Below are 144,179 nucleotides of genomic sequence, written 5' to 3' on the forward strand. Positions count from 1 at the left end.
TGCGCCTTCCCACATGACGTGGTGATAATCCAACAAGCAAGTTCGATCCAAAGAAACAGCTTGTATCAACCCTTTTGTCTATGTCTCCAGCCAAGCAGCCAGTTCAATCCAAAGGAACAGTTTGTGTCTGCCTATCTGTTTGTGTTTTCAATCAAGTGTCAAGTTCGATCCAAAGAACAACTTGTATCTGCCTATATGTCTATGTTTCCGGTCAAGTGCCAAGTTCAATCCCAAGAACAGCTTGCACCTATCTCTTGTTTTGTATTCCTTGGTCAAGTGGCTAGTTCGACCCAAAGAACAACTTGTACCCTATTTTCTATCCCTGGTTTGTCTACCCTGGCCGTGTCTATCTGAATCCCCAGTGACATGACAGGTTCCATAGACTCCAGTTATTTGTCTTGCATTCATAATCAACATATTGCATAACATTCATGTTTTTCAACTCTGAAAACGTATTTTTATGTCCAAAAGTAGTGCAAATGTTAATATTTAAGTATCTTCGTCCCGTCAACTCTAAGACTTCGTCTCTTGACTCTCCGGACAAAGAAACTTAAATAGGGGCAGCTGTTATACCCTAATTTTGGACCTAAAAATACTAACTCAATTCTTCTCCTCTTGCATTTCAAGTTATGTGAACTATCTCTGATCAATTGCATCTTTCTCTGCATGTTGTTTCAATGTTATTTGCAAAATTCACATACAAGGGTATTTTAGTCATTTTCTATGTCAAACTTCTCTCAGTCTTTCAAAATTTTGTTTGAGTCCTTCCAAATAGTTTGAATAAGTCTTTGTTTCATTCTATGTCAAAACCCATGTCAAAAATTGCATTTGAAGTCATTTTGAGTCAATTTTGCCCCTAAGGGCATTTTAGTCATTTCAAGTGTCAAGACTCTGTTCAAATATTAAAAATTGTCTCTTGAGTCTTTTAATTTTGCTTGTATGAGTCTTTGCTTCAATTTCTTGTAAAAAATCCATTTTTAAAGTTTGCATCTGAGTCATTTTCAGTCGTTTTAGTCTCAGGGGAATTTTGGTCATTTCACACGAAATTTTGGCAGAGAGAGGTTACTTTAAAGTACCTCATTTAGGCCATTGGTTCTTTTTAGTCCGTTTTGTCAAATTTTAGACGTTTCACTTTACGTTTAGTCAAATTACCATTTTTATTCCAATTTTATTTTTAGTTTGTTTTCTAAGTCCTGAAGTTCCTAAAATTGCACTTTGGTCCTTCATGTTATTTTTATCTTATTTTAAGACTCTTTTTTATTTTAGGTCAAATTTCGTTTAAGTCTTTTTTGGTCAAATTGCACTTTAGTCCCAAAGTTCCAAATATTGCAAGATAGTCCTTTTTTGTCCAGGTCATCTCTTTTTAAGTTTTTATTTTGCAGGTCAGTCCTTTTAATTCTCAAAATTGCAAGATGGTCCTTTGTCAAAAAATCCAGCCAAGGCCGAGCCATTTCAAGTCCAAATCCAGGTGTCACAAGGCTACTGGTCCAGAATATTACACTTGGCCTATAAATAGAGGCCACATCACCAATTACAGAGGGGAATCAATCATTCAACGCCAACTCATCAAAAAGTCTCAGAAACAAATCATAATTTTCTCTCTCTATTCTGTTACGATCAAAACCTCCAAAAAACTCAAGAACACCGAAGAACACAAACCCTAATTTCTATCAATGGCGATGAATTGGAAGCAGTTCTCAGAGATTCATTGAAGAATCTTCATCATCGAACTCGTGCTTCTGCAATTCGAAGCTCAAGTTCATCACCTAGGTGACAAACCTGAACGATCACAGAAAGCGAGGCATCAAGAGTGAGAAGAAGAGAAGATCGAAGTGAATTCTGAACCAGTGAAGCAGAAAGAGAAAGAATAACTGATTTATTTTCAGTTCAAGACTTACCAGAAGCTTCGCAGGATCTAATTGTTCGAATCTCCAAACAAAATTAGGTAAACACACAAATCCTTCTCGTTCTTGCTTCAAATCATCATCGAAGGATTAAAAGTGAAGTTAAACGGTGAATCGAAGTGAAAACTTCGAAAAGATTCGAAAAAGTGGAAACGAAACCCTAATTTCAAAAATCATGAAAGTTCACCGTTCGTTCTTCGATTTAAAGCATAAATTCATCATCAGCATGTAAAATAAGCCAGGATAGGGTTTAGTTTCAAAGAAATCAGAAGAAATTTTCGAAACCCTAAGTCGTAGGTTCAAGTGTAGATCTGTTCGAATCCATGCCTAATTTTCAAAAACTAGTTTCAAAATCATATAGAGGAGAGAAAGAGCTTTAAAATCATGTAAATAGGTTTTGGATCGGAGTAGTTCGAAGCTCCGACGCGGCGGCGCCACCGCCGGCCGCCACGTCGGAGAAGGTAAGCCTCGTCGGAGAAGAGAGAGTCATTTGCAGACTCTCTCTCTCTAGTTTCTTTTTAGTGAGAGAAAAGGAGTGGGGAAATGAAGAAGGAGCCGGTTCAAGGCCTTATATAGGCCACTGAACCGGTTCGACCCGTCCATGCTCCAACGACCCAGGCCTGTCCGTTTTGGGCCTAGCTGCCATGCCAGAAAACTTAGTTGTTATGCACACCCCCCTGTCCTGCATGTTTCTTGCTGTTCTTTTGCTATTCGCACCCTTACCTGTCCAATTTTCTTCACAAAATTCTTGAATATTTTTCTATGTGTTCTTGGTATTTTCCTTAAAATTTTTGTGATCTTTTTTGTGCCAAAGCCTGTGAAAAATACTTGAAGCATTTTTTTTCCTTATTTTTGTTAGAATTAATAATTTTCTTGCACTTTTAGTCCAAAAAACCTTTAAAAGAATTCCTAAAAATTCATATAGGTTTCTTGATAGTTTTGTGGCATTTTGTGATAATTTTCATATGTTAAAATTGGTTAAAAAAGAAGGTGTTGATTTACTTGCTATTTTTGTCATATTTTGTGCTAAAAATGAATAGAAATTTGTTTGATTTTAATTCCAATTGCTTGATGAATGTTGGTGACCTATAACATTTGATTTCATAGGGTTTTAGCTACTGTTTGTGTTTAACGTTGGTGCATAATTGTGAATCTTGGTAGGTTGCTTAGCTTACAAGTTACTTATGTAAATAAATAATTCAAGTATGCTTAAAGTTTGTCTTAAAATGCCAAGTAAATCATGTTGCCTTAATTCCCATTCCAAGACTTGATTCTAAACCTTTAAAAGTGTATTGGAGTGTGAGAATTATAGGTCACATGTACCTTGCACTTTATGAACAAATTTTAGTCATGTTTACACTCATTTTGCCTTTATTTTGGTTTATTTCCCATCCTTCATGTTCTAGTGTTTCTCTTGCTTCATTTCCTTTGATATTGTCATGTGCTACTAACTCCTTTCATTTCATGTTTCATCATCTCATAAGCATCTCCATTTCATCCCATATTCATCTCTATTTCTTTCTTGCAATTTAGTTTGTACCAAAGTTAGAATGTAAACACTTAGGAGTTTTGTAATATTTTTCCTTTATGCACTTTTAATTTCTTGGCAAAGAGGCCATAGAATGTATCTAGGGTATGATGTAATGGACAATGGACTCTAATGATGTACACCGACACAAGCACCGACACATGCACACACATCACCATATAGTTAGAATATGCATGTTTAGATGTATGTTTAGGATTGTATGTTTAGATGAATGTTTAGGCTTTATACTTAGAAAAAACCAATTTTCCAAAAATATGAACAAACTTCATTCAAATCTTTTTTACAATAAACCTTGGGGTCAAAACCCCATTGATTTTCCTTTTCATTTTCTTAATCAAATTCCAATAAACCTTAATCATACCTTGACTTGTTTTTGCAAATGACTAATTCAACCTCACAATTTCCCAATCTCATGCCCTTGAGGCCTCTTTTCCTCATTCTTAAAAATTCCAATTTTCAAACTTAAAATCAACCAACAAAAACAAAAACATTTTTGGAAGAGAACTACGGTGGATTTGATCCCTTAAACGGGTACGTAGGCAAGGAACAAAATTCCTTCAATTCAAATAAAATAAAAATCCAAAAACATTCTTCTCCCTCCAATTCTTCACTTAGCAAACTTTAGGTGTAAATAACATTTCAAAATAGCATTTAAAAATAAAGCGCGCGCGTAGAAATTAAAGACGGTTCCTATAGGTTACTATAGTCGTTATGGGTGCCTAACACCTTCCCGTAGCGAAAACAACTCCCGGACCTCGATTCTCAAGGGTTTTGCTTACTTTTTCCCTTCCCAAGAAAAAATAAGATATCACCGGTTTGAAAGGTTCAAACTTAATCAATGTTTGACACCCGAAAACCAAGATAAAACCAAAACAAAAATATGACCTTTCAACATTCGGGTAGGGTTTGGGCATGGGTTCGGGGTGGGTACATATATCCTCGTTACCCGTCCCGTACCCGTATTTTGAAATCGGAGAAAACCCAAACCCATACCCAAACCCAGTCAAATTGGGGAAAACCCGTCAAATCAGGGTTGGTTTGGGCGGGTACCCATAGACACGGGGTTTGTTGCCATGCCTATTAATCAATCCATTCATTTCCGTAATTTTTTTTTGATTAAATTATTATTTTTTTAAATATTTTAAATTTTGTGTCTCTGTTTTTAAGCAAAATCATGTGTATCATTTAAGATTTTGAATTATTTTTCATAGTTATGTTTAGTACATTATATTCTTTTTTTTATATGTCGGGGGTAATGTTCGTTGCATTACTCTTGTTTAAAAAAAAAAAAAAAGATAGTTAGGATTAAAGTCATCACTTTTATTAATGTCATAATTTTGTATTTTAGCCAATCAAGCTAAACTCAAGTATAATATTTTTTATATATGCAGGTCTTGCCACAACTCTATGGGGACAACCGCCCTAGATTGTTTATTTACTGGACGGTAAGTAAATTAATGGAACAAATATCAGGTGGAAAAGTATCATAGCACTACGTACTTGTACAATATTATATATGCTTCATGTGTAATATGCACATTAACAAAAAAATAATGATAACTAGTTCAATTGAGTAAGTAAATGATTAATTAACAACAAAAATTATATTTTCTACATGAATTAACCATAATTTTTAACATGAATTGTAACATGAATTGAATAGTTCATCTACTCAATTAAATTAACTATGATTATAATAATTGCAGGCTGATGGATATAAAAATACTGGGTGCTACAATTTACTATGTCCAGGGTTTGTTCAAACTAACAAAAATGTTGTAATTGGAGGTACAATTACTCCAACTTCTACATATAACGGAGGACAATTTGAAATTACCTTACTGATCTGGAAGGTAATTTTCTGATGAGATTACCAAATTGACCTTAGAAGAGTAGGATAAATTGATAGATATCTCTTGATAAATTTTGTCAGTGTATCTATCATTTTCAATACAAAATGGTGTTTTTAAAGGTTTTATTTGATTTTCTATTCTATGTGTGTGAAGGATCAAGACAATGGGAACTGGTGGTTTGGATATGGAACTGAAATAGTTGGGTATTGGCCATCCTCCTTGTTCACAAAGTTGAAGGATAGTGCACATGCAATTCAGTTTGGTGGAGAAATAGTAAATACAAAATCAACAGGGTCTCATACTTCTACCCAAATGGGTAGTGGACATTTTGCTGAGGAGGATTATGGAAAAGCTGCATATTTTAAGAATTTACAAGTTATGCAATCTAATAACTTGTTTTTTCCATTGTCAGAAGATCCAACGTATTTAGCAGAGCAACCAAATTGTTATAATATAAAAGGAGGGAGTAGTAAAGACTGGGGAAAATACTTTTTCTATGGTGGACCTGGCAGGAATGAGAATTGTCCTTGAGTAAATAATAATAATAATTATTATTATATAGAAAATCTTTCAAAAAATAGTAATATACTATGAAAATAATCAAAATCTCTTTGGCGTTTTTATTTTATTTTATTTAGGTGACTTATTCTTATGTTATCCATTGGTGATACCATTGCCAATTGGACTCTTTGTAATTGTCTAAAGAGAATCACTTCACTTATATATCTTATCTTACTTAATATAAATCTAAGGTGGTCTGATTTCCCTAAATCCCTAACCCTAATGCTGCCCTAACACCCCAAAATGACAAATTTAACCTTGAATAAGAAGCTTTTTCCCTCCTAAATCATCACATTAATGAGCAACTAACTACTATTTAACATTGTCTTCACCAATTTAATTTTGCACGTTTTTTGCTACCTAGAGCCATGCCAATAACAAATGCAAACATAAAAAAACGTGCAAGACGCGGGACTCTAGAAGTGTTTAGTTGCACACCTTTGGGACCTACAACTAGGAGACATCATTTAATTCTTGGTTTTTTTGTGTTTCTGCATGTTATGTTCACGCCAACTAAGAACCTTATGTCATTCCTATAAATTGGTGATACCATTTGGTCTGTTTGGCTAGTATCTCAAGTTAGCGCACCTGCATACAAAAGCTCAGTAAAAAACATTTGATATCTTGAGCTCTTTTTAAGCGCATCTATGGCAACCAAAGGTCTGTATTTGCCTCAACCAATTTGTTCACATGGACAGCTATATGTTGCATTGTCAAGAGTTACATCAAGGAAAGACTTTAAGATATTGATTATTAATGATGAAGGGGAATATAGTTATGTCACATCTAATGTAGTTTACAAAGAAAATTTTCAAAATGTACTTTGATTTTTCGTTTAACTGTTTGACTTATAAAAAAATCCATGTATGTCACATTGATCAATGATACATGATATCCTAGAATGGTTTATTTTTCAATTTTCTTGAGTTGATTGTAATCAAAATATATTGATCAATAGTCTATAACAGACCCGCGCGACAGCGCGGGATCAAGAGTCTAGTTATTTTATAATCCTAATTTGTCCTCCCATATTTCTTTCATAAACCCTACCTTTTCCCTCCTAAACTAGATTAGCGGTCCCTAATTAGTGCAAATCTCATCACTCCAATATCCTACATTTTATGCATTAATATCGCCTGTTTTTCCTTTTCCATGAACAACCCTGATATATGCAGCGAAAGAATGTTTCCCATAGACTCTCACGAAGCCTTCAATATAAGTAAATGTGGCAAAAAAGGTTTAATATTTTAATCCCGGATTTCATGTCAATAGTGGTGGTGTTATGCAACTAAAATACATTGTTCCTGAAGCCTCGTGATTTTTTTTCGGCCATATGTAGCATTATTCTTCCATGAATAGTCCTCTTCTAATGTATTCAAGAAAATGTAATCCTGCCTTAATCACCTAATCACATGTATTGGGTCTAAACTCATTCCATGACATTAAATCATATTTTTTTTACCAAGACATGTAATTATCCTACCAGCGGGCTACCATTGTATGCTAGTAAATTCTATAGTTGACTTCCAAAAGCTTATTGTAACAACCTACCCACAATTTTATTTTTCAAAGCATGTTTATGTTACTATTCTTATGTTTTGGTTTGCTTACACTGTAGTTCACTTAAGAGTTCATAATTTTTTGGCTTAAATATGTTATTCGTCCCTGCAAATAGGGATCGCTTAAAATTTCGTCCCTGCAATCGCTAATCCTTTTTTTTTGCCCCTGCAAAGTTTAATCAGTTAAAAATTCGTCCCTTGACCCAGTTAATGACTGCCACGTCATCAAAATTACCATAATGGCATGGGAATTGACGAAAATACCCCTGTGCTAATTTTTTTTTCCTTAAAAAATTTTTTTTTTCAAAATTTTGAAATTTTTTTTTAAATTAAAAAAATCTGAAAAAATAATTAAAAGTCAAAAAAAAATTCGGAAAAAAACTGTTAAAATTAAAACTGAAAAATTTTCGGGAAAAAATGGTAAAAAAAATTCGGGAAAAAACTGAATTTTTTTTTGAAGGAAAAAAAAACAAAAAAAAAATAAGCCAGGGGTATTTTTGTCAATTCCCATGCCATTTTGTTAATTTGATGACGTGGCAGTCATTAACTTGGTCAAGGGACGAATTTTTAACTGATTAAACTTTGCAGGGGCAAAAAAAAAGGATTAGCGATTGCAGGGATGAAATTTTAAGCGACCCCTATTTGCAGGGACGAATAACATATTTAAGCCTAATTTTTTTAAGTAAATTTTCACGTTCTGAAAAACTAATAGCAAAATATTTACACATTTTTATGGAGTTTGGACATGCTTGAAAGCCACTGATACCTAAAAACGATCCTTTTCCCCAATGTATCATGTAGGTTCTTTTCTTCTATTCTTCACTTAAATTTCATCTCTTGCCTTCTTCATTCCTCTAAATCACAGGCACGGAACCCCCATATATCCGTGGTGACATAGACCAAGCTTGATGAGAATGGTAACAAGGTTTTGGTGGTTTATGAAAATACTAACATGAATCCAAACATACAACATGATTCTTGAGTTATGGAAACGTGTTCGTGAATATGACAAGGCAAATGCGGAGCTTCCTTTTACTCCAGTATTACACAGAAAACAGAAGCAGCAGGTTAGGAAGCAAATTCAGATTGGAAAACCGCCTTATAAAACCTGTTCTCAGGGTGGATCATCCCCAAGTGCTCAATGAATATTCTATATTGGAATATCCGCGATTTTGGTAATACTTACACTAAATCCATAGTTCTTTGTGTTACCCCAGACTTTGCACACTGACTTCTTTATGGACTGGAGTGGGATAGCTCGTTCTAGGTTACCATAGTCAGCTTATTTTATGTTTATGTTTCTTTCTTGCTTTTTTGCTTTTCTTTTGAGGGTTTTGGCCTGGTCCCCCTCTTGTACATCTTTTCCCTTTTTTAATAAAATTTTCTCTAAGATTGGCGGTATAGGATGGGGGTTGTTTGAGGTGCCAACCTAGTTTGGATGTCGTCGCTTCCCCTTGATGCCTCACCAATCTCATGGCTTAACAAAAAAAAAAAATCACAGTACATTTTTACTAACATCCTCAATTTCAAATGCCTCTACACTCATAAACAACGCCACCATCGATGACTTCTACAACAAGTAAGACCCCAAGCCTTCAAACAAACTTTACAATCAAGGTATAATATTTAGAGGTTTTGATTTCAGTTTTTTTTTTTTGGCATTTTCAATTTCTTTTTTGGTTTTTCAGTATAGTTTTATTTTTGTTTCAAACTTTTAACTATGATTTATTGACCCATAAGCTTTTAACTCTACTTTGATATTGGAATATTTTCTTACCAGATCAAATAACAAAAATTATGCATGTAGGCAATCACATGTTTTCTTCTACTATTATGTTTGATTGTTTTTAAACAAAATTGGTTGATTTTTTTTTTTATTGAGTCTAGTTAGCATATGATATTAGAATGCCAATGCCAGTACAATTCTAGCATAGTTGTGTTAAGACTTTGATATGTGGCACTCAAATATGTAGAGCAGACTCAAAGCAGCAAATCAAGTGGGACATAATCACCGGATAGTTTGGAGGATTATGCACTGTTCTCAATGGGATCGGAGCTTCAATCACTAAAAAATTAAAGATGACTTTATAGTCAAGATTGACTAGCTGAACGAGAGTAATCACTTACAGTAACATTAGGATATAAAATTCTAAATAGCTAGGAGATGACTTCGAAATTGCAATAAACTTGCAGCTAGAGATATAATTTGAATTTATTGCGGCAATAACCTAACTAAATACCCAAGAAATATAAACTTTTGAAGAATATATTGCTACGTATTAGATGGAAGGAATGTGAAATGTCCCTAATTGAAAATTGGAAATATAAAGGTAAACATTTATTTTGAATTTTTTTTCATCATATTTCTTGATTTATTTTTATTGTGAAATTAAAGTTCTTATTTCTTCATTTTTTTTATTCACAGGTTTTCTATTACAACCGAACTCTTTGCAAATGTCTAAAGAGAATAGAATAAAATCAAATGTACAACCTTTATTTTTCTCCCTTTCTCTTCCTTTCCCAACAATTTATTCCATATTTCCATTCATAATTTTTCTTTTTGCTTATAATGCTACTTGAGGATTGATCAGTATGTCGCAATCGTATTAGATAGTTTTTACATTGATCATTTTGTACATCGTCGTGTTGAATGGCGATTAATTTGAAATTATGTGGATTTGGCTTATTATAATCACATTTGATGTTTCTAATCTTGTTTGATTTTTATTACCTTGGTAATTATTTTTTATCAAGATTTTCGTATATTGTTGTTACCTTGTATCACTTCAGGAATTCGTGCATTTGGCAAAAATTAATATGATGTAAAACAACTAGCTGCTAGTGCCTCCAGTATTCATTACTGATGCAAACTAGTTAAGAATGAGTTTCTTTCTCTTTTCTGACGATTTAATCCATTTAAGCCACCACTTAGCTGAATTACTACAACGGTAATTTCTCATATCCCTCAACTAATAGTACGTGTCAATCTTGCGTTCCGTATGTTATGAGTCTGGGAGATTAAATAAGTTGTGTGTTGTGTGGGGGTGGTGGGAGACGTCAACTCATCTTTTTTCTACATTGTAGTGTGATAGAAGAAGTTTGGTTTAAGGTCTTAAGGTTGATTGATTTTTCCCTATATGATTTGTTTACTCATATAGCTTTTTGGAATGAAGAGAATTAGAGAAAGAGTCGGAAAGGTATTTTGCAAATTTGGCATGCTGTGATTTGGGTGGTGTGAAGGGAGAGAAATGATAGAATTTTCAATAACCAGATTAAGGAAGTTGAGGATTTATTTGAGGAGATAAAAGAGTTGTCGTGGATGTGGTGTTTGAGTAGAATGAATATTGGTCTGTGTTTATTCTACGAGTGGAGATGGAATCCAAAGGAGTGTTTAAAACAATCATTTCTGGAGGTTTTTAAGGGGTGTAAGGACTAGCTATGGGTACTTGTGAGCCTAGTTAGTGTTTACTTAGTATGTTTTTGGGTCTGCACATTTTTTTCACATAGGTGTCTTTCTGTGTTGGTTGTTTGTGTTTTTCTGTCTCGTGTCTTGTTGCCCCTTGGTTCGTCTTGCTTACTGGGGAGGTTTTTTGGTTTTCTGCTTTTAGGTGTAATATCGCATACAAATAATGCTATTCATTCCAAATTTTAATTTCACTGCCCATCGCGGCATATGTTTTCCACCAAGCTGTTTTTGTTGACTTCCATTTTCCATATTAGGTGAATTTACTAGATTATTTATCCAAACTCATAAGAAAACAATTAGGATAAAGCTATAGAATTAACCAAATTAAAAACTTGATTAAAAAATGTATTGGTTGCGAAGAATTTCAGAACATTTTTTAAAAAGGTTGAATATTTGATTAGATTAAAGTTTTAGTTGGATTCTAAAACTTCTTTAATGAAAACATGTTTCTTATCAATTATCACATATTTTAATTTGAATCAGATAAACTTAGTGGTAAAGAGATAAGAGAAGATAAAGATCGACACCAATGTTTAAAAGTGTTCACCTTTACCGTCCTCGCTAGTGGACTTACTACCAAGAATCAATTTCCCAAGGTAAGATATATGAAACCCCAAAGTCTTAAAGCCTTCACTTGTCTTGTTGAACCTTCAACCTTGATTTTTGACCCTAGACTCCCTTTGAATTCCACCTTGTTGAGTTTGCACAATCTTTGATACTGGAGGAATCACATCCCGTGTCTTTCTTTGATCTCTACCAATCAACAACAAGGTAATGCATTACTTTAGAATATGAAATATGAAATAAGACAATTGACGAACCCTATAAATTCTCACTTTTGTTTAAAATTATTCACTAATCAGAGTATCTCTCAAAAAGTTATATCACAATCAAAGATCTAAGAGTTACAGAAAGGATTTGAATATGAAATAATATGAGTAGAAGAGAATGATAAAATTTCATTTCCTTATGTTGTGTTTTGAAAACAAGGGGCGAGTTAGCAACGAAAAAAATACTTGAATTGATTCACTCATGCATAGTAAATTGATTCATATTCATTTGACTGTGAATCGATTCAGTGAATAGATTCACGAGAAATTCTTAGGTGAACTCTTACCCAACACATCATTCTTACACCCAACCAATTAAAATCTAACATCTCATTAAAATAATAAAAAGAATTAATATTAGAATTTTTTCTCATTATTTTTAATATTTCTCTCTCCTTTTTCCACTTTCTTTAACCGACAAGAACCACCCACCACCATTTATGTTTCCATTTTCTTAATTGAAATCACACTTTTTTTAAAGTTAATAACGTGTGTCATTTTTTTATTGGTTGGGTGTAAGAATGATGTGTTGGGTGAGAGTTCATGCAAGAATATCTCTTGATTCACTTCCACTAAAAAGTTGCTCAAGTTGATTTGAAAACAAAACCCACTATTTCAATAATATGAATCAATTCACTTATGCATAAAGTCTAACCAGATTTGAATCGATTCATACTGTATTATTAATCGATTCACTATATCCTAAACCATAAAGACATGAAATTTTGAAGAATTACTTAGGCTTATGTGATATAACCATTAAGGTATACTTTTTTACATTCAATTCTAATAATCGTAGTTTAGACATCTAATCAAAACCATCTGATGAACTTATAGAGTTAACTTTTCAACCTTTATCCCCAACCGTAACTGCAACTAAGTTTGTGGTTGCTCAACATCCCATTCAACCTCACTTGAGTCTTCACCCTTACATGTAAGTAATTAAAATCTAAAGTAGTCAATGACACTTTTATTAAGAAAGAGAAAATATGAATGAAAAGTGATTATTCATTACTTGTAAATGAAGGTACAATAGGTTTATATATAAAGATGAAGGAACAGGATAAGCTACAGTAGCAATACTACACTATAGTGTAACTAGTCACTTGCTTGGGACGCAAGTTATTCCTTATTCTATGTATGCTCCAATAGCCCCCCACAAGCTGGAGGTTGGTAAATGTCCAACAAGCCTAGCTTGGATAAAAGAAGAGTGAAGGGTTGAGGATGAAGAACCTTGGTGAAGAAATGAGCAACTTGTTCTTGAGAAGAAACTGGAAGAAGTTTGAGAATGCCAGACTGTAATTTTTCTCTCACTATGTGGCAATCAATCTCCAAGTGTTTTGTGCGTTCATGAAACACAGGATTGGTGGCAATATGTAGGGCGCTCTGGTTGTCACAAAAGAGAACAGGAAGTCTGGTGCATGAAATGTGAAGGTCTTGAAGAAGGTAAATCAACCACTGAAGTTCACAAGTGGCTGAAGCTAGAGCCCGTCAGCTTCTGATGATGATCTAGAAACAGTTACTTGTTTCTTTGTTCTCCAAGAGATTAAAGAGTTCCCCAAAAAGAAGCATTGACCACTGATGGATCTCTTAGTATCAACACAACCTGCCCAATCTCCATCTGAATATCCTTGCAAGTGAAGAGGTGAATTTCTGGGGAAAAATAAGCCTCTGCCTGGACAGTTTTTCAGATATCTTAGAACTCTCAATGCAGCAACATGATGAGTTTGTGTTGGAGCAGAAAGAAACTGACTCAATTGTTGTGTGATATAGGTAATATCTGGTCTGGTGGTATTGAGGTAGAGCAGCCTACCAACCAATCTTCTGTAGGAGGAAATGTCAGCATAAGGCAATGCACCATCATTATGTAACTTGAGAGATGGGTCAGAAGGAGTGGATGCAGGCTTAGATCTTATAGTTCCTGAATCAGCAAGTAGATCTAAGCAGTATTTCTTCTGACAAATAGATATGCCAAGATGTGAATGGGCCACTTCAAGACCAAGGAAGAATTTTAACTGACCCAAATCTTTGATTTTGAATAAGGTATCCAAAATAGATTTAATGGAAGCAAATTCTTCTAAAGAGTCACCAGCAAGAATAATATCATCCACATACACAAGTAAAATTGTGTAAGAAGTGCTGGTTTGCTTGATGAAGAGAGAGTGATCAGAGTTGGCTTGAGTAAAGTGGTGCTGAATGAGAACAGAAGTCAGTTTATCATACCACTTCCTCCTAGCTTGCTTGAGACCATAGAGAGATTTATTGAGTTCACAAACTGTGTTAGAGTTTTGAACTGAAAGGCCTGGAGGTAATGACATATAAACATCTTCCTGTAAATCCCCATGAAGAAAAGCATTATTAACATCAAGTTGATGGAGATGCCAATGTTTAATGGAAGCTAGGGCAATCACCATCCTGACAGTAGTGAGCTTTTCAACTGGAGAAAATGTATCAAAATAATCAAGACCTTCTATTTGTGTATACCCCTTTGCAACCAAACGTGCCTTATATCTCTCAATGCTTCCATCAGCATTCCTTTTGATTTTGAATACCCATCTGCATCCTATGGGTTTCACATTTTGAGGTAAATCCACAAGAGTCCAAGTACCAGTTTGTTCAAGAGCCATCAACTCAACTTGCATCGCTTTCTTCCAACAATCAAATTTGGTAGCTTCAACATAGGTTTTCGGCTCATTATGGGCATGTAAGGAGGAGACAAAAGAGGAATGATTAGTGGACAAGTTATTATGATTGATATAAGAAGAAATAGGATAGGTGGTAGATTGAAAATGATTGCAAACATAATCTTGTAAATATAAGGGTGCAAATTTATTTCTAGTAGAATTTCTAGGTAAAGGAGAGGCAGAAGAAGATGAAGGAGGAATATGGTCATCAATGAAAGAAGAAACAGGAGGGACAGAAGAGGTATCAGGAATGGGAGTCAAAGGGTCTGTGGTGGAAGAAGAAAAATATTCCCAGCTGGGAGTAGTGGAAGAAGGCGTAAATTTATAAGGAAGGATGGTTTCATGGAAGGTTACATGTCTGGAAACAAAAATTTCTCTTGTATGAAGATCAAGGAGATGATAACCCTTATATCCAGACTTGTAACCTAAAAACAAAGACTTTCTAGCACGAGGCTGAAGTTTGGACCTATGAGATTACAAAGTAGAGGCAAAACAAAGACAACCAAATACTTTGAAAAGTTGTATATCAGGGAGTTTATTAAACATGACTTGATAAGGAGACAGATTGTTTAAAACTGGAGTAGGGACTCTATTTATGAGAAAAACAGCATGCAAAACAGCATAGGACCAAAAAGAAGGTGGAAGTTTAGATTGAAATAATAGAGCTCTACTAATGTTAAGGATGTGTTGATGTTTCCTTTCAACATGACCATTCTGTTGAGGAGTCTCAACACATGACCTTTGATGAAGAATGCCATGAGAAGCATAGAAATCAGGAAGAATAAACTCAGGTCCATTATCTGATCTGACACATTTAGGGGTTATGTGAAACTGGGTTTGAATCATGGTAATGAAATGTTTCACATGGTGAGAAACTTCTGACTTTGATTTTAAAAGAATGGTCCAAAGGAATCTGCTATGATCATCAACTATGGTAAGAAAGTATTTGTGACCATGTACAGATGAGATAGAAATTGGACCCCATATATCAAAATGTAACAATTCAAAATTTGTAGAAGCATGAGATAAACTAGAGGAAAAAGGTAAATGCTTTTGCTTTGAAAAGTGACAAATATCACATATATCTTTATTATTATGAACAATAGAGGGATACAAATCAGACATCTTGGTCATTCTTTGATGAGAGAGATGACCAAGTTTAAAATGCCATAAGACAGAAGCAGGAATACAATTGCTTGAATGACAATCAACTGAAAAAGAAGAAATACAAGTTTTAATTCTAGAAGGCATAAAATTGTTGAAACATGCATCAGGAGCAGGATTGTATCTGTAAAGGCCATGAACTTGTCTAGCCAAACCAATCATGTTCATAGAAGTTTGGTCCTGTATCAGACACTTATCATGAGAAAAATGCAAAACACAAGAAAGGGACTCACAAAGCTTAGCAACAGATATAAGGTTTAGTTGACATAAAGGTGAATATAACACATTGGTGAGATAAAGTTGACAAGTAAAAGAAACATTGCCAGCATAATGAACAAGGATAGTAGTTTTATTGGGAAGAGTCACACAAACAGGTTTGATTCTATGGAAGGAAGTAAAATAAGAAAGATTGCAGCATAAATGCTCATTTGCTCCTGAATCTAAGAGCCAATAATTGGGAAGAGAAGATATACCTGCATTCACTAAGGGAGAAGCAGAAAAGCTGGTGGAAATAAGAGGAGTGGCTTGAATATGGTTGGAGGCAGCATTGGAAGAAGAAGGAAGAGATGCTGAAGGAACCAAATTTGCTTGTTGCAGCAAGGATACAAGTTGAGTATATTGCTCTGGAGACAAACCATTACCAGAACCAGTGAAACCAGTGGAAACCTCCAAACCATGATCCATTGTGCTACTCTCATCAGGACCATCATTAGAAGCAGCATTAACTTTAGATTGCTACTTGGGAAAACTGGGATGACCATGTTTTTGATATTAAAAGTCAATTGTGTGATTGGTTTTGTGGCAGAAAGTGCAATATCTTGTTGGTTTCTGAGAATTGACGAAAGAACCTTTACCACGCCCTTGTGATTTCTTAGCATCAGAAGCATTCAACTGAATGGTGCTGTCATCAGAAACATACAATGAAGAGGGTAAAGAATTATTGCTTTCTTCTTGCACTACAAGGGAATATACCTTGTTAAGAGAAGGAAGAGGATCAAGAAGAAGAATATGAGTTTTGACAACTCCAAAATTTTCATTCAAACCAGTTAGAAACTGCATGATAAGGTCTTCATTTCTATAGAGTTTAGCAACTCTAGTAGCATCACAACGACAATCATGCACACACATGCAAGAAGGAATAGGTCTGTTTGAAGCAAGTTCCTCCCATAACGCCTTCATCTCAGTGAAGTACTCAAGAACAGACCTAGAACCTTGCTTCAAACTATTGATAGAAGAACGCAAATTTGCAATACGTATGCGATCAACTTTGGAAAAACGTTCATGAAGATCATTCCATACCTCATAAGCAGTATCATAGAAAACTATGGTTTGAGCAATTGAATCAGAAACTAAATTGATGATCCAAGATTGTACAAGATGATTACAACGTTCCCATGCACTTCGATTGAGATCATTAATGTCAGGATGCTCAATAAAACCATCAATGAAACCAAGTTTGTTCTTCGTGCCCAAAGAGCGCTTCATGGAACGATTCCAAGCCAAATAATTAGAACCATCAAGCTTTGTCAAAACGGTTAGAGAGGAAGGACCTTCACTCGGATGAACGTAGAAAGGAGATTCTTGATCGGGACCTTGATTACGAGGAGCCATAATCAAGATGAATCAATGGAGGAAAAGCAAGAAAAACAGAGCGTGAAGAAAACTCTGAAAACAGAAGAAGACGAAGCACGCAACTTCGAAAAACCAAACGAATCAAAGAAACAAAGCTTGAATGTGAAGAATTCAAGCACAAACAAGAAGAATCAAGCACGGAATCATGAAGATTCGTGAAGAAATGGTGAAAAAGGTGCAACGGAAAGTGATGAGAAAAAACGGTTATGGATCGTAACAAACTCCTCCGTTGGAGAAGAAACTGATACCATATTAAGAAAGAGAAAATATGAATGAAAAGTGATTATTCATTACTTGTAAATGAATGTACAATAGGTTTATATACAAAGATGAAGGAACATGATAAGCTACAGTAGTAATACTACACTATAGTGTAACTAGTCACTTGCTTGGGACGCAAGTTATTCCTTATTCTATGTATGCTCCAATAATTTTTATATCACAAATTAGTTCACGATTCAATTTTATAGAGGAACTAACTTATCCTTCAAATAAAAATGTCAAAGACTAGTTTAGATTTTATTTTTATCAATGACTAAATTGATCAATTCAGAAATTATCAAGAACCAAATGAATCTTCACTAAAAATCATAAGATTATATTTTTACGTAGGTTCATTTTGGATCTTGTCTTCCTTTTTTTGAAAAAATTTATATGATTTTTTTTTACCACATGGACTATATTGAAACACAATCGATCCCCAAAACAAATAAAATATTTGAACTACTCTAAAACAGAAGTCATAAAAACGCAACAAATCCACGCAGTTATATACATTTAAACAACCAACAATATTGAAACAATCCAATTCTCAATCAAACAACCAACTATTCATGTAACCCTAACTATTCATGTAACCATAGCTGCTGAAGGTGTATAGAAACCTAAAATAAAAACTATCTTAAAGCACCATTGGCTAGAAACATAATCAGAAACTAACAAAAGTTTAACAAACCAAATTTTATCAATCACGAGTAATTATAAAAACCTTATGACCAAAAGGTAGGTTTTGCTAAAAAAAATTCCTAAAATAAACAGGACAAAAATAAAATGATAAAAAAAAAAACATTCTTGTAGCAGGGTAAAAGGCAGGGAACTTGAAAATTCCAGAAGAAAATGTCCACATGATAGGATAAAACAAATATCTTGCACCCCATGATACAATTATACATTTCCGTGCAACTGTAAAATTCTACAATGCTTGACCTTCTGTTGGAACATGTGTGGAAATTGAGTTAAAAGACTAAACACAAATTCCTATGTTGGGTGGAACTGATGTTGTGTGAATTGAAAAAAGTGGAAGTCTCACATCAGATAGAACACATACATTAGTAGTGTTTATATATTGGGGGTGTACATCTAATAGGGGTACATAATTATGTGAACGAAGTAAGCACTAGAGAAAAAATATATATTATATATTATATATTTTATTATTTGGAAATGATAAATTAAATAATTAATTTAATCATTATTAGAAAGTGTTTTCTTAATCCCCAAGTTTTGCTAAAATATTTTGGAACTCAATATAGAATATTTTGGAACACAATCTGAAATATTTTGTTAGGAAATCTAATATATTTTAGTACGTTATATGAAATATATTTGATACTCAATAATATATTTATGTACTGAATAATATATTTTGGTACTCAATTGAGATAATTTTGTACTAGATCTAATATGTGTATTACTTGTTCCCAAAGTTTCTCATTTATTAATTGTGAATTTTCATTATGAATAGAGAGCTCACATTCTACACACCAAAGAGTTCTATTAAGTTGTCGAGAACTCTATCTCTCTTGTCCCTCCATCTTGTGTTAACGAGCTATTCTTCTCCTCATCTCCTTTATTTGTCCCTTCGGAGTTAAGAGTGTTTTTAAGAGTATACAATCCCTTTTCGGTATATTATCCATTCGGAATAAAGATTGGTCTTAAGAGTATAGTCCCTTCGATAATTCACGTCCCTTCGGAATAAATAATATTTTAAGATCATAGTCCCTTTTTCGGTATAATAAGAATGATCATAAACATATATATTCGCCTTCAATTCATGGAGAAGTTAGATGTTAGAATGGTCGTAGCACCATATTTGAGTGGTTGAAATACCATATTGATATTTGGAAATGTTAAAAATTAGAATGGTTTTAACACCATATTTGAGTGGTCTCAACACCATAATAGAGTGGTTACAGTACCATATTGGTTTCAGTACTAAAAGAGTGGTCTTAGTATCATATGAAGGTGTAATTCTCAAATGGTTTTCTACAATGCAGTAGTTAACTGCACAATTGTAGATAGGCTAATTTTATTCAGGAGGCGACCTGGTTGATGGTCTGCCTTGCACAATTTAAGGCAGTGCAACGAAACGTCTTAAAGAGAGCGACCTGGTTGTGACTCAACCTAGTAACAACTTCGGAAGATATTCTCTTTCAAAATAGAATTTGGAAAACCAAAATACAACAATTTGGAAATCCAAAAACAACAAATTTAAGATGTTTTCTACTGCTATGTCTTTCGAAGAAATTACTTATTGAGGTTTCGTTGTCCTAAATACAAGAAGGATAAATCAAGCTATAGAAATACATCTTTCGACTGAAACGATGAAGTGCACTAAGAAATTCACATATGCATGCTCTAAATCTGCCTTGATTTTTGTCTTCAAAAATCAGAATCGCATTGTCAAAAAGAACTCCAATTTCCATGAGACTGGGAACCCCAAAACGGTCCTAAATGAAAATCAACAGCCACCATCAAGAAATGACAATGGTTCATAATTTATTTTTAGTACAATTGTGAGAAACCATGTCATATGTCCCATAATTATATGATCATGTCAAGTGCTGATTTGTTGCCTAACCTAATCAAAGAGAAATTCACTGATATGACTAGTTAAATCAATCTAGTTGGTGAATTAAGTGAATGAGTTTGCTTTATTGACGGATGGTTCGAAAGTACGACGCTCTTTTATGCACTTATTTTGGTTCACGTGTTTTTGGGATATTTTGGAATATAATGAAAGAAATGTCAGATTTTTTTAACAATAAGGAAAATCCAATCCCTCAGCTTCTCGACAAAGTAAAGAAGCTTTCTTATTCGTGGCAGAAGTCAAAAGTTGTTAACATGTTTGCTTGTATTCATAGATTGTGGCTGCCCTTTTGATTGTTTGGGAAATGGTTGATTTTGTTCTTTGTTTCATATTCTAACATTGTAACTATATTTTCAGCATATTTTTGGCACTTCTTGTGCTAAGGACATTGTCTGGTTGATTTAATATATTTCATTTTGATTTGTCAAAAAAATTAAAATGGAAAATAAAACCAATTTCTTATGAAGAATGGTTACCATTTTTTTTTATAAAAATTAATTAAATACATTATTTTGGTCAAAATACCACCCACTAAAATATAATTTTTTTTTGAAGGAATAAATTCATTGCATTTCATTAGCTAAAATATGCCAAATACATGTAGGTACATCATCAATAATACGGGGGCTAGGATTAGACAGGGCTGCCTGAGCTAACTCGTGAGCTACCCTATTTGCTTGCCTCCTGTTGAACTCAACATGAAAAAAGAAAGATAGAAAAACATATAAAGTAGTCAACATTAACTATAATAAATCAAAACTCATTATTGTATGACAAAGCAAAGAGTCATTGAATGATAAAAAGAAAACGTACATATTCTTAAAAAAAAAAAATAGAGATACTATAATGAAGATAATAATGTGATGAATCAATATATTATATTTAGAGAAACAATCCAAAATTATCTTTAACCTTAAAGAAAAAATCTAAAATTATCTTTAAAAATGGTATCGTATAAAATAAGAAATAAGCAGTTTTTTAATTTTTGTTTTGGTCAAAGCACTTTTATTTATTTTTTTGAAAGAAGGTCAAAGCACTTTTTTAATTTTATTATATTAATATTTAATAAAATCATCTTTTTTTTTGACAAAATTAAAATCATCAATAAGTCTTGACCAAAAAAATATATAAAAGCGTCAGCATGTCATATTTATGTTGGATGGAACAAAACCAAATTCTAATAAAACACAACAAAAAATGGATTTTGGCTCTATAATCATCTCTCTTCTCCTTGTTTCTTTTGTTTCTCCTATTTACTCTTTCAAAGCAAGTAGCCATCACTTGGTGAATCAAACTTTTCAAATCGAGGAAGAGTTTCACAAGTTGAAAAGAAACATAAAAATCCGTCTTCAGCAGATCAACAAGCCTGCTATTAAGACAATCCAGGTATTCTAAAATAAATTTCAAAAATATATATATATATATATATATATATATATATATATATTTCTAATTACTTTTTCAATACACACTCCTTAGTATTGAATTATAACTTATATGCTTGTGTTTATGTAATTTTTTGTTTGTGTTCATTTTCGCAGAGTCCTGATGGTGACATAATAGATTGTGTTATGTTTCATAAACAACCAGCTTTTGATCATCCTCTATTAAAAGGGGAGAAACCAGTGGTATTTTCTGTTTAGGAAAACCTAAACTAACATATATTTTTTTGCTAAATTAGTCATTTATATTTAAAAATATTTACATCGTTGGCCCAACATTTGTTTCTTTTTTTTCCAAAGTCTAATTCTGTGACAAATTTGTGTATGTGGTCATTAAAAATATTCACCTCATTGAACCACAATTAAATCCTCATATTGAGAATAAGATACAAAGATCATAATATATTATAACCAAGTTGTTTAGGCTCCAGTGGCAAGGAGCTCTTTTCAAGGACGTATCCGGGGAATACCGGGTTTGATTCCCAGGAGGAACAACGCTTGGCCAGTGCGAATGCCTCTATGCACGAGCCGGATTAGTCGCCTACTATTGGTGGGTCGGAAACCGGTGCAAAAGCCAAAAAAATCATAATATTAGATAAAACTAAAATGGAGCATATTAACATTGATGGATTTGCGATGTAATTTAGACGTTATTGTGATGAACTGAAGATATAAATTCCCATTTTGAATGTTTAAAGAAAACTTCTGGAACATACAAAGATAAAAAAACTAAGTTTTTAGTCCAACATTATTCTCATTTTTAAGTATAAATTAAAGGACTAACATGACACACAAAAAAATCTGTTTCAAAGTTTAAATTACGTTAAAAGACCTTTATTGCAATTCTGCATATATATATTTTTTTTAAATTTTAACTCCATTATTTAGTATTTGGAATTTTTTTTTTAAGTTTATTAAATTATTTACTTTCGACTTTATAATTGGAATTTTTTCATGCATATATTCATAAAGGATCATCCAAAAAGACCAAAAGGGCATCATCAAATGGGCAATTTTAGTGATAATCTTCAATTGTGGAGCTTAAATGGTGAATCATGTCCCGAAGAATCAGTTCCAATTAGAAGAACAAAAGAGCAAGACATATTAAGAGTTGGCTCTATTAGCAAATTTGGAAGAAAATTAAATCAAGTTGGAAGGGACGACACCGGCAATGCACACGAGGTATGCAATCACAAAAATCTCTCTCTCTCTCTCTCTCATATATATATTCTTTATGTTTAAGTGTGGAATAAGCAAACAAATTGGGTAGTGTTAACTTGTGCCCTTAGGGCACAAGTTAAGAATCTAAAAATGGAATTAAATCATAAATTATGTCTTGAAAAGATAAGATTTTAAATATCTAGACTATTGAATGCACAATTTCCAACAAAATGTTTCTATCTTTGGTTTCTTAACTTGTGTCTTGAGGGCACAAGTTAACATTTCCAAAAACAATTTTTATTTTAGAAATTAAACAAACTTAGCTTATGTTATTAATAAAAAAAATGGTTCAATACAAGTAGGATAAATCACAAACACGTGGTGACAAGACGAAGAATATAATCGGCCCTTTTGCTAGGGTATGAGTAACCAGGTTCGCTTGTCGCCTAATAAACTTCACTAGCTAACTCATAAATAATTAATATGAGATATGATAACATGAAATACAGAAGCCCCATGATGATTGGATGTCAGAAATGCCACCAAAGTTTAGGAAATTCGATTCAAAAGTCACATGCTCCCAACCGTTGGTGATTGTGAACCAAATTGATTCTAAAAGTCTGTGCCATTACATAATGGCCATCTGAATCTCGCACGCCACAACCAAATGACGTGGACCGACCTGTATGATGGAAAGCAACATCCACATTGCAGTTGAGCCAACCGTGAGCTGGTCTCTCTCAAGCTACTATGAGTAGCTCGTTGGTAGAAATCCCAGGAGACTGCCTATTTGACTTATTGTGTGCATGATTCAACTGCTGCTAACCATCTAATGATGTATGCCTAACACTTGATTCTATTTGACGCTCATCTTACAACACAACATCATTCCTTGCTGCTCATAGATGAGAAAGAAGCACAACCATGCGCCCATCTATATCGTTACTCTTTGTCCTACAAACATCAAAGACAAAATTTGTATGGTTGTTGAACCTCCGTGCTCGTTGCAGCAATAACGTCAATATCCCGGCCTAATACTTACACTACCTAGACACAACCCACCCAACAAATTTGTGTCACTTGTCTTCCACTTCCATATCACACCAGGGAAAATGAGCTGAACAAGGTACATACCTAGAAATTTTACATGAGAAGGAACACAACTTCTGCATAATCACCATAATATAGTTTGAGCTTTCTGCGAAACATTGAATTGCCACAAATTACTCGATTCACCCATAAACATGGAAACATTAAACATGTAAGAGTTACTTCAATATCAATCGGTAACTAGACCTTACCAAAGAAATCATATCTCCCTCGTCCCTCCGTACCATTTTATCCTATTTAACTAATGCAAACAACAACGTGTCAAAAATAGATTGCGATACCTCAGGTGGAGGCAATTTTTTTTTAACCTCCCATCTTTTCTCCTAGCTAGCATTATATCATAACCAGAAAAATTGTACACACCTTGATGTTGAGGGCAAGGGATTCAACTCTTATGATCACCACAAATCCATGAATCACTCATAACACTTATCCTTGTACCATTACTAATATCATAAGAGAACCTGACGAGTATTCCAAGTATTCCTCCGACTTGGATAAATTAATTTCTTTCCCAGATACATCCACAACAACTCGTATAACATGTGACAAGTTTTGAGATTCAACAACATTAACGCTGCAAAACAAAATATGTGTCATATGCAAAAAGTAGGAAAGACACCACCGACACACCTATATAAACAAGCACCTAATGTAATTCACCTCGCCAAAATTTATTGGGTAAACAAGTCGATAACCCTTTAGACATCAGACTGAACAAATATGCTGATAATGGGTCGCATTGCTGCAATCCTCACCAAGTGGTTATGGGACCTACACGGTAAAAAATCCTACAAAAAGAGAAACACTACCCAACATAACACGAATATTTTCCAACTTGTGACCATTTTCTAATGTTTCAGACAAAAAGAGAATATCTAATCTATGTCCCCAGTTTAGGTTAAGAAGATTTGAAATTGCACTCAGGCCGCCCAACATCCTGCAATTCAAGCTTAAAATAATAATGTGTCCCGTTTCAGTATTTTTTTATGAAATGTTCATTCAAGCATCAAATTTCTTCGATCTAGTATGGGTTATATATCAGTTCATCGGTTGGATTGTCGATCCAGCTGGGTTACACCGAGTTTCATCGGTCCGCTTTTATTTTGGTCTTGTAAGCAAACCGAACCGCCCACTCCTCCAATTCTTGGTCAGTCTGGGTTTTCAAAGACTCATTTGATCTTTAAATTGAGATCACTTTTTTCTTTAAAATATGCATTTTTTTACATATAATATGATATATTATGTTTATTAATTAGATTTAATTGTTCTCCAAACCTTATGCTATTGTTGAAAATGAAATAATGCAGTATTCAATTGGGTATGTGACTGGGGATTACAAAGGAGCAAAGGCTACCATAAACCTGTGGGTCCCCAATGTGGAGAGCAAAGTAGAATTCAGCTTGGCTCAAATATGGATTGTATCTGATCAATCTGGAGATGACCGTAACACCATTGAAGCTGGTTGGCAGGCATGCTAAATATTACTCTCATTAATTAGCTAGTCACTTCATTTTATTAGTAAATTATATAAATCTCTCTTGCAAAAGTTTAAATTTTTTAACAACGAATGAACTAAATATGAATTTTTTAAGTTTTTAGCACTTAAAAGATTCGTATTTTGTTAAAAAGTTCTAAATTTTTGTGGGAGAGATTGTTATAGTATTTTATAATCTATATAAAATTACATTAAAAATTGTGAATGTTATACATGAGTTGACTTAAATATGGAAATCAAAAGCCATTACGTAAAATATTTGGGGAACAAAAACTTGCTTAGAAGTTTAGAGGAACTGAAAATCAAATTTGAATTATGTATAGGGATCAAAATAATTTTTAACCCTTTTTTATTTTGTTTCAAGTTTCCATTAAGCACGTTTAACTTAAAAACTGATTATATAATTGCTTATGTATAATCTATTTCATAACCTATCTTGGAGAGCTTACAAAAATAACTTAGACAAATTAAAAGTTGTTTATATAAGTTCTCCATAACAATCTCACAAATGTTCACATTAGTAGATAAATTCAAATAAATTCAATTAACTTATAGACATGTTGTGAATTTGAACCCTTGTTCAGACAAAAAGAAACAAAGATAAGCAAGTAACGATGACAACCAACAACTAAACGGTCCAAGCAACAACATAAATCTAACACTATACGTATACAACGAATCTACAATCAAACCAGAACACAAACATAAAATAGAAAAGGAACAAACATACCAATACTATTTACTAGTTTAACTTAAATTTGACATTCGTTTATGTGAGAGGGTGGTTCTAAAATCCACTATGCATGGGTATTTAGTTTATGGGAGAGAGTGGTTCTAAAACCCACTATGCATGGGTATTTACCAGAGACGCAAAGAAGTTATAAGAAATTATTTTCAAGAGCTCTTACGAGAAAACTATAATTTTTACCCCTTTTTCAAGTCTTTCACAACCCATAGGAAGACCCTAAGACAAATCAAGAGAGAATGTTTAGTTTCTCCCTTTAATAAAATCTCATTACCCAATATATTTAAAATGTATTACTCAATCCAGTAATATCATCCAAAACTACTCAACCCTTATCCTTTAAGTTTCCTCAAAGTTCAATCTTTTGATCTTTTAAGTATGTCATTCTTTAAACTTTTCAAAGGTGTCACATTTATGTTAAAAATGTGAACCCATACTTTTATACAATAGTCATCAATCATAGCAAGAAATATAGGAACCTTCCCTATGAGTTAACACTCTTGTCGGACACCAAAGATCCGAGTGGACATGCTCTAGGCTATACAAGAATGATTCATGTCACTCCCAAACAAAAAAACCCGTAATTTTCGCCAATCATGAAATTATCACAATATTATAGTTTCTCCAATTCTTCTTGTCCTAATTGACTTTGTTTAGCTAGTTCTACTCTACCCGTTTAACTAACAAGCTTGTACCTTAAATGTCACAATTTAGTTTTCAAATTATGAGTGGAGTTTTCCACTATCTGTTCAAAATGTTTTCCCTAATTCGAGAAAACTTGCAATGCAAGTTACCATACCAAAGATCAACACAGAAAACAAATTAGTTTGGAAATACGTTGGAATCATATATATTCAAATCTCTCATTGGCAACAATTTACGCTAGGCCAAATCCATCTGGACAGTTTGAGAACCTGATCAGAAATTCATCTGGACCTCTTGTGATGGCATATTCAAAAATTCAAATGGAGTCTTCTTTGGTTGTTTTGCTCAGAACCTGATCACACAACCATCTTATTAGCTGCTATCATTGCTATTGAGATTGCATCATCAAAAGGTCGGAGTAACTTACGTTGGAGTCTGATTCTCAACTAGTTTTCCTGGCCTTTAAGGAAAAATTTGTGGTTTCTTGGGGGCAAAGAAACAGATAGAGCAGTTGTTTGATCAACTATCTAGAGGAATAAATTTTATTTGTTAATTATATATATATATAGTGAAGGGAATTCTTGTGAAGATTTGTTAACTAACATTGATTTAGCTTTGTCATCTTTTGTTTGGTTCCCCTCCCTCCCTAACTTAATTAATGATGATTACATTAGAAACATGTTAGGTTTCCCTAACTACAGATTTGTCTCTGTTGAAAGGGTATATCATAGTTTCCCTTTTCTTTGTTTATGCTCTTTGCATTACTCTTGTTTAAAAAAATAATAATAATTATGATGATTAAAGCAACACTTTTATTGATGTTATAATATTTATATATGCAGGTCTTCCCACAACTCTATGGGGACAACCGCCCTAGATTGTTTACTTACTGGACGGTATGTAAATTGATTGAAGTAAAAGATCAAGTGGAAAAGTATAATTTTTTTTTTTTAAAGAAGGTGGAAAAGTTTAGTAGTGTATAAAAAAGTTTGTGTTGTTGCCCCAAAAAATTGATTATGATTTTAATAATTGCAGGCTGATGGATATAAAAGAACTGGATGCCATAACTTACTATGTCCAGGTTTTGTTCAAACTAGCAAAAAGATTGTACTTGGAAGTATACTTGCTCCAACTTCTACATATAACGGAGGACAATATGAAATTACCATATCGATCTGGAAGGTAATTTTCTGCTGAGATTACCAAATTAACCTTAGAGTGTGTTTGGATGGGGGAATGTTTTGAGGGAATGTAATGTTATGAGGGAATTCAAATACTTTGAGGTGAATTCCATTGTTTGGATGAGAGAATGTAATGTAATGTTGAGGAAATGTAATGTTATGAGGGAATTCAAATACTTAGAGGTAAATTGCCTAGAATTTTAAATTCTTCAAAATTTCCAAATTACCTCATCCAAACACACTCTTAAAATGGTAGGATGAATTGATAGATATCTCTGCTTCAATTAGGTTACTAAAGTCAAAAATTTATTTTATTTTTTGAAATTAAAAAATTTAGGTATTTTTTATATCTTTAAAAATTGAGTGACCATTATTAATTTTATATCAATTTAGTCTATAAGATTGTTTTGTTGTCTACCTAAAATGTTGTTCATAATCATTAAATAGGTGAATATTTTAGTTTGCTCAAAAAAAAAAAAGCTGTATATTTTAGTAACTTAACTTTCTCAAATACAAAATGGTGTTTTTAAAGGTTTGCTTTGATTTTCTTTTCTATGTTTGTGAAGGATCGAGTGAGAGCGAACTGGTGGTTTGCATATGGATCTGAAGTAGTTGGGTATTGGCCATCCTCCTTGTTCACAAAGTTGAAGGATAATGCACATGAAATTCAGTTTGGTGGAGAAATAGTGAATTCAAAATCAAAAGAGTCTCATACTTCTACCCAAATGGGTAGTGGACATTTTGCTGAGGAAAATTATGGAAAAGCTGCATATTTTAAGAATTTACAAGTTATGCATTCTGATAACTCCTTCCATCCATTGTCAGAAGATCCCAAGTATATAGCAGATAAACCAAATTGTTATAATATAAAAGGAGGGAGTGCTCAAGACTGGGGAAAATACTTTTACTATGGTGGGCCTGGCAGGAATCAGAAATGTCCTTGAGTAAATGATATGATAATATTAGTAATAATAATAATAATAACAACATAGAATTAAAATAATCAAACTTTGTTGTACCAAAAAAGAAAAAATAAATAATAATCAAACTTTAGCGTTTTTTTATTCAGGTGACTTATTCTTATGTTAAAATTAAACTTCTTATTGGATTATTTTCTTTAATTCACATGTTATCCATTGGTGATACCATTACCAATTGGACTCTATGTAATTGCCTAAAGAGAATAGAAAATAAAACCTACAACCTTTATTTCGTATCCCTTACCTATATGAGCACTTCAAAGGCATCACATTTTATGGTAAATAATGCTTTTTCACCTTCGAGGAAGTTAAAACGACGCTTACAACCAAAGAGTTAACATAGTTCAAGGACTTGAAGTAATTTGATGATAATGGTGAAGGCTTGGGTGTCTCAAGGAAGAGGTGGTAGCAGAGGAAATTGTGAAACACACGAAGGGTGGTGACAAGTAAAATAAGATTGTCTTAAGTTAGAGTTATAAACCAAAATCTCATAAAAGGGCTATAATATATTACAAAATCTCATTTAGATCAAATGAGTTAGGGTGGTGATCAAACTGGACATCAAATTGTGAAAACTCTTACGGTTGATGACCAGTCTTGAGGCAATTTGTTTTCTAAGCAAGGTTCCTTACTGGCTAAACTAGACATCAAATGAGATTTTGGAATAGATTATAGATGAACCAGGTTAGTATCTAACTAGGAATCAAGAATTTCATTTAGGAAGAGTAGAGTTGAGAAAAAGTTGCGTTTTCGGTACTGCATATGGGTTAGAATCCACATTCTCTTAATTAGTTTCATCTATCTTATCTAGGCAATGCACTTTTTTGTACTTAACCTTGTTGACGTTACCAGAAAACCAGACATAGAGTGTAAAATTTTATAGAAACTTAGCTTGTCATACCTTGATTAATTAAGGACATACTAACTAATTTCACCGAGTTACAACATGAGGAAGAAGCCTGTTGAACAAACTTGATAGCCATTTTATCACTAGGAACACTTTCATTCTGATTAGGAGGCAAGTTTAGACTACTACTAGAAACTTCACTTGTAGTGACGGACAAATACCGTCACTATAGATTAATTTCCGTCAATATATGTGGCGAGAACATTAACCGACGACCACATTGGCCGTGCAGTATACCTAGCAAGTTGTAACGGAATTTTGCCTGTCTGTGTATGTTATGTATTTTATACTTACAGACAGTACCTTTACCTATGGCTAAACTGTCTGTCTATGTACGTTATGTATTTTATACCTACTGACAGTACCTTAACCTACGGTTAAACTGTCTATATGTAGAAGTTTTACCTACAGTGACTTTACCCATAGGTAAAGAAAATCCCGCGTTTTTTTTTATGAAACCCCAATTTTTTATTTTATTTTTTAAATGTGAAACCCCCAAATTTATTTATTATTTATTGTTGTTGCACTATATTATATTTTTCTCCATCATACAAATTGGTTAATATCTAGTTAATACAATTATACTTTGTCAAAATTGTTGGTAATTAATATTCCAAGCAATTAACAACGTCCATATAGTCAAAAGAAATTAATATTTGAAATGAGATATGTCATTTTATTATTCACCAATGTGGACAAATCATTTAAACTAAAGACAACACCAAAATATTTGTTCAAGGCTTTAGTACTAATAACATGCATAAACAAAAAAACACACAGCTTTTTCTATAGTTCTACCCTATCAAGAACAACCATATCCTTTTTTTCATGCACTCTCTTTCTTCATATCATGTCCCACCAAGAACAATCATATCCTTACAATAGACCAAAAACAATTAACAGTTAGAGAAATGACTATTAATGATATAACTGGAAATACCACCAAGGCCTTGGTTCCCATCCAGAGTTATTCTTGATATAGACTGGAAATATAATTTTGCAAATTTAGACCCGAATTACCAGATGTCATCACTGAAGGACTCTTGTGTAGAGTTCTACATTCTGGTTGAGTGAGAGTTTCTTGGACTGTCGTGACGTTCTGCAAATATTTGCTACGATACTCGTTATTCGAATTAATCTTGTTAGTGAATTGATTTTGAGCATTAGAAGTGCTAGCAATTTGCTTCATACTAATAGGTTGTATATTTTGACAAAAGCCAGGAGTGCTTTTACCTCTATATTTCATATCTTTTAGTTGTTCCAGAGCCTAAAGTAGGGACCTCAAATAGGCTCTTGTCTTTAGGATTCACAGAAGTTATAGACCAAATAACTTCCGTATGACCCTTTAGGATGTCATGGGTTTTACCTTATTATGACCTAAATTCATTTCTTCTATAGAAATGACTTCTGGATTAACCCAATGTGGCTTAATATCGTCTTTATTAGCATGTTTCACATGCAAGGCTGCTTTTCTTTGGGGTCGTCCCTATATTTTAACTATAGCTTCTGGTATTGCATGATGTTATGCTTAATGATCTGTTTACACACAGTACAATATTGTGGATGTTTTTTTTTTTTCAGTTTCAGAAACTGATTTTACATTGAAAGCGAATCCCTCTATTTCAATAGATAGCGAGTTATACATATACTCAAAAAGGTCCAAATTGACTAGAAGTCTAGCATAAAGCCCAATTTTTTTTTTTGGGTTTTTCATCAATCACTAAAGAGGTACCTATGTTATCAGCTATTTCAAACAAGGTTATGGGTATTCAATACTCATAAGGGGGATTGAGAATTTGAACCCAAATCTGAGCATGAGATTGCTTATGGTTATTAGGGTTAAAGTCTTTGGACAATAGTCAAAATCACGACTAAGTCCCAAAATTTTGGATTTTGCGACTTTACTTAGCTTCAACGACTCAAATATATAGTAGAATCCCAAAAACAGGCAAAATCCTATCAAAATAGCACAAAATTGCACAAAATCCTGAAATCCGTTCAAAATTACATGATTTTTAAGGATTTTGTCCATTTTTTGATACGGGTCAATTTTTGACATGATTCGTCAAATGACCCGATTTGTAGCCATGACCCCGTTCAATTGTAGCCATGACCCCGTTCAATAAATATCAAAAAGACCAAGTTTTTTCATTCTTTCACTTCACACCACACTTCCTCATCACGGTTCATCTAGTTCAAAATGAACTAAACCTAACTAGATTGTCTCTTGCCTTCAATCCATCGTCATTTGAGTCATTTATGACTATATGCAATTTATAACACATATTTAACATTATTTTTGTTTTAGTAGAATCCTCGATTTCGATTGCGATTTTACGATTTGCGATTTTGCTATTCTATATCTATTCTACAAAAGTCCTTAAGTAAAATCCTTCGATTTTGATTGCGATTTTACGAATTGCGATTTTGCTATTCCCTTTCTACCTCAAGTAAAATCTTGATTTCAACTACCTTGCTTTGGACCATTGGAAATGTCTTTGAATTGTATAAGTTCAAAAACCTAAGGGCCATATTCGACACATTTCTTCAATAGATGAAAATTGAAATTTGTAGTGACCTTTGCCTACAGGGATATTTAGATACACACATACATATTATTTAGATACACACATACATGTTATTTTACAACTCAAAAAGAAAAAATTGTTGATCACGTTTACTGGCCCTAAACCTCATCAAATGAATCGCAACATCAACCCGTTTTTATAAAATTAAAATCCTCAATTTATTGTAGCCCCAAAAATATTAGAAAATTCCAACACCAAATCCTAATAAGCTCAACATCTTATATGGTGCATTTGTATATACTTATCAAGAAGTTCTATGCTTCAAAATTGTTTTTTTTAACTCGATATTTGATCTAAGGACCGACTAATATGAGAAGTCCAATCTCACCATCCATTAAGCCACAATAAAACTTTGTGTGTACTAGTCCATCGAAATTAGAATCAGGAAAAATTGAATCTAAAATCTTGAGCTTCAAAATTGTTTTTTAAAATATATTGATAAACAAACTTGTGTTGGTCTCAAATGTCGAGATTTTAAACCCCTTAAATATATCATGAAATATATATCGAAGGATTCCTCACCTTTGGTGCTTGACAAATGACCATATCTAGGAAATTTCCTCATATCAATAAAAATACATTTAAGAGTTGAAAATTATAATAAAATGGGATTTTATTCTTCTATAAAATTGTATTTGGAAATCAACTTTCAGCCAAGTTAGTTTTTAAAATATAAAATTTAATGAAAAACTACAACAAAATAATGGAAAATAAAATGATTTTTTATATAAAAAATTGGTTACCAAATAAACTTTTTGAAATTATCTGAATAATTTTTCTCAGTCAAATTAATTAAAACAAACATTAATTTTGTTGACCAGATTAATTTTTTATTATTTAACATATAAAAATAATAAAATTGAATTGGTGTTTAATTATATTCTTTAGCATGCATTAGAATTTTGTATAACCAAAATCTAGAAACACAAAAAAAAGCATGGACTTTAGCTCCTCAATTATTTCACTCCTCCTACATTTTCTTCTTATTAGTTCTTTGGTTTGTCCTATTAATTCTTCAGAAACTATTCAATCAGAGCATGAAATTCACAATTCAGCTATTAAGACAATTCAGGTATGTTAAAGCAATTTTAAAACCTTTGTGTGTTTGGATGAAGGAATTTCTATAGTGATATAATGTTAGAGCGTACTTAAAATTCTTCATTATAAATTATTTTGTTTGGATAATGGAATTCGGAGAATTTTCAAAAAATAAATATTTCTGAGGTATAGCTAAATATACAAATACCACATAATTAGTCCTGAGATTTTGAAATCCCCCCATTACCTTATAAATATGAATCCTAAAATATTCCGTATAATTTTTTTTTCAAAATGTAAAAATTTGGCTATTTATGTTTTAAATCTTCTACATTAATCACAATAATTTTACAAATTGGTATCTACATTTTTTAAAAGTTTGGAAAATGGTCACTATATTTTTTCCATTCAACTTTTCTATAATTGCAATTACGGACCACTTTTCTTTAAATGTTTTTTATGTTTGCCACAAAAAATTTGAAACTGTTAAAAATAACCAAACTTTAAATAAGCAAATACACTATCCAAACTAAAACAAATTATAAATTAAACGAATACAATAAAGCTTTCTATCTGTTTTAGAGAAATTTTCTATTCTCTAGATTTTTCAATTAGTTCACCCAACACACTATTATGTATTGGAGCCTAACTTATATGCTTGTATTTGTGTTTTTGTGAAACTTGTGTTTGTTTTCATTTTTGCAGAGTTCCGACGGTGATATTATTGATTGCGTTTTGACTCACAAACAACCAGCTTTTGATCATCCTTTATTGAAAGGACAAAAACCATTGGTATTATTTTTGTTAATTTATTTAACAAAACCAGAAATAATTTTTTGAACCTATGTAAACTATTATATTTCAAATTTATAGGTGGGGGTTTTCTCATACATATATTTATGTGCAGGATCCTCCAGAAAGATCAATTGGGAATAACCAGATAAATAATTTGAGTGACATCTTTCAATTGTGGAGTTCGTCAGGTGAATCATGTCCTGATGGAACAATTCCAATTAGAAGAATAACTGAACAAGACATATTAAGATTTGACTCTGTTAGCAGGTTTGGAAGAAAAGACGCCGATCACTCTAAACAAGAAGTATGCATTGGCACAAACTCAGCTTTTTTTTATTTCAATTTTTTCTATTTCTATTTTTTGGTTTATTTTTCTTATGATAATTAAAGTATAAGGAATAAACACAAAACTTAAAAGAAATTAATAATCGAAATTGGTAAAAAAAAAAAACAAAGATATAGTAGTTTAGTATTCAATTTTTCATTAGTATATATCCTTTGGAAATACAATTAAAACCACCACATCTCCTCCCCTCCTTTAAAATCCAAACCATCTTGCAAGGATGTAGCTCACGCCCGTGGTGAGACCGTGGTACCCTCCGTTGTGTCACCATCTTCAAAACCCCTTTTAGGGACTGATAGCAACTGCCGACGACTCATCTATCGCGGTATGCTTTGGTTTCTTCTCAAACCACCATGGATAGCCTATCTTCATCTTCGGCTCGTTAGATTTGATTCAAGAGTATCCCTCTAGTAGTGTCTTCAACGGTGGTGGTTGGTTTCACGCTGCCACCGACTTCGGTTTTCTAGATGGTGGTGAAGGTTCTTTAAAATGACATATATAGTTCTAGAGTGCGTAGCCTGCGATCATTGTTGTTTCGCCTCCTTTGATATAGTCCACGCTTTTGTTGTTGTGTTATCCTATCAGTCGTGGTAGGTTTTTTCCTTCGCGGTCTGTTTACGGGTTCATTGTTGCTTCAAGATCCTGGTCTCAACAATGGATATATGCCATCGTTGCCAACTTGTAAACTATATATCTACAAATGGCCTTTGACGCTTGCTAATGTCATGTTCGATCCAATGATTTGTTGGTGTGTAAACATGTTTTTGTGTTGGCGATCGAGTTTGTTTTCCAACCAGATACATAACAATGAGAGAGACATAAATATGATGAGTGGAAAAAAAAAAAAAAACTGACCAGATCTCACCTAATCCCAAAATCTAATGAAATACAAATTGTTTCCCAAACTTTTGGGAACTCGACAGCGGAATAACAGCAATTCAACATACCTCCCTCAACACCATACCTCACCGACAACACCCTAAACCAAAAACTCTCCCTACCCACCAGTAACTCCAACACCACTTCCCTAATAAGGCAAAATTAAACTCATAATAACATGTATTGTTATGTTAAGGACACTCAAACATTTTTAAGGACACTCATAATTTTGTTGAGGATATTCACACAAATACTTATATATTTCCCGAATTTTTTAGGGGACTAAGTGACATTGAGAAGGCCTAAAAGGAATTGCTTTAAACATTGAGCAACATTAAAATTAATTGTTCTCCAAAACTTACGCTAATTTGAAAATGAAATAACAAATGGGTTGTTCTTATTGATCCACACTACACAGCAAGCATATGTGGCTGTGGGAGGGGATGGGTACACAGGAGCAAAGGCTACTCTAAACTTATGGCGCCCCAGAACGGAAAGTCGATATGAATACAGTACGGGACAAATATGGATTTTCTCTGTAACCGGAGAAGCTATTGAAGCTGGTTGGCAGGTATGCTAGATATTTGCTCTCTTCATTTATTCATGTATTTTCCTTTGCATGGTGTTTTTTTCTTCAAAATTTTATTTCACATATGAGTATACATTATTAGTCTAAGATATATTTTTCTTGAGAGGATTATTAGTTTAAGATTTATATGTCAACATATTATTAGGTCCTGCATGGATAAAAACTTATGATATAAACATAAACGCCTATAACATAAACCCTTATCATATAAGTGTTGATCTTTAATTACTCAAAAAAAAAAAAGTGTTGATCTTTAAGAACTTTGTATAAGAAAAAATAATTAAAGTCAAACTATTTTTATGACATAAGTTGTTTTTCATATTATCTTGAACATCTAAGGAAAAAGGAACGGTGTGTCAAAAACAAAATATTTTAGAATATATAACTATGATTTTGATTAATTTTCTTTAGCAAAATTAATATTTTAGTTATTTCTATCTTTCAAAACTTTCTTAAATGAATTCAATTTCGGGTTTGCATTCAAATTGCAATTAGCATGTTATCCCCCTAATTTTAATTCTCATCAATCAAGTTAATTAGTTCTATTGATTTTTATGCAGGTCTTCTATCATCTCTATGGAGATAACCGTCCTAGATTGTTTATTTATTGGACGGTAGGTAAAGTTGGTGAAAAAAGTGTAACATTTATTATTTATGTTTGCTTGATGCGTAATATACACATTAAAATTGCAGGCTGATAATTACGAAGGAACTGGGTGCTACAATTTAAAATGCCCAGGCTTTGTTCAAACCAACAAGAAAATTGTACTTGGAGGTGCACTCTCTCCAACTTCTCTATATAACGGAGTGCAATATGAGTTTCCCTTAAAGATCTGGAAGGTAACATTCAAAAGTTAGTTTTCATCATTTGAATCAATAAATCGTATCATTTTATCAAATGAAATATGATGAGATTTATTGATTCAATGCTGAAATACATCTATATATATGTGGTGCGAGACTATTTTATTTGTGGACATTAAACCAGGTTTTGTAGATATGCATAACCTTAAAGATATCTTTCCAAGTTCCTTTGTTTTTACTACTTCTTTTTTTCTTTCAATAATAATGTGTGAATCAAAATTGTTGGTCTAAGATATCTCTCCAAATTACTCTTGTTTTTTATTACTTAATTTTTTTTGGTGTTCCGCCTATATACAGTGTCTTTGTATGTTGTTTTTTTTGTCGTGTCAATCTTTGTTCGTCTTGAATAGATATTTGATTATTAATAAATTTTTCCGTTAAATAAAAATCATTTTATCATCAATTTTAGTTTCTATAGTTGCCAAGTTGTCTAGCTATCATGGTGTTAAGTTGTTAAGTTTTTTTTGTTTTGGATAGAGCTAAGTAATTATGTTAAGTCTAGCTAATATGACTATATATCTCTATCTTTGAGTAATCTAGCTTTGTCACAACAAAATAGTGTCATTTAAGGTTTAATTTGATTTTTAAATTTTGTTGTTTTAAAGGATGAAAAGAATGGGCATTGGTGGCTTGAATATGGGAATGGAGATATTATTGGCTACTGGCCATCCTCCTTATTCAAAAGATTACAGGGTGAAGGAGATTTTGCTCAATTTGGTGGGCAAGTGCTCAATTTAAATACAACTGGGTTTCATACTTCCACTCAAATGGGTAGTGGACATTTTGATTCAGGACGTTTTAAAAAAGCTGCATATATTAGAAATATGCAAGTTGCAGTTAATTCTGAAAACATTTGGATTGACCTACCAGACCCTGAATATGGAGCAAATAAACCAGGTTGTTATGATGTGAGAGGAAGGTATAGTAAAAACTGGGGAAATTTCATATTGTATGGTGGTCCAGGAAGGAATGCGAATTGTCGTTAAGACTGTGTTTGGATTGGGGAATATTGAATAATATAGAAGAATAAGAAATGTAATGGTAAACATTTTTTGAAAAAATAATAATAATCTTTTTCCATTTCTTGATTGTGGTTATTTATATTTATTGTGCAAATTAAATGTTCTTGTTTTTTTTTTGTTTTTAATTCAATGGTCATCTATTGATAGCACCATAACAACCTAGATTATTTTTATGTGTCTAAAGATAATATGCAATAAGATATACACCTTTTATTGGCATCCCTCTCATGCCTTTCTCAGTAATTCCTTCCAACATTGTTCTTTTTACTTACTTACAATGATAAAGGAGTCTCAAGGTGATTCAGATGCTGGAAGAAATAATAAAAAACAGGAAATTCTTACAAACTTGATTTATGAGATCTTAGAAATAATATCATTTTACAAGTTCCCTTACCCTGTCAAGTTACATAGCGCACAAACACTTGCTGAAATTCTTACGAACTTTCAATCTTAGAATTTCTTAAGTATTTAGAAATCATTTGAACTTCCTACACCTCTGATTGTATGTCAAGTGTAAACACAATTTATTTATATCTTAAACTCTAATTGTAAAGTTACTGGTGTTGAGCAAAGTAAGATTCTTATTTGCGTGTTTGAGCAAATTGTAATTCCTTTTTATCAAGTAAATAATAGGGCGCATTAGATTTGCATCCATGATCATAATTCCTTTTCGTGATTTCCTTGTTGTTTCGTTTGTGATCATTTGCTTCTAAGGTTTTGTACAGGTGAAACCGTGGCCAACATGAGTTTTAGAACCCTACCATGTCTTTTATCAACAAAGCATCTCTATTTATAGCCACCTCTTTGATAAATGTAGAGACTGCCCGATGTGGGACTTTCTCAAAACACAATATGTCTTTTTTACAAAACATAAAATGTTAATATTTGACATGTTTTCACTATCAATGTTCACATACAAATTCTAATTTTATTAAAACATATAACGAACCCATAGCGTACCGACTATGCATACCCCTCACGTACCGAATTCTTCGAAAGCTACGAACCGCGTACCCGAACCCATACCACGTACTGAAGCGAATTGCGAACCATGTGACTATGATCCTGAAGTCAGAATACTTTGCGAGATTTCAAATCTGTAAGAACCAATGTAAGCTTCAAAATATTTCAAAATAATTTCGAATATTGACGGCCTAAGCCTATCTTCATTATGGTGAAGCCTCTGGTCAAATCATTTCCATGTCCATTTTCTTTGGTGGTTCTATTTCTCAAAACATATCTACTAGACTTGCAAAGTTGTTGGGTTTTTGCATTGATTCCTTTAGATCCGTCGTTATTCATAAGCAAGCATGACATCAATAATTATCTATGAAGCACGGACACTCCTAGGATTAGGTGTGTCCTGGTGTCGGACACGTGTCGTGTCGTATCCGACACCGACACAACACCGACACTTGTAATTACACTGAATTATGTGATTTTTTCAATTTATTATCTGTGTTGGCGTGTCAGTGTCCGTGTCATGTCTGTGTCTGTGTTTCATAGATAATTATCACATTATTCATTCCTTCAACCGGGAGGTATCAATAGTTAAATTTCCGATGTTCAAGGCAATTCTAAATGGAAGCTTGGTAATGGGAATTCTATATGTTTCTAGTTTGATAATTGGCATGGGTGAGCCTCTACTTGCTGCGTAATCTATTAGTAATGATGGGGTAGGAAATTTTAGCATGAACAATATTTGGTATGTTCCTTACTCTATCATGCAGATTATCCCTTGTTGTACAAATGTGATTCATATGATCACTATTCATAAAGTCAACAATCATGACAAGCTTGCTTGGATTAACTCGGTTGATAGTAATCTCACCTTCCAAGGAGAATTAGTCTTTCAATTTGAGCACGATATCCGGAAAGTTATGTTCCAATTCGTAAATTCATGTAAATTCTAAGTTCTTGCTATTTTGTTGATTTTGAGGATAAGCAACGATTTAAATTTGAGGTTATATTTATGGAACATCATATGATATTTTAGGCTATGTTTTTTGTTATTTTCTTTGCATTTGAAGGAAAATTAGAAGTCATTTAGAGGAGTTATCAATGGTTTGAGGAATTTTTAATTTGTATTTTTTCATTTGAGTCGTTGTAATGCAGTTTTATCCTAAATCATGCAACTTTATCGTATTTTGAGTCTTTTTAGTAAGAAATCATATAAATCTGCAAAACAAGACATCACGTGAAGAATCGAGGATATGAATATTGAAGATCAATGGTTCTTAGAAGGTCTTTGAAGACAACATAAAGTGAAAAAAATTCATTTCAAGTTTCAAGGCATTGCAAGACGGAAGAACGCACGAAAAAGGGACGAAAACTATAAAATTCAAATAGGAGGGGCTGCTAGAAGCTCTTGCACATGAGGCAACATTTTTTATTGCCTCATGCGCCCCTGCGCCTCACTTTATTCACCCTACACATGAGCATGGCCAGGGAGTGTTGGTTGCTCGTTTTTTAAGCTATTTTTAGTGGAAAACCCCTAGTTTTCTTCTCTTAACCCCTAATTATAATGATGTATTATAAATAGAGACCCTTATACACTCTTTTATTTCATTCAGAAAATTATAAATAGAGACCTCTATACACTCTTTTATTCATTCAGAAAGCTAGAGGTACAAGGCAATGGTCAAATATCAGGAGCTTCAAGGAAGAGGATCTACAACATTCTCTTGTTCTATCTAGGGTATTTTTTTTATTGTTCTGTAATGATGTCGGTTGCCATGTGCAAATAAACCTCTTTGATTAGGGTTCCACGATGAACCCCTTCTTATATGTTTAGTTCAATTAATAAAGTATTTTATTCAATTTATGATCTAAAGTTTGATTTAATTTGTATATCTCTGTTTCTATATGACATCTTAGATGGAGCATAACATGATTTACAACCCTAATTTCATGTGACCCCAACAATAGTAGATAGCATATATAGTTGCTAGATTAAGGCCCCGTTTGTTTCAGATTTTTTTTCTTAAAAAAATAACTTTTTTATTTTTAAGTGTTTGTTTAGGTTTTTCTTAAAAACAATGATTTTCTTAAAAAAAATTACTAAATAAAATTTTCTATAGAATTATATATTTTTTATTTAATCGATATAAATTCAAAATTAAAACAAGCACCCTTATAAAAATAAAAATAAAAGAAAATTTCAAAATATTAAACTCATAAATTAATTTGAACTTATCTATTATTTAAATTTTATATATAATTGATTAAAATTATACCTTTAAAAAGTTATTAGAAAATTAAAAGTTTTAGAATTAACTATTTTATTTTTTATAAATGAATAAAAAAATAACATAATTAAAAAAATAATTGATAAAAGAAATTAATATTAATTTTTTCTATAATTGTATGAGAAATAGAAAGAAAAAACCTATAAGAGGTTAGCTGAGAAAAATCCTTTTTCACAAAATTAATAAAAGTTTAGCCTAAAGAAATATTTTAGACACGCTCTTCATAAAACGGTTACATCCTAAATATGAGTAAAACACATTTTTATCTATAATATATATAAAGAAAACTACCCCTTTCAGCACACTTTTGGGTTGAACTTTTCTTTCCAAAAATACCCTTTATTTTTAATTTTAATTTTAAATACAAATAACACATGTAACAAATATATAATAATAAATTTATTTTAAGGAGAAAAATTACACAATATTCCTTATGAACTGTTCTTACTGTTAGTCAGTTATAAAATAACACGTGAATTACTAATCCATATCACTAATCGTTTCCGTTAACTCTCTTTTACCTCCGTTAACCACATATCAAACTCACAAAAAACTAGCACAAAACAAAAACTCATGTTACTTTTTTATCAGCTGATTTTATGTTGTACATCTGAGTTGTTCCCCTCAATACAACCGACAAAAATTGTCAAGTATTTTCATATCCTTTCCACAAAAAACAGTATTTCCATATTATTTTATTAATATAAGCTACTCTTCTTTAGCCTTTGATCAATTGTAACAAACGTGAGCAAAATATAATGGTAAAGATTGGACTTTAAATCCTCTAAAAAAATATTAGTCACAAACGTGAGCAAAAAATAATGTTAAAGATTGGACTTTAAATCCTCTAAAAAAAGATTAGTAACAAACGCGAGGAAAAAATAATAATGTTAAAGAATGGACTTTAAATACTCTAAAAAAATATTAGTAACAAACGTGAGCAAAAAATAGTGTTAAAGATTGGACTTTAAATCTTCAGAAAAAAAGATTAGTAACAAACGTGAGCAAAATATAATGTTAAAGATTTGACTTTAAATCCTCTAAAAAAAAGATTAGTAACAAACGTGAGCAAAAAATAATGTTAAAGATTAGACTTTAAATCCTCTAAAAAAGGATTAGGATTCAAAATATTTTAGAAAAAGATTTGTTAGCACTATGTTAAATATTAATTATCAATCAGTTTTCAGGAGAAGAACATAATTTGTTGTCATTTGACGAGGTTGAAGGGGATACTCATAACTTATATCAACAGAAATTCCTAAACTCAATTGCTCAAGGAAGTATCCCACCACATATTTTAAAGGTAAAAAAGGTGCACCTTTGATGTTGTTGCAAAACATAGACCCTAGATATGACCTGTGTAATTGGACACAATTGTTATGTCATGGTTTATTTAAGAATATGTTGGATGTGGAAATCTTAACAGGAAGCAATGCTGGAAAAAGTGCATTCTTGCCCAAAATTAAATTAAAAATAAATGTGAGTTCAGGACTGTTGGAGTAAGCCCTAATATCCAATCAATATTGATTGGGTTTGGCTTTGTATCATGATATTGATATAAATATATATTGTGAATATATATAATAATAAGGCATTTCTTTATTGATTTTGTTATGTTTCAAAATAATAAAGTCCCTAGAATAGATAGTTCATGTAATGGAATATTAAGTGTGACTTAATCATGAGATTACATTACGTAAAGAACGCTATTCTTAAACATATCCATAGTCAAGCTTTAATATGAAATGGGATAATAATAAAGCATAAAGACTATTATGTATGTAGACTGATGACCGCATCTCATGGGTCATTGATATTGAGATATTAAGTCTATACATAGGTATAAATATTAGGGGTAATATTTATACTGGATTGACCCACCGTGAGAATACTACATAGTATGTTATGAAAATGTCATAAGATATTCTCACAATGATAATAATGTATATCGCTCTTAGACCTGAAACCACTATGATCCCTAGATGTGGACTCAAGTGCTTTGTTGCCATTCTAACGTTGTCTGTAAAAGGATAACCATAACGTTGGTTGATGGGTACTTGATGAATCATGCTGAGGGACATGAGTGTCCTAGATGGGATTTGTCCCTCCTCATAAACAGGAGATATATCTTTAGGCCTCTTGATGAAATATGACTGTAAAATTGCATGGCCATGCCGAACTAAGTCAATATAAGATATTGGACTTATTCGTTATTCAGTATATTTCGGAATCAAGGAATATAAACATTGATCTATACAAGGGTGACAATATCTATGCCTTGGGATCAATAAAGATATCGAGACAAAGGAGTAAGTGTACACATGAGTATTATCATGGAAAGGTTTCGTCAGATCACTTGACATTCTTGTCACTTGGGTAGCAATGATGTGTTGCTAGATACCGCTCATTGTTTATAGTATTAAATATTAGATTTAATATTATTGCCAACGTGACTAGAACCTATAGGGTCACACACAAAGAACAGTCAAAAGAGAAATATATAAGTATGACTTATATAAGGGGTGCGTTTAGTAAATAGCGCTAATTAGTTAGCAAAGATTACTAAACTCGTTATTGGGCTTACTAAAGCCCAATAGTGACTTATGACTTGCAGAGCACACTAGAAGTTCTATAAATAGAACTCTGGTGCTGAAGTTTTTTGTTACACGTTTTGAAGCAACCCCTTTCTTCTCTGCACTTCCAATTCATTGGCTAGCACCGAGTTTTGGAGGAGCACTGTTCGTGTGGACTTGCTAGAGGCTTTGCTGCTTGTTGCTTGCTTGGCTGTGATCGAGATTCCAGTTTCCAGTTCTAGCTTTCAGATTCCACAGTTCAAGGTAACAATCGAATCACTGATTCATGTTTGAATTTCGTAATGATCCAAGGAAAGAAAATCGAAATTCTTCTTCTTCTTCTTCTTCTTCCGCTGTGTATGATATCTTTCGATTTTCCTTCAAGGACTTCCCTTTGTGCTTAGTAGAAAACAGTTTCCTGTTAGACTAAGTTTTGCTATTACCATAAATAAGTCACAAGGGCAGACCATTAGCAATGACGGAATCTATCTTCCACGACATGTTTTCAGCCATTGTCAATTATATGTAGTTTTATCAAGGGGAGTTTCTCAAAATTCAACAAAAGTTGTCATTCGTTCAATAGGTGATACAACATCATTATATGTGATATATTGATGATATCATTCGTTCAATAGGTTTTATATAATTGATTGTGAATTTGTAGTCAACTCGTGAGATTGAGCTTCGAATACCGATTCTGGTGAAGCATCAAAGATCCGGTTGTCCATACTGAACAAACAATTGTGAAAACTATTGATGTTTGATTGTTGTATTAGGATACCTAACTATACAAGCGTTGTATTATTATGGTTGTATCATTCGATCAATTGTTTTCAAAGAGATTGTTGTGAATTTGAACAATTCGTGAGAGTGAGCTTCAATATCCGAATCTGGTGAAGCATCATAGATCCGGTTGTTCATGCTAAACAAACAATCCTTGCAAATATTTATGTTTAATTAATTTATTTAATTGGAGAAAGGTAGTAAATTTAAAAGATCATGAATTTGAAAGAGTTTCAATATCAGATATGATTTTTGAATTTGGTAATAAAATATTTGCTTAATTTTAGCCCTGTAATTTGTTTTGGAAACAAATTGATTGCCTAAATAAAGCAGATTTAATTATAATAATTATTGAGTGTCAATATTACTATAATTAAGTAAATAAAAATTCTACCTTTTGGATTGTTTTTCAAAAGTTGTTTGAAAGGTAATAAACGATCCTAAATTGATAGTTAATTTAAAAGATCGTGATTTGAAATAGTTTCAATGTCATATATGATCTTTTGAAATTATTTAATCGATTTGCATGACTTTAACTTGATTTGTTTATAATTTAAAAGAATCATGATTTGAAAGAGTTTCAATATCATATATGATCTTTTGGATTTGATCAGAATATTTGCCGAAACGATTTGGGTGTTCATAAACGTGTCAAGTGTTGATGCGAAATACGCAATCTAGAATATTTTGGAACACAATCTGAGATATTTTGGTATGCAATCTAATATATTTTAGTACTTGATCTGAAATATATTTTGGTTCATAATATAATATATTTTGGTACTCAATAAAATATATTTTGGTACATAATATGAGATATTTTTGTACTTAATATAATATATTTTTGTACTCAATATAATATATTTTGGTACTCAATTAAACCCCCAGCTAATCTGCGTAGTGTGATCATATGTCAAATTTTAATTTAATTTATTTAATTATAAGGTATAATTAATAATAATAAAAGTGTGTTTGTTATTATTATCATGTGAATGATTATGGCCTTAGTCCTTTTATTTTATTTCATTTGGATTTTGAAATACGGCCTGCGTGTCGTGCCTCTCTCTTATATCTCTATTGTACATTCTCTTCTCATCCACTCCCTCGTATGTAAAACGAGTTTTCTTTCATATGTAATGTAAATAGAATGCAAAGAAGTAATAGGGCTCATGACGTTAGGATAGTCCTGGAGGTCAAGCTTGGAGAAGCAAGGTCGTTTCTAGGATTAGTTTAGATTCTCTCATTGGCTTGAGAGAGTCATAGCGTTAGGATGGCCATAATCATGTCACTTTTATTATTGTATAATCGTTATGCATGTTATGATTGAAGTGCGAATATATATGATATATAAGCCTTGGTGAGGTGAGATCAAACTTAATAAAAATCCTTCAATTCAAAATATTAAGTTTAATGCTTTCCAAAAGTTTAACACCCTTCAAGACTAATATCGAAATGTGTAGGTTTCGCCTCCGCGAGGTGCACTTTCTATACTAGTAAGTTGCGGTGCGGTAATCCAATTTACCCAAGTGTTATTCTTTTGGGTTTAACTTAACTAAATTAATTTTAATAAGATTAAAATAAATTTAGAAGCAATGTTTGGGAACATCTATATGATAGATTAGAGTAAGGAGTTATTCACTCAAATGATTTGAAAGTTGTATGAGATACAATTGGAAGGAGTTCCTACCTAAATAACTGAGTTTTGAGTACAGCCCCCGTTGACTTAAAGCAAGGTGAAATATGGATTTCAACCCACTAGAAAATCTTCCAACGGGATTTTCCGATTCAAGTGTTTTTGAAGGTCATTTGATTTGAGTAAAATAGTGGGAGCGTATTTAATTAAAGACCTATTTAAATATGTTTTAAATCATGATACATTTATTTTATTTATTTTCTGTATTTAGAATTTCTTTAGCATATAAATTTTATTATACTGTTAAAAGTTCTTATGAAGAACAAAATTTTCAGAAAAGAGTTTCTGAATTGGTACAAAATTTAAGAATTGTTCTTAAGAATGAGAAAAACTGTATATTCTCGAGCAGTTATTTCCTAGCAACTTTCTATGTCTATATTTGAAAAACATCGCTTATCAGAAGCATTGGGTCAAATGAGTAGATATAGGATATCTCATAGTGGTAACGACGATGGAGAATGATATGATCATTCAACCTCAATGTTATAAGATGAATAGTTTAAGCCTATCAAGTAGATGTACATGGATAAGAATAAAATTCAAATTCTGTTTTTCTACCTTTGAAAGGTTAAACACGGTTGCAAAAAGGGGAAGTAATTATTTCAAAAGTTGAAAAACAAAAATTGCTCGTAGTTTTGAAAGGGTCAAAATATAAGAAAGAAGTAAGACTTCTTATTTACCCATAAAGTTATAGAAAGTTAAATTTCTACTTCTTCATCATAAGTATTTGATACTTGATGATTAATCTCATATTTGTTGAAATATAGAGAGTTTTAAAGAAGCAGAACATTAACTATAAGTGAAGTTCACCTACGTCTAGAATGGAACAAATTGTTTCATTGACTATAAGAGCTTATGCTTGGACTTAAACTTAACTTGATATGGAACCAAATAATTGTTATTAAATTCCATATAAAATAGAAACATTAAATCATAAATCTTGTATTGACAAGAGAAGGATTATGTAGTTGAATGATAGACAAATATTGTCCTATTGTCCTAATAATGTTTTATATACAATGTGCTGATCAAGTAATGGATTTGAGTTCCATGATCTTGATAAGCTAGTCTATAACATATGAGAAAAGGATCAAATGAGATTTGAACCTTTTGTATATCATTGGCATCACTGTTTAGTACAAACAAGTGTGATTCACATTTCCAAAATCCATGGATATGGACTATTGGACTCATTTGGTTTTATATCATTTGAAGGATGTGAGTTCCACTTTTCAAAATAGATTAATGCACCGGTCACCAACAAAGGTGAAAGGACACATAATTAATTTGAATTGATATACATATGAGATGTATATGGAGAACTAAACATATTTGCTAGATATTGTTTCTATACTTCATCTAACATTACTAAATCATTTAGTAGATAAGCAAAGTGTATTTGACACGATTCAAGAAAACTTTGAAATTGTTCAAAGATTTTAACAATGAAGTAAAAGGAATAAGTTTGAAAAGTATAAAGACTATACGAGTAAGTCGTGATGGTAAATGCTTGATTAATGAGTATAATGATTATTTATATCGCTTCATGTTTGACATGACTCGATCTAAAATAGTTTGATTATAACTCAATGACTCTTGATATTAATTAAATTACAGTTATTCTTCACCCACAACAAAGTTCCAATTAAGTAATCATAAAGACACCATATTAGATATGGAGGTAAGAGTACCTAGTTTTGACTTTATGATAATTTCAGGTTATATGGTTTATTAGATAAACTAAACTTCGAATTTAATGAATGTATAATTGTGTAACTATCCTTAGGAAACTAAAGGATATTATTTTTTATATCTTCTTCTTTGACAAAATTTGTTTGTCGCTAGAACTGGAGTATTCCTTTTTAAGGAGTATGTCTCTACAGGAGCCAGTGGGAGTGATGTAGAACTTGAATTAAGTCAAGTAACACAAAATACACATCTCTCTAAGAATGGAACACGAGTTGATTCAACAAAGGGTTGTTGTTAAATCATCAGTTTGAGTAGCACAAGATCTAAATGGCTTGAACTTTGAGAAGTGGCTATATGCCATGGGATCTTATAAAGAATCTATGTACACAAACCATATATGGATATTGGAATGTGATTTTTCTTTTAGAAAACTGACATGGATGGTATTATGGATACCTTTAAGATGTGATTGATTGTAGAAGGTTTCATGCAACTCGTGATGCAAATCATGACGAAACTATTACATCATCATAATGCTTAAATCTAACGATCCCACTTGTCATTATTGTATAATGCAAATTCTAGGAGATGGACAACGATGTTGCATTCTTTAATTAGAATGACCTTGTATATGTATTTGACATATATGTAGGGTTTCGTTAATCCAAAGGATGCTAGACAGGTATATATATTACAAAATTCATGTATGAATTGGAGCAAGCTTCTTGAAGTTGAATTATTTGTTTTATTAGTGAAGTTTTATGAAAAACTTTGATTAATAAAAATCTTGTGCACACAAGGAGAATAGTGGGAGCATTGATATTAGTTTGGTGGAGTATGTGGATGACATACTAGTCACCAAAACAATTTATCTACACATGTGAGACATGGTTAGAAAATTATTTTCAATATGTACCAAAATTGATTGTAGTGTTCGACACTAGAATACTTTCAAGAATATCCATGGATGTCTTAAAGGACTAAGGATTGTTTCTTGAACACGGATTAAAGGAACATTGTAAAAAAGTTACAATGATGCTGACTTTAATATCGGTGTACAGTATATCCAAATCGCAATTTGGAATAAATGCTATGCTTGGATATCAACTATGAAATTTGTAAAAGTACAAGCTTCAAATAGTTGTTGTTTCTATTACAGATGTCAAATATATATGATTTGGATTGTTTAGCTCATAACTGAGCGAAACCATGTGTCTCTTGCGTTGCGGATTCCATTGATCCCGTCTGAGGTGAAATTGGTTTAATCTTGCGAGCAATGAATACTTGATCTCACCAATAATCCAAATGTATACTTTGACACTTCAATTTCTTTTCGATGGAAGATCGAAAGTGGAAATTGAAAGAGTTCCTTATCTACTAGAATAGTATCATGCCCAGGGTGTGCTTGATGCTAACACTTGATCAATATATATTGAGTTAATATTTGATTGGCTTTTAGTGCTAGTGGGAGATTGTTGGAGTAAGCCCTAATATCCAATCAATATTGATTGGGTTTGGCTTTGTATCATGATATTGATATAAATATATATTGTGAATATATATAATAATAAGGCATTTCTTTATTGATTTTGTTATGTTTCAAAATAATAAAGTCCCTAGAATAGATAGTTCATGTAATGGAATATTAAGTGTGACTTAATCATGAGATTACATTACGTAAAGAACGCTATTCTTAAACATATCCATAGTCAAGCTTTAATATGAAATGGGATAATAATAAAGCATAAAGACTATTATGTATGTAGACTGATGACCGCATCTCATGGGTCATTGATATTGAGATATTAAGTCTATACATAGGTATAAATATTAGGGGTAATATTTATACTGGATTGACCCACCGTGAGAATACTACATAGTATGTTATGAAAATGTCATAAGATATTCTCACAATGATAATAATGTATATCGCTCTTAGACCTGAAACCACTATGATCCCTAGATGTGGACTCAAGTGCTTTGTTGCCATTCTAACGTTGTCTGTAAAAGGATAACCATAACGTTGGTTGATGGGTACTTGATGAATCATGCTGAGGGACATGAGTGTCCTAGATGGGATTTGTCCCTCCTCATAAACAGGAGATATATCTTTAGGCCTCTTGATGAAATATGACTGTAAAATTGCATGGCCATGCCGAACTAAGTCAATATAAGATATTGGACTTATTCGTTATTCAGTATATTTCGGAATCAAGGAATATAAACATTGATCTATACAAGGGTGACAATATCTATGCCTTGGGATCAATAAAGATATCGAGACAAAGGAGTAAGTGTACACATGAGTATTATCATGGAAAGGTTTCGTCAGATCACTTGACATTCTTGTCACTTGGGTAGCAATGATGTGTTGCTAGATACCGCTCATTGTTTATAGTATTAAATATTAGATTTAATATTATTGCCAACGTGACTAGAACCTATAGGGTCACACACAAAGAACAGTCAAAAGAGAAATATATAAGTATGACTTATATAAGGGGTGCGTTTAGTAAATAGCGCTAATTAGTTAGCAAAGATTACTAAACTCGTTATTGGGCTTACTAAAGCCCAATAGTGACTTATGACTTGCAGAGCACACTAGAAGTTCTATAAATAGAACTCTGGTGCTGAAGTTTTTTGTTACACGTTTTGAAGCAACCCCTTTCTTCTCTGCACTTCCAATTCATTGGCTAGCACCGAGTTTTGGAGGAGCACTGTTCGTGTGGACTTGCTAGAGGCTTTGCTGCTTGTTGCTTGCTTGGCTGTGATCGAGATTCCAGTTTCCAGTTCTAGCTTTCAGATTCCACAGTTCAAGGTAACAATCGAATCACTGATTCATGTTTGAATTTCGTAATGATCCAAGGAAAGAAAATCGAAATTCTTCTTCTTCTTCTTCTTCTTCCGCTGTGTATGATATCTTTCGATTTTCCTTCAAGGACTTCCCTTTGTGCTTAGTAGAAAACAGTTTCCTGTTAGACTAAGTTTTGCTATTACCATAAATAAGTCACAAGGGCAGACCATTAGCAATGACGGAATCTATCTTCCACGACATGTTTTCAGCCATTGTCAATTATATGTAGTTTTATCAAGGGGAGTTTCTCAAAATTCAACAAAAGTTGTCATTAAAGAAGGGAAAATAGAATGAGAAAATTGTGACTTTACGAAAAATGTAGTTTTTAAAAATATTTTTTTTATTGTGATCATAACAATGTTTCTTTTACATAACATGTCATTTATACATCCCCGTGAGTTTAGCTCAGTTGGTAGGGATATTGCATATTATATGCAGGGGTCGAGGTTCGAACCCTGGACACCCCACTTCTCCACATTTAAATGTGTGAGCTCTAGCCACTAGGCTACTTGACCCAAAAAAAAATGTCATTTATACATTTATGTTATGATGTTACTAATTACTATTAGAATAAACAATAAATGATCATTACTTTTTCTTAATTTTATATGCAGGCAAGCTAAAATATGTTGAATTCAAAAATAATTTTGTTATATGCTTTGACAATATTTTGTTTATAAATCAATATATCAATAATTTCCATTAATATTTTAAAATTTTAATCAAAATTATACAAACAAACATAATAAAATAAACACATGCGTTAAAGCAGTAGAAAGAGCGGACAGACGGGCACGATAGTGCCCGTCTTTCGGCTAGTAGAGAAGAAAATAAAGCTACTCCAACACTCTCTGTTGATCAAAAAATGCAGTAGGATTTTTTTATCTTATGCAATAAAGTATAATAATTATTATTATATTTTTATAATAAAAATAATTAATTTTTTAAAGCAAACTTCCAACCAAGTAAATCCTTATAAGTGCTGGAATTTAAACCTAAAGGTCTTATCTGCATTGAACTACTATTAGAAAAGTTATAAATACTGATCAAATTTAGAGACAGATTGTATTCCATCTATGAAAGAGACGGCAATTGAGACAAAATTTAACTGGGCACCATCCCTATCCTTAAATTTTTCTCATACAAAAAGAAACTAATAAAGACCAAATAGAAGTATTAAAGGTATTTGTTTCTAAATGGAAACTCTTCAAAGTGTAAAACTAATTGCGTACATTGCTACATTTTAATATCGGGTCACCACATTCCTCGTACAAGCTAAAATGAAAAATGTAACTTATATTAATCGACAAAAGATGACCCTCTCAGTATAAGGTGTGTCAAAAAAAGAGCAATAGAGTTTAATTACAACAATCCATTAAGAAGCAAAGTAAAACACCTCCTATAACACCCTATTTTCCTGACGATAAATATTAAATAATAGAAATATATTTAATAGTAAGGATGCATGACTCTACATTATATCACAAAATAACGATGAAATATTTTTCTTTTAAAATAAATCCATTGGAGAAGAAGAAAATCATTCACTGATCACATTAATAAATTCATACTTGCTGTTCAATAATCGTAAATAGAAAATAACAAAGTTTTCAAGATTCAACTCAAAATGCAATTAAAAATTAAATCGTTAACCCCCAACCCTAGTGTTACAATATGAGAGCTCTTAGCGACTACATGATTATTCAACTACTAGATAACATAACTAAAAAGAGGGCATCCCCTCATCTCCGCCTTCTAAAACGTCCCACAACTACTTCTCGTCAACCTGAGTATCTGTACTAAAGGTACAACCATCATACAGAAAACAATACAACAAAATAAGGGGTGAGAAATCCTGCCATAACATAATAATATGGAAAAGCATGCACATTAAATAAATATCAAAAGAATATATTCTCCACTATCTCATCACTCACAGCAGTTACTATGTATAATCTCTTCATTTCACATATCACAGCAGACATCATCTTCCCACTCAAACACCCAATACAACCATCATATATATGCATATGGACTCTCCTAACGACCTATATGATTGTGGTACCACTCCTACTCATCATTTTGCAAGAGTTACGTTACTGGACTTTTCTCATCATAGTTTACTAGAGGTATGTTACTGGGCTTCTCCATCAGTCATGCACTCTATCAGTCTTAGACTCTATATGAATGCATGGAAATAAATAATACAAGTAACACAAGTATACACATATTCAAATAATTCACATATTAATGCAAGACTTCCACTAAATTGCACGACTCTAATGCATGCAAACAAATCATCATCATCATCATATATCATTCTCTTCATCGTTATATATATATATATATATATATATATATATATATATATATATATATATATATATATATATATATAGAGTCAGGATCCATTGACACCAGGTGTCAGCGGATTCGTTGACACCAAATCTCAACCGTTCATTTATTTAATCCAAAGGCCTTGAATTGTTTGTACAATTTAACTTGGGTGAACCGTTCCTCCTCCTCACCACATGATACTCGTTCATTTTGCCGATAAACTCTCCTCACCGATCTGATCTCAATTTCACCTGCACCTTCAAAGTCATACCTAATTTTGATTTTTCCATACTGAAAATTGGGCACCAATTCAATTAGTTTTTAAGGATTTTCAATTCATACCCAATTGTGATTTTTCTGTACCCTAAAAATTGGCCACCAAAACTAATTTGAAAATCAATTGATTTTATACCACATGTCATGAATCTTGATACCTTACTGTTTTTAATGATTTCAATTGCCATCAATTTCATAGTTTGACATAATATTTGCACAGGTTGCAATCGATGAATTAGTCAAGGGATACAAAGATGTCGACAACACGTTGTTGAGAATAAAAGAAATTCCAGAAGCAAAGAACATGTATGGTAGGTAACACAACAATGTTTTCAAATTAGGCTGATCGATTTCTTAAAAAAAATAAAAAATAAAATAAAATAGGCTTATCGATTGAAAACAAAAAAAGTGTTAATGGAACAACAAAAAGGTATAGAAGTATGCCTGGAAATCACAAATACAGAGAGAGAAAACCATGAAACAAATTAGGAAATGAAAATCCCAAAAAGATATACTACATGATACACTTAATAGTTCACATGATATTTTAAATGAATAGATATAAACCTTTGGATCAAAAGAAATCAACGGTTAAGATTTGGTGTCAACGAATCCATTGACACCTGGTGTCAATGGATCCTGACTCATATATATATATATATATATATATATATATATATATATATATATATATATATATATATAATATCAATCGTCATCACTCTTCGTCACATTATGGATTCCTCATCATCAATCTCTATCAATCGTTTATATCACCACCTTATCTCTTCATTAATCCAACCTTTACATGTGACTCATTTCTACGTCAACATCCCTCTATTTTATTTTATTATTCATTTTATGGGAATACTCCATTCTCTCCTCTATTTAAGGCTCTCTATAAACTTTATCCCTGATATCATATTCTATTCATCATTCCTAGTCTCAATATGTTTTCTTATTCATTATCATTACATACTACTTCCCCTCCCTACATAACTAGGTTCTCCCTCACCATTGTCATTAACTCTTTCATGCTTATTCTCCTAAATAAAACAATCTTATATCTTATTACTTTGTTCTCACGTGCATAGTCATTTGTGCATCGTCCATTCCCCTAATCTTAACTTCGTTCTAATTTAAAGTTATTATCTGACCTTATCATTAAATTCGACTTCAACAACTTTCCTCACTAATACTTCATTATAATTCGAGGTTTCATTCTCTTGATACCGGTCGTTATTATTATATTCAACCATTATAACTATTACCTCTTATCCTATTTCTTATGCATCTAGCTCTCTTCTAATCTATCCCCGTCTTATTCATCGTTATCATCATTCCTATTATCTTTCATTACTTAATATACAACTCCTTATATTCCCTAACATTTCGTCTTAACGACTCTCTCATCGTTTACAATCATCTAAATTAGACTTCTATATTCTTTATTCAGTTTTACACCTTATATGTTACTGTCAAACATTCATCTTAAGTTCTTTAACTACCTTAGCTCTTCTACTCTTTCACTTAACGGTATCCCTAAACTCATTATTGGTTTAAGGAGATTATGATTAACATCCTCAATTACTCGGAAAAGCACCTACTTCATATCCCCTATTATCCTCGTTTTGCACCCCTTTTACTAAATCGTGTGTTTTTAGACTCACCACGTACCCACATTATTTGCTCTATTAAATTCTCGTCATATTAACCTTAATTAACTTGATTTCTTTTCTCATTGTTATTATCATCCCCGACCTTACCCAATTCTTTAACTTCTACTCACAACATAACTCACTCCATCATTTACTTGTCACCCTAAACAAGATAAGTCATCGTCATTACTCGTCATTTGCAAACATCATTTATTACATTATTCATCATCACCATTAAACAAGTATGATCTCAACATAGATCTTCATCGTACGATAGTAACTTCTCATTATTAATCAACATCTTACGCAAGCATATGTACACATCATATTTCTTCGTTATTCAATACTGCATTTTAGAGTCTACTCTCGTCATTCGTTCTCCCCATTACTACATCTTTTATCCTAATAGTATACTCCATTCTCCGTTCTAATATAAGTCTTTACCTCTCTATTAATATTCCTCATAACGTCTTCCATATTATCTATCACTTTTTGTGGTCAAGCCACCTTGACATCTTTAGATTCTCTCAGGTTACTATCTTCAGTTCAAATTTAAGCTTGTTATTATTCTAGGGTGATCACTTCTATTTATACCTAAACCTACTCCTTAATTTAGCTATATAGTTTAGGACCCTTACTCCTACCTCTTACATTAACACCTTCTTTAACTCGCTATTATTTTCTAGGATGTTTTAAGGTCCATTGAAAGGTTTGTGCTGAAGTTCCAAGAAAAACGCAGCATGACCCAGGTACGGTAATTTGATCATAACTCGAGTTGTGGAAGTCGAAAAGAGGTTAAACCAAAGCCAATGGAAAGCTAACTTCCATACCTACAACGATTTTTTATCCTACGTTTTTGAACTACGAAATTGCTTCTAATTTGCCCAAAACTCCCATTTTCAAAGCCCTCATGATCCCAAACTAATATGAAACATTACATAGGGTTACACTATCATCCAAACAATAATTTCTCACACAATTTACCTAATTGCATCATTCTTCGCTTGATTAAAGGCTCTAATTTCGATTACACTAACTTTGTTCTTTTTGATATTTAATTCCTCAACCATAAAGGTAATCCTCAACAACATTTCAGCAACACTCCTTCTCTACCCTTTCTATAGCCCCAACAAGAAAGATAAACTCTAGAGATGAATATATTCTTCCCCTTACCTCGAATCCTTCGAAATTCCGGTTTGTGGCTTAACCTTGCTACCGCTAGGGTTTCTCCTCCTATGCTTGTAACGCCCCGGATTTTAATTCAAGACATTCCTTAAATATTATTTATTCTTTTGAAACAATGAAGCTTTATAGAAAAAATATAATATAATTGTCTTCATAACGCAATAAATATGAACTTTATAATAAATTTCAAAAATAATTAAATCACAATTACAACTGAATAAAAACTAGTCTTCTTTTTCATTGAAAAACCCAATTTTTCACCGTAAGCGTTTCATAACACATCAATCTTCATATTTCAACTTTGGTACCTACAACATTATATTAATGTAAGGGTCAATTTCCTTATCCAAATTGGTTCATACTCAAAGCACAAGAAACAATGCTCTAAAATAAATAGTATAAAGTCTTCTCGATCAAAAGAAATAAAAATACACAAGCCATATTTTAAAAGAACTTAAATGATATTATGTATGCTCTTAAGTACTACATGATCCGGATATAAACAAGCCACGTAGGCTAAAAACGAGCCACACAGGCTAAGAACGAGCCACACAGGCTAAGACGAGCCACACAGGCTATGCAAATGTCATGATAATGAAACAAGCCACACATGCTATGCATATGCTAGGAAACACAAAATAAAACTCAGTCACTAAGGCAACCACAATTAAATTTTAAATAAATTACATCTTTTTATTCTCAAACGTCGCAAAACATATAAAACATAATAAAAATTGATAACACATTCTCATACAAACAATATCATGATAAAAGTTACCTCTTAATTATATATTTTAATTATTTTTCTTTTTAAAAGACATGAGTGTCTATTACTATTTCATAACACAGTCCTAACACTTAGTAAGAACGTATTGGGAAAAAGTCCTTACCTTTGCCGTAGCCAAAACTCTCAATCCACACAAGGGTCCTTGCTTTGCTAGAAAAGGATTCCACTAGTTCTCTTCTTCTAATTTGAGAATGATACATTTTTTTGAGTGAACCATATGTGAGGAGTATATTGTTATGTTTTGATTCTCTAACTTACCAAGGTTACACGATAATGGTTTTTGAAAGGCTGGATTACGTTGTTTGCAAAGAGTCACATATATACAAGTAATAACAATCCTACTATCAGGTGAATTAATTGCAATCATAATAACTATCATAAAACCTAAAATAAAATCGCTTGATATGTCTCTATAGTCAACCAGGTAACTGATGTTCTCCTAGTAATGAAAATCAATCCTACTTTAATTTCTACGACTATTTTTAATGCCTTGCAAATTATTTTATCGAAAATGTTCCCTTTTCCAAAAGCAAACATTAAACCGTTTTCTATTTATACATTATGGGCGTAAATACAAATCCTAGCAATCAATAAAATGATTCGCTAGTCATAAGGTTTTGAATTTGTGTGATATAGACAATGAAGGATCATAATTTTGCTCAATTAAATTAGGAGGGTCAATAGAGATGAAGTGATCATTAATCTTCATGACACTAATTATTCTGTACTTGCTCATACACTAGTTCAAATGCATCATAAAATTAATTATTTGTCTCTTACTACTTACACTTATACAATTTACTAGAAAACTAAATAAAGTAGTAAACACACACATAACTTCTACTTAGATAAAATAATCAAGTTTTTTTGAAATAAGACAAATCATTAAATAATAAATTAAAAATTATTAAAAATGTCATGTATAAAATATTGGGCCGCTACAATGCTCCTCTTTTCTTTCTTTTCCACGTTCAGTAGTATTGACTCTCTTAACTCCCAACTTTTCTATTTATATTAGGGACGGTCGCTTGTTAAGAGTCATTGCTCCTCTACTCACTATTCTTTTACTCCTCCCCTCCCCCACTTATTTAAAACTTATATTCTACACCCCCGACTCTACGTTATTTTATTTTGACTCCTCCCTTCATTTTATTTAAATTTTCATACTACTTCTCAATCATCATCAATATTCCATTTTCTCAACCACAAAACAATACTCAAGCACGAGCAACATCAATAATAATATTAATCAAAATTTCACCTATTATAAATATCATTGAATTAATTAAAAATTGAAAGTTCGGGTGTTACATCTCCCGCGTTCAAACAATCTAAAGGATGCTATTGATTTTGTGTTGTGTTAGTCACTTGAAAGATAACAAATATAGTTTTAAATTAATTCTTTTGAATAAACCTAATTTTAGACTAAAAGAAATTAATATAACCAATTAATTAAATTAATTTAATCAAAATTATTTAGATAAATTAGTTTTGAAAAACCATAGAATATACAACGCAACGAGTTTAAGATATTTCCTTAAATTTTAAATAAATATGTTTGACCAACCAATGTTTTGACTACTTAAAAGATATAATATTAAATGATTCTATAGTAGTAATATAATAAATATTATATTTTAATTATTTATTTTCTTAATTCGTGTTTATATATATAAGAGAGAGAGAGAGACACACAAACAAACACACACTCCCAAGAGTTTCACAGGTGCTAGTTCAAAGTAATTAAGGCTTCGAACACGCACACACACACTTTCAAAAGTAAATTTGTTTCCATGCACAAAACAAAAATCTAAGAACACAAAACAAACATGGACTTTAGCTCCCAGATCATTTCCCTCATCCTCCTACATTTTCTTCTTATTGTATCTTTGGTTTGTCCAATTAACTCTTCAAGAATAAGCAAACATCAGTTAGTCAATAAAACTTCTCGATCAGATGAAGAATTCCACAAGATGAAGAAGATGATAGCAACCCGTCTTCAAGAGATCAACAAGCCTGCTGTTAAAACAATTCAGGCATGTTATAAATTTTAGAACATCATTGGTATATTTTGGATGAAAAAGTTTTCTGTAGAAATATAATTTTAGACGTGATTAATTCTTCATTATAACTTAGCTTGTTTGGAAAATAAAATTCGGAGAATTTTCATTTTAAATGGGTAAATATACAAATACAACCTGAAAGTTTGAGTAAGTATACAAATACAACCTGAAAGTTTGAAATCCCTCATGACCTAATTATATATATGAATCTTAAAATGGTTCTTATAATTATTTTTTTAAAATATGTACAGATTTAGGTTTATAATGTTTCAAAATTTTCCCATTAGTCACTATAATGTCTTGGAGCCTAACTTATAAATATGAATGAATATTAAAACGGTCTCTTGAATTTTCAATTATACATCAAAACATACTCTTATGTGTTGAACCTAACTTATATGCTTGTGTTTGTGATCTTGTGAAATTTTTCTTTGTATTCATTTTTGCAGAGTCCTGATGGCGATATCATTGACTGTGTTTTGACTCATAAACAACCAGCTTTTGATCATCCTTTATTAAAAGGACAAAAACCATTGGTATTTTCTTTTGTTAATTTAATTAATAAAAATTCAAAAATAATTCAAAAATAATTTTTTTCGTTCATATTTTTATACATAGGATCCTCCAGAAAAACCAAGTGGGCATAACCAAAAAGGTAATTTTAGTGATATCCCTCAATTGTGGAGATTGTCCGGTGAATCATGTCCTGAAGGAACAATTCCAATCAGAAGAATAACGGAACAAGACTTGTTAAGAGCCGACAATATTAGCCATTTTGGAAGAAAATACATCGATCGAGATAATTACGAAGTATGCAATCACACAAACTCAGTTTTTTCTCAATATTTTTTCTATAGCATGAAATTTAATCACTAACCAACATTAGACCTAATTGCTCTCTAAACCTTATGCTATTTTAAAAATGAAATAACAAATGGATTCTTCTTATTGCTCCAAACTACACAGCATTCAATGGGGTCTGTGCAAGGAGATGGGTACACAGGAGCATCAGCTATCCTAAACGTGTGGCGCCCTAAAGTGGAAAAAGATGAATTCAGCGCTGCTAAAATATCGATAGCATCTCAAAAATCTGGAGACATTATTGAAGCTGGTTGGCATGTATGCTAAATACTTCTCTTATCATTTATTCATTTATTTGTTTTAATGTCTTTTAATATAAATGGTATGCATATTTTACCAGTTAAGTTCAAGTGCAGTACGTCTTATACTCTTATATGTTGTTCTAGGGTTATGTGATTTCCCTTTCTTTTTTTATTTATAAAAGTTAAGTTTAAGTGATATTAATTTTTATGTAGGTATTCCCGAATCTCTATGGGGATGACTTCCCTAGACTATTTACCTATTGGACGGTAAGTAAATTTATTGAAAAATAATACTAGTTTATATAATTTTTATGTTATTTTTATAGGATTATATAATTTTTATTTGACTTCAAGCGTAACATACACATTAATAACTGCAGTCTGATCTAGAAAGACAAAGTGGATGCTTCAATTTAAAATGCGTTGGCTTTGTTCAAACAAGCAAGAAAAATCTATTGGGAGGGAGACTCGGTCCAGTTTCTACATATAATGGCAAACAATATGAATTTCCCTTAAACATCTGGAAGGTAACATTCTCATGAGATTACCAAATAAACTTTGGGAAATGTCAACGAGTGCCCCCAGGGCACTCTTTAAGCACTTTAAATAGCAAGCTTTTAATGAAAAGTAGTGTATTGAATGCATTGGAAATTGTAACAGATGACTTTACAAAAGAATAGTTACTAATTTTAGGATGCTTAAAGAGTGCCCCGTGGGCACTCGTTAACAAGATTGTTTTTTAAAAGATTTTTTGCATTTATTTGAAATATGCAAGTTTACTTATATTTTTGTTGTGTAGGATCCAAACTATGGGAATTGGTGGCTTAAATATGGATCTGGAAATTTTCTTGGCTATTGGCCAGCCTCCTTGTTCACAGAATTAAAGGGTGAAGCATATACTGTTGAATTTGGTGGAGAAGTTCTCAATTTAAAGAGAACAGGATCTCATACTACCACCCAAATGGGTAGTGGACATTTTGAACTCAATAGCATTAATAAAGTTGCATTTATTAGAAATATGCAAGTTTCTGTTACTGAACAAAACGTCTATATTGACCTACCAGATCCTGATTGGGCAGCAGACAAACCAGAATGTTATCCTATAAGACCATGGTATAATAAAGAGTGGGGAAATCACATGCATTATGGTGGACCTGGAAAAAGTGAGAAGTGTCCCTAAGGGAACATTGAATGTATTAATTGAATAAGAAATATTATGGTAAACTATTTTTTTTAAATCTTTTTTTGCATTTTTTGATTGTGGTGTTTTATTCCTATGTCCAAATTAAAGGTTATTATTTCTTATCAACATTGTTGATGCGGACACAGTTGGACAATAACCAATCAGTAAAGGTAAGAATGTCCAAAGTTCAGCTCAAACCCAAAACTAAGTCCGAACCAGACCAAACTGTTTTTCAGTTCGTTTGAACTGAACTGAACCATAATGGAACAATTCGAATCAAACCGAACTGGTCTTCAAAACAGTGAACTGTTTCCTAAAAAAAACCAATACGTTTTTCACACTTCCTCCGTCAGATGAAGCGCGCAATGCCAAATAATTGAACTTGTTAGCATCACCACACTTAGCTCGATTGTTCTATTCTCTCAATTGATAATCAATCACCATGTCTTTGCTTCTAAGATCAACCAAATCGAAGTTGTTCTTATCTTCCTCTTCTTCTCTTTCTTCATCTTCCATCCCTAGCTCCACCAATCACATCGTCGGACTCCTCTCTCCCGCCCGTCGTCGCAGAAAACTTCCACCGCAACACCACCACTCTTCCCTTAAGTACCGATTCTCTCATTTATTTCTCCAATTTTTTCAATTAATTTAATTGATCCTTAAATATATTCTTATGCTTACTGGAATCACGTGTTTTCTTAGCTGCTTCGGAATTTTGATGTTGTGATTTTTTGTTTTAGTTTTTTCAAAAAGGTTTGGTTCAATAGCAGTTTGGTTCACAACTTTACACGACGGTTCAATTCATAACTTGTATAGAACAGTTTGGTTCAATAGCAATTTGGTTTAGTTTGATTCGGCAGTTCGGTTTAGCTTTTGGTTTTTTTGCCCACCCCTAACCAGAGGTATCAACAAAATTACTAGTTGGGTTTCCATAGTTAGATTATAACAAAAAGGTATAGAAATTGGGCAACCCTAAAAAATTGGAGAAACTAGACATTATTGTTTGTCCTACTCATTGTTATACACACAACTACCACAAAGTAGAATTTGATCACAAAAGCAAAGTCTCAATGAAACGAGCGATATATTCTAAAAAGTATTAGCAAGGTCAAAATTGTACTCTAAGGAATGATTTTAAACTTCGGGTTTTTTTAATCTGTGCAAGATTGCACTCGATAATGAGTAATTAATGCACCCACTTTACATGTTTCTCCAAAAAAAAAAAATTTTTGACAAAATGTTTCTCTAAATCTTATTAATGATCCAATATCCTTGAAAATTGATTTTTTTCCCTTCTCTCTTCTGTTGATGATTTTTCATGTTTTATTATTGTTCCTTTTTTCACTTTTTTTTCCTTCTCCAAATCTTATTAACTACAATATTTTTCCTTCTCTCCTCTATTTACACACTTTCAGGTCTTTTCTTTGAAACCACTGTCACTTTTTTTTTTTACAGGGAAACACAATTTTTTTTTCAACATAAAACTCACTCCCATAACACATGCTCCATGCAAAAACACCAATATTCCAAAGTAAAAATTGCTGACAATAATATAACCAAATTCAAAATGACGGTGTTCAAATTAACAATAATATAACCAAATTCAAAATGACGGTGTTCAAAACTATGGTGTTCAAATTGACAGTAGCATCAAAACTCAAAATCACGATGTTCAAATTGACAGCAATATAACCAAATTCAAAATGACGGTGTTCTTTTTCACTAGGCATATCCTTTATATAGTCCTTCAAAGTTGAAGAAGAAAGTGAAAGTGCTGAAGAAGAAAGTGAAAGTGAGAGCATAATAATTTTTAGGGTCATGTTAACTTGTGCCCTTAAGGCACATGTTAAGCAACCTAAATAGAGCAATTTTGCATTGGAAAACACAATATAACAACTTTTAAGAAGTTGAATGCACGCTTTTTGATATGTGTATTTCTATAATGAGTATCTTAACATGTGTCTTGAGGGCACAAGTTAACATTAGCCTAATTTTTAACTTTGTTGTGTTTGTAGGTCTTTTAAGTTTCTTTGTATGTTTTGGTGGCAATGGAGAAAAGGAACAAGAATAAAACGTGAAAAATTATTAACAGTGGAGAGAAGGAAAAAAAAATTCAAGAACAATTGGTCATTAATAAGATTTGAAGAAACCTATAAAGCGGTGCATTAATCTTGCACATGTTAGAAAAACCCTATTCTTAATAGTAGTGCTACATGTGCGTGCTTTATTTTTACAGTTTGGTCAAACTTTTAATTTGTTTCTTAGCGGAAATCATGGAGGGATAGTGTTGAAATGGCCAATGCTAAACGATTCACTATCTTTTCGTGAAGCCATCAATCTTGATATACAACATTTCTCATGTGTGTGTTTATGAATACAGGGTTACATTTGTTTCCATGCACAAAACCAAAATCTAAACACACAAAAACAAATATGGACTTTACTTCCCCAATCATCTCCCTCCTCCTACATGTTTTTCTCATTGTGTCTTTTTTTTATCCTATTCATTCCTTTAACAACCAACTCAACAATCAAGCTTTTCTAGGAGAGAACGAGTTTCACAAGTTGGACAAGACAATGATTACATCCTTTCTTCAACGGATCAACAAGCCTGCTGTTAAGACAATTCAGGCATGTTAAAAGAAAATCAAACATTTTTGGTTTAAATTCTTCGCTATGAATTTCCTTGTTTGTATAATAATATTTGGAGAATTTTAAGGTATTTTTTTTTGGGAGTTTACATCCTTTCATAAGGAATGGATAAAAAACAAATACCACCTATATTTTTATTTTAACTTTGAAAATTGGTCGCTATAAATTTTCAATTTTTTTTTTTTAAATTTGTCCATCAACTTTTCCAAAATTGCAACTATGACATAAATTGTTTTTAAAAATAAATTAAACCACTTTTATTATGATATTAATAATTTACAACAAAATTCTTGAAACTTTAAATAAGTCAATAATCTATCCAAACAAAAAAAATTGAAGGGATAGCATTTTGAATTTTTACAATTTTAAATTCTTTCGAATTTTCAATTACTTCATCCAAACATACTCTTAAGTCTTTGAGCCTAACTTATATTCTTGTGTTTGTATTTTTGTGTTTGTGTTCATTTTTACAGAGTCCTGATGGTGATATCATAGACTGTATTTTGACACATAAACAATTAGCTTTTGATCATCCCTTATTGAAAGGACAAAAACCATTGGTATATTTTTATTTTTAAGTTGTTAATTTAACTAAGAAAAAATTCAAAAATAATTTTTGAAGATAAGTTATTATATTTCTACTTTATATTTGAGAATTTTTTTTTCATATTTTTATATACAGGATCCTCCGAAAATATCAAGAGGGTTGCACCAAATAGGTGATTTGAGTGACATATTTCAATTGTGGAGCTTGTCTGGTGAATCATGTCCTGAAGGAACAATTCCAGTTAGAAGAATAACAGAACAAGACGTGTTAAGAGTTGGCTCTATTACTCGATTTGGAAGAAAATACATCGATGGATACAAAGTATGCAATCACGCAAACTCTTTTTTTTTTATTAATCTTTCTTTTTAATTTTTTCTTGTTCCTTTTTCTTATGGTAATTGAGATAGAGAATAAACAAACAACTTAATCAAAACTCCCCAATCACATCATAAAACAATATTTAGATCCCAACACTACTCATAAACAAACAAGTTGGGACCTTCAATCGAGCCAAAATTCAACGCCAAGATAAAACCTTAATTTTGTCCACCAATTCTTTTGCCACCTTAACCACATTGTTGAAAATTCTATTATTTCGTGCATTTCAAATCATCCAAACCGTTGCTTGCCAAAAAAACTTTTCGGCAACTTTTTATTCTTGCTTCACTACACCAACATCCCAAGCGAACAAATAAATTCTGAAGAGTAATAAACATAAAATCTAACCACCGTATAACCAAACTCTACACTTTTCACCGACTCATGTGCCGGAATAGTATTATGAATGTCAATATTCATTTTTATTGGAAAACGGCCAAATAAAAGTTTCCAAGTGGAAGAAACTACTCTTGTAAGCACTTGGCCTTTAGAAAGGTAGCCAAAATCCCTCTTCTCAACATTAACTCATCACTCTTCCCCATATCATCAATTTTTCAAATAAAATGTACATCGAATTCACCAAAAACAAACCACTTTCCTCCGGTCTCCACTTCAAGAGTCTATCTCTTGTGAACAACAAATTTCTTTCCAACACATGTATCAAATTATTAAGTAACCTCGTCTCTCACACAAATAAAGGTCTTTGTCAAAGATAAAACAAAATCCCAAAAACCGTTGGTGAACTCCCACATTTCCAAAACAAAAGCTTCTTTATAGTTTGAAACCACATTAGTCTCGGGAATTGTTCAGAAAATGGAGAAAATGTCATCCAATTGTCTTGCCAAAAACTAGTCCTCGTGTAACACACTCAAACCCCACATGCGATATTTAATAATAAATCAACAGATAAATACAAGGTTCAAGGTGTTGAGCATTCAAGAAACACAAAATCATACATAATTCAATTTTCATAAAAAATTTCACAACAGAATAATAAAAACATCACAAAATATCCCAAGGTTTCAACAACATATCTCAATCTCAAAATACATCAAATAAACTCCAGGTCCTCAACATAATCCAACAGATACCAAAAGAAAATAAACTCCTGACCAAAGTCCAAATCAGAGCCTACAACTAGACTCCAAAAGCAACAAGAAAATGAGGAAGCGTCAAGCTAATCCTCGGTACTCATGTCATCTCAAGCGTCCTCAATCTTGCACGTCTATACCACCAACATGATGGCACAGGCGGAAACCCGCAAAAGGGAGGTAAGATAAACATTCATCGTAAAGAATATATAAGCACAAATTAAACATAGTGTTATAGGATTCAATTATCACTTAATACAACAATCCACAATTCAACATCATAAGACATGCAAGAATTCTCATAATCAATTTAAACACCAAGAGGTTCTTACATCATTCTCAATGCATCACAATCATCACAAGTGTACAAGTATTACAAAGGAACAGATATAAACATGTACACATCTCCACGTATGCTCGTATAATTTACATCATTCACATAATCCACATAATTCACATAATCAAGTATGAGATATTTCACATAGACTTAACGCATGCAATGTTCTAGACACGACTCTATATGCATGCGGTATCATTCTTTGGATATCAGAGTTAGTTTACCTATTGATCCTATCACGACTTGGATAAAAATTATCCTATCTCCACTTGGATATTGAAATATCCTAACACTAAGACTCATGAATGCATGAACTTATGAGTCACCAAATGCATACGTTCGTACAAGACATCACCATCATAAACTTCACCATTTTGTATACATGTTTTCATCGTCATTATAAACATATATATTAACCATCATAGATCATCGTCATCAATAATCATCAACACCATAATCATCATCATTAATCATCATCATACATTTACCACATCAAAGAAACAACATTACCTCATTTAACAAAATTAGTATCTTAGATGATTAATCACCTACACCTAGTTAATCAATGTATCAAGTACATATCAACCACATTTCATTATATCATCATTAACATACAATCATTGCAAGCTATCATGCCATCATTTCGCTAAAGTTCGTCTATTTTTTTTTCCAAAGTCCGTCTATTTTCACATTTTTCACCAAAATCAAGTTACTTGATCATATACATCCTTATCGAATCCTACATGCTTCTTCTACATTCATTATCACAGTAGTCCAAGCATAACAACATCATTTCATTGAGAAAAATCGTACTTCATTCTAATCCAAGTTCATGTTCAAGTTTTAGTCAAAGTTTGTCTCAAAATCAACATAATCAATTCAATTTCAAGCAAGCTTGGTTACCAACCATTAATTCATCAAAACAACAAGTTTTCATCACTAAAAATCACATTGGATCTACCAAAGCCATCCCATAAGCACCCAAAACACAGGACAAGGAAATCCTTGTCCTGTCATGGGCGCCTAGCGCCAAGCATAGGAAGTCTAAGTGCTGGATTCCTGGAAATGGGGGCCTAGCGCTCCAGTCCAGGCGGCAAAGCTGCGAAAAGTGCATGTGTTGTGTGTTTTGGCCACGAGTTTTCATCAAAATCACCCAAAAGTGCTTATTTCGATCTCCCATTCACCCAAAGTGCTTAAAAGTATTTTCCAAGTCTCAAACACACTAATTAAGCTCTTTTCACAAAACTAAAAACAACTTATACATCAGTTCACTTAGTTTTCACCCAATTCATCAAAGTTCCAACAACAACAATTTAATTCAACCAAACACAACTTAAAACATCGTCAACAACTTAATCATTTCACTTTCATACACCCAATAACATAGCAAAAACATAAATCATGAATTCATTAACATTCCTAAAAATCTGGTCATTACACCTCCCACCATCACCCACTTTCCCAGCACCTCCGAATTGAACCAATTAGATCCAACACCCTCCTCTAAAAACACTACATCCTTCCACCAAGTAGATGCATACCAAGGTCATGTGAGTCCACTTCCCTCTAACTGCCTCTCCACTTCCCTTCCATATTTCTCGACCAATAACTCTTCCCCCCTAGGTTGGTCGCTTTGTAACAACATCCATCTCCATTTTACCAATAAAATCAATTTGACTACCATTACATCTCTCACACCTAACCCTCCATTCTCTCTATGTTGATAAACCATTTTCCACTTAATCCAACACTGAAGGTGAGAAAAACACAAGAAGGGGGGTTGAATTGTGTTTTAGAAAAATTCTTCGTTTCTCCTAAAAACTGAACACACTGATCAGAAGCTAAGTGAGACAGCTTCTGAAGTGATAATCAGAATCTAAATGCAGCGGAATAAAACAGAGAGAGAGAGAAGAAGAACGACACAAAGCAATTATACTGGTTCCTTCCACAATCCGGAAGTAGTCCAGTCCCCCTTGCACTTCCAAGGAGATTTCACTATGAGTAATATCTGATTACAAATGCTCAAGCACACAAGCAAGAGACTTCCAATGCTCAAGCACACAAGCAAGAGACTTCCTTTGCTCAAGAACACAATCAAGAGACTTCCTGCTCAAGCACAACTGCAAGAGACTTCTTAACTAAACAAAATTACACAGAAAATTGTTTAAGGTTGAACACTTGATATACAATCAGAGGTGCTCACAATACAAATCAGATACAGACTCAATGGACTTAAGAATTTCTAAGATATGACTTGAGACACAGAAATTCTAAGTGAATGCAGAACAATTTCAGCAGAGGTTTGGTACTTGTGAAAATCTTGTGAGTCTTTCGTTCAGCGTTCTTGCATTACCAAATCTCTAGGTCTTCACTCCTTTATATAGAGGTGTGAAAGAGACGTTGTGAAATTGCCAGCGCACCAAAGAGTCGTTGTTGAAGCTTGATCTTTCACCAATGATATATTGCCTGATTTGGTTGTTGTCCTATGAAGAACAAATTTGAAATCCATTCCTTATCCAAAGGAACATCTATGCAGGCGAAACCGTATTCTGGAGCTGTTTTCTTGTCCTGTAGCGTGGACACAAAACAGAGTAGTGGAGAACGTGGTTGTACAATTCGTACAAAGTACAATGTCAACGCTTTCGTCCAAATTGCAAACACACGCCTTCAAACACCTTTGAAATGACCGTTGCAAACTCCACTAATCCTTTGTTTGTGTTTTCGAATCCAATAGACAGCTTTTGCATTGATAATTCTTCAATTCTTGATTCTTTGCAAATCCAGTTGATATTCAGCTTCTGGTGAAATGGCTTCTGATGAGGCAGCTTCTGATGATGCAGCTTCTGATGATATGACTTCTGCAGCTTCTGATGACGCAGCTTCTGATGATGTGGCTTCTGGACCTCTTGTCTTCAGAAGCACTCTTCTTCAGGAGCAGCTTACTTCAGGAGCGCTATTTCTTCAGGAGCAGCTTGACTTCAGGAGCGCTTTTTCTCTTCAGTAGCAAGTTGCCTTCAGGAGCGTCCAAGCTTCAAATTTTTGTTGTTTCCATAGCTCTTTATTTGCTCATTCAGAACCAATGATGATGTAACTTTATAATTATGGTCCTGTACACTTGAACAAATATTAGCTAGTCCAATTTACAATTTTTAATACCTTGTTATCATCAAAACCCTTTAAGGTTCATTGTTAAACACATTTTGTTCCAACAATCTCCCCCTTTTTGATGATGACAAACAAAAGTATTTAAAATTGATCAATTGTTGTTAATCTAATTAACAAGTTGACTTTGGGGTTCTGAGGTTTGTAAGCTCAGAATCTGAGGTTTGTAAGCTCAAACTCCCCCTGAGTCTGATAGTCTTTAAGGTGAGGTTTGTAAGCTCCCCCTAAGTTCTATCCAGGTTAATTAAATTCATTTTTCGCGCAATAAAATTATCAGAGCTTAAAAACAAAATTGAATCATTGAAAGAATTAACTTATAGATAAGAAGAATGGTTCAATTAATTTTACTTGAATTTTGATACTCCTTCGTTCGTTCATAGCTTATACCAATAAGGTAAGAAAAAATGATAGAAGTTTTTCAAAAATTTCAAATGCCATTAATGGGGCTCAGAGCCTTTAAATACTTGTCACATATACTCCCCCTTTTGTCATTATCAAAAAAAATTAAAATAAGCATAAAAGACAAAAAGATTTGAGAAAAACTCAAACAAAAGAGAGTATAAAAGAAAGTGAACTAAATAAGTCAGAGCAAAATATATGAACATGTATATCAATTGTCAGAAGCAGCTAAACAGTCAGAATCAGTAAGCATTCAGAAGCAAAGAGAATTAAATCAGAATGGTTTCAGAAGCAAGGACTAGGAATTTAAAACAAACAACAAACAAAAGGAAAAACACAAGGGTGTGCAACTAAGGGTTGGTTTGATGTTGTTTCTTCATCTCCTCCATTTCTTCAATCTTCTTCTACAACAGTTCTTCAAGCTGTTGTTGCCTCTGGAGAAGAGCCTGTTCCCTTTCCTTAGCTTCTTGCTGCTGCTGTGCCATCTGTTTCTTCAGAAGCTTACACAACCTGGCTTCTCTGGTCAAGTAGTCCGTTTCTGAGAAGAAAGGCTGGTTTGCCAGGAGCAGTGTAGAACTTCTTACTCTGAGACTCTGATTCAGATGCTCCATTAACTTCCTGACAGAAGCTTCCTTGCTTCTGATGCACTTAGCCCTTATGCTTTCAATTAGCTCAGTTGCCCGGTTCTGAAGAGATGCCCAGGAGTCATCATATGCACTTGTGAGATCAATTGTCCTTCGTTGATCCACAAGATTATGCAACTGACTCAGGATTGAGAGAAGCTCAGAATTAATATATCTAGATTCCAGGATGTTTGAGGGTGGTTGTTCAAGGATTTCAAGATCAGAATCACTGATTTCCAAATCTTGAACAGGGTTAGGAACTGGAATGGTAAAGTGTGTTTGTGTGTTTGAAGATGAAGGCTGGTCAGAGGCAATGTGAGTGGTAGAGGTTGAGGCTTGAACATTGACTAGAGAGATGTCAACATCCATGGGAGTTGGTTCTGGGGAGTGTTCAGGTAAAGGTTGAAATTCAGTTTCAGTTGTTGGTTGTTGTGGTGAAGATGATGTTTGAGTGTTGAGTTGGGGGTCAATGGTAGCTGTTGGTGATTGTGGGGGTGTTGTGGGTTTATGTGGTTCAGGTGTTTGTTGATGGGGGTTTTCTGAAACAACATTTTCAGAAGCAGCTGCTTCTGGAGTTGCTTCAGAGGCCTTTTCTGAGGTAGACTCAACATTTTCTGGAGGAATCATGTTGAGAGGTTGAATGTTAAGAGGTTGAGGGTGAAGGCGAAAAATAGTATCAATGACTCTTTCTCTCTGCTCAGCCAGTTTAGTCAACTTCTCATTGATTATGTGACCAACTGGTTCATAAGTAGTTGACTGAGAGGGCTTATCGTTGGTTTTGGTTGATGTTGATTGGCTTTTTACTGGTTTTCGAAACAGTTGAGCTAAGGGTATATCATCATCAGAATCATCAGAGTCTGATAATGATTTGGATGCGGAATCTGATGATATATTAATTACCTTCTCTGGTTCAGGATCAGAATCCTCTTGAGCAACCTCACTGGTCATCTGCAACATTTTCTTGGCTTCTGAGACTACAGACTCTTGTAGCTCAGCAGCAATTTCCAAGACTTTTTCAGCTGCTGCCTTCTTCTCTTGTAACTCCTTTAACTCCAAATCAGAAGCATCTTGAGCTGTAGAGGTGATATGAGGAAAATCCTTGGTCCTCCTCAAGGCTGGCTTCCTCTTCCTCTTTGGTATAGCAGGTTGATCAAGAGAAATGCCAACATCCATGATCAACCTGGAATCCATGTCTTCAATGGCTTCTTCAATAGAAGGTACTGATGAACTACCAATTTTGAGCTTGTCAGTAGCAACTTTTGCCTTTTTAGCAGGCTGTTCAACCTCTAGATATTGCTCTGCAGTTATCTTCCTTTTTGACTTTCTGCCTCTGGCTCGTGGCAGAGCACCACCATACATTTCCTCTGGAATATCTTCCAATCTGATTCTCTCATTGGTTGCCTCAAAATGTTCCTTGATATAGTACATCTGCACTTCAATGGGATCCTTCTTGCAGATGGGTGGAAAGTCCTTCATAAGATCAGACTTAACAAATGATTCACTTAAATCAGTTTGAAGTTTGGTGACTTCACTGATTAGCTTCATATTCAAGAGAGTATGAGCATTAATGAATTTTCCAGTTTTTGTGTCAAGTAGCTGATCTGTGAAGCCTTGAGATTGACTGAGACTGTCCAAGATACCTCCTTGATAGAATATCTCTGAGAGGAGTCTTCCATAAGGAACCAAGGGTTTATCCAGTAGCTGACTCTGTTTCAAACACTCTACCAAGTACTTGAACATGTATTTGGGCACATTCACCTTTTCCTTCTTGATGAAGTGCTGGAGAAGGACCTTCTGAGCTAGATTTGGTTTCACACAGTCACCACTTGGAAACAGGTTCTCATTCTGAATCTTCAGAAGCATCTTAGTTTCCCTGCTCAATTCAGCATATTTCTTCTCCTTCTCAGAATTGTATATCACCAAGTTGGCTTGCTTTTTCCAAATGCGTTTTTCAGCAGCATCTGAAAGATCAATTCCAGAGTAGTATCCAGAGGCTGCAGCCTTGAGAACATACTCTATGTGCCATTGTGCAAGTCTTACTGGAATACCACAGATGCTGGACCTGATTTCATCTTCAACAAATGGCGCAAGACCCATTTCTTCTCTTGTTTTCCCTTCTAATTCAGGATACATTAGCACCATCTGACTTTCCTCAGCTAAGGATGCCGCTTTGTTGTAGAATTTTGCTCTTACCCAGAAGTGTCTAACCAGAGCTTCATATGTTGGTCCATTCAACATTTTGAAATAATCCATGAGTCCTTGCTCTTCATAGTAGCTTCTGATTGAACACCTATGAAAATTCAGAGAATCAAAGTCCACTGGATTCTCTATCTGAACCTGCAAATCTCATTCTTCCAATTTCATGCTTCTTCCTCTGTAGTCATATTCAGGGACCATTCGTGAAGTAGATACTGAATCTTCTCGTTGCGAGCTTGATGATGCCATTTGATGATTTACGAAGATTTGAAGAAGATGAAGATTTTAGGGTTCTAAGGTTGAGAGAATGCGCTTACTTCGCAAGAGGTTTGAGAGCAAATGTGTTTGTTGTGAGTGAGTAGTGTGTGAATTGACAAAGTGTTAAAAGTAAAACGATTGCAATTCAAAAGAGACAAACAAACATAACATTAATGACAAAATTGGGGGCGCGTGAAAAGTACTTTCAAAGCTATTAAATCATCATTGCCCTTTTAGTTATACACCAACACATACAGGCCACGTAAGAAGTTCACAGAGTAACTACCAAGTTAGTGGGCCAGAAGTTACTTTTTAAAAGGTAACTTCCAACGTTTCCACTAATTCAACTATTCAGAAGCAACAAATCCAGCTTCTGGACTTCAGATGCTGACGTCATCATCAGAAGCGAGTTTTCCTCAGAACCTCAATAAAGAGCTTCTGATGGACTACCGCTTCTGAACTGACTTCAGAACCTAAAATCCTATTCAGGAGCAAGCAAGCATTTAATCAGATACAAAGTGCATGTTCAAATTTTTCTTTATAAAATCAAATCTTTCAACAGTTAAAGGCTTAGTAAATATATCAGCCCATTGATTTTCAGTATCAATGAATTGTATATCTAAAATTCCTTTTTGAACATAATCTCTGATAAAATGGTGTTTGATTTCAATGTGCTTCGCTCTTGAATGCAAAATTGGATTTTTAGACAAACAAATAGCAGCAGTATTATCACAATAAATGGGAATACTGTTAGCAGTTATCTGATAATCTTCCAACTGATGTTTCATCCAAAGTAGTTGTGTACAACAACTTGCAGCTGAAATGTATTCTGCTTCTGCTGTAGACATAGCAATAGTTGTTTGTCTTTTGCTAGCCCAGGATATAAGATTATCACCCATAAATTGACAATTGCCACTGGTTGACTTTCTTTCAATCCTATCACCAGCATAATCAGCATCACAGAATCCAATTAGCTTATAATCTAAGGATTTCCTATAAAGGAGTCCAAGATTGGTCGTTCCTTTCAAATACCTGAAGATTCTCTTGACAGCAGTCATATGAGATTCTCTAGGATCTGATTGGAATCTTGCACACAAGCATACACTGAATAAAATATCTGGCCTAGATGCAGTGAGGTATAACAAAGAACCAATCATACCTCTATACAGCTTCTGATCTACTTTAGCTCCTTCATCTTCTTTGCTTAAGGTGCACGTAGGGTGCATTGGAGTGTTCATCACTTTACAATCTTCAAGTTTGAACTTCTTCAGAAGCTCCTTTGTGTACTTTGATTGATGAACATAGACTCCATCTTTGCATTGATTGATTTGAATGCCCAGGAAGAACTTCAGCTCTCCCATCATGCTCATTTCAAATTCATCCTGCATTAACTCAGAAAATTCCTTGCAAAGAGATGCATTAGTAGAACCAAATATTATATCATCAACATATATTTGCACAACAAGAATATCTTTCTCAAGGGTCCTTCTGAAGAGTGTAGTATCAACCTGTCCTCTTTTAAAATCATTTTTGATTAAGAAATTACTTAGTCTATCATACCAAGCTCTGGGAGCTTGTTTCAAGCCATATAGTGATTTCTTCAGTTTAAAAACATGGTCAGGATATTTAATATCCTCAAATCCAGGAGGTTGCTTGACATACACTTCTTCTTCTATGACACCATTTAGAAATGCACTCTTGACATCCATTTGATATAATATTATGCCATGATTAACTGCATAGGAAAGAAGTAACCTGATTGCTTCCAATCTTGCAACTGGAGCAAACGTTTCAGTGTAATCAATGCCTTCTTGTTGACTATACCCTTGTGCAACAAGTCTGGCTTTGTTTCTTGTTACTTCACCTTGCTCATTCAGCTTGTTTCTGAATACCCATTTTGTTCCAATAATGTTCTTGTGCTGAGGTTTGGGTACCAGATCCCACACATCATTTCTTTGAAATTGATTCAACTCTTCTTGCATAGCTAGGATCCATCCATCATCTGATAGTGCTTCATCAACTGTTGTAGGTTCAATCATTGAGATTAGTCCAATCATTGACTCTTCTTGTCTGAAATGTGATCTTGTTCTTCTTGGACTATCTTTGTTTCCAATGATTAGCTCTTCAGGATGTGAAGACTTGTGTTTGAATGTGTTTCTGGGAGGATCTGCTTGATGTGAGCCATCTTGTGCTTCATCAGAAGCAGCTTCATCTTGTGCTTCTGATGTGGGTTCAGCTTCTGAACTATCTTCAGATTCAGCTATCTGATCAGGTTCTGGAGTAGCTTCAGGAACCTGTATCTCTGCAGAACTTTCACCTTGCTTTGAAGTTTTATCTTCAAGCTCCTTGTCATCAAATTTAACGTGCATAGATTCTTCAACACAAAGTGTTTCTGAATTATACACTCTGTATGCCTTTGACCTTTCAGAGTAACCTAAAAAGATTCCTCTTTGGGCCTTGGCATCGAATTTCTTTAGGTAGAGCTTGTTGTTCAGAATGTAACATGTACATCCAAATTGATGAAAGTAAGAGATATTGGGTTTTCTTCCTTTAAAGAGTTCATATGCTGTTTTCTCCAAAATAGGTCTAATATAGATCCTGTTTTGAACATAGCATGCTGTATTCACTGCTTCTGCCCAAAAATGTTTTGGTAAATTGTTTTCATGAATCATGGTTCTGGCCATTTCTTGTAAGGTTCTATTCTTTCTCTCTACAACCCCATTTTGTTGTGGTGTTCTAGGAGAAGAGAACTCATGGAAAATTCCATGTTTTTCACAAAAAGCTTCAAATGGCTCATTTTCAAATTCTCCACCATGATCACTTCTGACTTTCAAAATTTTTGATTCTTTTTCAGATTGAATTTGAGTGCAGAAGCTACTGAATACATCACACGCAACATCTTTACTCTTTATGAATTTCACCCAAGTCCATCTGCTGTAATCATCAACAATGACTAATCCATATCTACTTCCATATAGGGATGCAGTACTCACTGGTCCAAATAAATCAATATGGAGTAATTCTAAAGGTCTTGAGGTTGAAACAATGTCTTTGGTTTTAAAAGATGATTTCACAATTTTCCCTCTCTGACATGCACCACAGAGTGCATCTGAATGATAGTCAATGTCTGGTAGCCCTTTCACAAGTTGTAACTTACTAAGCTTAGAGATTAACCTCCAGTTAGCATGTCCCAACCTTCTGTGCCACATCCATTTCTTATCATTCACTGATAGTAGGCACATCACCTTCTGATCAGCCAGTTCAGAAAAATTGATTTTATAGACATTGTCAACTCTCTTTCCTTTGAACACAATGGATTTGTCTTCCTTGTTGATTACTGTACAGTTGGGTTTTTCAAAAAGCACATCATAACCATTATCACAAAATTGACTAATGCTCAAAAGGTTATGTTCAAGACCATCTACCAACCATACATTATTAATTGAGGTAGAGGAGTTACCAATAGTTCCTGTACCTATGATCTTGCTTGACTGGTTGCCTCCAAATTTCACATTTCCTCCCTCTTTCATTGTTAGGCTGAGGAACATGGACTTGTCTCCTGTCATGTGTCTTGAGCAACCACTGTCTAGGTACCATGATCTTTGCTTTGGCACTGCTCTTAGACATACCTGCATCATTGACATTTTTAGATTTAGGTACCCATTGTTCTATGGGTCCTGGAAGGTTAGTACTTAAGGCTTTACTCTTCACTTCTTGTACCTTGTGCTGTGAGTTGGGTTGCTTCTGATTAACCATCACCTTAGGTTTTGGTACTTCAGAAGCAGTAACTGTCTTCTTCTGAAACTTAGACTTCAGAACCCCAGATTTTGGTTTCACCAGACTCTGAGGAATAGGTTCTGATCTTTTCAGGATCCTAACCTTTGAAGTTTTGGAATCAGATTTGATCATAGCCTTTGACTTAGAGTTCTTTGGCTTTGAAGTAATCTTAGCCTTAGAACTAGAAGCTTCAGGTTCTGATTGAACAACAGTTTCCAACTCAGCCCCTTCTGGTACAAAGAATGTTTTCAGACCTTCCTTGATGCATTCACAACAAGACTTTAGATTGGTTTTCTCCAGTTTCACTTCTGGAAAGCCAATTCCTCTGCCATTGTTCTTGTAAATGCTATAAATCATAGAAGCCACTCTGCTTCTGTCAATGCCAGATATAATAAAATCTTCAAGAGCAATTTCATGGTTACTTAAAGGTTTTTCATTACACTTTTCTTGTAGCTTCTGACATAAGAACCTGAGCTGATCTTCATATGTTTTACACATGAAGTCAAAGCCCCTAAGTCCTTGTTCAGAAGCTTTCAGATCCAATAGAGTTGATTTTTGCTGTTGTACCAAATCAGCATATTTTTCTTTTAAATCCTTCAACTCATTGGTTCTTACTTCAAAATGTGTAAGAAGTTCTTTAAGTGACTCAACAAGTTCATCTCTGGGAATTTTGGAATATACCTCGTTTTCATCTTCTGAGTCTGAATCTGATCCAGCTTCTGAAGTTGCTGTTGCTACCAACCCAACAGCTACCTTTGCATCTTCATCAGCTTCCTCTTTATCAGATCCAGATTCACTACCCAAATCATCCCAGGTTGCCATTAAACTCTGCTTAATCTGCTTCTTGAATTTGCTTGGTTTGAATGTAGACCTCTTTGACTTGTCCTTTGACTTTTCTCTTTGAAGATCAGGGCATTCAGCAATGAAGTGACCTGGCTTCTTACAGTTGAAGCATCCCTTCTGATCTTCTTTCCTTGAGCTTCTGGAGTTACCCCTTCTGGAGAGAAACTTTCTGTTCTTCTTGGCCAGATATTGAAGTCTGTTTGAGAGCATGGCCATTTCTGCAGCATCTGGTTCAGAATCTGAACTTGACTGTTCTTCCTCTTCAGATTCAACCACTTTGAGAGCTTTTGATGACTTGCCTTTGGATGGAAGAGCTATTGATTTACTCTTCTTAGTAGACTCATGTTCATTAAGACTTAACTCATGAACTTTGAGAGAACTAACAAGATCTTCGACACTTAAAGTGTTTAAATCTTTAGCTTCCTCAATGGCAGTCACCTTCGGTCTCCATCTGGCAGGTAAGCTTCTGAGAATCTTGCTTACATGATCAGAAGCAACATAGCTCTTCTTTAGAATCTGTAGACCAGAAACTAAGGTTTGAAACCTTGAGTACATCTCCTCAATAGTTTTATCATCCTTCATTTTGAATAACTCATACTGATGTACAAGCAGGAGAGCCTTTGCTTCTTTGACCTTCTTGCTCCCTTCATAATTTGAACAGAGAGAAGCAAACATAGCTTTAGCAGTGGATTTGTCACTCATCTTCATGTATTCTGCTTTGGGTATGGCAGTGACAAGAGCTCCTCTGATAATATGATGCTTCTTGTAAAGTTTCCTCAGTTCTGGAGTATGTTTCTTTCTATCCACAGCAGCTCCTTCTTCATCAAGGACTAAATCACCAACACCATCTTCTAGAATATCCCATAATTCTTCATCTAGGCTCATGATGTAACTGTAAAAGTTGGTCTTCCACCAAGAGAACTCTTCAGCATCTCCATTGAACTTTGGAACTTTTCCAATACTGGTTTTCTTACTATCACTATAATCATGTGAAACATTTTTATAGCTAGTATCACTAGAACCAGAACCATTAGGAGGAGGAGTAGTCATGTTTTTCTCAGATCTTTGACTGTTGCACGGTTAAGTGTTACACAACAGACCAAGGCTCTAGATACCAATTGAAGGTGAGAAAAACACAAGAAGGGGGGTTGAATTGTGTTTTAGAAAAATTCTTCGTTTCTCCTAAAAACTGAACACACTGATCAGAAGCTAAGTGAGACAGCTTCTGAAGTGATAATCAGAATCTAAATGCAGCGGAATAAAACAGAGAGAGAGAGAAGAAGAACGACACAAAGCAATTATACTGGTTCCTTCCACAATCCGGAAGTAGTCCAGTCCCCCTTGCACTTCCAAGGAGATTTCACTATGAGTAATATCTGATTACAAATGCTCAAGCACACAAGCAAGAGACTTCCAATGCTCAAGCACACAAGCAAGAGACTTCCTTTGCTCAAGAACACAATCAAGAGACTTCCTGCTCAAGCACAACTGCAAGAGACTTCTTAACTAAACAAAATTACACAGAAAATTGTTTAAGGTTGAACACTTGATATACAATCAGAGGTGCTCACAATACAAATCAGATACAGACTCAATGGACTTAAGAATTTCTAAGATATGACTTGAGACACAGAAATTCTAAGTGAATGCAGAACAATTTCAGCAGAGGTTTGGTACTTGTGAAAATCTTGTGAGTCTTTCGTTCAGCGTTCTTGCATTACCAAATCTCTAGGTCTTCACTCCTTTATATAGAGGTGTGAAAGAGACGTTGTGAAATTGCCAGCGCACCAAAGAGTCGTTGTTGAAGCTTGATCTTTCACCAATGATATATTGCCTGATTTGGTTGTTGTCCTATGAAGAACAAATTTGAAATCCATTCCTTATCCAAAGGAACATCTATGCAGGCGAAACCGTATTCTGGAGCTGTTTTCTTGTCCTGTAGCGTGGACACAAAACAGAGTAGTGGAGAACGTGGTTGTACAATTCGTACAAAGTACAATGTCAACGCTTTCGTCCAAATTGCAAACACACGCCTTCAAACACCTTTGAAATGACCGTTGCAAACTCCACTAATCCTTTGTTTGTGTTTTCGAATCCAATAGACAGCTTTTGCATTGATAATTCTTCAATTCTTGATTCTTTGCAAATCCAGTTGATATTCAGCTTCTGGTGAAATGGCTTCTGATGAGGCAGCTTCTGATGATGCAGCTTCTGATGATATGACTTCTGCAGCTTCTGATGACGCAGCTTCTGATGATGTGGCTTCTGGACCTCTTGTCTTCAGAAGCACTCTTCTTCAGGAGCAGCTTACTTCAGGAGCGCTATTTCTTCAGGAGCAGCTTGACTTCAGGAGCGCTTTTTCTCTTCAGTAGCAAGTTGCCTTCAGGAGCGTCCAAGCTTCAAATTTTTGTTGTTTCCATAGCTCTTTATTTGCTCATTCAGAACCAATGATGATGTAACTTTATAATTATGGTCCTGTACACTTGAACAAATATTAGCTAGTCCAATTTACAATTTTTAATACCTTGTTATCATCAAAACCCTTTAAGGTTCATTGTTAAACACATTTTGTTCCAACAAACACAACTTTTGAGTTTAGCACCTTCAACTTGTTGGACAACAATACGACCACCAAAAAGGCCACTTAAACCATTTTCCACTCTCCCCAATGAAATCCTATTTGGATTTTTACTATCTTCTTCCATAAATTAACCTGCATCTTCAAATAAGAAAGGAAAAAAATGGGTACCAAGTTTAGCACCGCATTTAGAACAAAAATACAACCACCAAAACTAATGTACCTATTTTTCAAAGATTTAAGTTTCTTCCTTATCTTTTCTAAAAATGGCTCCCATGTAGAAATTATTTTTGGATTCGTCCCCACTGGTAATCCCAAATACTTAAAAGGAAGATTTCTGTCACAACAAATCATAAAATTACGCACCAAACCTATAAAATCGCTTGAGACATTTAATCCAATCAAACAACTTTTGAAAAAATCCACCTTCAATCTGATCGCTATCTGAAAACCCCTTTACTTAAGTTTCCTCCTTAAATTTTCTGAAAATGGCTCCCAAGTAGAAATTCTTTTTTGATTCGTCCCCACTGGTAATCCCAAATACTTAAAAGGAAAGATTTATGTCACAAAAATTCATAAAATTACACACCAAACTTATAAAATCACTTGAGACATTTAATCCAATCAAACAACTTTTGAAAAAATCCACCTTCGATCCGATCGCCATCTGAAAACCACTTAACAATGCCTTTAGAGTCCACAAATTCTCCATTGTTTCTCTCCGTATAGAAAGAGTGTCATGGACACATTGAAGATGCTATATCCCCAATGCCTTGCAATCCAAATCTAAACCCTTTGAACATATTTAAATTCATCACATTTCTCATCAAACCACTAAAACCTTCCGCCACTAGAAAAAACAAAAAAGGAGAAAGCGAGTGTCTTTCTTTAATCCTCTTTGAATATTAATTTCCTCCATTAGACTTTCATTCACAAAAATTTACATACTCCCACCAAACAACCAATTTTAGACATAAACCCACTCTCATCATACTAGTGCGTGTACATCTATATGATGCTTAGGAAAAATGATGATTGTTAAGTAATAATTTCTATTAGTATAAAATTTAAATTTGAAATTTAAATTAGTAATAAGTTAGAGTTTAACTTGTAAGTTCAAGCGCTATAATTTAAATTTCATAGGAGGTTTAAAATGATCATTTGTACCATCATTAACAATAATAATTTCTCTTACTTTTGAGATAGAGACTTGAATCTTAGCAAGGAACCTAAGCTTGGGTAAGAAATTTGAGTTTGGAGCAGGAAATAATTATTTATTACACGCTAACTTAGTAATAACTGAATGAATATAGAAGCCACATCAAAACACGTAACTTGAATAGTTTATAGATAGTGGATAGTTAGTGATTATAGTTTCCCCTGTTAAGTGCTAGAAAGTAGTTATTTAGTTAGTATAATTTAGGCACCTTTGTTACTTGTATTGGAAGTTATCTAGGGAAAAGCTAAGGAAAAATGAACAAATACCCTTTTATGCTTTTTATACCTTACTCTATCCAAATGTGCAGGGATTGGATGTCAAGACATTGATCAAGGAAAAATCTAAATTTTTGCAAAATTTCCCTCGCCATAGCGAGAAAACTCCAGAGAGACCCCATTTTTGGATGCCAGCAGCACGCCACAGCGAGCCCATGGCAAGCCAACACGCCATGGCGAGCCAACAATGAGTGAAGAGCGAGAAAAGTAAAGAGAGGACTGATGCCAAAGCGAGTTAAGGAAGCTTTAGGATAGTGATGATGTGGCAGAAACCCCATGGGGAAGAAAGCTCAGCTTGCCATGGCGAGCTGCAACTCGCGAAGCGATTAGTCACTTATCAGAATAGTATTTAAGCCTTTTCTCATATTTCCAGAAGTTAGCTTATGTTATTTTAAGGGGGGAGATAGGGTGATTTAGAGAGACAAACACAGAGTGAGAGTGATAGGAGGTGGATTCTTCAAGGTTTGTTGAGAAATCACAAGTTTGTAAATGAATCTTCATATTTTCCTTCAATCTTGCAAAGTTTTCATGACAATGAGTAACCAATTCTCCTTTGTTGGGATTAAAGGTACTTGATCAGGCTTAGTATGTAATCTTTTGATCTTTAAATATATGATTCTAGCAGTTAACTTGATATTGAGATTATTCTTGCAATTCATGTTTATGTTTGATTTAAAATGTTATTGAAAAATATTTTTGAATCTAGGGTTAAAATAATCATCTATCAAAACAAGAATTCTAGACATAGGATTTGTGTTTTGATAATCACTCAAAGTATCAATAGCTAATGCTATCAATTCGTTTAATAGATTGAGAAATCGTCGATTAAATGATACGATCGAAATCACAATATCATTTAGACATGAATGATGTTGTCGGGTGATACAAGATAATCTCGATTAAAAGCTAGAATCTGTATATGTGATCATAAGAATATATGCAAAAGCTTGGTCGACGAACTCTAATCCTAACACTTTTATGCCTTATCAAATCTCCGTTTTTATTACCGCATTTTAGTAGTATAGTTTTTATAACAAACAATCAATCAAACCCTAACTTATGATGATAATCGATGTTGAACGGTTTATGATATTGCACCAGTCCCTGTGAAAACAATATTGAAAATACTTACTTTTGATTGATAGCAAAATACTACATCATCACCCAGATCACTATAGTACTTATAGTAGAACAAACTCCTTAGCTTGTATATACATACAGACAACGATCAAAGGTTTCCCCAAGATTTTATATAGCCTAAGATAGGTGGAATTCACTGAGACTCTATGTCACACCCCAATCATTTTATTTTATTTCCAGATAAACAGCTTGCTCGTGATGAGGAGGCAGAAGAAGTTGGATGCATTACACGTTCATATCTCATATTAGTTTCTAGACGTTGTTGTACTTATTCAGACAAAATTTCATGTACTATATATGATATTATGTTTATGATGTAATTCATTCGGACGAAACTATTTATATTGTAATTTAATGTATCTAGTACAAATTTAACGCTTATGCTAAATATTTTAGACAAATTTAGTATGAATGTTACATCATATTTCTTCCTCATTGTGTATGAGTGAGCCACTAGGCTTACAATAATTTTTTTGAATAAACAAAACTTAAGACTAAAAAGAACGAACTAAAACCAATTATTTAAATTTGAATTTATTATAATTATTTAATCAAATTACTATTTGACTACTTAATGATATCTCCATAAATCTTAAATTAATATTTTGACCAAAAAAATGTTGACTACTTAAAAAAAGTATAATATTAAATCATTCTATACTTGAATAATATTAAATATTTTATTTTAAGAAGTTATTTTCTTAATCATATTTGTAGGGAATATTTATTTTCTTTAGCATGTTTATATATCAATATAAGTACACAAAAGTTTTCTAGGTTGTTAAAAGTAATTGATGCTCAATACCATTCATATGCATATTTGTGTTTGATGGATACGGGTTTACATTTGTTTTCATGCACAAAACCAAAATCTAAAAAGACGAAATCAAATATGGACTTTAGCTCCTCAATCATCTCCCTCCTCCTACATGTTTTTCTGTTTGTGTCTTTTGTTTATCCTATTCATTCATGCAACAACCAACTGAACAATCAAGCTTTTCTAGGAGAGAACGAATTTCACAAGTTGAACAAGACGATGATTACATCCCATCTTCAACGGATCAACAAGCCCGCTGTTAAAACAATTCAGGCATGTTATAAAAAAATTTAAACTTTTTTAGTGTATTTGGATGAAGAAATTTTCTGTATGAATATAATTTCATATCGTCCTTCGTTACCTTTTAAATATGGATTTTTATTTTTTCTTTTTAAATAAGGATCTTTTTTTTTTGTTTGAAGAATTTTAAATAAGGATCTTAAAATGATCCTTATAACTATTTTTTTTAATATGTTTAAATTTGGATTTATATGATTCAAAACATTTTCCTTAAAAAATGTTTCAAAACATTTGAAATAGTCTCTATATTATTATTTTAACTTTAAAATTTGGTAGCTCTAAATTTTCAACTTTTTTTTTTTGTTTTAAATTTGTCCATCAACTTTTTCCAAAATTGAAATTATGACATAATTTGTTTTTTAAAACAAATTGAACCAAAATTCTTGATACTTTAAATAAGTCAATAATCTATCCAAACAAAAAAATTTGAAGGGATAGCATTTTGAATTCTTTAGAATTTTCAATTACTTCATCCAAACATACTTTTAAGTCTTTGAGCCTAACTTATATTCTTGTGTTTGTGTTTGTGTTCATTTTTACAGAGTCCTGATGGTGATATCATAGACTGTATTTTGACTCATAAACAACTAGCTTTTGATCATCCCTTATTGAAAGGACAAAAACCATTGGTATATTTTTATTTGTAAGTTGTTAATTTAACTAAGAAAAATTCAAAAGTAATTTTTGAAGATAAGTTATTATATTTCTACTTATAGTTGGGAATTTTTTTTCATGTTTTAATATACAGGATCCTCCGAAAAGATCAAGAGGGCAGCACCAAATAGGTAATTTGAGTAACATATTTCAATTGTGGAGCTTGTCTGGTGAATCATGTCCCGAAGGAACAATTCCAGTTAGAAGAACAACAGAACAAGACTTGTTAAGAGCCGGCTCTATTACTCGATTTGGAAGAAAATACATCGATTGAGATAGTTACGAAGTATGTAATCACACAAACTCTTTTTTTTTTATTAATTTTTCTTTTCACTTTTTCTTGTGTCTCTTTCTTATGGTAATTGAGATAAAGAATAAACAAACAACTTAATCAAAATGTTTGAGAGGGCCCTTGATTGATGCGTCATGATTTCATGGTTTAAATTTGAATCAGATTCTTAACTAAGAATGCTTATTATCTCATGTAAGAACTTCTAGCACCAAGGCAACTAATTTAGCAAAGGAAAATAGCAAAACAAATATCCTTGCTGCATCTGTCAAAAAAATACAAATAGGACAAAAAGAAAAGAAAGGAGAACAAGTAGAATAATTAAATAGAATAGAGGAAAAGAGAAAAGATACGAAAGCTACTCTGTTCATCACTTCATCCTTTGTCAGCAAAGACATAGTTGAAGCTCTAAAGAATGAGGAGTCAAAGTTGGAGAGTTATTAACAATAAAATGGGAGAGAAAATTAGTGTACTGGGAGTAAAAAAAGCTTACTCCATTGTGTGTGAGTCTTTTTAAGTACTCCCTTGATCTCATATATAAGCAAAAATTCATTTTAAGATGTATTGAACAATTAATATATCTTAATTATTTACAATATACAAATCAGTTATTCAATAAATGTGACAAAATAATCTGTTTATATATGAGAACAAATAGAGTATCTATGAAGGAAAATGTTTGGAAATAGTGAAATTGAAACTGAAAAAAATGAGGAAAAATAGGAGGTTCTTTTGTTGGAATTAGAAGAAGAAAAAAAAAATTAGAGATAGTCTTATACTACGGTACTATTATTAAAAAAATGAAACCCTAAGTTTAATCTTATGTAGCATTTGAGTTCACACTAACCAAAAGTGTTTGTTTGTTTGTTTTGAACTGTCTATTTCCATTTTATTTATATCTTTGATCCAACTGTTTTTTATCTTCTATAGCAAGAAACTTAAACACTAACCAAAATTAACTTAATTGTTCTCTAAACCTTATGCTATTTTAAAAATGAAATAACAAATGGGTTCTTCTTATTGCTACACACTGAACAGCATGCAATGGCGTCTGTGCAAGGAGATGGGTATACAGGAGCATCGGCTGTCCTAAACATATGGCAACCCAAACTGGACTATTGTTATGAATTCAGCGCGGCTAAAATATTGCTTTCCTCGCAAAAATCTGGAGACATTATTGAAACTGGTTGGCAGGTTTGTTAAATATCACTCTCTGCATTCATTTCCTTTTGCATGTTTTTTTTGCTTTCAAGTTTAATTTCATTGTTATACATTTCTTTTACCAGTTAATTGGTTTACAATATCATTAGTATATATTGTTTCAAAAAAAAAAATATCAGTATATATGTGAACCAGTTACGTGGTCATATTAGGATAGAGTTTATTTGTTTTTTCAAAGCAAAAGGTTAATAACAAACGGTTTATTTTGTTTTTTTGGGTAAACCGTTTAATTAACTACTTATAGAATAATGACTTATCATATAAGTGTTGATGCGCATCAAATTAGTTTGGTAAGAGATGATTTAAAGTTAAATTATTTTCAAAAGCTATCTTATAGAACATAAAAAAAAAATGAGGGTAATATTTTATTCTAGCGTGACTGCTTGTTCACGCACCTTTTAGGTAGGTGCGAGGTTGCTTCCCGGGCATAGTATCTCTATGTGGTTAAGGTCGGAGGTGGTGTTACTGAGGGATTCAGTAGGGCACTTCAAAAATATACGGGGTCTAGGGCATGGGTTGTGCGATATTGGTGTGGTTTTCTTCAACGTTCCGGTTTGAGTGGATCCAATGGTTGATATTGCCATTTATTGTAGGAAATGGAGAGGATTTGAACTCTGTTTGGGGGTTTGTGTTTGTCTGGATTTTTTTTTTAATTGTTTTTCCTTAGCTATTTTGCTCCTCTATTTTAGTCTTGTATTTTGTCAAGCTCTGGTTTCTTCTCTCTTCTGTTTTTGAGTACATCTATGTTGTTGTAGTGTTTAGGGTTTCCCCTTTTTCTTTATATATTCTATTTTCCATTAAAAAAAATTTGTCAAGTTATGTTCAAGTAATATTAATTTTTTTTATTTTGTAGGTCTACCAACATCTCTACGGGGATGGCCGCCCTAGATTATTTATTCATTGGACGGTAAGTGAACTTATTGGTGTAAAGGATATAATTTTTATTTGCTTCAAACGTAACATACACATTATTAATTGCAGGCTGATCCAGAAAGACAAAATGGGTGCTACGATTTAAAATGTTCAGGCTTTGTTCAAACTCATAATAAAGTGGTATTAGGAGGTTCAGTTACTCCAGCTTCTATATATGATGGAAAACAATATGGTCTTAAATTGACTATATGGAAGGTAATATTCTCATGACATTACCAAATTAACTTTTTAAGAACATGAATAATTTTAACAGCAATGCTATTTTCAGCGAAACAATACATCACGAAGGTCTCGCGAATTGACTGCTACCACTGGATATTCAATGGTGGAAATAATAGACCGTTAGATAAGAGGAAAGCATTTCTTCAAAAAAAAAGATAAGAGGAAAGCATGTGCTGCAATTGCAAGTGTTTCAACCTAAAAAGAAGTCGTGACGTTTTCGCTATGCAAATTCTCGTGAGAAGTAGCATTTCCGTAATTTTAAATAAATCCATCTCTCCATGTTTGTTTCCATGAAGTGATATTTAGCAATATCAAAGGGTAGGTTTAATTTATAACATGAGCAGTGTGTTTTTCACTTAGAAGTTAGAGTGTATTAGCAGGGAGTGATTCATTATACGGAAATGCTACTTCTCGCGAGAATTTGCATAGCGAAAACGTCACGACTTCTTTTTAGGTTGAAATTCCTTTTATCCAACGGTCTATTATTTCCACCATTGAATTAAATATCCAATGGTAGAAGTCAATTCGCGAGACCTTCTTGATGTATTGTTTCGCTGAAAATGCATTGCTGTTTTTAGTAACTTGACTTTGTCACAAAACAAAATAATGTCATTGAAGGTTTACTTTTATTGATTTAATAATTTTTGTGTTAAGGATCCAAACTATGGGCATTGGTGGCTTGAATTAGAATCTGGTGTACATATTGGGTATTGGCCAGCTTCCTTGTTCACAGAATTAAAAGGTGAAGCATATTTTGCTGAATTTGGTGGAGAAGTGTTCAATTTAAAGCCATCAGGGGCTCATACATCAACTGAAATGGGTAGTGGACATTTTGTATCAGGGGGTTTTGGCAAAGCTGCATTTATAAAGAAAATGAAAGTTTCAGTTACTGAACAAAATGTCTATATTGACTTGCCAGATCCTGATTTTTCATCAGACCACCCAAATTGTTATAATGTAAAAGGAGGGTTTATTAAGGACTGGGGAAGTTACTTATACTTTGGTGGACCTGGCTATAATAAGAATTGTCCTTAAGATAACAACGAATAATTTGAATAAGAAATATTAAGGGAACCATTTTTTAAAAAGTTAATAAATTCTTTTTTGCACTTCTTTATATTGGTGATTAGTTCTTATGCTCAAACTCTCTGCATGCATGGTCCAAATCCATTTTAACCTTAAAATCACAAAAAACTTCAAAAAACTTCAAATGAAGTTGAGAAAGACTCAATTATAATGGGATCCTCTTCCTTTGATTGGGATCACCCTAAATTTTGACGTAGGTTAATTTTTTACTAATAATAACTTAGAATAATTTGTGGTGTAAATAATTACCCCTACATCACTTTAAATATTAATGCATTTTGTGATAATGTACTTAAAATGGTTAACTACTACTGTTATCATGTAATCATTAATAATTAAAACTACTTGTTAGACGACTTCTCTCTCCTTGTTAACAACATTTTACCCACTCACACAAATCAAACAATAATTCATAATATCCCTTTGTTAAAAGTGCAATTAGATATTAGTCTAGGCAATTACTTGTTACACAAGTAATTAACAAGTATTAATTGTAACCAACTAACTATTTTGACAGTTATGATAATTGCTATAGTTGAATATAGTTGTATAACCAACCATGGTTAAGCTTGAATAGAACATAACATATTATAAGGTAAGTGTAGTTCCACATCGATTTGTGAATAATATTTCTCTTTCATTTCATTGATAGATTCTGATAGAATAGAATATTCATGTAATTATTATTGTAGTTATTTGTAATTGTTGTCATTCATGTTTGCCATTATTACCATAGGTCTGACTTACACATTCATCATTGTATATATACCCTTTACTATGATGAATAAAATGAAGAAATTACATTCCTATATTCTTATATAGATTCTTTATTTAGTGTAGAATGCTTTATTGATTTCTTATGTATGGACGATCAAGTTCATCCATTTAAAATTCGAATGGTATCAGTTGCAACTGGATTTGAAGCATCATTCATCTCTATGAGTATTCATCTTCTTCCCTTCGCATTTCTGCATCGATTGTTCATAAATCTCCTTATTTCTTTCAATGTTCTTATCTTTACTTCATAATTCTTAGAAATTGTTTCCTCTTTGTGATTCTTGATTCATGAATATTCATTGTTTTGTTTTTTGATTTGTGACGTTTCTATAATATCTTTATCTTGAAAAGGAATTTTGTTTTTACATTCAACTTTTCTTCTTGATCAAGAGTTCTGCTGAAAGAGTTAATAGTAATAATCTGAGCCCTTACTTCATCCATCTATAGTTTGGGATAGACGCAATACCATGATTCTACAACTATATTGATCCTACAATCTCTCAGGGTATCTTACAGATGGATACTTCTTTTGAGATTTGGAAAGAACTCAAAGAAAGATTCTATCAAGGGGATATCTTTAGGATCTCTAATATTCATGAAGAAATCTACATTATGAAACAAGGTGATTCTTATATTTTTTCTTATTATACTAAGATGAAGAAACTTTGGCAGAAATTAGCTAGATAATTTACATCCTATTCGTGATAGTAACTTCATTTAAAATTGTAATGTCCTTACCAAGGTACGTGACTATAAATAATATGATTAAGCTATTAGACTTCTCAAAGGGCTCAATGAACAATAAATTGCTTTAAGAGCTCAGATAATACTGATGGATCCCCTTCCCAATATTGCAAAAGTTTATTCTTTGCTTGTTCAACAAGGTAGATAGATCGACTTTCCTTTGGATGAATCTAAGATTCTGGAAGTCTCAAGGAAGCAGAACTCTTCAGCTAATCCATCTTCAGGTAGAGGCTCTTCATCGCATAGAAGAGGTGATAGAGGAAGGAGATCATATGGTGGCAGAGGTAGAGGCATCAAGATTTGCTCATTGTGGCAAAACTGGTCAGACCAAAGATACATGTTTCAAGATTTGCTCATATTGGAATAAGTATTCTTCCCCATTTTTCTCTCCTTTTGGTTCGGTTTTGACCCACCGAGAAGGGGGTTCCATTTTTCTCTCTTATTTGTTAAAGTCTTATTGATGGCCTCGATCAGTATGTAAATTTTGATGATTTTGGAATTATTTGTAAGTGTTATTTCTATTTGAAATTAAAAGGCAAAAACGCTAGTTTTTCGTGGCGTAACTTATGTTGACCGTTAAGAATGTCTAGATGATTTTAAAAGAAGAAAGTTGTATGCGAAAAAAATGTATAGGGTGACTGAGTGTAATGCTCTGATAAATGGAGATATGTGCCATGTAATGTTTTCTTTGAAAATGTCTTCAGAACGAAAGTTTTTAAAGAAATTTATTGGGATACGTGCCATGTAATGTTTTATTTGAATTTTTGAAAAGTTTACAAAGTTTGATATAATTTCGGTGTGTTGTTGAGGTTCACCTCAGATGGGTAAAAATCTTTGAATTGATGTTTACTTTAGTTAATGTGTCTGTTAGGATATTTAACTCGAAAGAGGTACAACCGTTCTTGTTTAAAAGCTTACAGTTGTAGGGTCGCATGTAAGGAAATATGAATTATGGTAAGTGTACTCTTTAACAACGTCACGCTTATTTAAATGTGCTTGTTAGTTTGTGTGCTTTATTGTGTGCTTGTTTTTGAATAAGGAAAATGCTATCATGAAGTGTTTTTTTATTTATTTTTTATATAGGGTTATATGCTTTCAATATGATTGTTTATTTGTTGAAATGTTGTTTCCATGGAAATGTGAATAACAATGTTGTGAATAATTGTGTGCTCAGTTAGGATTATATGTGATCAATGTGATGTTAATGTATTGATTGTTGTTGGCATATTGATAAGTGCAGATTCAAGTAGCAACATATTTATAATTATTGATCCACATGGACTTGCTTAATGAATTGTTTAGTTACTTTGATTGTTAAAAGTGGTGGTAATGAGTAGATGAAACAAACATTTAGCAAGATGTGTTGCATTAAGCTTCATTGATCAGTTCTTTAATGTCTTTTTCATGGATCGATTATACACTCCTTTTATTTCAATTATTTTTACGTTATTTCCCTCCATAGATCTCGATTTCTCACAAATAACAAGATATTCACTCTATTCTTTAACCTTCAATGGCTTACTCAGTTAGCTAATAGTAAGACATTACCATCCAACAATATGTAAGATTACAAACCTAGCACGTCTTGAGAATAGCATCTACAAATGTCCCATGCAAAGGAAGTTTACTTCCAGCACGCACTAAGTCAAAAGATCCATTCATATTACACGTCGCACAAGCATTAAGTGAAGGAATAAATACGCCGATATAATTAAAGAGCAATGCTATATCTCTAGAAAAAAAACATCAAGAATTCTTCAAGAATAAAGAGCAACCAATCACAATGCACTATTTGCCACAATTCAAGGAGGTGTGGCTGAAAAATAGGAAGTAGACAAATAAATCATGCAATTAAAACTTGCCACATGTGTCTTGAAAAATTCTTGATGCTATTTTTCTAGATAAATAGCATTTTTCATAATTAAATATGGTTAAATATGTTTACAAGGACTAAAAAGATGATGGAAAACTTTACATGTACTAAAAATTTTGACGAAATTTTTTACATGGACTAAAAATGCGATTCATTTTATAAGGACTAAAAATGAAATTTTTAATATTTATAGGGATTAAAAATATAGTTAACCCTAAATAAATACGACTTATAGATAACTAGTCAAATCAAGTACTTACATTAAATTCCTAACCAATTACACTTAACCTAACACATTGAGAAATTAGTTACACATAATATATAACTTACTAGCCATATGAGAGGATGAAAACATGTTGAATCAACCGCCTTGATCTATAAACCTTCGATAGCCATATGAGAGGATGAAAACATGTTGAATCAACCGCCTTGATCTATAAACCTTCGATATTCCCACATTATATATGTCCAGTTTGTTTCTCCTAAGCTACCTCTCTCTAAAACTTGCATGTTGAATGATTTAAATAAAATTAGGATTCAAGCCTCTATTTATAGATTATGGATAAACTATCATAAGAGTTAAATGGTACGCTTGCCAAAATGTTACAAACATCAGATGACCAAACACTATCACCTTCAATATAAGATCATTCTCCCCCTTCTTGAACCTCTCATCAAGAATTTTTTTCTACTTCACAAACTAACTTAACTTTTATATTTGTTTCAACCATATATTTTTCTTTATATACTCATCTCCTTCCGCATGACGCATGTTCCTTGCGGGCAAAAGCGTTGTTTTGTGACTTTTTTGTGCAAAAAGTCTGGTATTTTAGCCCAAGATAAGATGGAAACTCTCCTGTAAATACCTCATTCCTCATTCACAATTTCTCATTCAGAACGAAGCGGTTCAAGAGGGAGGCAAACACTAGGAGCTTCAAGGGAGGAGTTTATCTCCTCACACCAAGTTTTTCTAGTGTATGTTATATTTCTTTTGTAATTTGTCTTTAGTTACCATGAACAACTAAATCTTTTTAGGCTAGGTTTCTAAGATGAGCCTCTATTCTAGTTGTTGGATAATTTATTTAATTTAAATTCAATATTTAGTTATTTATCTTTATGCTACTAGTTTACTGTTGTTGCGTAAGATTTGTCTCTTCTGAAGCATAACCCTGATTTAGGCACTTAGAGAGGTGACATTACCTAATATTAATTTAAATATGTCTAATCAAAAAGTAATTACTTAGTAACTAGGGACACAAGCCGAAAGTGAGTGAACCCTGAAAGTAAGTACTTAGGGAGGTGACATACCTAATATTGATGCATATCTACTAAAATTAGGCAGTAACTAGTTAACAATTAAGGAAGCTAACGCCTAAAAAGACAAAGAAATAGACGTTCTGGGGCGCAAACAACACACCTATGCGCCTGCCACACGTTTTTGTGCGCCTGGGCATATGAGGAGGCTCCTGGCGGAGTGTAGGCGCCTAATGTAACATCCTAAACCCCACATATTATTTTCTAATAATAATACAATTAATACAATTATGAGGAGGCTCCTGGCGGAGTGTAGGCGCCTAATGTAACATCCTAAACCCCACATATTATTTTCTAATAATAATACAATTAATACAATTATGAGGAGGCTCCTGGCGGAGTGTAGGCGCCTAATGTAACATCCTAAACCCCACATATTATTTTCTAATAATAATACAATTAATACAATAATTAATAAAACACGCATATAAAACACGCAAGTGTCAACATGGTATCAGGGCCTAACTCATCCTTACAAAACCGGCTTGTAAGGTGAGGAGTGCCTCCTCTTTATAAACTCTGATCAAGCTTCCTATCTAACCGATGTGGGACTAAATCCACCCCCTCAAAGACAAGCCAACATAAGGCAACTAGGGGCAAATCACAATTAAGGCGGAATTACCAACACACCTCCTATCGCAATTAAGGTGGGATTTCCAACACACCTCCTCACGCTCAGACCCAATGGGCATGAAGCGTGGCAATGCGGAATCCCAACAACGGTAGATCTTGGATAGGCTCTGATACCATGTTGAAATTTGGGGTCTAACTCATCCTTACAAAGCCGGTTTTGTAAGGATGAGTTAGGCCCCAAATTTCAACACACATCTTAATCAATCAAAAAATACTTCATTTAATATTAAAAACGCCGCAGTCGAAAAGTTCTACGATTTTACTTTATTTTGTTAAAAAAGAAGAAGAAAGAAATTGCTACAAAGCACTACTATTTTGTGGTTTTCGTTGAAATCCCTTCGTGGGATATAGCGCTACTCTTTTGTAAACCATATGAGACAAAGATTTAAATTAACAAGATATGCACACATAAGAAAAAAACACATTTTCCTATGATGGAATGACATGATCCACCTCATCAGAGAAACTTTATAACTTATATAATTTCATTGTTAAATGTTTTTTTTTAAGGATTGTTATATGTTTCGTTTGTTGAAAAAGCCATGTTCCTTTAAATCAAGACCTGCATGAGATGGGAAATCTAATTAAGAGAATCTAGTCAAACTGTAATAGATAATAGATAATACAATTTCAAAGCATATTCAAAACAATAAATGAGCAAGAACTGTATGGTCGTATGGATTTTAAGATCACACAATGTACAATTATATAGCACCATTGATGCTACAATTTGGGAGCTGATTAAAACTATTGAAAAACGATAAACTCGTGCATGAATAAAAACAATATTTTGTATAAATGAGCAATTTTTGTTTTGAAAGACGATTTATTTGGGTTTGTTTTATTTGACCAAACTTTGATTTGATTTCAGTTTACTGCGTGCGTTTTTTTTATCTTCTGCATTTAAATTATTTTACCAACCGTTGTTCTTCATTAGGTAAAATACGTATACTTACTTTGGGTTGAAATCAAATGGTATGTTACACACACAATTGTTTTTTTTAGGTTGTGAATGCCAAGACTTAAACCATAAAAAAAAAGTCAAAACAATTCATGACGTGATCAAGTTGCATGAGTAAAATTTGAGAAGATCATATATTGTATAATACACATGCGACGTGTACTTTTAAATAGAGGAGGATTCATTTGTTTATATTCTAGATGTTGATTGTAGATGAATAATTTTTAAGGTTGAATTTGAAGGTGTTTTCCTATGATGTACACACATAAAAGAACACATTTTCCTTTGATGGAATGACATGATCCACCTCATCAGAGAAACTTTATGACTTGTATAATTGGGCCAAATACCTCTTTTATCCCTTTTAGTTTGAGAGAACTCTCAAGTTAGTCTTTTAAGTTGCAGATGGGTTCTTTTAGTTGATAAACTATTTCACCGATACCCCTGATGTCAGTCTCCTTTTAACTGATGTTGATGTGACCATTAAGTTGATGACTTAGATCAAAATGTTGTGTTTTAAAGGCTATAGTGTGTCAAAATGATGCGTTTAATGGTCACAAATGATCGTTTATATGGCTAGAAAGGCAGTTCTTGTTCTCAATAGCTGTCTTTCTAGCCCTATAAATGATCTTTTGTGACCATTAAACGTGTCGTTTTGACTACCTAAAGCATTTGAAACGCATCGTTTTGATCCAAGTCAGCAACTTAACGGCAAGATCAAGATCAATTTAAAGGAGACTGACATCAGGGGTAACAGTGAAATAGTTTATCAACTAAAAAGAGCCGTTTGAAACTTTTGAAACTTAAAACACTAACTTGGAAATTATGTCAATCTAAAAGGACCAAAAGTGGTATTTGACCTATATAATTCATTGTTAAATGATTTTTTTTAAGGATTGTTATATGTTTCGTTCGTTGAAAAACACATGTTCCTTTGAATCAATACCTGCATGAGATGGGAAATCTAATTAAGAGAATCTAGTGACACTGTAATAGATAATAGATAATACAATTGCAAAGCATATGCAAAAAAGATAAACGAGCAAGAATTGTATGATTGTATGGATTTTGAGATCACACAATGTACAATTATATAGCACCATTGATGCTACAATTTGGTAGCCGATTAAAACTATAGAAAAACGATAAACTCGTGATGTTGCATGGAAAAAAAACAATATTTTGTATAAATGAGCAATTTTTTTTTTAAAGACGATTGATTTGGGTTTGCATTTTTTTTAGCTATTGCACTTAATTTATTTGACCAACCTTTATTCTTTTTTTTCGACAGAATGACCAACCTTTATTCTTCATAAGGCAAAACACGTATACTTTGGATTGAATTAAATGGTATGTTACACACACAATTGTTTTTTTAAGTTGTGAAAGTCAAAACTTAAACCATAGAAAAAAGTCAAAACAATTAATGACGTGATCAGGTTGCCTGAGTAAAATTTAAGAAAATCATTAATTGTATAATACACAATATCATGCCATGTGTACTTTTGAAAGAGGATGATTCATTTGTTTATATTGTAGATTGTAAATGTAGATCGTAGATGAATAATTTTTAAAGTTGAATTTGAAGATTTTAGATAGTTTTCTAGCAATTTAATGTGTTGATCATTCCTCGTGGTTTTACGTCATTTAAAATATGTATCATCATTTTTAATTTGAATTCAGAAATCTTTGGAAGGTGACCAAAACTAATAAATTTTAAAATAGTGGACATATTCCGTGAACGGGTGAAAATATAGGCAATAAAATTAAGCCTAAAATATAAAGCACAATGAATTTAAAAGAATTCCTTAAATGTTTGAATAACATTTTTGACCAAAAAATGTTTTGACTACTTCAAAATATAATATTAAATTACTATATACTTGTAGTGTATTAAATATTTAATTTCTGATTAATTATTTTATTAGTCAACGTTGAAATGTATTCGTTTTTTTTTTAATTTTAATATATATATTTTTTTTTGGGTAGAGATATTAATATATTCTTTAACAAGCACTATATATATACACACACATACACTTAAGTTTCACAGGTGCTATAGCACAAAGTAATTAAGGCTTACAATACCCGTCATATACATTTTTATGTTGGAGTGACATGGGTTTAGGTTTGTTTCCATGCACAAAACAAAATTCTAAGAACACAAAAACAAAAATGGACTTTTGCACCCCAATCATCTCCCTCCTCCTACATTTTCTTCTCATTGTTTGTTTGGTTTCTCCAATCAATTCATCTGAAGCAAGTAACCACCGATCAGTTAATCAAACATTTCAATCAGATGACAAATTTCACAGGTTGAAGATCAAGAAGATGATAACAACCCGTCTTCAACAGCTCAATAAGCCTGCTGTTAAGACAATTCAGGCATGTTTAATAAATTTTAAACATCATTAATGTGTTTGAAAACTTTGAAAATTGGTCTCCATATTTTTGTAAAACTTTGCAATTGATCGCTATAAATTTTCCTCAACTTTTCAAAAATTGTAATTATGATCTAAGTAGATTTTTAAAATAATTTGAACCACCTTTCTTTTTATATTTATATCTTTACCACATATGTTTTCAAACTTTTAAAAAAGATCCAGGTTTGAATAAACAAATACTCTATCCAAACAAGAAATTTATAAATGAAGGCAGTACACTTAAAGTATTTTTATTATTTACAATTTGAAATCTCTAGCAGTTGTAAGTACTTCAAATTCAAACACACTCTTAATTCTTGGAGCCTAACTTATATGTTTGTGTTTTTGTGGATGTTCACTTTTACAGAGTCCTGATGGTGATATCATAGACTGTGTTTTGACTCATAAACAACCAGCTTTTGACCATCCTTTATTGAAAGGACAAAAACCATTGGTATTGTTTTTTGTATATATATTTTGTTAATTTAAATAAAAAAAATCATAAATAACTTTTGAAGCTAAGTAAAGCTATTATTATTCAATTTATTGTTTTAAATTTTATATTTATGTATACAGGATCCTCCAAAAAGACCAATAGCGGATAATCAAATAAGTAATATGAGTGACATCTTTCAATTGTGGAGCTTGTCCGGTGAATCATGTCCTGTAGGAACAATTCCAATTAGAAGAGTAACAGAACAAGACTTGTTAAAAGCCGACTCTATTAGCAAATTCGGAAGAAAAAACGTTGATTACAACTTGTTAAGAGCCGACTCTATTAGCAAATTTGGAAGAAAAAACGTTGATTACAACTATCGAGAAGTATGCAATCGCACAAACTCAATTTTTTTTTCTCTCAATCTTTTCTTTTCCTATATAAAATAACAAATATGTTCTTCTTATTGTTCCACATTACACAGTTTGCATATGGGTCTGTGAATGGGGATGGATACACAGGAGCAAAGGCTAACCTAAACGTATGGCGCCCCAAAACAGAAAATAAAGATGAATACAGCTTGGCTAAAATATCTCTTTCCTCTCAATCTGGAGAAACAGTTGAAGTTGGTTGGCAGGCATGCTAAATATCTCTCACTATTCATAACCCTAATTTTTATATTCTTATCAATCAAGTTATAAGTTCATGTCATATTATTTTTATGCAGGTCTATGAGAATCTCTATAAAGATCGCACCCCAAGATTGTTTATTTATTGGACGGTAAGTAAGTTAATCTATGAAGCACGGATACGGACACGACACAGACACTGACACACACAGATACTGCTAATCCGAGGAGTATCTGTGCTTCATAAAAGTTAATTAATTGAAGTAAAGGAGGTGGAAAATGTAGACTATCCAATATAATTCATATTTGCTTTAATAATTGCAGGCTGATAAAGAGGGCAAAACTGGGTGCTATAATTTATTATGCTCAGGTTTTATTCAGACCAACAGGAAAATTGTAATTGGAGGTACAATTACTCCCTGGTCAGCGATCAATCGTAATCAGTTTGATGTTGGCTTAAAGATCTGGAAGGTAACATTCTCCTGAGATTATGCATAATTTGAAAGATATCTCTCTAAATTATTATTTTTTTGTTACTTTTTATCCTCAATAATAATATGTCATTCAAGATTGTAGAAGCAAGATAAGTCAATGTTTTGGTTACTAGGGTTAAAAATATTAAAATTGTTTTGTTTTTGTGTACAAAATATGAAGGAACTATTTATCATTTTAGTCTCTAAAATTGTTATGTTGTCATGCTAAAATGTTTCTCTTAATGATTATATGTATATGTTTGAGTAATTTTACTTTGTCACTAAACAAGAGCCGTCATTGAAGATTTATTCATTTTTTTTTTTTTTTTGTGTGAAGGATCCATTTGTTGCAAATTGGTGGCTTGAATATGGATCTGGAAATATACTTGTTGTTTTGGTTACTAGGGTTAAAAATATTAAAATTGTTTGGTTTTTGTGTAAAAAACATTAAGGAACTATTTATCATACTAGGGTTAAAAATATTAGATGTTTCTCTTTATGATTATATATGTATATGTTTAAGTAATTTTACTTTGTCACTAAACAAGAGCCTGTTATTGAAGTTTTTTTTTTTTTTTTTTTTTGTGTGAAGGATCCATTTGTTGCAAATTGGTGGCTTGAATATGGATCTGGACATATACTTGGTTATTGGCCAGCCCGTTTGTTCACAGAATTACAGGGTGAAGCATATTTTGCTCAATTTGGTGGAGAAGTACTGAATTTAATGAGATTAGGGTATCATACTACTACCCAAATGGGTAGTGGAAATTTTCAATCAATGGGTTATAAAAAATCTGCATATATTAGGAATATGCAAGTTGCAGTTAATGCTAAAAACACCTGGATTGACTTGCCAGATCCCAATTATACAGCGTTGAGACCAAAATGTTATAGTATAAGAGGAGCTTATAATAAAAAGTGGGGGAATTACTTGTACTATGGTGGACCTGGTCATAATGATAATTGTCCCTTATGATGGAAGGGAATATGTAATATAGAATAATAATATATGTATTCCATTTCTTGATTGAGGTGTATCAAAATAATACTCCATTCGTTCTATATTAAGTGACACGGTTGACCTTGTCACACATATTAATTCACAATTTTGATCTTAAATAACTTTACTAATCTATTACAAAAAATTAGGTTAAAATGCACTTTTGGCCCCCAAGTTTTACAAACTTGCGATTTTAGCCCCCCAAATTCGAAAATAGTACTTTTGCTCCTTTAAGTTTTACCCCCTTTGCAAAACCATGGTCCCATTGATTTTGACTTAGTCAAAACTGATGTCGATGGCATGTCACATGCTGACTGTGTAATTTTTTAATTTTAAAATAAAATAAAAGGCACATAATTAGAAATGAAATAAAATAATTGGAAAATGAAAAGAAAACCTAGAAACCATCATATGAAGCCCAGAAACACATTCTAAACCCATAAAAACAAATCGAAACCTAGAAAATCCCTAATTAAATTCACACAGCACACAAATTATTCTTGTTCGTCTTCCATTTAGCTTTCATTTTCGATAAATAGCAAAATCTAAACCCATAAAAGAATATGAAAAATTAACATTAGAACCAACAAGCTAAACCTATAATTGGTTCATCTTTCCTTCCCTTTCACTTGTTCTGCATTCTCATCGAACATCAACAAAATAAAGAAACTTTCAAATCTCTCTCGCGTGAACGGTAGCTTCGATCTGCTTCTTTGCACATTGCCGAAAATTAAGATTGTCGTTCACTTGTTCCCGCGACGGTGGTTGTGATTCTGCGTAAACAGTAGCTTCGATCTGCTTCTTTTTTTAATTCTAATGATGTGGATGACAACAATAATAATGGGTTGTGTTTAGTTTCTCAAGGAGACAATGTCATTTTTTTTTAGAGGAAGGAAACAATGTTGTTGTTGTGTTTGACGGGAAAACCAAAAGCAACAATAATAATTGTTATGAGTTTGGATATGAGTTATAGAGATTGAGTTTGGTTTGGTTTGTTTGAATGATTTTGAGGATGAAGAAGATTTTTCCAATGTTTATTATTATTTTAATTTCATTACCCACCTCAACTTTGACTGAGTCAAAAATCAAGGGGACTATGGTTTTGCAAAGGGGGTGAAATTTAAGGGGGCAAAAGTGCTATTTTCAAACTTGGGGGGGGCGCTAAAATCGCAAGTTTGTGAAACTTGAGGGGCCAAAAGTGCATTTTAGCCAAAAAAAATTATAAAAATTTGATATTTAAAAAATATTCATCGAGGCGAATCGAACAATATCAAGCCAAAAAAATTAGATTCATTCATTAAATGATGTATGTGGTCTATGATAAAGACCATATACATTATTAACTAAATGAATCTCAAATGAAAAATTTAGCTTATAATAGTGACCGGAAGGTGTATTATTTATCTTTGTATATTGTGGAAAAATACGGTCAAAGTATGTTAAGTTAATAATGTATATTTTTAAATAGGTCATCTATTGTAGAATAGATGAAGTAATAATATATAAGTTGTATTTATTGATAGAAAATGTTGAATCGTTGCTCTAACTAGCCATGGCTTTGAGCCTTTGACTAATTAAAGTTACACTCCAACTCTCGTATTTTGGCTAACCCGCATATTTGTGGAGAGAATGTTGGTTGTCTTTGCCTCCTTGAATTCAGAGAGAAATTTAACTAGTGGAACTAAATTAACTGCATACATGAACTCCAAATCCATTTTAGCCTTAAGGGCGCTAGGCGCTACACTCCAGACGTCAGGCGCCTAGACAGGGACAACACCATGTGTTGTTCCGCGTAAGGTTTCTAGGTGTGTTATTTTGATATTTTCATTAACATTCTTGCTGGAACATGATTTGCTTGCTCTTACTTTCGATTTCTTAAATGATAAGAAACTTGAATTGAGACGAAATCAGTTTTCGGAAATATTTGGAAAATGGACATTTTGTGAACAGGGGTGATTACATGATTGGTCTACAGTTCTAATGGACTTAGATGAAGCATGTAGGTTTGGTGCATAGGCATAATAGCATGTAACTCTGTTTTTGGTAAAATGGAGGAATAGACGAAACTTAGGATTTTTCTCAAATGAACTTTAGTGAAACTTTGAAGTAAGACTTGATAGTTTGTAAGTGGCCTATGTTCATGATTATATGATCGATTGGGATTGAATTGTAGGTTTGCATACATCGAATAAGTTGTCTTGTTTTGAAAATGTTGAAAAGATCGTTTTTGTAAAATGATACGAACTTGGCTTGATTTTTTGATTTCTTGGAATTGGCCTAGGATACTCATGTGCCTAAGCTACTATGAACATATGAGTGCATGTGTTTTGTTGAGGCAATTGTATACGTTTGCTTAGTTTTGGTTGAATTCCTTAATGATGACTTTCCTTGAAAGTGCTAACTTTGATAATTATGTTAATGATGTTGAACTTGATGAGGGTGTTTATGTCGTTGTTTATGTCGATGAATTATAGCATGATAATTACATTGTTGGTTGTTGGTGTGTTGAATTTATACATGCTAAATGTTGACGATTTGATGCGGTGATTGCATGTATTGAATTATGTTGTTGAATTATTACATGCAAATGATGGTGATATTGATGGTGAATTTGTTGTTGAACATGTGCATAATATGTCATATGTTCATGCATCATAAGTCGTAGGATATTTATATCCAATGAAGGTGATCAAATACTTTGTATTCAAAATGAAGGTGATTATGATGTTTTTGTTGCATCATGAGGTGACGACCTTGTTGGTGACTGATACCGCATGCATGTAGGAGTCGTGTCTAGTTGCATAGCATGATTTGACATGAGTCCTAATTGCTTATGTGCTTGGTGGTTGATGTGATTGATGAATTGCATACTTGCGATGTTGTGAATTTATTTGTGTTGATAATAATGTGGGAGTTGAATCCTCTTTTGCTTAATCATTTGAAGTTTAATTTGATGGAAACCTTTTCAATTATTTATGCTTAATTATGATGATGTGAAGCTAACCCTCAGTGGTCGTTCGGTTGACTGCCTGCCTATTTGTATGAATGTGTAGACGTCGTGCAGGAGTAACTTTGTTGCTTGCTTGGTGAGTGCTTGAGGATAGCGGGAGCTTCCTCCGTTATCTGTTTTGGAGTCTTAGCATAGGCTCTGATTTAGGATGTCGGTCTTTCTTTTATGTTGGTGTTGACTATGTTGTTGAGATTTTACTCATATGTTGAAATTGAAAATTTATTCGATGATGTATCTTTGATGTTTATGACATGGCTATTTGGAGATGTATGCTATTTATCCGCTGCGACGTTTTTCAGAAATTTTTAGTATGCATGTTTTGAGAATTATTGAAGACGTGACGTCTATTTCTTGAGTAATTGTATTATTCACGTGTTTTATACAAACATCAAATTAAGTAACAATTATCATTAGTTTATGATTAAATCTAATCTATAATTGAACGATTAAAATAAGACCAGCAAAACAAACTTAGGATCAGTACTCATTGTGACCTAGATCAATTTATAGATGTAGACGCATAAAAAACATTAAAAACAATTTTAACCAAAAAAAATAGCAAAGAATTGATTGAAATTCATAACAACAACAACAACAACCAAGCCTTATCCCACTAAGTGGGGTCGGCTACATGGATCAAATGACGCCATAGTTTTCTATCAAAAACCATATTTGGATCCAACTCATTGACCTCTAAATCTTTTCTAATGGTTTCTCTAATGGTTTTCTTAGGTCTTCCTCTACCTCTTTTAACCTGACTCTCCTCCATTTGATCTACTCTTCTTACAATGGCATCTACGGGTCTTCTCTCTACATGTCCAAACCATCTAAGCCTATTTTCTACCAACTTTTCTACTATAGGTGCTACCCCCACTCTCTCTCTAATGGTGTCATTCCTAATCCTATCCTGTCTAGTCTTAACACTCATCCAACGCAACATCCGCATCTCCGCTACGCTTACTTTACTCTCGTAGAATAGTTTAAACTTACATAATCAAACAATTACAGGAAAGTTCATCTTTCATAGTTCCTAAACATATACAAATAGATTTTGATGCTTCTGGTTGCTCTAATCCTTCTGAAATCCTGTTTCTGCCATCACCTGCTCATCAAAATGTGTTTTTCCACTATCATTGGGGTCCAATATTTACAGGCCCTCGTACACCTAAATTTCAGGGAAAGTTCGCTCGCGATGTGAGAACCACAAAATCGATCATAGACGGCGATGCAAGATAAGCAAGAGTGAATACCTTGTTTTTCAATAGTATCTCTCTATGCGGGGCTCATAGCCCACGATGATGTGAGATTGACGGCAGCTAACTCCTTAGTTTCTTCATTCCTTGCTTCATTTCTTCTCACAAGAATGTCTGTAACAACCATGCCTCAAGCATCATCAATGATAAGCTTGTTAAAAGCACATTAAGGTCACATGGTTCCAAGGACTTTTTCCATTCTCCTGACCATTTATGAGTTTTGAACTTTTTCATTACAGAACTCAACTGAATTAAATATAAACTATCTACTTTTACTCTAAAATGACTCTAAAAGTTGTCCATAAAAACCTATAAGATTTCATGTCTTCATTGAACCTTCCAAAAAAATTCATTTCGTCTTTTGACACTTCCTAAACATAATATGAATATATATAGGTTGAACATAATAGATTGAAATAACTTGGAAACATCTTGAACATAAAAGGAAAGTAATCTTGACATTAATATGAATATAAGCAAAAGTTAGTGTTGGAAACATGGGCTACGATTTTGATAGAGAAAAGTGCAATTTTGAGACCTGAAGACCAGAGAAATATTTATAAGACATAGGTGCAGTGTACCAATTAGGGGAACTCAGAGGATTCGAAAGACCTAGTCTCATCTCTCTCTATCTTTTCTAAACAACTCTAATTTTCTGTTATTTACTTTTATGCACAAAAAACCTACTGCCTCGAAAAATAAACTTTTTACATCCTATTTCCAAAAAATATTGTTTACTTGAGATTACCACGATCCTCGTGGAAACGAACTTTATTATATTACTTCGATAGTTTTTAGTACACTTGCTAAATTTCTATCAAGTTTTTGACGTCGTTGTCGGGGAACAATCGTGTATTCCAACATACGGTTTCTACTTCTTTTATTCTTATCGAAAAAGTAACTAAATTCGTTCTTATGGTTGAAATCCAAGCAGGCATCCTTCTGTTATAGTTGTCATGACTGGTGGAAACATCCGCTTCTCCATTTTTCTATTTGGTTCGGTGCTTTTCCATTTGAGACACCGAGACTTTGTAATCTTGGTTCTCCTTTAGTACACCTTGTGCAAATTGAATCACTGTGGTATATATGATATCTCATTTTGATTTGTTAAGAAAAGAAATATGAATATAAACCAGAGGTCGGTAAGTACTAAAAATGAAACGAAAACTTTTTCGAGGACGAAAACATTCCGTTTTCCTTTTCATAGGCTAAAATTCAAGTTTTCTATATTTTTGGAGACAAAAAACTTAATTAATCCCTAAAAGTATTAATGGCGTAGTTTTTTTTTTTTTTTTTTTTTTTTTTTTACAAATTAAAGGTATAGATTCTACCCATATGATATACTCCCTTTAGTTTAGATAGATATCTACGCTCGCATATGATATACTCCCTTCAGTTTTGATTATGAGCAAAAATAACTAATTTCACAATTATTAAAAGAATTATACAATTAATCTTCTTTATTTTAATTTGGTCCTTTAAGTTTGACAAAAAATATTGGGTTAGTCGTTTAAATTTTTTAAGTTTCAAATAAGTCCTTATTACCCTTTTAAGGTTCTATTTGAAACTTAAAAACTTCTAATATGTGCATTAAATTAACAACTTAAAAGTGCTATTTAAAACTTAAAAGAACTTAAAGAACCTATTTAAAACTTAAAAAAAATTGAAACATATTTAAAACTTTAAAAACTTGAAGGATTAACCCAGTATTTTTGTAAAACTTAAATGATCAAGAGAAGTATTTTGCCTAGATAAATATCAGTACATTCTCAAAGTGCTCTTCGCATAAAAATTTATTTCATGAATATAAAAGGAGTCTTACGAAAATACTACATATGTTAAGATAAACATCATCAAATAGAGTCAAACGTATATTTAATTTGCTTATATTTAACATAAAAAATTGTGACGACTTTTTTGCTAAATGAATAGTAAGTATTAAATTAATTTTTTTGAATAAATTTAATGTAAGAATTAAGAAAAAAATAGTTTAACAAATTATTTAATTAATTACCTTTTGAAATATTATAAAATACATAACAAGAATATTTCCTTAAAAAAAAATTATAAATGTCTTTGACCAAGAAATGTTTTGATTATTTAAAAAATATAATAAAAAATATTTCTAGAATTGTAGTATATTAAACATATATAGAGAGACAAACACATACACAAACAAAAGTTTCCCTGGTGCTAGGATGGATATGGGTTTATATTTGTTTACATGCACAAAACAAAAATCTTGTAACACAAAAGTTTGTTTAGTTAATGTAAGAAGACAACGAAAATGTGAAAAAATATTCACAAAACCAAATATGGGCTTTAGCTCCCCAATTATCTCCATCATCCTACATTTTCTTCTCCTTGTTACTTCTGTTTGTCCTATTAATTCATTAAAAACAAGCAACCACCAATTAGTAAATCAAACTTTTCGATCCGAGGAAGAATTGCACAAGTTGAAGAAGATGATAGCTGCACGTCTTCAGCAAATCAATAAACCTGCTGTTAAGACAATTCAAGTATGTTGTGAAAATAAATTTTAAAACATTGTTAGGGTTTTTTTTAAGGAAAAACATCTTTAGGGTTGGAAGTTTAGAGGACAATTTGAATGCTTTATTATAAATTATCTTGTCGTTTGCATAACGAAATTTTGAATATTTTCAAAATGATGGGATATTTATGGTTTTTTTGTTTGTTCAAATCATGAGGTATTTCTTACAACTTTAATATAAAAATACCAAAAAAATGGAGGTGTTCGTAGGTTGGGTTGGGTCGATTTTGGTCAAACATGTAATTCAACCCAATCAAACTTATTTGGTTTGGGTTGAGTAAAAAAATTGTATTTTTATGTTAGATCTGAACCAACCCAGGTAAAATGCTCACTTTTCTATGCTCTTTTCCATAATACTTAAAAAACTAAATCTTTTTCAATATTGCAAATGTTCATGTTTACCATAATTTGAGATCTCACTTTTGTAACCTCAATTTTTTGAAACTTTTGTAAGTGACCCAACTTTAAATAATCAATTAGTCTATTCAAACAAAAAATATATATACATGAAGGGAAGTCATCTAAACGCACTCTTTTGTCTTGGAGCCTAACTTTTATGCTACTATATATTCCAATGTAATTTGTGTTTGTGTTCATATTTACAGAGTCCTGATGGTGATATTATAGATTGCATTTTGACTCATAAACAATTGGCTTTTGATCATCCTCTATTAAAAGGACAAAAACCATTGGTATTATTATAATTATTATTTTTAATTTAACTGCGGAGAATTAAGAAATAATTTGTGAAGTTTCAACTTTATAATTGGAATTTCTTGGTACATATTTTTATAAACAGGATCCTCCAAAAAAACCAACAGGATATAACCAAAGGAGTAATTTTAGTGACAACTTTCAATTGTGGAGTTTATCCGGTGAATCTTGTCCTGATGGAACAATTCCCGTTAGAAGAATTACAGAACAAGACCTATTAAGAGCTGACTCTATTAGTGGATTTGGAAGAAAGTTCACTAATACATATAAACACACAGTATGCAATTGCAGAATCTCAATTTTTGCTCTCAATTTCTTTATTTTTATTTTCCTTTTTTTTTTTGGTTTTATTTATTGAGAATTGATGACTCAGACGCGCATCCTAGCATATCAAATATCTTTATAGTTTTTCATCATCGAATATTTATAAGTTGTACTTATGAAACTTTGTTCTCTAAACTATTGTTGACAATGAAGTATCAAAAGTGATTCTTCATATTGTTGTGCAGCATGCAGTTGCGTTAGTGGAAGGGGGAGGGTTCCATGGAGGAAAGGCTACGATAAACGTGTGGACCCCCCAAGTGGAAAGTCCAAATGAATTCAGCTTGGCTCAAATGTGGATCACCTCAGGTACATATGAAAAGAAAGACGTCAACGCCATTGAAGCTGGCTGGCAGGTATGTGAATATGCTCAATATTTGTTATGTGCAGTTTTCTAAGGTTAATACCCTTAGTTTTTCAGAGCCCCTTCGCTCTTGAGTCTTAATGTGACATGCTAAACTCTAAACTCTAAGGGTAATTTTTTTACCCTTAATTTTTTTACTGAAATAATAGCGAATATGCATGTTTTTAGAAACACCAAAGGTGACTGAAACCCATCAAATAAGGAAGAAAAACCACATGCATGCAACACCACCAGAAAAGCTAAAATGACGACGACAACACCACCACCGAAAAGAAGCAAAAAACCACCATCTCGTAAAGACAGAGCAAGGAAGGACCAACCCCCAACAAAAACAAAAAAACACCCGCAACACCAACATATAACTCAAAACAACCACAACAACAAAAGAACAAACCAAAAAACCTTCTCTCTCTCCTGGAGACCAAAACCAAACGAAGAGCAGACCAAGTCTACACCGTAGAGAGATGAGACACATGAGATCAAAAAAAACACTAAAAATCATGGTCAAAGGTACCCAAACAAGATCCCTACACAAAGAGGTTATCGACTCCAGCAGAGAAGTTGTTCCCCCATCCACTCATAATGAGAACATGGTGAGCCAGGATACCTCCTTAGAAAACCAATATCACAAAGAGAACTGAATCTTATGAACCAAATCCTCCACATCAAAAGTCTTACCATTAAACACAAAATCATTGTAGGCTATCTAGATGGACCATACAACGGTATCCTAGACCAATAAGAAAACCCTCGTAATTTTATCTCTCCCAACCTAAGAAATCACATTTTGGTGTAGCTTCTTCCCATAGTCATTCATTACAAGACAAAGTCCGGTTTCTTATTAGTCAACCTTCTTAAATGATGTTGTTGCTCACGAACATCTACCCCAAAACAATGTTGTTTTGGCTATATCAGTGGTGTTAGAGTCGGGTCCACGTATTAAGTATGGTTGCATGAGCCATTTGATTTGTTGCCCTGGAGGCTACAACCTCCTTATGTAGTGTTCCGTCCTCTAGGGTTTTTAGTGGCATCCGGGCCATCCAATCCTTGCTAGGTCTAAATCCAAGTTGAGTGTGGGTTCGAACAAATATGTCGCCCTTAGCCGGTAATGCTTGGATGATATACAAATAGCTATCATATATGGTAAGTGGGATTAAATGCCCCCTAATGGTCGGTAGTAATGTCTTGGTCGACAACTATATTCTTGATTGGTAGCATTTGGGCTTTGGCCTCGTGTCGCTCATTAGGACTTAATGCATTTGTGGCTCTCATTCTCCTTGGGGTATGTGTACAGTATCGTCGTGAGAACAGTACCCTGATACGTAAACATTTGACCTTTCTTGAGATTTTTTTATTTTGTCAGGTAGCCCAGTGGCTAGAATTAATAAGTGGGGTGTCCGGGGTTCGAACCCCGACCCCTGCATATAATAGTGCATTGTCCTATCAACTGAGCTATGTTCACGGGACATATTAAATGATTTTATATATGTATAAAATTTTACATTGATGATCTATATGAAAAAAGTTACAATCCAATAATCAAATTAATTTAGAAAATATGTACAGAATAAAATAATATTAAACCATGTAACATTTGTACAATGTAACATTTGTTCAACCTCTAAATATATATGACTTTTTTGATAATTATGATTAAAGTCGACATTTTTATTGATGTCGTAATTTATGATTATAGTTAAAGGGGAAAAAGTCCTCGTGAGCATAACTCAATTGGTAAGGACAATGCATAAAATATGTAAGGTTCGGGGTTCAAACCCCGGCCACCACCAAAAAAAAGGGGGGAAAAAAACCTTACACTCTGCAGTTGTGTCAACTAAGTTCAACTAATTATTGGCCAATCAAGCTAAGCTCAACTAATTTCTATGCAGATTTACCCACAGGTCTACGGGGACAACCGCACTAGATTTTTTATTTATTGGACGGTATGTATATTGATTGTATTTGATGGAAAGTATACTACTAGTATGTATAAGAAACATTAAGAAATGATAATATTACTGATTGCAGGCAGATGCATATCAAAATACTGGGTGCCGCAATGTAATATGTCCAGGCTTTGTTCAAACTAACAAAAATGTTGTAATTGGAGGTACACTTACTCCAACTTCAACATATGATGGAAATCAATTAACTATTCCCATTTCAATCTGGAGGGTAACTCTTTTATACCTTACCTCTTTCAAATTATTTTTCTCCTTTTGTTTTCTCACCACATCATTTATCATATTTTTTATTTTCTTTCATGCAACTCTTTTCGATACGCTTTGTGCTGAGAGCACTGCTTTAACAGTGTTAATATAATTCATTTTCTTTCATGGACTGATATTTTTTGTTTTTTATTTTATTTGTTTTAAAGCATCCAGGGACTGGAAATTGGTGGCTTGAATTTGGAACTGGAAATTATCTTGGGTACTGGCCATCTTCCATATTCACACACTTGAAGGATCCTGCTGAAGAGGTTCATTGGGGTGGAGAAATAATAAATTCAAAGTTTCCACAGGCTACTTCTACCCAAATGGGTAGTGGACACTTACCTGATGAAGGTTTTAGAAAAGCTGCATATTTTAAGAATATTGGAGTTGTAGATTCCAATAACCAGCCTATTCCATTGCCAGAAAACAAATACTTCCATTACGTAGAGAAACCAAATTGTTATGGCATAAGAGGAGGACATAATCAAGATTGGGGGGATCACTTTTACTTTGGTGGACCTGGCAGAAGTGAGAATTGTCCCTAGGGCAATATTCAATACTATAGAATAAGAATTATAAAGGTGAAAATTTTTTTTTTAACATTTCATTTTGGCATTTCTTGATTTCTTATTTGTAACAAAAAAAATGACAGTTTTTATTTATTCATTTTTTTCATTCACAGGTCATCCATTGATGGTACCATTATCACTTGGACTCTTTTGTAAACGTTTAAAGAGAATAGAAAATGAAATATACAATCTTTATTGGTACCGCTTTTTCCGTCTTTCGCGACAATTCCTTTTCTTTCTTTTTTATCTTTTTTTTTTTGGTGGTGGCCGGGATTCGAACCCTAGACTTTGCATATATTATGCATTGTCCTTATCAACTAAGCTAAGCTCACAGGGACCTTTCATTTTTATCTTAAATGAAGTGGTAAGTTACTGAAATTAAACTCATGCACAACTGCGAGGTCCCGGGTTCGAACCCGGATCACGACGTCCGGTCTTACAATTTCGACATTTATCAGTTGAATTGAACTAGAATTCTAGACCGTGGCAATTCCTTTCTACCATCGTTATTTCTTACTGTAGATAATTTCTGCGCTATAAATTATAATAGAAAATTCAACATGAAACCGTAAAATCGATCTTTAAATTAATTATAAATGAATTTATTTTTTTGAAAGGATTTTATTTCTTATTATTTAAAATTATAATAACTAGACGGTATATGTAGGTCATACACAATACCCATCGGTAGATGATGAGTCAGTCAACAATTGCAACATGCAACAGTAGGAAAATGGAATATGGTCAGCCAAAAAGAAACACAGTTGATTAGAAACACAACATGAAAGATAGCATAAGACCAAAAAGTAGGGGGTAATTTTGAATAAAACAGTAAAGCTCTTCTTACATTGAGAATATTTTGATGTTTCTTTTCCACCTTACATTTTGCTGTGGATTTTCCACGCACGATTTTTGATGTATAATGCTATGAGAAGAATAAAATTCATTGAGCATATATTGGCCATTGTCGGTACTAATATACATGGGAGTTATGTGAAATTGTGTCTAAATCATGTTTATGAAATTTTTAACATGGTTTGAAACCTCAACTTTGGTTTTTAGTAAGATAATCAAAAGAAATATACTATGATCATCCAAGATATTGAGAAAATACTTACGACCATGCACATAAGAAGGATAAATAGTGCCCCAAATATCAAAGTAAATACGTTTAAAATTGACAGATGCATGAGAATGACTATATGTAAAAGGTAAATGCTTGTGTTTAGCAAAATGACAAATGTCACAAATATCTTTAATATCAGTTCGGTTCTAATAGATGGATACAAGAGAGACATCTTAGCCATTCTTTGACGAGATAGATGACCAAGCCTAAACTGCCATAAAGCAGGAGAAGGGATAAAAGTACTAGAATTAGATTATAAGGACTGAAAAGAAAAATTACAAGATTTATTCATGAAACTATGATAAACCATATTAGAAATGGTAGAGGGAGCAATTTATTTGTATAAGCCATCCACTTACTTAGCCAAACCAATCATCTTCAATGAGGTTCTGTCATGTATGATTCAGTTATCAAGTGAGAATTGTAAAATGCCAGATAAGGATTGACACAATTTAGCAACAAAAATTAGGTTTAGGTGAAAAACAGGAGAATATAGAACATTGCTAAGGTATAATTGTGGTTTGAGGACACATTACCAGCATAATGAACAATGATAAAAGTACCATTTGGTAAAGTAACACGATCTGGTTTAATTTTGTAATTAAAAAGAGCTAAAGCGGAAATATTGGAACATATGTAATCATTGGCTCCTAAACAATGAGGCAACGAGTGGGATTTTGATGTGAGGATGAAGGAAGAAAGGTAGGTACTTGCAGTAGCGTACTCAATAGAAGAAATGCTAGAGGAAATGTTGTTTTTGGATTTCCAAACTGTTGTATTTGGATTTCCAAATTCTATTATCTACCGAAATTGTTACTAGGTTGAGTCACGACCAGGTCGCTCTCTTTAAGACGTTTCGTGGCACTACCCAAAATTGTGCAAGGTAGACTATCAACCACGCCGCCTCCAGGATAAAACAAGCCCAGCTACAACTGTTCGATTAACTACTGCACTGTAGAAAATCGTTCGAGATTTACACCTTCGAATATGGTATTAAGACCACTCTTTAATACTGAAACCACATTAATATGGTATTATTACCATTCTATATGGTGCTAAGACCACTCAAATATGGTGTTTCCACCATTCTAACCTTTAAGTTCTCCAAACTTTCAATATGGTACTACGACCACTCAAATATGGTGATACCACCATTTCTCCTCAAATAGAAAAATATTTAAATAATTTATATACTGTTAAGATCATTCATAATTCCGACGGGACATTATTATTACGAAAGGGACTATGATCTTAATAGTACTCTTTATTCCGAAGGGACTTAGATTATTGAAGGGACTATGAACTTAAGACCACTCTTAATTCCGAAGGGACATTAAACCGAAAAAGGGACTATGGTCTTAAGAACACTCTTAATTCCGAAGGGATAGAAAGGAGTAGAAGCAGAAGAAACTCGTTAACACAAGTCAGAGGGAGAAGAGAGAAACCGCACAGGAAGCATCAACTGTGCGATTTGGTGTGTTTTTTGAACTGAGTGGAGTCCTCTATTTATATAGAGATTCTGTAACTGTTTTAGCACAAATTGCGACAACAGTTACTCTTAATGGATAAAGTTAAAATGAAGTTTATCCATTAATCAGTTCAACAACACTTGTGGATAGGATCAAAAGAAACAAATCCACAAAAGTGGAGGAAACAAACTATTAGATTTGAATGAAGGAAATATAAGAAATTCAATTAAATTCTTATTCTTATCACAACCACCATAAGCTAAATTTATGGGAAGTGATATTCTTGAATAAAAATAATAATTACTATTATTTTTATTATTATTAAGTATTTAAAATTAAATACCGCAATTTAAACACTATTAATGTGTGTGTTCTATTTTATGTGGGACCCCCACACTCTATTTTTTCAATTCACACAACATTAGATCAAAGTATGATTACTTGGTGTTTAATCTTCCAATTTATTTTCCAACATCACACTAATGTTCCAACAATCCCCCACTTGAATTTAAAAAATGGTTTCAATAATAACGTCAAAACTTTTCTATAAGGTTGCTATTAAGCAAAGGTGTCGCCTACAACTTGAACCTTTGCATAGAGAGTAAAATTCTGATTAACAAGAGTTGCTTACAGCATTGAACTCTATCTCAGACATAGAACCCACACCCAAATCTTTTCATAAGGTGTATTCTAAAAGCCCGTGCGTTTATGGCCTTGCACGTGTATCCCGGTTTTAACAAACGCTCTAGGTATTTTGCCCCGAATCCCATAGGAACCGGCCCTTAGTTCCACATTCGTATAGGTGAGTCTATCAAGAGTACTTTTGTATCTATGTACTCCACTCCAAATAGAGTATAGATCTCATTAATAGTTTCTATTATCTCATCCTTCTATCGCTGCAGGAATCATGCTTTCTTACTTTTAACATAGCATGTTCTATCACCTGTGACTTGTTATTACCCATTGAACCTATTTCTTGGGATTTCCAGTCATGTAGGTTGGGTTACCATCTCTTGTGACCTTTGAGCATTAGTCCCATCCTATTGGATGTGTTTAGGACTTTCTTTTTAGTAATTCCTTTCGTCAAAGGATTGACTATTTCTTTATCAGTACGTACATGATCTACTTTAATCGTTCCTTTTGAGAGTAGCTAGCTCTCTAACCCTTTACGTGTTCGTGCCTTAATTATCGTCTCTCACCATTGTGGTAACGATTCTCAATTTTGTAATAGCTGCAGACTATCACAATAAATTAACACTTCTGGAAACGGTTTTACCCACTAAGGGTTCTTAGCTAGCAAGCATCTTATCAACTTGCTTCTTCACTAGTTTTCTCTAGTGTTCTCATCCTAGATACATTCCATAGTGGACTGAGTCAATATCATTTGTTTCAACAAATAATTCCTCCAGTGATGCTCAATGTGTAGCCATTGGTCGCTAAATACACATCTGAAGATGTTCTATTTTATATCTTGTACCATTCAAGTACATAGGTTACTCCTCATAATTTAATCTTCGAGTCATAGTCTTCTTAAGGCACCTCATGACTCTTTCAATAGCATGGTAATGCTTCTCATTCGTCTACTAGTAAACTTGCACAAGAGTTTTACGACATCGACAATGTCGGGTCTAATACATTCAGTGACATACCTAAGTACTGTCAATGATGCTCACATATTCTGTTTTTCTAACTCCATCTCAAGTGTTCTAATACTTGGATCATAATATATGATTGCAAGTTTACGGTCAAATAATTACATTTCCTTAAGATCTTCTCAACTTTGTGAGATTTATCAAAAAAGTTCTCTTTTCTGATCTAGTAATCGTGAAACCAAGAATTACTTCAACTTTGTCTAGGTCTTTCTTATCAATGTTATTGATAAACAATGATTTCATATAATTCATAACATGAATCTTTAAATCAAATATGAGCAAGTCGTCTTTATAGAGACATATGATCGTGCAAATATTATTTGTCACTTTCATTCACTTTATACTCATTCGATAGCATTAGAATGCCAAATTTTCCATGTCATTCTTTAAGAGTTTATTTTAGACCTCACAAAGAATTATCTAACTTACAGACTTTGTTTTCTTGTCCATGAATCGCAAAACGTTCAGGTTGTTTCATATAGATTTCTTCTTCTAATTCACCATTAAAAAGGCAACTTTCACATCCATTTGGAGTACTATCTAGTTATGAACGGCAGCTAAAGGGACTAGTACTCTTATGGATATGATTTCGTGACTGGTAAATGAATGTCGAAGAGGTCTATATTTTTCTCTTTGTCTAAAACCTTTGACTACAAGGAGAGCCTTGTATTCATCAACCGTACCATCAGGTTTTAGTTCCTTTTTTCAAAAATCCAAATATAACCGATTAGTTTTGCAACTATGAGACAAGTCAACCAAATGTCATGTTTTGTTAGACTCTAGAAAATTCATTTCATCGTTTATAGCTTTTTGCCATAATTCAGCATCCAATGAGGATATAACTTCTTTCAGGCTTAATGAATCTTCTTCCAATGTATAAACCAAGTTCATACTCTTTAGCAATTTTAACTTTCTTACCTCCTTGAGGTTCTCTAACATCTCGTATGATGTTTCCATAACTATTTCTTAATTTTTAGAAGGCAATTTATTTTGCCCCCACTAATGTCGTGCTCCCATTAGAGCCCCCACTAGTGCCCCCACTATTCTTTAGTTAAAGTGGTAAACATTTACATAGAAATCGACATCTTTTAAATTCTATGATCACTTTAACATTTAGGTCATAAAACATATATGTTTCGTTATTTTATCGCATACCTGATGAATACACATTCATAGGCTCTACTAGTGAGTTCAACTCTCGGGGTCCAGAATCCAAATATAGTTCAGACAATCCCAAAAAATAAGACAAGTTGGATTGTCTTTTCTTCAAAAATTTCTTAATTAGAATTTTTGTTCTTAGACTTGGGTACTCTATAAATTTCAATATTTGTTATAAAAATTGAGCATTCAAGCATATCAATTTTATTTTTCAAAATTCACAGTCATCAATACACATGATAAAAACATCATTTTATCATTTTATGTGTCATCAAATTCACACATATCATAATTTATTATGTTTAGAGATTCATATTCTCTAAATTCTGATTTATATGAACTTTTGGTTCATATATCTTGACTGCAATAAATAAAATTGTCTAATCATATAACGTTGGAATTAAGTCCAAGTTACTCAAGTTTAAAATTAAACACTTGTTCGTGATCAATTTTGATATGTCAAATATTAAAATCACACGACTAAAATAGAAGGAGAATTTTAATTTTGAACATCAAATCGAAGTCTTTTCCTGACAAGAGTGAATGGTACACAAGTCTCTCTTTAAGTCTGAGTCAACTCAGTCTTATTCAATAGAAATCTGAAATTTAGATTCTTTCTTAAACATAAAGTAGAATTTCACAATTCCATTTATTTTCCTTTATTTCACAATTATAGGTTTGGAGTTTTTGTGACTCGATGGGTCTATGGTTCATCGGTGGTACCCAATATACTAACAATGTTGCTGCACTTATTTTGGAGCCTTGAATTCTCAATATCATTTTAAGCATAATTTTCTTCTTACCGTAAGTGGCTGCAATTTGTCCAAAGTTTCAATTCACACTTCAAGTGTGATGATGAATCTTAAAACAATACATATGAACCAAGATCACCAAAATTAAAACCGTAAGCTTATTTAAATAATATTGCCCATTTATCATTCCCTTAACATAAGAAGTAGCAACATTGATGTATCCAGGGACAAATATAGATACTCACAATTTACTCCAAACTTTACAAAAAATAAGATACGCGAATTTCATAGTGTTGTTGTTTTACAACAATCACTTCGTCGTGTTCAATCAAAAGATGTATTTCTATAGCTTGATTTACCCTTAATATATTTAGAGACAATTTAACCTTAATAAGTAACTTCTTCGGTAAACATAATAGATCGAAACGTCTTAAAATTGTTGTTTTTGGATTTCCAAACTGTTGTATTTGGATTTCCAAATTCTATTATCTACCGAAGTTGTTACTAGGTTGAGTCACGATCAGGTCGCTCTTTTTAAGACATTTCGTGGCACTACCCAAAATTGTGCAAGGTAGACTATCAACCACGCCGCCTCCAAGATAAAACAAGCCCAACTACAACTGTTCGATTAACTACTGCACTGTAGAAAATCGTTCGAGATTTACACCTTCGAATATGGTACTAAGACCACTCTTTAATACTGAAACCACTTTAATATGGTATTATTACCATTCTATATGGTGATAAGACCACTCAAATATGGTGTTTCCACCATTCTAACCTTTAAGTTCTCCAAACTTTCAATATGGTACTACGACCACTCAAATATGGTGATACTACCATTTCTCCTCAAATAGAAAAATATTTAAATAATTTATATACTGTTAAGATCATTCATAATTCCGACGGGACATTATTATTACGAAAGGGACTATGCTCTTAATAGTACTCTTTATTCCGAAGGGACTTAGATTATTGAAGGGACTATGAACTTAAGACCACTCTTAATTCCGAAGGGACATTAAACCGAAAAAGGGACTATGGTCTTAAGAACACTCTTAATTCCGAAGGGATAGAAAGGAGTAGAAGCAGAAGAAACTCGTTAACACAAGTCGGAGGGAGAAGAGAGAAACCGCACAGGAAGCATCAACTGTGCGATTTGGTGTGTTTTTTGAACTGAGTGGAGTCCTCTATTTATATAGAGATTCTGTAACTGTTTTAGCACAAATTGCGACAACAGTTACTCTTAATGGATAAAGTTAAAATGAAGTTTATCCATTAATCAGTTCAACAACACTTGTGGATAGGATCAAAAGAAACAAATCCACAAAAGTGGAGGAAACAAACTATTAGATTTGAATGAAGGAAATATAAGAAATTCAATTAAATTCTTATTCTTATCACAACCACCATAAGCTAAATTTATGGGAAGTGATATTCTTGAATAAAAATAATAATTACTATTATTTTTATTATTATTAAGTATTTAAAATTAAATACCGCAATTTAAACACTACTAATGTGTGTGTTCTATTTTATGTGGGACCCTCACACTCTATTTTTTCAATTCACACAACATTAGATCAAAGTATGATTACTTGGTGTTTAATCTTCCAATTTATTTTCCAACATCACACTAATGTTCCAACAGGAAATCAAAGGAGTTGTAGTGATGTGATTTATGGTAGCCTTGATGGTGGAAATGTTAATGGAACCAAGTTGACTTGTTGTAGGAAGGATAAAAGTTGAGCATATTGTTCTTGAGATAAACTAGTGTAAGAACTTGTAGAATTGCTCAAGCTATTACTACATGAAATAATTGCATCGGAATCTTCATGAGAAACAGCATTTACACGTGACTGTTGTTTATTGAAACTGGGGTGGCCATATTTTTGGTAACAAAAATCAATTGTATGGCCATTGCGGGAACAAAAAGTGTAGAACCTGTTAGGTTTTGAGAATTAGCTTGAAATGAGCCTTTACCACAACCCTGAGGTCTTCTAGCTTCAGAAGCATTCAACTGAAAGACTCGCGGGAGAAATAGAAGAGTTATTTCTTTCTTCTTGAATTACAAGGGAGTAAACCTTATTGAGGGAATGATAGGATCAAGAAGTAAAACTTGAGTTTTTACAACACAAAATTGCTCATTCAAGCCAGTCAGACTTGCATGATTTGATCTTCAGTTCTGTAAATCTTAACAAAATGAGTAGCCTCGCAACAGCAAGGATGAACACAAACACAATTAAGAATAGGTCTATGTGATGATAATTCTTCCAATATCGCCTTTATCTCAGTGAAATAATCTAGAACACATTTGGTACCTTGATTTAAATTGTTGATGGAGGGGCGTGGGTTGCAATATGAATTTTGTCAACTTTTGAGAAGCATTCTTGAAGATCTTGTCAAACCTCAAAAACAGTATCATGAAACACAATTGTTTGAGCAATAGAATTAGAAATAGAGCTGATAAGCCACGATTGAACCAAGTGATTACAAACGTTCCCAAGGCTTGTAATTAATTTGTACTTGGGCTTGAGAAGTTTCAATTAAAGTCATTGCGGATCAGTTTATTTCTTGCTTTATTATAATACACACGCGCGCGCACACACACACTACTAAGCTCTCATGAGAATTCCCGCTATATATATATATATATATATATATATATATATATATATATATATATATATATATATATATATATATATAGGGGGCATATCAAGTGAGAATGAATAAGTTATATGAGAATGATAGGAATAATTATCAGCCTTTGGATTAAAATGAATGGTTGAGATTAAAAGGCTCCAATTTAATACTACCGTGCCTCTCCCTCTTCAATCTCTCTATCGTCTAATACCCTTTCTCCTTACCAGTTTCACTCGACCCATATAACATCTGTGTTTTCTATTTTGAAGGCTAGAACTTGAATCAATGGCTGCACACTTTATTACCATAATTAATTGACACAATTTTTCTTCTGTTTTACGATTTAAACACAGTCTTTAAGAGAAAAAGGAACAATTTCTGAATCAATTGAAGTGGCTAATAACAAAGCGTCCAAATTTGAGAGAGTTTTATGATAAAGATGAGAAGGGAAATAAATAAAAGAAGTAAAGGGTGAAGAATTAGAAAGGAATATTAGAAACGAAGAAGAAAGGGAGAAGAACCAAGAAGATATCACGGGTGAGAGAAGAAGAAAGGTCACAACACATGGGTTTTTGGGTGTTTTCACATTAAATTGGAGCCTTTTAATCCTAACCATTCATTTTAATCCAAAGGTTGATAATTATTCCTATCATTCTCATATAACTTACCCATTCTCACTTGATATGCCCTATATATATATATATATATATATATATATATATATATATATATATACGGGTGTAAGTCACAAGACTTACACCAAATCTCATCCTTAAGTTTCAATACATATAGATGTAGTAAAAATTTGGTTAATAGTTTAACTTGTGGTAGGACATTTTCTTTGATGAAATTTTGAGTGCATGCTTATTACCCTGAAACACTGAATTTGAAAGATGAGCCCAATTGGTGAGAATTATTTTTTTAGGGGAGTTTAAGCCTCTGATTTGGAACCGAAGTTGCTATCCCTTGGTTTTAGAATTTGCCTAATGAGTGCACTTAAATTGAAGGTTGAGTTCCCTATTCATGATGTCTACTTCTTCATAACCTTTTTAATCCAAAGGATGAGCAACAGTTTAAGAATGAGGGAATTTGCTAACTTAGAATTTATTTGTTTAATTGGTTAATTTAGTATGTTTAGTTTGGTTTTAGTTCCTTTTCCCCAGCTTTTTGTTTTAGATCATATTGCTCCAAGGTAGATGCGTTGTTTCAAAAATTGAATATAAATGTACGTTTTCAGCCCAAATGTTCTACCTTATGAAATTTGTGGTATTTTTTATCATGTGATTGTTGAACGCCAACTTGGAATATCTTCTTATAGACGATCATTTTTCGAACACTTATAATAAGAGTAGAAGAATCATTCAAATGCCTCCCTAAATATCTATGTGGTATCATCATGATGTTGGATATAAATTAAATTCTTGAAAGTTAATTTGCCGAAAATGTTGGCATTGAAGTGTCTTATACTTAGTGTAAAAATTTGGTAGTCTCTTTGAAAACACAAAAAATTGAAGATAACACATCACATGTATTCTACCAAATCAACTATATAGGCTATCACATCGAATCCCTTCGTATAAGATGAGTAGCAACGAACAAAGAATGCATTCTAATATATCATTTTGAACTTAATCTGACTGCCCTGCCAACTGACAAATTTCAATTGACAGAGGAGCATGATCAAGCACAAAACAACATCTTAGAAATGCATTCTTGTTTGTCACACTCATCTAATACGAAGCAATTCGATGTGAACACCTATATAGTTGATTTGATAGAGTACAAAATGTGTTCTCTTCATTCTTTTGAGTTTCCAAAGAGACTACCAAACACCTTAATGCAGTGCGTCCTAGTCCTCTGGAGCTCCTCCTCCTCATTTTCAGTTGGGTCCTCCAACTGATTGCACCTATGAAGGAGTCTATCATACAACTTCTTCAAGTTAGGAGTACTAATATTCCACCCCATTGTGTGCTCGTCTCCTCCTCAGCTTCCTTCCCCGTCAAACCCAGCTCAGACTGCATTCGTTGAATACTCAACTTATAGCTGCAGTTGTCATAGTGCATGAGCCTCCCTTGGATGAGAATGTGTAGAACACACACCATATCATCTAATGTGATGGTCATCTCCCCAACAGGCAGATGGAAGCTGATGGTCTCTTGATGTCGTCTCTCTGATAAGGCGGTGATGAGGCCAAGGTTGATGGTGCAATACCCAGTCTTAAGGAGAAATAATTAAAATAAAACGACAGTAATTAAATAATATTAAACAACTAAACTTACCGCGGCGTCGCTTCAAAGCCTGCAGGCCACGTGTCTACCGAAATTTGTAAAAGAGAATGTCAGTGGGGCCTCCAGGAAAACCCGCTAGTCCAGCGTCATGTTGAGCCTCACCCTCTTGTTGCTAAGGTTGCTCATACTGAGGTTGATGCTCCTTATGTTGTTGATGCTGTTGTGTGAGGTCCACTATCTAGGACGGACCCGTCTGGGACGAGGATGCCTCCCCACTCCTACCATCCTGTCTCCTTCTGAGAGGAGGGTGCCTAGACTGCCTTTTGAACCGTGCACTCTCGGTCATGGTCTCTCTGCCTGCTCTCAGTCTGTCTGGTCTCTCAGACATATCTACACAACATAAAACAATGCAAAAAATCAACATCAAACTCTAATTTCTAACTCTAAACTACCACATAGCACTCAAACTATCACATTATGTCATTTCAATCTCTAAATTACAACATTGCACTCAAACTCACTATAATGAATATTAACAATCCAATTTCTAACGAATTTCATCATTAACAATGCAAAATTCAAACAATTTATCATTGTGACAATTTATCAAACACCTAGAGTTCAACTTAAAATCTAACAATTTCTAACTCTAACCTACCGTATTTAAGTCAAACTTACTCTAACCAAGACCTAAACAACAATTTCTAACTAAATTCATCATTAAGAATAAAAAAATCAAACATGCAAAACTACCCTAAAATTGTGAAATTTCGTCAAAAAATCTAACATTTTAAAAAAAAAAAAACAATGCCAAGTGATCATAATCACTTACTTGATGTTGAGGTAGAATTTGATGTTGCTTTGCTCAAAGTTGATGAAAATCGCACTTGATGTTTTGGAAAAGGTATGGGAGAATGGTTGCTGTTCTATTTCTACAACAGAACGCAACGTACGTGACTTAACTCATGTTGGGGTTATTTTATGCAGTTTGAGTAGGGAATGCGCAAATTTGATTGGGAGAAGAACAATTTTCTGATTTTCAAGGACAAAAGATTTTTTATAGGGTATTACTCCCTCCGTCCCTTAATGTAACCCCCTTAGCATTTTTCACATTTCTTAAGAAAAGTTGTCGGTGTAATTAATGTGTATGTTTTGTGTATTAATATTACCAAATTCTCCTTTGTTTGTATGTGTATTAAATTTGACTATTCATATTTCAAGACAAGTTAGTAGTATTAATTAGGGGTACGTTTAGGAAAAAAAGTAATAAATGCATCTACTAATTTGAAAAGGGGATTACATTTAGGGATAAAAATAAAATCAAATGGGTGGTTACATTAAGGGACGGAGGGAGTATTAACTAGTGCCCCGGACACTAGTTAAAGAAGTTAAATATAGAAAACTTTTATTGGAAACAACAATTTTTTGACTTTTGAATAGTTAAATACTTGCTTTTTCACAATTCTCAATACACTTTTTCTAATTTTGTGTTCCAGAGCCACTAGATAACATTTCCCTTTTTTATTTACCTCAAAAGTCCAACTAGAGTTCTTTTCTAGAAAATTGTGCTAACTCGGACCAAACAAAAGGACGAGTTTAAGAATCAAACCCAATCAATGAATGAAGCTCTTAGGCAAGGTAGATTCCATAACATCTCAAGGCTTTATTCTTATTGAAAATTGTAATCCAACAACCGTTTTAGCGAATCATCATATTAAAAACAGTCCATTGGTATTCATAACAAAGTTCTCGTAGGAACGATATTTTATTACACGATATAATAGTGCACTTGCGGCTTGAGGGACGCTTGGCAAGTATATCAAATCAAATTGTTCAAGTAATAATATTGTTTTGTGGCTTGAATTGAATTTTATTACCCCGAATAATTTGTTCATCCACTTGGAGTGTTGGCGGGACGGAGCGAGAGTGAATAAATTCAAGAGAGGTTATGTGTTGATTTGGCATGCCATTCTTTAGGTTATTTGGAAAGAACGAAATGAGAGAATTTTCAATAATAAAGGAAATGATATTGATGAGGTTGTTGAAGAAATCAAGCTTGTTTCGTAGCGTTGGACTTTGAGTAGATTGAAGATTGTTTCTTGCCTCTTTTATGAGTGGTGTTGGAACCCGAGAGAGTGTCTGAGGAGGTAGTGGAGTTTTCGTCTCTGTTTGGGACTGTTTTGGTGTCCGATTGGGTTTGTTGGCTGCTGGTCCAGAAGAGTGGCAGGCCGGCCACTGTTGATTTTTTTGCTATGGTGTGTCTGTGTGCTGCGGCTGGCATTGCCTTTAGAGTCCATAGAGGTTTTTTTTTTTAGGTGAAGTTGTGTGACAGCTGATGTGTGCAGCTGCTGCAGCTTCTGTTTCGGCCTCTTTGTTGTATTGTTGCCTCACCGTTTAGCACGTCTTATGTCGGGCTTGTGTTAATATATTATGCTGATTCAAAAAAAAAAATGATAAACACAGTTGACTCCACAAGGATTATGATTAATTAAATTCCTCGTCAATCATGATTTTACTTAGGTGATAGAAAATGGGGGTTTGCAAAAAGATTTGGTTTTTGCAAATTAAAATTAAATTTGATTGAAATTAAATAGATATGATAAAAAGATATTAGTATTGTTTTAATTCTCTCTTTGTCACTCTTTGGTAATTGAGGTTCTAACATTAACAACTGAGTTTCTATTTTCATGACAATTTAACAAAGTATGTAGATAGAACAAATAGATAGAACAATATTTTATGAATTGGAGATAAAAAAAAGGCTTAAACGCACTTTTCACCCCTTAACTTTGCAAAAGTTGCAATTTTGGCCCCCTATTAAAAAAAATGGCAAAAGTGACCCCCTATGTTTAGGGAAATATGCTCTTTTGAACCTCTAACATAAGGGAAATATGCTTTTTGACCCCTTATCTTTAAAAAAAGTTGCAATTATGACCCCTTTTTTGGGACACGTGGCCTCTTCTCAGCAGTTTTTGGACGAAGGGGGCCAAAATGCAATTTTTTTAATAGGGGGCCAAAATTGCAACTTTTGCAAAGTTAGGGGGTGAAAAGTGCGTTTAAGCCTAAAAAAAAATTAAAAGATGGATCTGTACAAAAAATTTGGAAGTAAATTTATTACTTCTATAATTTTTTTTTTTTGAAGAATTGTATAATAATTGGTTGCCATTGTTTTCTCTCTCATTAGTTGGATACATGTGACAGTTTATATTAACTGACGAGAGTGAACTGATAATTTGGTAGAGGCCATTTGAAAACTTTGTAAATCGAAGTTAATTTTTTTTTGTTATATAGTCTTGGAGTTAAAATTTCATATCTTAAATGATTAAATAGGGTATCATGTCCCTCTGAGCATAGCTCAGTTGGTAGGGACATGCATTATTATATGCAGGGACCGGAGAATGAAAGTTAATTTAATATCTAACAGATTGTATGAAAATGTCAGAGATTAATTTGAATATTATTTTTTATTAATGACTAATTGAATGGGCTGCAGACAAATTGTGAGACCAAATTAGGTTTTTAGATCTTCATATTACATTTTATTAAAACCCTATTTTTCTTCTTTCCTCCTCTTCTTCTCTTTAGATCCGTACCGTTAGTTAATACCACTACTGCATCATGTGGTTATATATACTTGTGCATGGCATGGTAGACCGTTTAAAGGTTATTCACTAGCCGTAATTTTCATGCTCTCCTTACAAGCGTATCTTCTCAAAATGGAACTTCCAACAAACATGGTAATAATGGGAAAATCATTGGGTGACTTTGATTTTTATTGACTTTAGTGACATTGATGTATTTAGTTGATAGATGAATGATTAAAATAAATTATTTTGATGAAAAAGAATGATTGATTAAGAGATACATATAAACAAAATCAACAAAGTCACCAAACTCAAAAACACGCAAGTGAAATCCGTAATAATTGTAATAAAATACAAAGAGTGACCATTGTTACAACGCATGCATGAAGACAGAACAATATAGACAGCTACATGACATTGGCTACCATACAAGAAAACATCCAAAAAATGCAAAAATCCATGTCCCCACTGAAAAAAAGGATTTTTCATATCCCAGATTCCCATTGCTTGTTCTTGACCGTGGTCACAACAATTCACATCATTGGACCAAATCAAGACAAACTATGTGCAAATAAAGTAACTGTTCTAAACATGTACTCCATAGAGGATGCCTTAATAAGCTTCTTCACGTGGAACATATGACCCGACATATTCAAAAGATGTACAATCTATTGATACTTTTTTTTTCTGCATGCAATCTATCAAGTAACTGTTCTAAACATGTACTAATTAAATATGCATTGCAATCTATTGATACTTTTTTTAGCATGCAATCTATCAAGGTTATTTCTTTTCTCTCCACTAATGAATGTTGATCAATCCATTGAGTTTGAAACACCGTTTATGCATAAATTATGATAACAATTAGCACCACATGTAGTGTGTCATCATCATTTATAAATTTAGTACTTGAGTCTCCAAGAAGACACACCTAAACCATAAGTTCTCATTTCTATCCTTCAACCATAATTTAAGCTAGGGCATCATAGCTTGATACCAAGAAATGGAGGAGAATCCATGGGGGAATTGGTCTTACGATTTGGTAATACAATAACAAGTCATATTATACATTGAATATTTATTTTCTTAATTGAAATGTGATGATATTTTATGTGTATATAGATCATTGTATGAACTCCTCCACTAACTATAAAACCTACCACTTGATTAATTATTGTTTTACAAATGAATCGTTTTTAGGAAATGGAAGAATCTTTGTGTCACACCAACAACACATTTGATGAAGATTTCCTTAGAGATATCCTGTATCAGACACCACAAGATCAATTCAGTGTCCCTATTGCCACAACTGGCCTAGTCAACAACTCATCCATCAAGGTGTCACATTCAACTCAACATGCTGAAGAAAAACCAGCCAACTCATTACCGATACCAACAAATTCTATATTGTCTCTTGACGAATCTGTTACATTGTTACCACCAACTGAGCAACACCATGATTCTTTGCCTTTGTCGTCATCAACGGCTAGCCAAGGGTCAAATTCGAAGAAGCCTAGAAGCGCTTCTGAGACACTAGATCACATAATGTCAGAGAGGAATAGGAGACAGCTACTTACAAGGAAGATCATAGAACTTTCGGCCTTTTTACCTGGATTAAAGAAGGTGAGTCTGTAATATATTAAATTAAACCAGGACAAATGTGTAAATTTCTATAGTAGTTATCATCTACGAAGCACGGACACTTCTAAGATTAGGCATGTCGTGGTGTCAGACATATGTCGGACCTACTTAGACCGGTGTCCCAAAAATTTAATTTTTCTTTGTTTCGACACTCTGTTGAATTGGTGTCCGACACAAATTCGAACAAGTATCCCTTTATTTATTTTTACTTTGATTCGACACAGCTTGGGCACTTATCTACAAGATTAAGATGTGTGGAAGCAATATTGATCAAGGAGGGCGGTTAAAAAAAGGTCTAACATTTTAATCTTTTTTGCTAGTTGATGGATAAAAAAGGTCAAATTCTATCCAATCTTGTTTTTGGACTTTGTAAAGAAAGAAATTACTCAATTTAAATGCACATGTATATATTGATACTCGATTTAGATCTATTATGAATAACCAGTAAAAGACTCGTGCGAACATTGAGGTAGTTATATAAAAAATAATTAGATTGTTAATATTGTTTAGGGACAATAGTGGTTCGACATACTCTAGATCTGTGATGTAATAACTTCTGCATTAGGTTCAGGCCCCTTCTGTTTTTATTGCTTTCCTTTGCTTGATAAAAAAATATAATGTTTCTACTGAATATTTTTCTCTTATATATACAAAAAAATATGTTAAATAGTTGAATCGTGTTTGATGTGGATTTTATATGCTTATATATGCGAAAATAAATGTTTAAGTAGTATAATGTTTCTATATGCAAAATATCATTTAATGTTTGCATAGCATCTGTTGTAGATCTTACGTGTTTATATATGAATAAACAAATTTTTATTTAGATAGATGAGAAAGCCGATATGATCAAATTTTGGAAACTAGAAACTATTTTCAAAATATAAACATTAATATAGTGATTCTATTAAATAACTTTTTATTTTATATGCAAATCACCATTCAATGTTTGCACCGCTTTTGTTGATGCATATTTTATGTGCTTATATATGCAGAAACAAATTCTTATATGCATATATTAGAAAGTCGATATGATAAAAATTTTGAAACTCGTGATTATTTTAAAAATATCAACATTAATGTAGTGTTTCTATTAAATAAATTTTTATTTTATATTTAAAACACCATTAAATATTGCACAACACTTGTTGAGGATTATTTATGCTTTATATATATATATATATATATATATATATATATATATATATATATATATATATATATATATATATATATATATATAAGCAATTTTTTATGTACCGCTATAAGATAGTCAATATGATAAAAAAAAATTAAAAATTCATCACTATTTTCAAAATATTAACATTAACATATTGTTTTTATTAAAAAAAATATCTTATATACAAAACACCGTTAAGTATTTTCACTGCACTCTTTGCAGATTTTATGTGTTTATATCTCGAAAATCAAATTTTATGTATATCGATATGAGAAAGGTTTTCTTTTATCTATCAAGTATGAGAAAGTTTTTTTTCTTCTTATTTTTGATATTTTAAAAACTAATGATTATTTTTGTCAAAAAAAAAACTAATGATTATTTTATAAATATCAATATTAATGTAGTGTTTTTATTAAATTTCTTTAAATGAAAATTAGTAAGATTAAGAGATTAAAAAAGATGAGAATAAACTTTTTCTCTATATTTATGTCATAATACATTGTTTTTTCTTATTATTTAATAGAAAATTGATCATGAAGCACAAGAAATTAGTGATAAAGGGAATTAGTTTAACCAAGGATAACTATGAAATTTTGTTGGCGTATGATTTTCTTCTAGTAGTAGTAGTAGATAAAAGGGAATAAGATAAGAAAGAAAAAGAATGAGGAAACGAATTGAGTTTTTTTATTTGCAAAATACAGGGAATCAATTTTAGGCTTGGTTTGAAAGTGATAAAAAAAAAAAAAAGGTAAACTAAATTAACAAATTGGCTCATTATATGGAATTAGCTAGACTTTTTGTGTGAAATTGGAAACAAACTTGTCAATAATTAAGATGATGATAAAAAAAAAATTAAATATAGGGGAATTAGTTAAGCTTGGAAGTGATAAAGCCAAAAAAAAAAAAAATTTAAAAATGAATAAATTAGTTTTATATTTTACAAATGTCCATTATACACATAAAATTAAGAGATCATGGATTTAAAAAATGACAATTATAAAATTTTACTCGAGTAAGATTTTTATAAATCGTTAGTAGATTAATTTAAAAAAAATAAATAAATTAGTTCCATGGTTATCCGTAGAAATTGGTTACACTTGTGATGACCATTATTCATAACTAATTTTTTAAGACAAATAAATTTAATATTGTAAAATGACTGTTATCCGTTATGCACATAAAATTAAGGAGATCATGTTTTAAAAAGGACGATTATCAAATTTTGTTGGACTTCAGTTTTTATATATTAGTTTTTTATTTGACAGAAAAAATTCGTTACATTTGTGAAGACCATTATCCATAATTAATTTTTTTAAAAAAAAAATAAATTAGTTCCATAATTACTCGTGGAATTTGGTTACACTGTGATGATTATTAACTGTAATTCATGTTTTAAAAAAAAAATAAATTAAATTTTGTAAAGAGACCGTTATGCGCATAAAATTAAGGAGATCATGAGTTTTAAAAAATACAATTATGAAATTTTGCTGGCTTCGATTTTTATATATTGTTAGTAAATTCCATAACTATCCGTAGAATTTGGTTACACTGTGATGACCATTAACTGTAATTCATTTTTTAAAAAACAAATAAGTTAAATTTTGTAAAATGACCATTATGCGCATAAAATTAAGGAGATCATGGGTTTCAAAAAATACAATTATGAAATTTTGCTGGACTTCGATTTTTATATATTGTTAGTAAACTACCCGTAGAATTTGGTTACACTGTGATGACCATTAACTGTAATTCATTTTTTAAAAAACAAATAAGTTAAATTTTGTAAAATGACCATTATGCGCATAAAATTAAGGAGATCATGGGTTTTAAAAAATACAATTATGAAATTTTGCTGGACTTCGATTTTTATATATTGTTAGTAAATAAATTAAATTTTTTAAAATGACTGTTATGCGCATAAAATTAAGGAGAACATGGGTTTTAAAAAGGACGATTATGAAATTTTGCTGGACTTCGATTTTTATATATTGTTAGTAGATACTAATATTTGATTTAATTATACTGATAAATATATATGTAGCGGTGTCGGTGTCCTATGTTTATTATATTAGTGGTGTCGTCATGTCGGAGTCCATGCTCCATAGATTATCATTGGATAGAAGCTACAATAAAAATTATCTAATGGCTTTGTAGATTGATAAGGTTCATGTGGTAACGGAAGCTATCAATTATGTGAAACAACTTGAAGAACGTGTGAAAGGGCTAGAAGAAGACATCAAGAAGAAAGACACAGGATCAGTGAGCACCATAACAAGATCCCATATCCTAATTGACAAAGACACTGCAATCGGTGAAATGAAAACTGAAGAATGTTACGGGCGAAATGAATCACTTGTAGAGGTTGAAGCTAGGGTTCTAGGGAATGAAGTGTTAATCAAGATTCATTGTGGCATGCAAGAGGGGATTGTGGTCAATATAATGTCCCAGCTTCAACTTCTTCATCTCTCCATAACAACTACCAATGTCTTGCCATTTGGAAATACTCTTGACATCGCCATTATTGCTCAGGCAAGTAATTACCAGTACACACACTTGTTTTTTAGAATAAGTATTTTAGCAAAAATATAATTAAAAGGTGGTTAAATACACCTTGAGGCGCAGGTTGCCTAAAACACTCATTTTGAAAAACAAGTGGGTGTAAGTTATCAACTCCTACAAACATTTGCTAGAGCACACCTAGTTATCTTTTAAAAGGAGTATTTTAACATGCGATAACTAAAAAATTGCCCTAAGATGTATGTTGCTAAAATACATATTCATAAAAACTAGTGGGTGTATCCTAGCAAATATATATATAATTTCATGGAAGAAAATTAAGAAGCATGATTCCAACTCAAGTTTGATTCTTATCCAAATTTAATTATTATAACCCTATCTGTAACATATATTATAATGTATGTTTATATTTGTGTTTAAATTTTTGTAATTGATCCTACAGATGGGTAACAAATACAACTTGACAGTGAAGGATCTAGTGAAAAAACTAAGAGAAGTGGCTATGTTGCAAGCATGTGATGATGTGCAACAATGAAGAGTGCTTGAGTTTGAAAACAAACAACGCCATTAATTTAGTACATGGTCTTTGAGAAGTTTCAATCAAGGCCATTGCTAATCAGTTCTACCCTTGTATAGGATATGATCGATGAAAATCAATAAAGTGTGGTTGGATTTGAAGTAATTAGTTTATTTCTTGCTTTGTTGTAATATGTTTCATTGTATGGGACGAAGATCGTCAGATTAAATAATAAATATTTGTTTTAAGATTTTAAAAGTAGTTTAACATTACAAAATTTTGTATACGGATGCAGGATAAGGATCCACCCATTTTTGGCAGTGGATTCTCCTTTCCTTTGTTCCCAGGGACGACGAAGCCAGGGCCACCGTCAAATTCAAATAATAATACATAAGGTTGGGAACAACTTTTTGAAAGAGATTCTAATGATGGAGTTCGTGGCTAGAGCAGTGCTCCACAAATCGAGTGTGTTAAAATGTGCTGCATATTTTTAGAATTCTCTAGAATGCATTAGCAACTTATAGAATGTTAAGAATTGATGTACATGTCTAGATTTCTCTAGAATAGTTTAGTGGATTAATATTTTAGATTTAATTAATACTACACATGTAGTAAGAAATGTCATGAAGAATCTAGAAAGCAGCATCTAGAATATGACATTCACACTATAAATAGGCAAGCATGTACTCATTTGTAATCAATCCAATTTGGAGAGCAATACAATCTAATCTTGCTCCAAGTCTTCACACTATTTACTACTGTATTCCAACTATCAACTATAGCCTTCTTCACTATTCAACTACACTCTAAACTAACACTACTCCTCAAACTATTAACATTGACATCAGAGCAACGTTCGATCATATATTGGGTGTAGAAAATTTATCCACCTATTTCCAACCAAACCCTCCTTATATCCTACACAATTTCTAAATTTTTCCCTAAGACATGGCTAACACCATTCAATCATCATCTATGACTATCCCTACTTTCAATGGTGAAAACTATGATTTTTGGAGTATTAAAATGAAGGCATTTTTTTGCTTTCAAGATTTATGGGAGATTGTAGATGAATGACTTACTATTCCCGTAGACATTTCAACTCTCAATGCAGCTCAGAAAAAGGAGTTGAAGGAAAATAAACAGAAAGATGCAAAAGCATTGTTCTTTCTACAACAAGCGGTAGCAGACATTATCTTTCCAAGAATAATGGGAGCTACAAGTGCCAAAGATGCTTGGGGTACACCAAAGGAAGAGTTTGAAGGAAGTGACAAGGTACGTGCCATTAAACTTCAGACTTTAAGACGTGAGTTTGAGTTATTAAAAATGAAAGAGTCTGAGACCGTAAAAGACTATTATACCAAGATAAGAGAACTAGTGAGTCAAATGAAAACTTACGGGGATAATATTCTCGACAAAAGAATTGTTGAGAAAATTCTAACTTCTATTCCTCGTAAATATGATGCAATCGTTACTACAATTGAGCAAACCAAAGATTTGTCTACTTTGTCGGTGATAGAATTAATAAGCTGAATAGAAGCTTATGAGCAAAGATTGAGAAAGCATGATGAAGACACTGTTGAAAATGCCTTTCAAACGGTTTCAAAATAAAGGATTTGGAGAAAACAAGAAAAGTGGAGAAAATTCTAGAAACAAAGAGATTTCTAGAAATTTTTCAAAGAAAAATCAAGATGGTTATACTCCATATGGCATATGCAAGAAGAAAAATCATGCTGAGAAATATTGTCGATGGCGTGGAAAACCGCAATGTGGACACTGTAAGAAATTTGGACATTGGGAGAAGAACTGCTACCGCAAAAATAAGCATCAAGCAAACTTCGTTGAAGAGAATGAGTGTGAGAAGGACCAACGTGACTATGAGCAACATCTTTCTTATGCCACCCAAGATTTCAATGAGGAATTATGCAGAAATTGGTACTTGGATAGTGCTTGCAGCAATCACATGGCCAAAGATGAGAGCATCTTCAAGGATATCGATGACTCTGTCAAAGTAAAGGTTCGATTGGGAAATGGCTCCGTCGTGGAATCTAAAGGCAAAGGCACTATGATGGTGGAGACTAAGAAAGATACGAGGTTCATCAAAGATGTCTTACTAGTTCCCAATCTTAAAGAAAATCTTTTGAGTATTGGTCAAATGTTAGAGAAAGGATATATTATACACTTTGAAGAAGACACATGCTCCATATTTGACAACAATCACAAAAGGCAAGAGATAGCCAAAATAAAAATGGAGAAAATAAATAGAAGCTTTCGAATAAGCTTCAAATATACTACTAACATTGCCTTCAAAGTTGAATTTGATGAAAATGCTAGCTGGAATTTGAATGACGGACAAGTTGAGAGAAGAAACATTACCATTCCAATACAACAATGAAACAGTGACGCTATAGAAGAAGCAATTGAAGAACCAGGTACTCCACCTTCCCCTTCTCAAGAAGAAAAGTCTTCACCAAAATCTACTCTAACAAGAGTAAGATCATTGGGGGATATATATATATATATATATATATATATATATATATATATATATATATATATATATATGAAACTTGTAACTTGGCCAAACATGAGCTTGAAAACTAGGAAATAGCGTTAAAACTAGAATTATGTGCCAAATGAAACGAAGGAAAAAATCTAAGACTAAGAAAATCTTTGAACAAGCTAAAGAAAGATCCTCGAGCATGGAGAAAAAAGAATTGACCAGCATTCCATCAATGGAGGATTTGGCTAGATCAAGATTTGAGCTACTACGAACTATGCTTGGAGTTACCGAAATATGCATCAATGTGGAGGTCTAAAATGTGCAGCATATTTCTAGAATTCTCTAGAATGCATTAGTAACTTATAGAATGTTAAGAATTGATGTACATGTCTAGATTTCTCTAGAATAGTTTAGTAGATTTTAGATTTAATTATTAATACACATGTAGTAAGAAATGTCATGAAGAATCTAGAAAGAAGCGTCTATAATTTGACATCCACACTATAAGTAGGCAAGCATGTACTCATTTGTAATCAATCCAAATAATGCAAATCAATCCAATTTGGAGAGCACTACAATCTATTCTTGCTCCAAGTCCTCACTACTTACTACTATATTCCAACTATCAACTATAGCCTTCTTCACTATTCAACTACACCCTAAACTATCACTACTACCCAAACTACTAAGAGAGTGTGGATCCGCTGTCAAAAATAGGTTGATCCTTAATCCGAAAGAGATGTTTTTGACGATTCAGTCGAGAATTTCTGACTACCTCCCTTAACTTTCTTGGTACTGTGTTCCTTCAAATCGTCCTCCTCTTTTTTAATAGTAGTCAAGATGACAACTATTAAAGTTCTTCTCTCCATAGCAGCCTCTCAAAACTGGCCTCTTTTTCAACTGGATGTCAATACATCCTTCCTTCATGGTGACCTCAATAAAGAAGTATTCATGCAGCCTTCTCCTGGTCTTGCTTTATCTGATCATATTCAATTTTGCAAGCTTCAAAGATCTATGCATGGTTTGAAACAGGCCAGCAGACAATGGAATACCAAACTTACTGAAACTCATATATCTTCTGGATACACACAGTCTAAAGCCGATTATTCTCTTTTCACGAAGAAAACTTCCATTGGGTTTACTGTTATTCTTGTATATGTAGATGATTTGGTCTTAGGTGGGACATGCTCTAATGAGATTCAACATATTAAGACCTTGCTGGATAAGTAATTCAATATCAAAGACTTAGCAATTCTCAAATATCTCCTAGGTTTTGAAGTTTTCAAATCACAAACTATAATCACTTTGTGTCAGAGAAAATACACCTTAGACTTGTTGCAAGACATTGGCCTCCTAAGCACAAAACCTTGTTCCACTCATATGCATCCCTAACTCAAACTATACAAAACATCTAGAGAGCCTTTATCTGAACCAACTACATATAGAAGACTCACTGGCAGGCTTTTGAACCTAACACACTCCAGACTGGAGATAGCCAATTTTGTAACCAAACTCAACCGATTTCTAGATGCACCTACAAATGAGCATATGCTGATAGGGTTACATGTTTTCAAGTTTCTCAAAAACAATCATAGTCAAGGATTATTTTTTAGCTCATCCTCCCCATTAACTTTAAAGGGGTTGTTTGATTCAGATTGGGGAGCATGACAAGACACTAGAAGATCCACCATGGATTATGTTTCTTTCTTGGGACCTCTCTCATAAGTTGGAAAAGTATAAAGTAGTTTTTGGTATCAAGATCTTCATCAAAGCTGAATATAGAGCGCTTGCACAAGCTACATGTGAAGGACAATGGCTACTCTACCTATTGAAGAATTTTCTCATAACTCATCCAACACCCATTATCCTATAATGAGATAATAAATTTGCACTATATAGTTGTTAACCAGGTATTCCATGAGAGAACAACACCGAGATTTATAAGGGTTCCCCCTTTTTCGTCCTCGATGGGGGTATATCCTCTGCGTGATAGAAAATGCCTCTATCACGGGCTTCGACTATGAAGAAAATGTTTACAAGTGTATGATTACAAGGATTCCTTCAATTCCTCGTCTTCTATGCTAAGCAATCAGACAAGATCCAATCTTCAAGTCCTCTTAAAATTGGACAGCCATAAGGTCTCCGAATCTCAAGCTTGCATGCAATCCCTTGAACTTCTACTATGAGAGTTCGTCTTTTCTTTGCCTCCGCTTTGATCCCCATGAACCTTGAATTGATGAGAAAGAATCCCTATACAATTCCCTTTGGAGGTAAAAAGAGCCTTCTTTTTCCTTTAGGTCCTTGATCCACCACCAAGACCCTTGAGAGAAACATATGACACTACTGTAGATGGCCAGAGATAAAAAATGTGGAGGATTGACTAAGGTGGTTTCACAATTAAGCTAAAACATAAACATTGTCAAAACCTAAAACTAAATGATTGAAGGAGTATCTACCGTTATCCCTTATATGAATTATATCTTTGAGTAATATTCTTTAATAAAAACAATAAAGTGACATACAGAAAAGAAGACGACATATTTTTAGCCAAAAAAAAGATAAAGTTCACTAATGACAACTTTTATAATGAATGAAATTTTTTAAAATTTCTTTACATAATATTTTTTGACACATGGCAAAAAAAAAAAGGGGGAGGAGTATTTTTGTCATTTTTCTAACCATTTACGTTTTCAAGCATGTAGTAGATAGATGTGATTGTTTTTTAAATAATTTATATAATTGTTTTTATCTGTATAAATTTCTATTTTATTTTACTTAATTATTTAATTTAATCATATAAATAAAAAATATGTATACAACCCCCTCTAAAAAAAAAATATGTATACAAATATTTTTATTTTTTTTTTGAAAGAATGTATACAAATATATAAAGACAACTTCAAATTATCTTTTAGTTTATTATATATTTCTTTTGTATCAATTTAACCGTTACTTACCACAAATTTTAGATTTAACTTATGTTTGGGTCGAACCTCAAACTATCATGGCCTAAAAAAAATTAAAAGCTTAACTCAAGAAAAAAAAATAAATACCATAATGCAGATATAGAGACATGAGACTCTATATTCAGCAAAAAAGGATATGCTCAGCTAAATGGGCTGAGCATGAGCCCAATAAAGATTGGTTTTGTAATTTCCCCACCCCCATTTTTAAACATATCCAAAACGATATGTCTTCCTTGATTAATCAATAATAGTATTCTTGTTGTTTTCAAAAAAAAAAAGATATAGAGACATGAGAAATACTTGCATGCAAACGAACCTAACACTTCATTTTTGCAAACAACCAATCAACAACTGCAGCGCATTAAGAAAAATTAAAAAAATTAAATAGGAAAATTTGTATTTGTTTCTTCTTCTTCTTCTCTCATTTAATCGAACCTTCCCGTTCTATCAATATAAAAAACCCTATTACTTTTCCCCTCTTTTTTCTTCCTCACCATAAAATTGTTTTGTTCCTTATACTGGTTGAATCTTTAGTTCTTTCATTAAAAAAAAAAAAATTAGTTGAATCTTTAGAATACATGGTATATATGATATTCTCAAATTGACAAATTCAATTATTTTGTTTTGGCTTCTTCTACATTGAAGGTTTGTTTAGGGTTGTGTGTGTTGAATCTGAGTCGCTGATATGCAATTGTTGAGAGTTGTTTTGACTAACTTCAGAGAAAGCTTGTGTGGGAAAAATATCTGTGATATTTGTGATAAAGAGTGAGAACTGATACTTAAGACTGTAACTACTAACTATAATGAAGAAAGTTGATCGGTCCAAACAATTGATATGTTGATGTTATCTGGAAATGCAAAAAATAAATGTTGGATATGGAGTTATACGAAGAAACTGCTGTTTTCTGTGTTCGTAGCACTAATTTGTAGAGAAAAGCATTAAAGAGGAGAAGAAAACGGTAACAAAAAAGAATAAAAAAAAAGACAGGGCTAATTTGATTTTTTTATTATTTTTGTATTATAGAATGTGCTGTAAGTTTTTGATTGGTTGTTTGCAAAAATGAAGTGTTAGGTTCGTTTGCATGCAAGTATTAAAAATAGCTAAACCCTAACCCTAACAAATCACCCGTGCTTGTCACGGCTCGGTTAATAGCGAAGATCAAACAATCCCGTGTACAATTTACCTTTTGATTGAATTGGTAGTACGGCTCGGTTAATAGGGAAGATCAATCAACCCCGTGTGCAATCCCTTCATCATAGTTAACGTCACACAGCTCCGATGGGTAATTCCGACTCGCCTTTATCCAAACATCACACAGCTCCGATGCGTGAACCCAACATGTCGTTGCCATTAACCCTCCCAGAAGAACTCCTTGCCGAAGTCCTATCGTTGCTTACTGTGAAATCACTATCGCGGTTCAAGTGTGTGAGCAAGTACTGGTGCTCGCTCATCTCCAATAACTTCTTCGTCAAAAAGCACCTCCTTAAATCTTCACAAAACCCATACTTCGCAATACTCCCGCCACAAATTATGAGACTTGAATTTAGATTTCACCCATGCGTGCGCAATAATCAGTTAACCGTATGTCGTTTGCTTGAGAATCAGTCTATCACTGTTGCCAACTACCCATTGGTGGATACTAGCAAATCCCACGTCATCATTGGTTCATGCAATGGATTGATTTGCTTGCTCCAAGAGTTACACTTCAACGATGAGTATCATGAGTTCTCTCTCCATTTCTGGAACCCATCTACGACGTCATTGTCTAAAAAGCTTGGCTCTTTTCTCAATGCATTCATGGTATCAAATCTTCGTTTCCAATTTGCATTTGGTTACGATGATTTAAGCGACAAATATAAGGTAGTGGCTTTCTGTCCCAACGAGGTGAGAGTTTTCACTTCCGGAGATAATGTTTGGAAAAATATTCAAAGTTTTCCTGTAGATCCTTATTCTAACCTTGGTAATCGCAGTGTCTATTTGAGTAATAGTCTTAATTGGTTTGCTGTTTCCAGTAAAGTTCATTCTGGTTATAATCCTTGGCAATCTCGTAGTCTTAATTTAGATCAATTTTTGATTATTTCACTTCATTTGGGGACGGAGACATACAAGTTGCTGCACCTCCCTCAGAGTTTTGATGAAGTGTCACATGCTATGCCAATTGTTTCCATATTGATGAACTGTCTTTGTTTTACACATTTTACCGAGGGAGATGAATTTGTTATATGGCAGATGAGGGAATTTGGGGTTGAAGATTCTTGGACGAAATTGTTTCAATTTAGTTATCAATGTGAAGGTGACATCTATAATGGTAATGGGTATAGTAATTTGTTGCCATTACATGTTATTGAGAATGGCGATACACTGATATTGGTCGTCCGTCAAGGACCATTTGGTAAAGGACAATTAATTCGCTATAACCGGAGAGATAATAGAGTAGAAAATATCGGAATTACCAATGACATGTATTGGTTTTTTGCCAAGCATTATTTTGAAAGCTTGGAGTCGATTTGTTAATAATAAGTTCCTCTTATGATTTAGTTGTTTCAGTTTTTATGTTAATTCATTCTCTAACATTCTTGTTCATCAATCATTATTGGAATTTGAGATCTACTATTTCTCAGTCATAATTTGAGGTTTATCACATATGTTCTATTTCTTCAATCTATTTTTCTTGTCATAGCTAGCTACTGACTATAATTATCTGATGTTTAGATTAGGTTATAATTGCATCAGTTCAATATATTTGTATTTATCAGTTTTCAGTTAGAAAATTCAACTTTGATTAGAATCAAATTCATTCAATATATTCGCACAAGAATTGAGAGTTAGTTGCGTTACATAGCTTGTATAATCCATGACTTGTTCTATAAATTCGAGAAGTGTTTTTTCGTTAGAGACAGCTCCTCACGTGGGCGATAATTTTGGTAAAATTACCGAATCTGAGGACTGTTTCATAACCACCAAATTACCGAATCTCGGGATATATAGCAGTTCCCTTCGAGTATTTATCCAACAAATGAAGAACTTTTGGCAATGTAAATCTCCAATACACCTTCAAAACCTCATAAACATAGGGAATTTTCTTTCAAGTATTTATCCAACAATCCGAGAATTGTGGCAATGTAAAACCCCCATACACCTTTTTTTTTATGTGGAGGCCGGGATTTAAACCCCGGACCTTTCATATATTATGCATTGTCTTTGCCAACTGAGCTAAGCTCACGAGAACCCGATACACTTTTTTTGTTTAGACGAAAATTCTCCTTAATTTAAAGGAAACTAGCTTGGAAACCCGTGCCAAGCACAGGCTAGAATTACGACTATTTTTTTTATTTTATACACAATATGTAAATAGAACGCATCGTTATCGTATTTTCGATTGCATATTATATACAAATATCAACGTTTATATAGTTATTTGGATTTTCGTATCGTTAAACAGGAATGATTTAACGGATGTAACGTCGAAACATTAGTATTTAATGACGAAATATTTTACACGGATGACTAAAATTAATCACGGAGACATGAGTTTTTTTTTATGTTTTGCATATAATTGGGGGTGTTGGAGTCTCGAGACCTACCACTGCATATACAATTAATTGTCTCTACCCGATGAATTGTCTCTACCAGATGCCCTTATATATGGTTTCTTTCAAATTCCATGATTTATATAGCGGATACCCTTATATATACAAAGTTAATATCGTGCATACACTTGATTCATCTTATAAAATAAGTATTCAATCAATGTAGCAAATAAGTATAACAAACAACGACTAAGACACCAACTATCTATCACATTTTTTAACTTAGCATATTATAAAATAACCCATCAACAAAAACACAACAGAAAAGGCTTAAAAAAGGGACTACAAAATTGTCCTCTGCATGCACATAGACATAGGCGCTCCAAAGAAGAAAAAAAACGGATATATAACATATTGATAAAAAAATGAAGCAGAACATATAGTTGATGATATGGTCACTGAAAGAGTACGACTTACATTAGGAAAAAATGAGAAAGATCAGATGGATACTGACATTATAAATAAAATTAAACAGAGTATGAGAATATTGGAGTTGCTCTATCAGATAATAGAAAAACCGAAGTCTCAGTAGATAAACAACTTAATGTATCAGGCAATGTTAATTTCAGAGCCTAAGAGAAGGTATTGCACCTATTGCAATTGGTCAATGATATTTCAATACCATAAAAATTCCATTAACGTCAGCTTGTGTACATATGAATGATATCACGTCACTTGAGGCACAAAACCATTACCTGAAGGTACATGAGACCAAAAATATTGTTAAAAAGGGATCAAAAATATTACTCCATATAACATATTAGTCCCTATAACAAATTGATTACTCAGCCTGTTCTTTGCACAACAATAAATGTCATTGGATTTTATAAAATGAAATAAGAAGTGTGATCTCAATTGTTAGTTGCAGAATTGTAGTTTATCTACATGACCAATCCATTAATCTTTCTTTACGCAACTATTAGAATGGTTCCAAGTAGCAACAACCAATACATATCCAAATAAAAAAATATATATTACAACGAAGTTTAAAAGAGAAAAAAAAAATACTCATACCCATCTGCGTCATCAGGAACGACCGGTTAAACATTCCGAAAAACTTCAAGTTACACAACAATAGTGGTCTCAGTACACATACGATTTTCTTCATCCAGTATAAGCATTTTCAATCCCTTTCTGGAAGTGATTCTCGACACAGCGACATACATTTGTCCATGAGTAAAAACCGGTTTAGAAAGATAGATTCCAACATGAGACAACGAATGACCCTAAATTTTATTTATTGTCATTGCAAAATACAAAGCCAATAAAGTCAGTTCAGGATCACTCGGAACTAAGTTCATTTTAGGAATAATTATATTTCACCAGCATTTTTTTCGGTAATAACAGTTGCACCAATAAAGTTCTTCCCAAGATTGTCGACAATCAACCTAGTCTCATTGCACAATTCAATTACTTGGTCAATGTTCATCATCAACATAACTGGACATCCAACTTTAAATCTAAACTTGTGGTTGGAATACCGGAAAACATGATATTGTTTAAGAATTTGGTGGTAAACCATTCGCTTTGTACCTCACTATGCTCGTCTGATTTGCAAACCGAATCAGAACTGGTATATTTCTTTTCGTCTCATGGAACCAATGATAGAAGGAATTTGTTTACATTCTCACCTACGTCCAGTGTGGGAGCAAGTATCCCCCGCTCTTGGAAAAAATCCGAGATGTTCATGTTTTGCAAAAAATTCGGATATACAAAATCAACCAGAGAACACGATGAATCAGAAGAATCTTTTATCAGCAACTCATAAAAAATGGGTATGTTAATTTATCCACTCTCGTTAGCGGATCCTATTCCATCTCCAATTGAAAGCATCCAATCGACAAACTTTCTTATCTCATCATGCTCGGCACGAACGGTTGAAGCCCATAAATACATATTTGTTGTAAATGTGAGAACCTTACAGTGACTCCAAAACTTTGATGAGTTGATGGATGAAGCAAGTATATCTTGTATGCATCCTTTTCTTATGACTGGCAAAAAAATTCTTAAATCACCACCTAAAACAACAGAAACACTCCCAAATGGTTTGTCTATATTATCGACACCATCATAAGACATTATATCGCGCATGGTTCGGTCAAACGCCTCAAAACAATAACGATGCATTATCAGTGTATCATCCCATATTATTAATTTTGCTTTTTTGAACATAGCAGTTTTGTCGCTCTCTTTATCAAATCCACAACTTGACACTTTGTACCTCACTATTCTCGTCTGATTTGCAAACCGAATCAGAACTGATATATTCCTTTTCGTCTCCTGGAACCAATGATAGAAGGAATTCGTTTACGTGCTCAACTGCGCCCAGTGTGGGAGAAAGTATCCCCCGCTCTTGGAAAAAATCCAAGATCTTCATGCTTTACACATGTTTTTTTCCATTGTTTCTTCTATTGTTATTCTCATGCTTAAAGGATGTGAATCTAAAATTTTCATGGTAATAAAACTCAACTTGCTATAAATTCTCACTACCATTAACATTTATTTTCATTTTAATTTTTTTAATTAATTAATTTCTAAAATATTTCAGGAAATATAAATTTTTACCAAACAAATGGGTAGGAATGTCCTTTCAAGGAATGTAATTTCTAGCCTTGAAACAAACACACCCTTAATTTGTCATAAATTAAATTGAGGCTTTTCAAAGACTACTATCATAATCTACAATTTACAATTTAAAAAAAATTGTTTTTTTTATTATAAATATTTTAGGTGAGTTGCACTCTGGAGGACACATCAAGATCAAGATATGTCTCATGACTTAATGAGCACTTACAAAGTTACTCCCTATCAAAGAGATCCTCACGCTAATAGTAGGGATTGAATCCACGCCTTTAAGGTTGAGTCAACTCATTATTAGTCGAGCCAACCTTGATTAGGAATGTTATTATTAGTATTAATAGCAAAAATAGCGATTCAAAACCTGATATCATATAATGGTATCATTTAAATAACATTTTTTTTCATCTGACCCAATAAATGAGACATTTAATAGAATCGTTTTAATTTAAATGGCCACATCAATGACTCTTAATTTATTTTATCATGATTATATTCAATAACATGAAAAAAATCACAAAAAAAAAAAGAAAAATATTAAATTATTCAAATTGAAGTATTCGAAATTTAATGATATTTTTTTTTGAAAATTTAGCGATAATTTTTTTAAGTACATGAAATATTCCATTTAAAAAAATAGATGTGAAAGAATAATAAAAACTTAAAATATATCTATTTTTAGTTTATTTAAAAAAAAAAATAATCAATAGTTTTTTTTCTAAGTAACCTCAATTATTTAAATCTTGAAAGCACGTCATTTTTTCTTTGCAATATAATTAATATTTTTTATTTCGTTTAATTAAGGGCAAATTTTCTTGAACTTTCTTATTTTTTGAACTTTCTTTGCAATATAAAAGTTTCTTAATATATTCTTTCATGATTAGTGCAAATTTGGTTGAACTTTCTAATTATTTAGTTGCTTAGTATAAATTTCCATAATTTATGCATATTTGAGTAACCTCTAGTCGTCCAAAAGTGACAATTAATGTTTTTAATTACATGTTATTAATCATATTTATCATGTTACCAAATAATAACTTGGCCACATAAATAGAATTTTGCATACGTTTGTTGGCAACAAAAAAAAGTTCATATGCTGATTTAGAGATTCATAAATAAAATAATATTCAATAATATAATTATTAATCCTTGTGAATCCTGCAAAAATAAAAATTTCATTTGCACGTTATTACTAAGCTACACAATAATGATCTTTAGAATAGTTCATAACAAAATAAATCATATTTTCATATCCAGGTTAACGAATATATGGAACAATAGCACAAAAAGTCAAATTTTTCATAGAATGAGTGAAAACGGGAATCAAACGCACATCATAAAAGAATATGCAAAGAGAAATGAGCAAAAATCTAAACTACAATAGAATATAAAATTGGTCGATACAATCAGCTTAAATGTAAAAACGCCAACAATAGACTTATCAAATAAACATTCTTAATTTTTCTCTTGGTACATAAACCTTCTTCAAGTTACATTACATGATTAGATCTATGTGATAACTCGTTA

The 144,179-nt window shown here is 32.9% G+C and overlaps 12 protein-coding genes and 1 pseudogene across 15 annotated transcripts; all 13 read left to right on the forward strand.

Moving 5' to 3' along the window:
* The first annotated feature begins 4,726 nt into the window (after window positions 1-4,726).
* Window positions 4,727-5,929, forward strand: LOC146900294 (protein neprosin-like). The gene is made up of 3 exons (XM_085736026.1): window positions 4,727-4,898; window positions 5,160-5,306; window positions 5,460-5,929. Exons 1-3 carry the CDS (start codon window positions 4,839-4,841, stop codon window positions 5,835-5,837), a joined length of 585 nt encoding a protein of 194 aa, XP_085592152.1. The 5' UTR covers window positions 4,727-4,838; the 3' UTR covers window positions 5,838-5,929.
* Window positions 5,930-21,231: 15,302 nt separating this feature from the next.
* LOC146900295 (protein neprosin-like) lies at window positions 21,232-28,921 on the forward strand. The gene is made up of 7 exons (XM_085732424.1): window positions 21,232-21,457; window positions 21,613-21,699; window positions 22,486-22,695; window positions 25,095-25,256; window positions 27,515-27,568; window positions 27,708-27,854; window positions 28,420-28,921. Exons 1-7 carry the CDS (start codon window positions 21,269-21,271, stop codon window positions 28,795-28,797), a joined length of 1,227 nt encoding a protein of 408 aa, XP_085588550.1. The 5' UTR covers window positions 21,232-21,268; the 3' UTR covers window positions 28,798-28,921.
* Window positions 28,922-33,240: 4,319 nt separating this feature from the next.
* LOC146900296 (protein neprosin-like) lies at window positions 33,241-37,913 on the forward strand. Its single transcript, XM_085732941.1, has 7 exons — window positions 33,241-33,400; window positions 34,072-34,158; window positions 34,274-34,465; window positions 35,802-35,954; window positions 36,533-36,586; window positions 36,666-36,812; window positions 37,442-37,913. The coding sequence occupies exons 1-7, from the start codon at window positions 33,266-33,268 to the stop codon at window positions 37,820-37,822; spliced, it is 1,149 nt and encodes a 382-aa protein (XP_085589067.1). The 5' UTR covers window positions 33,241-33,265; the 3' UTR covers window positions 37,823-37,913.
* Window positions 37,914-58,660: 20,747 nt separating this feature from the next.
* On the forward strand, window positions 58,661-61,375 carry LOC146900297 (protein neprosin-like). The gene is made up of 7 exons (XM_085733522.1): window positions 58,661-58,977; window positions 59,454-59,540; window positions 59,623-59,814; window positions 59,971-60,123; window positions 60,321-60,374; window positions 60,488-60,634; window positions 60,907-61,375. The coding sequence occupies exons 1-7, from the start codon at window positions 58,771-58,773 to the stop codon at window positions 61,285-61,287; spliced, it is 1,221 nt and encodes a 406-aa protein (XP_085589648.1). The 5' UTR covers window positions 58,661-58,770; the 3' UTR covers window positions 61,288-61,375.
* Window positions 61,376-63,667: 2,292 nt separating this feature from the next.
* LOC146900298 (uncharacterized) lies at window positions 63,668-83,135 on the forward strand. Of its 3 annotated transcripts, none has more exons than XM_085735934.1 (4): window positions 63,668-63,921; window positions 64,416-64,502; window positions 64,625-64,810; window positions 82,946-83,135. In XM_085735934.1, exons 1-4 carry the CDS (start codon window positions 63,724-63,726, stop codon window positions 83,012-83,014), a joined length of 540 nt encoding a protein of 179 aa, XP_085592060.1. In that variant the 5' UTR covers window positions 63,668-63,723; the 3' UTR covers window positions 83,015-83,135. The 3 variants fall into 3 exon arrangements, with proteins under 3 accessions (XP_085592060.1, XP_085592061.1, XP_085592058.1); XM_085735935.1 differs by lacking the exon at window positions 82,946-83,135 and adding an exon at window positions 69,080-70,177 and having other exon boundaries at window positions 63,669-63,921; XM_085735932.1 differs by lacking the exon at window positions 82,946-83,135 and adding an exon at window positions 81,658-82,259 and having other exon boundaries at window positions 63,674-63,921.
* Window positions 83,136-83,801: 666 nt separating this feature from the next.
* Window positions 83,802-84,810, forward strand: LOC146900299 (protein neprosin-like). Its single transcript, XM_085736931.1, has 3 exons — window positions 83,802-83,855; window positions 84,425-84,511; window positions 84,631-84,810. Exons 1-3 carry the CDS (start codon window positions 83,802-83,804, stop codon window positions 84,808-84,810), a joined length of 321 nt encoding a protein of 106 aa, XP_085593057.1.
* LOC146900300 (protein neprosin-like) lies at window positions 84,422-88,269 on the forward strand. The gene is made up of 6 exons (XM_085734526.1): window positions 84,422-84,511; window positions 84,631-84,822; window positions 85,864-86,019; window positions 86,900-86,953; window positions 87,028-87,174; window positions 87,856-88,269. Exons 3-6 carry the CDS (start codon window positions 85,870-85,872, stop codon window positions 88,234-88,236), a joined length of 732 nt encoding a protein of 243 aa, XP_085590652.1. The 5' UTR covers window positions 84,422-84,511; window positions 84,631-84,822; window positions 85,864-85,869; the 3' UTR covers window positions 88,237-88,269.
* Window positions 88,270-89,479: 1,210 nt separating this feature from the next.
* On the forward strand, window positions 89,480-90,269 carry LOC146900301 (uncharacterized; annotated as a pseudogene).
* Window positions 90,270-96,615: 6,346 nt separating this feature from the next.
* On the forward strand, window positions 96,616-99,593 carry LOC146900302 (protein neprosin-like). 2 transcript variants are annotated; one of them, XM_085734523.1, is made up of 8 exons: window positions 96,641-96,974; window positions 97,380-97,466; window positions 97,589-97,715; window positions 97,770-97,834; window positions 97,933-98,085; window positions 98,176-98,229; window positions 98,402-98,548; window positions 99,143-99,593. In XM_085734523.1, exons 1-8 carry the CDS (start codon window positions 96,708-96,710, stop codon window positions 99,524-99,526), a joined length of 1,284 nt encoding a protein of 427 aa, XP_085590649.1. In that variant the 5' UTR covers window positions 96,641-96,707; the 3' UTR covers window positions 99,527-99,593. The 2 variants fall into 2 exon arrangements, with proteins under 2 accessions (XP_085590650.1, XP_085590649.1); XM_085734524.1 differs by having other exon boundaries at window positions 96,616-96,974; window positions 97,589-97,834.
* A 6,424-nt stretch (window positions 99,594-106,017) lies between these two features.
* Window positions 106,018-110,547, forward strand: LOC146900303 (protein neprosin-like). Its single transcript, XM_085734525.1, has 7 exons — window positions 106,018-106,332; window positions 106,970-107,056; window positions 107,164-107,355; window positions 107,588-107,755; window positions 109,653-109,706; window positions 109,792-109,938; window positions 110,141-110,547. Exons 1-7 carry the CDS (start codon window positions 106,018-106,020, stop codon window positions 110,519-110,521), a joined length of 1,344 nt encoding a protein of 447 aa, XP_085590651.1. The 3' UTR covers window positions 110,522-110,547.
* A 15,377-nt stretch (window positions 110,548-125,924) lies between these two features.
* On the forward strand, window positions 125,925-131,273 carry LOC146900304 (transcription factor bHLH18-like). The gene is made up of 4 exons (XM_085735376.1): window positions 125,925-126,202; window positions 126,361-126,783; window positions 130,136-130,510; window positions 130,941-131,273. The coding sequence occupies exons 1-4, from the start codon at window positions 126,164-126,166 to the stop codon at window positions 131,031-131,033; spliced, it is 930 nt and encodes a 309-aa protein (XP_085591502.1). The 5' UTR covers window positions 125,925-126,163; the 3' UTR covers window positions 131,034-131,273.
* Window positions 131,274-132,098: 825 nt separating this feature from the next.
* On the forward strand, window positions 132,099-133,506 carry LOC146900305 (uncharacterized; the record flags this gene model as incomplete). Its single annotated transcript, XM_085736932.1, has 2 exons — window positions 132,099-132,543; window positions 132,575-133,506. Coding segments are annotated over 2 exons (1,281 nt in total), but the record flags the coding sequence as incomplete, so codon positions are not given.
* A 4,257-nt stretch (window positions 133,507-137,763) lies between these two features.
* On the forward strand, window positions 137,764-138,999 carry LOC146900306 (F-box/kelch-repeat protein At3g23880-like). Its single transcript, XM_085736933.1, has one exon. The coding sequence runs from the start codon at window positions 137,764-137,766 to the stop codon at window positions 138,997-138,999; it is 1,236 nt and encodes a 411-aa protein (XP_085593059.1).
* The last annotated feature ends 5,180 nt before the right edge of the window (window positions 139,000-144,179 follow it).

The sequence above is a fragment of the Medicago sativa genome, chromosome 8 (assembly GCF_051527215.1).
Source record: "Medicago sativa cultivar Bolivia chromosome 8, Bolivia_mono, whole genome shotgun sequence".
NCBI classification, from domain to species: Eukaryota; Viridiplantae; Streptophyta; class Magnoliopsida; order Fabales; family Fabaceae; genus Medicago; species Medicago sativa.

Excerpts from the sequence above, each read along its gene's own strand:
- LOC146900294 (XM_085736026.1), top strand. The coding sequence starts at position 4,839 with ATGCAGGTCTTGCCACAACTCTATGGGGACAACCGCCCTAGATTGTTT. Across the intron at positions 4,899-5,159 it reads GATTGTTTATTTACTGGACG|GCTGATGGATATAAAAATAC; the intron begins GTAAGTAAATTA and ends TAATAATTGCAG. Across the intron at positions 5,307-5,459 it reads TTACCTTACTGATCTGGAAG|GATCAAGACAATGGGAACTG; the intron begins GTAATTTTCTGA and ends ATGTGTGTGAAG.
- LOC146900295 (XM_085732424.1), top strand. The coding sequence starts at position 21,269 with ATGGATTTTGGCTCTATAATCATCTCTCTTCTCCTTGTTTCTTTTGTT. Across the intron at positions 21,700-22,485 it reads TAAAAGGGGAGAAACCAGTG|GATCATCCAAAAAGACCAAA; the intron begins GTATTTTCTGTT and ends ATATTCATAAAG. Across the intron at positions 27,569-27,707 it reads GATTGTTTACTTACTGGACG|GCTGATGGATATAAAAGAAC; the intron begins GTATGTAAATTG and ends TAATAATTGCAG.
- LOC146900296 (XM_085732941.1), top strand. The coding sequence starts at position 33,266 with ATGGACTTTAGCTCCTCAATTATTTCACTCCTCCTACATTTTCTTCTT. Across the intron at positions 33,401-34,071 it reads CAGCTATTAAGACAATTCAG|AGTTCCGACGGTGATATTAT; the intron begins GTATGTTAAAGC and ends TCATTTTTGCAG. Across the intron at positions 34,466-35,801 it reads CCGATCACTCTAAACAAGAA|CAAGCATATGTGGCTGTGGG; the intron begins GTATGCATTGGC and ends CACACTACACAG.
- LOC146900297 (XM_085733522.1), top strand. The coding sequence starts at position 58,771 with ATGGACTTTAGCTCCCAGATCATTTCCCTCATCCTCCTACATTTTCTT. Across the intron at positions 59,541-59,622 it reads TAAAAGGACAAAAACCATTG|GATCCTCCAGAAAAACCAAG; the intron begins GTATTTTCTTTT and ends TTTTATACATAG. Across the intron at positions 60,124-60,320 it reads TTATTGAAGCTGGTTGGCAT|GTATTCCCGAATCTCTATGG; the intron begins GTATGCTAAATA and ends ATTTTTATGTAG.
- LOC146900298 (XM_085735932.1), top strand. The coding sequence starts at position 63,724 with ATGGACTTTACTTCCCCAATCATCTCCCTCCTCCTACATGTTTTTCTC. Across the intron at positions 63,922-64,415 it reads CTGCTGTTAAGACAATTCAG|AGTCCTGATGGTGATATCAT; the intron begins GCATGTTAAAAG and ends TCATTTTTACAG. Across the intron at positions 64,811-81,657 it reads AATACATCGATGGATACAAA|GGATTGGATGTCAAGACATT; the intron begins GTATGCAATCAC and ends CCAAATGTGCAG.
- LOC146900299 (XM_085736931.1), top strand. The coding sequence starts at position 83,802 with ATGATTACATCCCATCTTCAACGGATCAACAAGCCCGCTGTTAAAACA. Across the intron at positions 83,856-84,424 it reads CCGCTGTTAAAACAATTCAG|AGTCCTGATGGTGATATCAT; the intron begins GCATGTTATAAA and ends TCATTTTTACAG. Across the intron at positions 84,512-84,630 it reads TGAAAGGACAAAAACCATTG|GATCCTCCGAAAAGATCAAG; the intron begins GTATATTTTTAT and ends TTTAATATACAG.
- LOC146900300 (XM_085734526.1), top strand. The coding sequence starts at position 85,870 with ATGGCGTCTGTGCAAGGAGATGGGTATACAGGAGCATCGGCTGTCCTA. Across the intron at positions 86,020-86,899 it reads TTATTGAAACTGGTTGGCAG|GTCTACCAACATCTCTACGG; the intron begins GTTTGTTAAATA and ends TTTATTTTGTAG. Across the intron at positions 86,954-87,027 it reads GATTATTTATTCATTGGACG|GCTGATCCAGAAAGACAAAA; the intron begins GTAAGTGAACTT and ends TATTAATTGCAG.
- LOC146900302 (XM_085734524.1), top strand. The coding sequence starts at position 96,708 with ATGGGTTTAGGTTTGTTTCCATGCACAAAACAAAATTCTAAGAACACA. Across the intron at positions 96,975-97,379 it reads CTGCTGTTAAGACAATTCAG|AGTCCTGATGGTGATATCAT; the intron begins GCATGTTTAATA and ends TCACTTTTACAG. Across the intron at positions 97,835-97,932 it reads TTGATTACAACTATCGAGAA|TTTGCATATGGGTCTGTGAA; the intron begins GTATGCAATCGC and ends CACATTACACAG.
- LOC146900303 (XM_085734525.1), top strand. The coding sequence starts at position 106,018 with ATGGGTTTATATTTGTTTACATGCACAAAACAAAAATCTTGTAACACA. Across the intron at positions 107,057-107,163 it reads TAAAAGGACAAAAACCATTG|GATCCTCCAAAAAAACCAAC; the intron begins GTATTATTATAA and ends TTTTATAAACAG. Across the intron at positions 107,756-109,652 it reads CCATTGAAGCTGGCTGGCAG|ATTTACCCACAGGTCTACGG; the intron begins GTATGTGAATAT and ends ATTTCTATGCAG.
- LOC146900304 (XM_085735376.1), top strand. The coding sequence starts at position 126,164 with ATGGAGGAGAATCCATGGGGGAATTGGTCTTACGATTTG. Across the intron at positions 126,203-126,360 it reads GGAATTGGTCTTACGATTTG|GAAATGGAAGAATCTTTGTG; the intron begins GTAATACAATAA and ends AATCGTTTTTAG. Across the intron at positions 126,784-130,135 it reads TTTTACCTGGATTAAAGAAG|ATTGATAAGGTTCATGTGGT; the intron begins GTGAGTCTGTAA and ends ATGGCTTTGTAG.
- LOC146900306 (XM_085736933.1), top strand. The coding sequence starts at position 137,764 with ATGGGTAATTCCGACTCGCCTTTATCCAAACATCACACAGCTCCGATG.